At 47.0% G+C, this 142,811-nt stretch overlaps 4 protein-coding genes across 10 annotated transcripts in view; 1 reads left to right on the top strand and 3 right to left on the bottom strand.

Moving 5' to 3' along the window:
- SNX10 (sorting nexin 10) overlaps positions 1-21,943 on the bottom strand; it is a 68,943-nt gene extending 47,000 nt beyond the window's left edge. Inside the window, exon 1 of one of the 3 annotated variants that reach the window (XM_056118482.1) lies at positions 21,768-21,943. Coding sequence is in view for 1 of the 3 variants with exons in the window: in XM_056118481.1 (XP_055974456.1) it covers positions 21,323-21,362 (40 nt within the window). In the remaining 2 variants the exon portion in view is untranslated. Of the gene's footprint in view, positions 1-21,322; positions 21,403-21,521; positions 21,591-21,767 lie in introns of those variants that run through there. The other 2 variants (XM_056118483.1, XM_056118481.1) reach the window with 2 other exon arrangements.
- Positions 21,944-58,120: 36,177 nt separating this feature from the next.
- On the bottom strand, positions 58,121-77,888 carry CBX3 (chromobox 3). 2 transcript variants are annotated; one of them, XM_056118659.1, is made up of 7 exons: positions 77,734-77,888; positions 76,495-76,546; positions 72,374-72,516; positions 69,951-70,113; positions 66,945-67,039; positions 65,929-66,057; positions 58,121-59,298 (listed from the first exon to the last, which is right to left on the bottom strand). In XM_056118659.1, exons 2-6 carry the CDS (start codon positions 76,516-76,518, stop codon positions 65,931-65,933), a joined length of 552 nt encoding a protein of 183 aa, XP_055974634.1. In that variant the 5' UTR covers positions 76,519-76,546; positions 77,734-77,888; the 3' UTR covers positions 58,121-59,298; positions 65,929-65,930. The 2 variants fall into 2 exon arrangements, with proteins under 2 accessions (XP_055974634.1, XP_055974635.1); XM_056118660.1 differs by lacking the exon at positions 58,121-59,298 and having other exon boundaries at positions 64,823-66,057.
- Positions 77,889-78,738: 850 nt separating this feature from the next.
- On the top strand, positions 78,739-89,066 carry HNRNPA2B1 (heterogeneous nuclear ribonucleoprotein A2/B1). 4 transcript variants are annotated; one of them, XM_056118655.1, is made up of 14 exons: positions 78,748-79,060; positions 81,829-81,864; positions 81,962-82,072; positions 82,245-82,391; positions 82,678-82,888; positions 83,014-83,115; positions 83,213-83,293; positions 83,991-84,053; positions 85,497-85,616; positions 85,860-85,982; positions 86,522-86,603; positions 86,765-87,680; positions 87,961-88,098; positions 88,546-89,066. In XM_056118655.1, the coding sequence occupies exons 1-11, from the start codon at positions 79,055-79,057 to the stop codon at positions 86,581-86,583; spliced, it is 1,062 nt and encodes a 353-aa protein (XP_055974630.1). In that variant the 5' UTR covers positions 78,748-79,054; the 3' UTR covers positions 86,584-86,603; positions 86,765-87,680; positions 87,961-88,098; positions 88,546-89,066. The 4 variants fall into 4 exon arrangements, with proteins under 4 accessions (XP_055974633.1, XP_055974631.1, XP_055974632.1 ...); XM_056118658.1 differs by lacking the exon at positions 85,497-85,616 and having other exon boundaries at positions 78,739-79,060; XM_056118656.1 differs by lacking the exon at positions 86,765-87,680 and having other exon boundaries at positions 78,742-79,060.
- Positions 89,067-91,783: 2,717 nt separating this feature from the next.
- NFE2L3 (NFE2 like bZIP transcription factor 3) lies at positions 91,784-129,245 on the bottom strand. Its single transcript, XM_056118432.1, has 4 exons — positions 128,557-129,245; positions 99,065-99,229; positions 93,480-93,563; positions 91,784-93,205 (listed from the first exon to the last, which is right to left on the bottom strand). Exons 1-4 carry the CDS (start codon positions 129,127-129,129, stop codon positions 91,961-91,963), a joined length of 2,067 nt encoding a protein of 688 aa, XP_055974407.1. The 5' UTR covers positions 129,130-129,245; the 3' UTR covers positions 91,784-91,960.
- Positions 129,246-142,811: the final 13,566 nt, after the last annotated feature.

Raw genomic sequence — 142,811 nt, 5'->3', positions numbered from 1 at the left:
AAAAGGAGAGAGCAAAAGGGAATGCGCCAGCCATGGGTGTGTGTGTGGGGCGGGGGGGGGGGAATACTGGGAATATTGGTGGTGGAGAATGGGCACTAGTGGAGAGATGGGTACTCAATCATTGTATGACTGAAACATAAGTGAAAGTTTGTAAGTCTGTAACTGTACCTCATAGTGATTCATTAGAAAATAAATTTTAAAAAATAATATTATTATTATATACAATAATATTATATTATATATAATATATATTATTATATATCTGCACACATGAAGGTACTGGCAGAGGGACAAAGTCACGCGGGTTCTGGGGCCGAGATCTCCAAGCCTACTCGAATTTGGGCCGAGCATCCTCCACCCAGATCCTCCAAATTCCAGTAGGCGGGGGTCACACCCACCAACTGGCCCCCTGGCGCGGCCAAGACTCAGAGACTATAAAAACCACATCTTATTATGACATCTTATTATCTCATTCCTACTTTGGACAAACTGGCAGGTTACTGAACGTAGCCTGCCCACAGGGCAGAGTCTGGCAGAGTCTGGCAAACTCCCCTTGGCGTACCCAATATGCCAAATACCAGTAACAATGATGGGTCTCATTCTCCTAAAGAGCCTTGAATATAATCTTAGGGCTAGGATGAAGGAGACGTTACTGGGGCCTGCTCGAGGCAATCAACGAATAACAGGCTGATTTGAATTTGTGATTTTGTGTGAATAATAATAAACCCAGGCCTCCTGCGTACAGAGCATATGCTCTCTGTCTCACCCAGACTAAGCCCTTTATAAAAATAGCAAAAAGTCAGTAATCCTGAGTCACCTCAAGCTTTTTTAGAATTTGACAGACACCTGGCAGTGCTCTGGCCTGTGCTGTGCAGGGGCTCATCGCAGACCATCAGACCCAGCCTTCCCAATGGCACCAGGAGTGGGGGAAGGGTGCAGAGGAGGATCAAGAGAAAGTGACCATCTCTCTCCTCTCCGCGTCACATAAGCCACCCATGGGGGCCACTGATTTCACCAAATCTTGGTCCTGAAGCCAGCTGGGGATAAGGCCCCCACCCAAAGCTGCATTAGAATGAACCCTGGTGGCAGGGGCGCTAGACTCGTGCTTCTCACTTCAATGGAGCAGCCAGTGATGTTCCTTGAACAGCCCACGTCTGAGAGAGGAGGTTACCAAAGGAAGCAAAACCAAACCAGTTTGTGCCAGAGTTGACCCCTCACTGACTTCCCCATCCTCCTTTCTTCTCCCTTGTTTTTGTGGGTTTTTTAAAATTTTTTGACTTTTGGGGTCACACTCAGCAATGCTCAGGGGTTACTCCTGGCTCTGCACTCAGGAATCACTCCTGGTGGTGCTCAAGGGAACCATATGCTGGGGAATGAGCCCGGGTTGACCATGTCCAAGGTAAACACCCTACCCATTGTACTATGACTCCAGCCCCTCCCGCTCCCTTTCATTTTGTGGGCTACACCCAGCAGTGCTCAACGGCTAGTCCTGGCTCTGTGTTCAGAGGTCACTCCTGCCGACCTTCAGAAGACCACGTGGGCAAGGATCATTAAAGCCATTGGGTTCTCTCCAGACCACTGTTTTCTCCTTGATTTAATACTAAAAATCATGCCTCCACCTAACATGCCAATGAAACGGGACCCACACCGGGGTATGAATCCGATCTGGGTACCCAGAGAAGGTGCCACTTGCCCAGGCGGTGGCAGGACCCTTGCATCTGTGCATGCCAGGGACAGCCCTGCACAAGCACAGTCGGAAGCTTCTGGAGCCGCTCTCAGGGCTTGCTCCCTGGATGCTCAGGCAGAGAACAAAGGAGGCTGATTTGGGCTGGTATTATCCTGGGCCTGCTGTCTTCCCGATTTCCACTAGAGGGGTGAGGACTAGACCCACTCAAGGATCTGTAGCAGCCCCACCCCCCATCCCAGCTGCTGTCCCTGCAGCCTTCCCAAATAGCCCCTGAAAGTTCCCAGAGGTTGAGAAAGAAGAAAAGTGACTGCCACTGAGGGAGGCAGGCGGGGTGGGAGGGAAACTGGGGACTAGGGTGGCGGGAAACGTACACTACTGGTGAAGGGATGGGTGTTGGAACATTATATAACTAAAATCCAATCATGAACAACCTTGTAACTGTCTCACTGTGTCTTTACTGAATCACTGGGATTCAGTTAAAAAAAAAATTCTCAAGGGCCAAGGTTGTGTCGACTCTAATTTACGGTTCCTGCTGCCTGGAAACCGAACGGACTCGCCAGGCTTGGTGGGAAAGGAGAGAAATGGACAAGGCAGGTGGGGAGGGGACAAGAAAAGAAAGGGGAGGGAAGTGACCAGAGCAACCCTGGAGAGCCAGAGCCCAAGCCAGTCAATGTCACTTAACATCGCTCACCGCTGAAGGCAGCAGCAGAGGACAGTGAAGCTACAAGGGGCCCCGGGGCCTGCTGGCCTCTCTTGTGCCCCGCTTTTCTGCCTGAATCCATCAGCACAAAACCCTTGATGACTTGGGCTGATGTTCCTGAGGCCCTAAGACGATGGCTGAGAAAAGCTCCGGTCGGAGTCACAAAATTCACCCAGTGAAGCCAGTGACAGTCTATTGCAAAGAAAGCGAATCCTGGGACCTGTGGGTGATTGGAAATCCAAAGTTTAACCCAAGAAGGTAAACAAAGGGGCAGGCAGTGGGGGAGAGGGGAGGAAAACCTAGTTGTGGCTTCACTGGATGAGTTAAAAGATTTTAGGGGTTGAAGAGATAGTGGAGCAGGTAGAGCACTTGCCTTGCAGTGGCAAACCCAGGTTTGATCCCCAGCACCCCATATGGTCCCCTGAGCACTGCTAGAAGATTCCCTGAGGGAAGAGCCAGGAGTAACCTTCAAGTACTGAAAAAACAAAAAAAGATACGATTTTAAAACAATTACCATGCCCCAGGCGCAGGGCTCTGGGCCACACACTGACCTTCCTGCCTCGTGGAGACAAAAAGCTGGCAGGGATTATGGTTCCAGCCACGTGGGCCAGGGTTCACTCTGTCCCTGACCGCAGCCAGGGTGATCCAGCATCCCAACCTTGCGACCAGCGCTTGGTGCTGAGTCACAACTGGCAGGAGGCTCCTCCCAGGGGGCGCGGTCGAGGCTGGCACCACCATGGAGACAGCGGGAGGAAGGAATAACTGGGTGAGTGGAGTACGTTAGAGGCATCTCTTATATGTGTTCAAAACAGGAGGGAGATATCCCCAACACAGGAGGTGGAAGCCAGGCATGGCCAAATAGGGAGCAAGTATCCACCAAGTATACGAATGTGTGCACGTACATGCATGTTCATAAACAGAAGATTCCAGCCAAAAAGAATAAACCTGGGGCAGCAAGGGAGGGGCTGGCCTGTGTCCCATTTGCTTATTTAGTTTATAAAAGTTAATGTGTTAATGGAGTGCTATGTAGCTATTAGAAAAGATGAAGTCATGAAATTTACATACAAGTGGTACTACATGGAAAGTATCATGCTAAGTGAAAGGAGTCAGAAAGAGAGGGATAGACATGGAAAGACTGCATTCATCTGCAGAACATAAAGTAACAAAATAGGAGACTAACACCCAAGAGTGGCCGAGATTAGTACCAGGAATTTTGCTCCATGGCTTGGAGGCCAGTCACACATGCTAGGGGAAAAGGGAGCTCAGATAGAGAAGGGAGCACCAAATAAAGGGTCTTGGGACGATCTTCCCAGGATGGGAGAAGCATGCTGAAAGTAGATTACAGACCAAACATGATTGCCACTCATTGCCTCTTTTGCAAACCTCAGCACCCAAAAGGAGAGAGAGAACAAAAGGGAATGCCTGCCACAGAGGTAGGGTGGGATGGGGGGATGGGGAGAAGGAGGGATACTGGGATCCATGGTGGTGGGAAATGGGCACTGGTACCTCATGGTGTCTCACTAATAAAAATTTTTTAAAAATTTTATAAAAAGTTGATGTGTTTCGGGGGCTGGAGCCATAGTACGTCAGGTAGGGTGTTTGCCTTGCACGCGGATGACCCAGGTTCAATTCTCGGCATCCAATATGGTCCCCCAAGCACTGCCAGGAGTAATTCCTGAGTGCAGAGCCAGGAATAACCCTTGAGCATCGCTGGATGTGACACAAAAAGGAAAAAAAAAACACTACAGGAAAATAATCACTGGATAAAGGGGTTGGAGCTATAGTACGGTGGCTAGGAAATTTGCCTTGCGTGCAGCCAGCCCAGGTTCGACCCCCAGCATCCCATATGGTCCCCCCAAGCCCTGCCAGAAGTGATCCCTGAGCATAGAGCCAGGAGAAGCCCTGAGCACAGACAGGTGTAGCCCCAAAACAAAACAAGCAAAACAAAAAGAACCACTGAGTAAAGTCTGGCACTGAAAAACATGTTATTAACCTATTATTCGTGATTGACAGCCATGAGATACTTAGGAGATAAGATCAAGTACTAGCTGCATCTTAGATCCTAGTACTATGTCACAACTGCTTCCAAGCAGACCCAGTGTTGGGGGTGGGAGGGCCCCCCTCCCATCATGCTGAGGGGCTGTTCCCAGCACTGTAGATAGGGGTTGCTCCTGGCAGTGCTCAGGGCACCGAACATGGGTCACCACATGCAAAGCCCATGCTCAACCTGTTGCACCGACCCCGACCCAACAGACTGTGACTGTAATTCCCTCCAATAGCTTCCCGTGGGCTTTTCTCAAATCTTCGGACACTCAGGCTCTGGAAAACCAGCATGAAATCCCCTTCTCGATGCCCCTTTTTCCAAGTTATCAATTCCTGAGTATGTGGTGGTTCTTGCTAACCAGGAAAAAAAAAATCCAAATAGTGCCTTCTCAAGGCTTCTAGGATAATGAAGAGAAACACGGAGAGGGATAAACCCAGCTGCCGCTTACCTGTGCCACCCGGGGCCAAGCCCGTGCCTTGTTTCATTTAACCCTCACAAACACCCATTTACAGATGAAAATACAAAGTCTTAGTTTCATCCGCCAGCCCTAGAATTCCTTATTTTTTTCTTCTTTACAGCACCAGGGATGCTGTTCCTTCTTTACAGGAACCCAGGGTAGGCCTCACTCATGCAAGGCAGACACTCAGCCACTGAGCCACTTCCCCGGCCCCTCTGAGACTAGAGAAAATGACTTGCTGCAGGTCCCCCACCGGTCACTAATATACTCAAAGGCAGTGGTGGGGGACTGGAGCGATAGTACAGCAGGTAGGGTGTTTGCCTTGCATGTAGCCAACCCGGGTTCGATCCGCAGAATCCCATACGGTCCCCCAAGCACCACCAGGAGTAATTCCTGAGTGCAGAGCCAAGAGTATCCCCTGTGCATCGCTGGGTGTGACCCAAAAAGCAAAAAAAAAAAAAAAAAAGGCGACACTGGAATTTAAACCCATCTGCTCCCATGCTTCAGATCTTGTTTTCAACCAATGGGTGCCTGAACTCCTTCCACTCCCAGCCCCACAAAATGGTCTCTGCACCAGGATAGGAGTGATCCCTGAATACAAACAGGAGTCAAGCCCGAGCACCACCAGGTGTGACCCCAAAACCAAGTAAAAATTTCTCAACTGGGACTAGACAGTTCAGAGGGTAGGGTTTTTGCCTTGCATGCAACCCATCAGGGTTTGATCCCCAGCATCCCATGTGGTCCCCTGAACCTGCCAGGAGTAATTCCTGAGTGCAGAGCCAGGAGTAATCCCTGAGCACCAGTGGTTGTGATCCACAAACACAATTCTCAGGGCTGGGGAGATGGCTAGGAGTGACCCCTGCACACCTCATCTTGCCAAACTCCCTCCACAAAAATCACCTGCTCACTGGTGAGACAATAGCATTTCCTTTCTGCAGGGGGCCAATAAGAGGTACGGCCCATTTATCCATCCCACAAATACATTACAAATAACCAGTCACTTCTGATTCACTTGGCTTGACTCTTTCCACCATATGTGTCTATTTTCTTTTCTTTCCTTGGCTATTTTCATGGTTTTCAGTCCCATCCCCTGAGTATTCTTTTTCCTTCCTTTAGAACACTTTCAGAAGAATCACGTGATGTGCAATGCTATGCTCCCCTTGATAAGAAGGAGCCTCCCCAATTATGCTCAGGGGCCCTAGAGCCACCCCCCAGAGATGGGCCAAGGCTGCCGGGGAGGGCCTCAAGCACACTTAGCCCATCTCTGGCTGTGTTCTTTGCAGAGGTGAGGGGGGGAGGGTGCACACCTGGGGGGTTTATTTCTGGCTCTGTTTGAGAACTCTATGTCTGTCACACTCAACTAGAAACTGAAAGCAGTTAGAAATAAAGATAACTATAATAAAGGAAATACAATAAGTAGTTATGAAATCTCCGCAATTTTTCAAAGTCAGACACAAGGCAAAACCCAAGAGTTTTGTGGTGGGGGTTTGTTTTTTGTTTGTTTGTTTGTTTGGGGTTTTGGGTTTTTTTTTTTTTCAAGGGAAGGGAGTCGGATTTTAGCTGTGCCACCCCCCTTCCCGGCCCCCGCCCCCAGCAGGGCTGAGAGGACCATGCAGTGCCAGGGTTCCAACCCCAGGCAGCCTGACCTTTTATAAAGCATGAGTTCAGTGCATGGGGCTGGTGCTCTGCTCCTTAGCCCCTCTTCAACACCCAACTTTGCACCTAGAAATTTCCTGTTCATTCCTTTTGAACTGCCCCAGAGAGCAGGTGGGCAGAGCTGAGAAATCCCCACAGTTCAGTCACCTCTAGGCCATGAAAAGTGCTTCAGGCCAGTGAAAACAATAGCCTTGGAAAGGAAAAACCAATTTACTTTCTCTTTCTTTTCTTTTCCTGTGTGTGTGTGTGTGTGTGTGTGTGTGTGTGTGTGTGTCTCGGAAGGGAGGGGCAGTTCCCAGGGGCTCCCCCTCCAGCCTCACCTAGGCCAGGCAAGAGCTCTGCGGTTGGGCTATGCTCAGTCAAAGTCAAAAAATAAAAGTCAACAACCTGGGTTTACTTTCAGGGCTCTAAGAAGATCAAACATCTACCAGAAGAGCATATTCTCGAGTCAAGTACCAACAGCAAACACTCTGGACTGTACACTTACAAAGCTGTCAAGAGGCTGAGTCTTGTGTCTTTTGCCAGGCCTTCACGTAGGACAAGGAGAAACAGCAGGATCCCTTCCCTGTTCTCAAAACAGATGCCAGCCTTTGGCCAGTCAACTCCTACATCATCTCATCTCCAGTGCGTGTTTCCTGTCCCCTGTTCGCTTGTTTTTGGTTTTGTTTTTGTTTTTTTTTTGGGGGGGGGGGGGGTTCCAGTCATAATCTTTATGGTACTAGGGCTCAACCCCAGGGCCTCCTGCATGCAAGGCAAGTGCTTTACCACTGAGCCACCTCTCTGGCCCCTGTGTCTGTTGCTTAAGTTCTTGGTCCTTTCCTGAGAGCTGCAGCCCAAAGTAAAAAAGGAGGGAATCCAGGTTCTGTCCCCAATCTGTCACACCCAAGGCCAGGGCCGCTCGAGACTGACTGACAGAAGCTGGGAAAATGCAAAGGTAAAGAAGGGGCACATACCAGCCCTGCGGGTCTCCAAGTGAGATGCAGTATACTCCTGAGACACCTGCAGGATGATGCCCGGCAGCAAATGGAGCCCCCACACTTACCCTGTCCCCACCCACATCCCCAGTGGACTTGGAAATTCATTCCAAGCAACTCAACCTGCTTCATCACAATGGTCCTACATTACCTCCCGCAGGCTCCCTGCAATGGTCCTACATCACCTCCCTCAGCATCCCCTGCAATGGTCCTATATCACCTTCTGTAGTGCCCCTGCAATGGTTTTACAGCACCCCTCCTATAGCTGTAAGAAAAACAAATGTTGAAGCTGGAGTCATAACAGGGCTGTTTTCAGAGAACAGTCAAGTCTGCGCACTTATAATTTTTTCCTTCAAGGTCAAGGACTACATTCTAGTCATAAATTAATTGCTATTGGACATAACGTATTGCAAAAAATATTAAATTTATGTGTGTGATGCAAGATTGTTTTTATTGAATAAAATTTACTTAAAAAGATGTGGGAGGGACTGGAGAGATAGCACAGCAGGTAGGGCGTTTGCCTTGCACGCGGCCGACCCGGGTTTGATTCCCAGCATCCCATATGGTCCCCTGAGCACCGCCAGGAGTAAGTCCTGAGTGCAGAGCCAGGAGTAACGAGTAACCCCCGTGAATCGCCAGGTGTGACCCAAAAAGCAAAAAAAAAAAAAAATGATGTGGGAGTAGGGGAAGACAAAGAGAAATATGTGTTCAGGAGAGAACATGGATTTCTCCACAGTAAGAGAGACAGAGAGAGAGAGAGAGAGAGAGAGAGAGAGAGAGAGAGAGAGATGTTCAATGTTCAAGGAAGAACATGGGGTTGAAAGAGCAAACCCAAAATTAAATCCTATTTATTTCTGGCTTTAGGGCCACACCCAGTGGTTCTCAGGGTGGTGCTCAGGGGACTATAGGGAGTGCCAGGGATCGATCCAGGGCCAGCCATGTGCCAGGCAAAACCCCCTACCTGCTCTATTACCGCTCCAGCCCCCAAACTAAATTTTGAAAGTAACAGATGCTGAAGCACTACACTTAACTGCTGCTGAGGGTCCTGGCACAGGACTAATTTGTCCCACTTTACAGAAAAGGACACAAGTGCCCCTGTGGAGTTAAGTGATGACCTAAAGCCACACAGAACGCTCCAGACTCAAGCTGGATACTCCTGAGTGCAGGATGCTGCCCTTCTCTCCCCTGCCCTGGCTCTCAGCCGGGCAATATCCACAAGCATTAAAGTTTCTAAGAGCATCAGGGGTACGGTGCTACCAGCAGGTCAATCTGTACCTGTGAGGCGAGTGCATCTGCAGCCTGATGGTGACTTCAGACTTCCAGATACCCTAAAATTGCTGCTGTGCCACTGGCCAGACCCCAACAACTTGGGGCAAAGTTTACCAAGAAAGTAAATGGCCAAAATTTAGGTATGTGGGAGACACACCCACAAACCACCTCCAGCTCAGCTATATAATTGGAGGCAAGGCCTCTTTGGTTCCTGATTGAACTGTTTAACGGCCATGATCCCAGAGACTCAGAGACAAATCTCAGAACCCAGCAGCTTTTGGCAGAAATGTGCCTAGTCCCTGCAATGGGTTACCAGTGCTGGACCACTGCAGGGGGGAAAAGGTGTTGCCTGCCCTCTGCCTGCTCCCCCTTGGTGGCTCAGTGGCCGCCATCTTCCAGAGGCCACTGGACAGTCAGATTTGGGCCCTCAGTGATGAGACACGCAGGGCCTCATGGAATGGGGGTGGAGCCGGCCCTTTCCTCCCCACCCCAACAAGACCCCGAGTCGCTGCCCACAAACGGCCTCTCTGGCTCCTGAGCAAGCTGTTTAATGGCCATGATCCCAGAGACTAAGGAACAAATCTTGGAACCCAGCAGGTTTTGGCAGAAATCCCTCCAGATTTAATTGTTAAAATTTCAGAATTCCAAGATCGCACAGCCACTACTGTGGCCATGTGACATCATATGTTATTCATAACCAGCAATAGAAAACAAATTGTCTGCGACTGCCTTTTCAGCAGATCTGAGTGTTGAGGTAAAATCCCAAATAATAATGGTGGGTCTGGTGTCAAAACATTGAATGTAATCAAGTAGAGAGTAATGTGGAAATCATCTGCCCCACAGGTAGGGGGAGTGTGTGGGATGGGGGTATACTGGGGGGTTTGGTGGTGGAAAATGAGCACTGGTGAAGGGACGGGTGTTTCATTGTATGACCGAGACTTAAACTCGAAAGTTTTGTAACTGCTCTCATGGCGATTCAATAAATAAAATTATAAAAATGGGGGGGGGGGGAAGTAAGGTGGAGTTCATACCCAATTCAATCAGCCGAATCAATGGCTGAATAAATAGCAATACTCCTACATCATACAAAAAAAAAGTCTCTAAGAGCATCTCTGAGGTCACTGGGAATGATTTCAAAGAGTGTGCATAATAACTTTCATTCCAAAAACAGTATTTATTTAATTGAGCCCCCCCTCGGTGATCCAGTGAGACAATGACTCACTCGCAAATGTCCTAGCCAATGATCTCCTCCATGGACTCAAGTCCAAGTTTCTATAGCATGATAAAACAAGATGATGAAATTAAGGGCCAAAGAGATGGTAGAGGGGCTAAGGCGCTCACCTTGCTTGTCGTTGACCCTGGCTCAATCCTCCAAATTATTCAGTCCCCTGAGTATCATCAGGAGTGACCTCTGAAGGCAGATCTGGGAGCAGCCCCTAGCACCACCAGGTGAGAATCCCCAAACCCCAAATATCATCATATAAACTAAAACCACAACATGTCACTGAAAAGGAAGAGATGCAACTCTTTCCTGATCCTAAGTTTCTGCACGGAAGGTGAGAAGCAGGCTTCTCTGCAAAGGGAGAAGGTGAAGTATTTCCAAATCACAAGGGGATTTTTTCAAATCATATTTCGCGGCCACCCCCCTTCCCCACTCCCAACACCCCCACCCTAAGGGTGCCGCATAACTGTACTGGTGATGGGAAATCTTGGGAAACCACAATTACCAGCCCCAGGTCTGCATTTGCACCACCACTGTAAAGCTACACTCACCTCTACAGCTGCCCAACTAATCTCTCATCTTTTTTTTTTTTTGGCTTTTTGGGTCACACCCGGCAATGCACAGGGGTTACTCCTGGCTTTGCACTCAGGAATCACTCCTTGCCGTGCTCAGGGGACCATATGGACGATATGGGATGCTGGGAATCGAACCCGGCTTGGCTGCATGCAAGGCAAATGCCCTACCCGCTGTGCTACCGCTCCAACCCCTGTCTCACCTTTTATTGCATGTTTGTGGTGACCAGACACCCTCACCACGTCAGCTCTACAGCTTCCACACCAGGCCCAGGTACTTGTTGCTCCCCAGATGTTCCTCCACCTCCACCAATCCCCAAACCCACTCTAGTGGCCCTGTCTACCACGCAGGTCTTGGCTCACATGTCACCTCATTTCCCAAGAGTCATCCCTGACCATCACAAACGCCAACACCCAATAATATTCTATCATTTCTTTTTTTCTGTAGAATGAATCGGCCGAGAGCCAGCACAATACCTCAAATGGCTGAGCACAGGCTTTGCAAGCAGGAGGCCCAGGTTCAATCCCTGGTATGGCCTGCTTTCCTGAGCACCACTGGGAGCAATTCCTGAGCACAGAGATGGGAGTAGCCCCCACACAGCACCAACACCACTGCCCCCCCCAAAAAAATCTATCCACTTGCATTATTTTATCTATGAATCCATCTTCTTGATTCTCTGTCTTCTCAACATTCCCATAAAAGCTGGGCTCTTGTCTAAATCATATGTAGCACTTAGCAGAGTACCTGGCATCTACTAAGTGTCCAGTGAATATTAGTGTCATTCAAATGGGCTGTAGTCGTTCCAGCAATGTTTCTCCATTTCTGGATCACCGTCAACTTTCTCAGCAACACAGTCACATGGGATGAGAGGGTGGGTCTTGCTGATCCTGTCAGCCTGACACCACCACCACCCCTGCCCCAGAATTCATTCACCTTGTAGGAACAGCAAGCCTTCAGTGAGCAACAGCCCAGAATGGAATGTCTTTGACTGTGTTTCCTTCCTATTCTCTATCTTTACTTCTTACCTAACTCCAGTAGACTACGGAGTTTAAGAATGAGGAAATAATGTTAGAGCTTCCACCCTTAATAACTGAAAACCATGATTATGGGCCAGAGAAATAGCATAGCAGGTAAAGTGTTTGCCTTGCATGCAGCAGGCTGGGTGTGATTCCTGAACACCTCTTATGATTCCCTGAGCCTCGCCAGGAGTGATCCCTGAACACAGATCCAGAAATAGCCCCTAAGAATCATCAGGTATGGCCCAAATTCTCAATGATTAAAAAAAAAATCACAAACTAAAAACAATTATTTGCTACCTCTAAGACATTGGGCAAGGCTTCTAACATGAATTCTCTCATCCAACCCTCAAGAAAGTCTCACAAAGCAAGAATTTTTCTCACTCCCTTTTAGAATCAGGAAAGAGGGGCCAGAGAGATAGTACAGCGGGTAGGGGGTTTGCCTTGCATGAGGCTGAGCCGGGTTCGATTCCCAGCATCCCATATGGTCCCCTGAGCACTGCCAGGAGTAACTCCTGAGTGCAAGGCCAGTAGTAACCCCTGAGCATCTCTGGGTGTGAGTCAAAAATAAATAAGGAAAAAAAAAAAAGAAGAAGAAGAAGAAGGAAAGAGTCTGCCCATGGTCATGCAGCCAGTAAGTGGAGGATCCAAGACCCAAAAGCTCAGGAGAGCCTCTTACTTCTTGCCACGTGGCACCCCTGCCTCTGGCAGGACACATCTCAGATACACACACAGCAGAAGCAGCGAGAGGCACTGCAGAGGAGTTGAAGCACAGAGGGGTGCTTTGCATGGGGGGATTCCCCAGCCCCATGTGGGGACCTGAGCATCACTGATAACAACCCCCAAGCACCCTGCTGGAAAGAGGTGCCCTAGTATCACCAGGTATGGCCCCCCCAAAAAATATAAAATTTAAATTCCAATAAAGAGAATAATAGAACAATGATGGGACAAGAAAGATAGTAGAGCAGATAGGGCGCTTGCCTGGAATGCAGCAGACCCAGTTTCAATCCCTAGCATCCCATACAGTCCCGCGAGCATTGCCAGGAGTACTCCCTGAGCACTGCCAGGTGTGGCCCAAAAACAAAACCAAAAATATTTATTTAAAAGTCAAGCCTAAGGGATAAAGCGATAGTACAGCAGGTAGAGCATTTCCCTCGCATGTGGCCAACCCAGGTTCAATCTCCAGCATCCCATATGTTCCCCCAGGCATAATTCCTGAGTGCAGAACCAGGAGTGAACCCGGAGCATCGCTGAGTGTGGCCCAAAAACAAACCCCAAAAAAGTGAAAATCAAGCGCAGAGGCTTGCAGATAATTAGGGCACGTGTCTAGTGTGTGTGCTACAGGGGTTAGATTCCCAGCACCACATAGTCTCCCAGGAATTGCTGAGGGGTGGAGGCCCGTGACCCCCAAGTATGGCCCGAGAGGCCCCCAGCACTGTGGAGTGGGTATCTGGCCTGAGCAGCACCGCATCCTGAAGCCCTTGCTCAGTAATCCCCAGTGAGGACTCTGCACTTCTGAGCACTACTTGGAGGGCCCCCACCTAGTCTAAAAAAAGATCAAGCCTGGGGCCAAACAAACAGCTATACCAGCTGAGGATTTGCTTTGCATGCAGGAGCCCAGTTCTGACCCAGCTCTGTATGGTCCCCTGAGCACTACTGGGTGTAGCCCTAAAATAAAAACTAAAATAAAAAATCAAGTCGAGTTGGGTCATCTGGCAATGCTGTCATCTGATGCTCAGGGGACTATATGGGGTGCTGGGGATGGAACCCAATTGGCCATGTGAAAGGCAAGCACCAGCCCAGCTGTACTATCAATCCTGCCCAAGTCTGGTTTATTTTAAATGAGAAGTTGGACACAGAGCATTAGATAAGAAGAAAGGAGTCAAGGATGACTCACAGCCTGGGCCCCTGGACAAGACTTGAAGTCACCAACAGAATGAGGAAGTTTGAAGGAGTCGGGGCTCTTCTGAGAGGAGTGAGAGAAGTGTGGGGAGCAGGGGGCCCACTGGGAAGGGGTTAGGATGCTATCACTCATCCTTCACGCAGATCATCAAGGCTTCAGGCATTTGGAGAACACTTTGGCAGTAATAAGAAGGTAAAAGACTGGAGTGATAGTATGGCAGAAAAGGTGCTTGACTTGTCAACTTAGGTTCAGGAGTGATCCCTGCACACAGAGCCAGAAGTAAACCCTGAGCACTGCTCGGTGAGCCCTCAACCCAAATAAAAAGAAGACAGAGACATGAGAATTGGACACAAAGTCAACGATTGTAATTGTTCCTCTTTTAAACTGGGTGATAAATTCTCTTTCGAGAAGAAAGCATTGCCACACATGGGAAATAACACGTGTTGCACCAATCCAAGAGGAGCTGCGGGGGAGGCTGCTGCATCTGCCTCTACGGAAGCCACGAATCGTGAGTAACGCTCAAGTCCAAATCTGCCCCAGGGACAGCTCAGCAGCTAGGAAGAACTGGCCAGTAACTGAGGGATGAGTAAGAAGGGTGTTTTACTTTTGAGCAAGGAGGGTCTTCCCGAAAGGGAGTCAGGAGGGTGTGAGGAATGGGAAAGGCAGAATTAGGCCAAAACCAAAACACCTGCTCAGAACTTTTTTTTTTAAAGGGGGGTTGAGGGAATGTGGGGGGAAGCACACCTGGAGATGCTCAGATACTCCTGGCTCTGCACTCAGGAATTACTCCTGGTGGTGCTCAAGGGACCATATAGGATGCTGTGAATTGAACTTAGATTGGTCACAGGCAAGGCGAGCACCCTGCATGCTGTATCTCTTTAGCCCCAGAGCTATAACTGGTGGCGCTGGGCATGAAGGTTATGGTTCTGGGCAACAGAGCAAGCAAAGCAGGTGCTCAACCCTTTGAGTTATCTTGCTGGTCCCTGCTATAAAAAAAAATTGCTTGGGGGATGGAGCTGGGGTTACACCCAATGGTATCTGGGGACTATGACCTGCTCTGTGCCTCTGGGTCATTCCTGGCAGTGCAAAAGACCATGCCATGCCGAGGATAAAATCCAAGTGCCCGACATACAAAGCAAGCGTATTCGCCTGTTAACCCACTCTCCGGTCCTGCTATGAACTCTTACAGGAATGACCACCCCCTGAATTGGCTGGACCTGACACAGGTGTCACTGGCATCACTCGTTATACATCTAAGGCTCCTCTGGACACCTGAGGGAGATCAGGCTGGCCTCCCCTCACCATCACACCATACTGTTATTTAAAAATAAGTGTTGCTCTTCGGGGACAAAGCGATAGTACAGCGGATAGGGCATTTGCCTTGCACACAGTCAACTTGGGTTCGATTCCTCATCTCTCTGAGAGCCCAGAAAGCTACCGAGAATATCCCACCCACACAGCAGAGCATAGCAAGCTCCCATGGTGTATTCGATATGCCAAAAACAGCAACAAGTCTCACAATGAAGACATTACTGGTGTCTGCTCAAGCAAATTGATGAACAACGGGAGGACAGTGCTACAGTGCTTAAAAAAAAAAGTTAGCCAAAGTGAAAGTTCAGCAGATAAGGCATTTGCCTTGCATGTGGTCAACCAGTTTCAATCTCCAGCACCCCAAACGGTACCCTGAGACCACCAGGAGTGACCCCTCAGTACAGAGCCAGGAATAAGCCCTGAGCACTGCCAGGTTTGGCTCCAAAACAAAGAAACAAAGAAATCATTTTTGCTCTTCAAGCATCTATGTGTCCTATGCAACATGACTGTTTCTAGGAGAAGATTAAAGTCCTATGCCCAGAATTCCAGTTCATGCTGGGTTTCCAAGGAAGACACTTGGCTGTGGCAAATCACTTGCCATCGATGTCTAATGGCCTTCATCCAAGGGACAGAGAAAGGAGAGTCCCTTAACGCGAAGATAAAATGCCAAAGTCATGCTTCCTCAACTACATGCCAGAAATACCGACTGTAGCCCAACGTCACTGACCATCGAGATTCCTTTTGGCTACGTTCTCAGAATAGAGGTCAGAGTTTTGCAAGATGCCCCAACTTTCAGAGCATAGAGCCAACTGGAGAATCGGGCTGGGGCGATTGAATCAATTAAGCCAATTTACTTGGTGCATGTGGTTCCCATGAGCAATTTAGCAGAAGGAGCTCAGCTCCCAGGCCTGATCACCAACAGAAAAACTGATAAAAAGATTAGTCTCAGGGCCAGAGGTGGCAGGAAAGGGCAGGAGCCTTGGCTTGAGTCCCTGTCACCAGAGTAACACCAGGTAGGAACTTGCCCCACTATCCCCAAAGTCCTCGCTCCCAAGGAGAGAATACATTGGCGAGATAGCACAGCGGGTAGGGCACTTGATCCCCAGCATCCCATATCCTTTCCTGAACCCCACAGTAGCTTTTGAGGACGTACAGGAAGGTTGCCTGAGTCTGTAGGAGAGGTGGAGTGAGAAGATGAACACACACAAAAACAAACAAAAAACAAATGTTTCAGTGTTTGTACAAGTTGTTTGTACAAGTACATATGTATTTAATAATGTCAGGATCAAACCCAGAACTTCACACTTGCAAGGCTGGGTCCTACACTCAGACCACCCCCTGCTTCCAGGGCTGTTCCTAATCCACATTTTTTAACTCTTGATAAGATTAAACAGGTGATTCACTCTCTCCAGAGAAATTTCGGACTTCACAGAATTTTGTTTGAAGTTAGCGTCTCGGAAAAAAATTGCCAACATAACAAACACTTCTACCAGGAGTGATCCCTGAATGCAGAGCCAGGAATAGACCCTGAGCACTGCCAGTGTGACCCAAAAAATAAAAACAAAAGCAAACCGGTCTTAAAAGATCAAGCATATGTGATGTACCTCCAACGAACCCTCCCCTACAACTCCCACAGGGGAGTAGCATGTTCTGATTTCTGTTATTTCAGTTTCTGTTTTGGTTTGGGGCAACACCGGGCGGTGCTCAGGGTTTATTCCTGGCTCTGAGTTCAGGGATCACTCCTGGCAGGGCTTAGAGAACCATATGGATTGCCAAGGACGGAACCTGGCCACATGGAAGGCAAGTGCCCAATCCATTGTGCTATCACTCCAGTCTGGTTTCTGGAGCAGTTTGCTTGTTTTTAAGATTTTTTTTTTCAATTGTTTTTGGGCCATGGCTGGAGATGCTCAGTGCTCAGAGGTTACTCCTGGCTCTGCATTCAGGAATTATTCTTGGCAGTGCTCAGGGAACTACATGAGATGTCGGGGACAGAACATGGGTCGGCCAGTTCCCTACCCACTATCCCAAATCTCCAGTCCCCAGTTTCTTTTAAAGATGAGTCATACTGACTTGAGGGAACTGAACTGAATTGGGAGGGAATTTGGGGGAGAAGTGGAACAATAACTTTTGAGGACATACAGGAAGGTTGCCTGAGTCTGTGGGAGAGGTAGAGTAAGAAGATGAACACACATTAAAAACAAACAACAAACAAATGTTTCAGTGGTTGTTTGTACAAGTACGTATGTATTTAACAATGTCAGGATCAAACCCAGAACTTCACACTTGCAAGGCTGGGTCCTACACTCAGACCATCCCCTGCTTCCAAGGCTGTTCCTAATCCATATTTTTCGCTCTTGATAAGGTTAAATAGGTGATTCACTCTCTCCAGAGAAATTTCAGACTTCACAGAATTTTGTTTGAATTTAGCGTCCCAGGAAAAACTTGCCAACATAACAAACACTTCTACCGTGAGACCCAAATGACCTCAATGAGTGCATGTTCTGGATCTCGAGTCTTCACAATGTCCATCCTCCCCACTCCCATCCTTCTGTCAGGGTGTAGGCACCCATCCTAAATCATGGTAAAGTGGTCCAGCTTATTAGCATCACTGGCCATGTGAATCTGATGAGCACTTCCAGGAGGCTTGGCTGGCCTCTCACGTACATGTGGCAGCCCGGTAGTGAGTTGGGAGTCTGCTGACATGGCAGTTGTCTGCATCTGGCATCACTAAGTCCCAGGGCAGCATGAGGTCTACACTCATATAAGGCTGGAAGTCAGAAAACCTGAGTTTTTATATGCTTTTGTTTGGTATTTACTCTGTCCACCAAGGCTGGGACCCCTGACCTCAAACACACAAGGCAAGTTTTCTACTACTGAGCTCCATCCTCGACCCTACTATTGGTCTCCTTCATGACATTTAATGTTATGCAAGGTTGTTTTTTTTTAAAGAACATTAAATAAGTTCTTTTACTTCAGCTTGCTCTTCAAGTCCCCATTCTCCCTTGAATCTTACTTGCTTGTCTTTATGTATGTTTACTTGCTTATTTCCACTCTGATAAAGCCCATGTTCTCTTGAACACACACTTCTCTTTTCTCCCCTCACATCTTTCTAAGTTTCAATAAAAACCAGAGAGAGAGAGAGAGAGAGAGAGAGAGAGAGAGAGAGAGTTAAGCCCTTATGGCACTTTCAAAAACTGAGATGACTGGAATGGAAAAATATTGTTACTTGCTTGTTTCCATCACGAGGTACTGTAAGAATCTGTGGTAAGCTGTGGATGCCCTCCACCAGAATAAAATACTTTAACACTTGAGTATGAAAGCACACATTTCCCAAGGGGTTCACAGAATCCCTCAAACCTATGAGGGGGAGTAGGGAGCATACTCTGCATGCAGGAAGCTCAGTTTTGATTCCCAATGACCTGAGCACTGAGCCGGTAAGCAATCCTTAAGCACCACCAGAAGTTGTCAAGTGTAGTCAGAAAAACAAACAGAAACCAAAGTACAAATAAACTTTGTACTTTATTCCTTGAGTCAAGCCCACATACCACAAACTTTTTTAAAACATGAACAGAGGGGCTGGAGTAATAGCACAGCGGGTAGGGTGTCTGCCTTGCACACAGCTAACCCGGGTTTGATTCTCAGCATCCCATATGGTCTCCTGAGCACCGCCAGAAGTAACTCCTGAGTGCATGAGCCAGGAGTAACCCCTGTACATAGCTGGGTGTGACCCAAAAAGGAAAAAAAAAAAACCATGAACAGAGAGAAGCCAAAGAGACTGAGCAAGGTTAAGGCAATGGCCTTGCACAGCAGCACTCCGGGCCCCACTGGGTGTGCTCTAAAAACCAAAGAGTAAACTAATTAATAAAAATAACAGAGAGACCTGGATAGTTCAAAAGTCTGAGAACATGTTCTGCATGCAGGAGACCAGGATTCAATCCCCAGCACTGCGGGGTCCCATGTGCCAAAATAATAAATAATAACAACAGAGAATGCACATAACCTGAGTGTTTCACATAATCTGAAGCAAAACCAAATCACGTATAGAACTGAAAATTCTCTCCTGCAGTCTGGGAGAAGAACTGGCTACTGAGGGAATGATAACACAAATATCAGGAAGAGTTCATCTTGATTGGGACTGGACAGATAAAAAAAAAAGTGGGTGGGGTGCTTGCTTGTGTAAGAGGCCAATCAAGCTTCCTGCAAGCTTGATCTCTTGAACCCCACATGATCCCTAGAGCCCCGCCAGGAAAAACACCCTGAGCAGCAAGTGTGGCCCCAAACCCAAAATCAAACAGAAAAATTACTCTTGATGACTGAGGCCTGGTTAAGCCCTTCACATGGAATCAGTGTCTGAAGGTCCAGCTGTCAAGCTCAAATCTTGGCTCATCATAAAAAAAGTGAGGGGTGGGGAATGAAACCAGAACCCATGGGGAGTAGCTCAGAAGTACAGAGTTCATGACTTGTTCATGCATATCAGGCTCAAGTTCACACCCCAATATTGTATGGCTCCCCGAAGGAATACCAGCTATAGCCCTGGAGGCCCCTGAGCACCAACAGGACCCTCTGGGGATCCCCCTTACTTCGGGGCCCAAGCAGCTCCCCATCCTCCGGCCCACACGTTGAACTGCCCTGTCTTGGTGGCAGAGTTATGCCAGGAGCTGGCCCTGGACACCCAGGCACAGGCAGGGACAAGAGGTAGCTCATTCAAAACCTCATGCAAGGACCCCTGAACACTGGCCTGAACCCAACTCTGCTACCAGCACCTTTAGGTATGGCCCCTATTAAAAAAAGGGGAAGGTGCTCTTCATAAGCTAACACAACATGACAAAGTGTTCAGTGTGAACTTTTATTGTCAACAGTTCTAGGTGACAATGAATACCAATATTTTTAGGGTATTTTTTTAATAGGGGTCCGAGTGATAGTACAGCTTGCACATGGTCAACCTGGGTTCAATCCCCAACATCCTATATGGTCCCCCAAGCACCGCCAGGAGTGATTTCTGAATACAGAGCCAGGTCCCAAAACAAAACAAAACAAATAATGGGTGAGACTTGGAAAAATAAAAAGCTCTAGTAATGAACAACATGGAGATTTCAGCACTGCAGATCTGAAACCCGTGACCAGCAGCCTAGCTAATCTCTACTCTGAACAGGGCTTAAGACCCTGAGAAGTGCTTCCAGGAGGACTAAGGTCTGTGACACCAGTTCAACACCTGATAGATTCTCCTTGGAGACTGTCCACCACTCCATCAAAAACCCTTCTTGGCTGTTCATAGAAATGAAAGATTGCAAAGACAGAATTTGGGGGTCAAAGAGACAGTATAGCCAGTAGGGTGTTTGCTTTGCATGTGGCTGACCCAGGTTTGATCCCCGTCGCCACACAGCATCTCCTGAGCACTGCCAGGAGTGATTCCTAAATGCTGAACCAGTACTTCTAACCCCAGAGCACTGCCAGGTGTGGCTAAAAACAAATAACCCCCCCCCAAAAAAAAAAAACACAGCAAAGACAGGACTTTGCTCTCAACACACCAATTCTAACCCAAGCCTAGAACTCCAAAACAGGAAAAAGAAACCAACTTCCCTGACAGGGAAATTAAGCCTAACAAGGTTAAATCCTTTAAGATAGAAATAGCCAGCCCCAGCAGAGGCTGAACACCAGCCTTGAACTAATAGGGAAAAGGGAAACTCGAAAAAGACTGAAGACGCTTGCTCCTATTTCTGAGAGAACAAACCCCGGCCCTCCGATAACTGACAAGTGGAAGTCCCCATCACACAGTCCAGAGCGGCAGGGAAAGATAGGGTTGTGGGTCAGGAGCACCCCTGAGCGTGCAACACCATTCACACCCTCTCGTAAAGCGATGCGATTAGGGACTTCACACCTTTATACATTTAAGACTATTTCACTTTCATATCTTGACTGAAATCAGCTCCCATCCTTGATCTAACACGCACCATTCTTTCTTTGGAACAGGGGGCACGGGCTAGGGGGGTCCTTGGGAACAGACACAGCAGGGCAGGAAGCGCAGGCAGATGGGGGCCTGCAGCTGAGCACAGTCATTAGCTGAACCAGCCCTTCCCACTGGCTCCCCCATCCCTGGCCTGGCCCCCTTGTCAGGGGGAAGAGGAGCACACGTGCATCCCAAAACCTCTAGCTCCCGCTGCCCATACGCGCTCCTCTCCGCCTTGTCTCCTGCAGGAATGACTCCCGCAGCCGGGCCTTAGTTTTCCCGTCTGGAAAACGAAAGGCTTGGAGGAGATCACGTGGCGGTCTCGCTCCTGCTCGAAATTTCTGATTACCATTTCATTATCCGGCACGCAAACGCGCGCTGTCAGCGGGAGGAGCCTAGCCAGCCGGGCCCCGAGCCCCATCCCCTCGCATCAGGACCCGCGCCCAGTCCCCTCTCGCATCAGGACCCGCACCCAGTCCCCTCTCGCATCAGGACCCACGCCCCATCCACTCCATCACCCGCGTGTATGCCCGGGCCGAGCACGCCGCAGCAGCCGCACCCACCGGCAGGCTGTTGCTCTCGGCGGCGGCAACCCGGGTTCATCAGACAACCTGGATCTTGCCTCGGGCCTCCCGGTCATCCCCCACGAACCACTGCCCGCGAGCTGCATGACTAAACTCATGCCTGAAAACCAAAAGCCCGGCCTCGGGGTGAGGTTCCGGGGCACTTTTGCGGGCACGCCGGACTCCAGCCCTGCCCCACCTTCTCTCCGGGGGTATCTTTCAGCCGCGAACCCCAGGATTCTCTTCCACTCTCCCCCGGCAAAAACATTAAAAAGCCGACCCTTTCCTCCTCCCTCCCTGCCCGCCGCGGTTCCAGCCCACCAACCTCCCCACCACCCCCCGCGCCGGGCCCCGCGCGCTCCCCGCACCCCTGGGCAGCGCTGGGCGGCGGCCCCCGACCCGGGCGGCGCGGAGGAGGCCTCCCGCCGGGTCTCCTGTCACTTACAGGCGGCTCCGGGGCTCGGGCAGGCGTGGCGGCGCCGCAAGCAGGCGGGCAGTGGAGTTTGCTGACTCAAAGGCGCGGCGGCGAGCGCCCGGGAGCGCCCCCGAGCGCAGCCCCGCGCTGTCCGCGCACACAGCGCCCCGCGCCCGCGCTCGGCGCCCGCAGCCCGCCCGCTCGCCCGCCCGGCCCCGCGCGGCCCCGCCCCGCCGCCCGGACACGTGAGGCCCAGCGTGAGCCCGAACCGCCGGGAGGCGCTGCCGAGCGCCCGAGTCCAACCTGAGCTCGCCGAGGGATGCTCCCAGGCCCAGGCGGTGCGGGGGCAGCGGCGCCAGCGACGCCCTTGGGGATCGCCGCTTGAAAATCACCTCGGGATGCGGGGATGTAGTTAATCCCTAGGATTTGCAACTGTGAGGCCTTGGGTTCGATCCTTGGCTCTGGAGAGAAAGAGGGCGCGGGGGTCGGGGATTTTCTGGAATTTGCTAACTCCGTGGCTCCTCAGCCTCCAAGTTATGAAAAACGATTGATGGATGGGGAGATAATATGACGGAAAGTAGGATCTGAATGGGGGTGCATGCGTGCTTTCTGTTTCTTTCCTGGGGGGAATTTTTTTTCAGCTTTCTTTTTGTTGGTGTGTGGGATTTGTGTGTGTGTGTGTGTGTGTGTGTGTGTGTGTGTGTGTGTGTGAGCGCGTGCGGTCTTTTAGTTTGGTTCTTTTGGGGTTTTTTGTGGGTTTTTTTTTTTGTACGTTTGAAATCTTTTATAATAAATTTGGAAGAAAAAAAAAGACAGGATCTAGGGGCCACGAAAGCAATAATAGTACAGTGGGCAGGGCACTTGCCTTGTGCATTGGATTCCAGGTTCACCATATGGTCCTCTAATCCCTAAACTCAGAGCTAAGAGTAAACCCTGAGCAAGCTAGTTGTGGCCTGAAAATAAAATGGGGAAAATAAAATGGAATCCAGAGTCAATGAAAGGAATTAAAAGCATTTGGAGGCACAGATCCCTGAGCAAAGAACAGGATATAGACCCTGAGCACTTTCAGGTGTAGCCCCAAAACCAAAAAAGAAATTGTAGTGTGCAACTTGAATCCACATGATGATTTTAAAGTTGTGATATTGTTGTTGAACTAAAAGTCTGGGTGCTTAAAGCCCTGAACTTGGTGGTGGGAAAGATCTCAATGGGCTACAGGTCTGGCCCAATCCTGGGTACAATCTGGCACCACTGGTCTGCCAAGCACCTATCCTGGATTAGCCCCATTAGCACTGAAGAATATGGCACAGGCACCAAAAAATAAAAATAAAGTCAGTAAGAAGACAGAGTCCTTCCTCCATCTCTTGGATAAACTGCAAAACCCCTGCAGTGAAAATGCTAGACTTCTGATCTTCAGAAATTATAATCAACTGATAAGATTATCTTAGGGTTTTTTGCTTTGGGGGGGGGGGGTCACAACCTGGCGATGCACAGGGATTACTCCTGGCTCTGCACTTAGGAATTACCTCTGGCGGTGCTCAGGGGACCATATGTGATGCTGGGAATCGAACTCAGGTCGGCCGCGTGGAAGGCAAATGCCCTACCTGCTGTGCTATTGCTCCAGCCCCTACCTTAGGGTTTTTTATCTTAAATTTACCTGAATAATCCTGCATTCTTGAGAAACACAGGCATGGCAATGTTAAAAACAACTCAGTGTCAGTGAGGCAGTGCAGGGGTTATGACAGCTAACTTGGGTTTAATCCCCAGATCCATCTGTTTGCCTGAGCACCACTGGGCATTTGCCAACTCACTGGTTCACCACAATAATAATCCAAACAAGTGTGAGGATCTAATGATTCATGACTGTGGGGTCCAGGGACATAGCTCAGTGGCTGAATTCAAGCCTTGCATGCAGGAGATGGGTTTTGATCCCTGCACTGCATGGTTCCCTGAGCATTACAGAAGTGGTAGAGAGGTGGAGAAACTGTGTACATCAAAATCATAAATGTTAACATTCTGTAACCATGCTACCTAACATTTTATTTATTTATTTATTGAAAAAAAGGGTTAGGGACACCTTACATAGCTCAACTATGGAGGGTAGTAACTGTGCTCAGGGATCACTCCTGCCAGGACTTGGGGGACCGTATGGGGTGCCAGATATCGAACCCTGTTGACCATAAGCAAAGCAAGTGCCTTATTCATTGTATTCTCACTCTAGCCCCTAGCTCAGTTTTGTTTTGTTTTGTTTTAAGGCCACACCAATGACATTTAAGAAGACGGAACCCATATAAGTGGTTTCACTTTGGTTATTCTTGTTCAATTTCTTTGTACAGAACTTGGACTCAAGGTTTCCTGACTTAGAGGGTGTTCAGCAGACATGGGAAATAGACCCCCAGGGCTGGAAGCCTGATATCATTAAGAAGAGCTGAGGGGTCCTAAGTAATAATACCATGTGTAGGGGCTTTGTCTTGCAAGAAGCAGACCCAGGTTCGATCCCTGGCACACCAAATGTCCCCTGAGCACTGCCAGAAGTAATTCCTGAGCGCAGAGCCTGGAGTAACCCCTGAGCATTGCCAGGTGTGGCCCCCCCGCAGAAGGCCTGGGGTTCGGATAGGAAGGACAGCCTGAAATTTCATTTTTCCTTGGGTACTACAGCAGAGATCTGAGAGCTGACTCCAAGCGGCTGAGGGAAATGAAAGCTTTTATAGCAAGGGAGCAAAACGGGAAAAAATTGAATTCATTGTGGCAAGGTGACCTTCAATTGGGGAACCAGAGGGGCCTTTTAAGCAGATTAACTCTCCTGCCAGCCAGATTGACAGGTTTAAGATTCCAATCCCAGAAAGAGAGGCTGAAAGTAAATTAAGTCAGGTATTAAACGTGTTTGGTGACATGGACCTTAGCATAAGTAACTCCATTTTCCTCCTATTGTCTATTTGTTTTATCAAGTCTAATGTGTGTTTTCCAAGTGCCTTTCTTATTTATATGTTGTGCTCAAAAAACAAAACAAAAAGCAAAACAGGAAACAAAAACTAGAACAAAGTTCTGAGCCTGCTTACCTGTTTGTAAGACAGACTTGTTAAGTAAGATTTCTTACCCATCTACCACCTCTCCATTTCCCTAATTTCTGTTAGTGGACTATTCTCTCTGTGAACACCCCAAATCTTCTAACTGGTTCTGCCTCTGACCTACTCCTTTTCCTTTGTGATCAAATAATCAGAACTCGGTGCCACTCGGCTCTGCCTTTCCCTCTCATCAAAACTAAGAGTGAAAGGCCAGGGGAGAGGCTGGAGCCTGGAGCCCAGGCCAGGTATGCCCAGTCTCTATGCCCAGCAATGCAAGACCTCTCAAGCACCACCTGGTATAGCCTCAGTGGGCCCCAGCGTTGCTAGGGACACTTCCCCCAAATAACAGAAGGCAAACAAAAAATGAAGACTGATTGTCTAAGATTTGAAGAAGCAAAAGAACACGCTGAGGAAAGTCTATTTGGATAATGCCTCTCAGGCATTATTCAGGCTTTAATTAGACCAAGATCAAATCTCTGACTGAGGACCAGAGAGCTAGCTCAACAGGTTTAGACATTTGCCTTGCACACAAAAGAGCCCAGTTCAATCCCGGACAGCAGCACATAGTCCTCTGCCAGTCCCAGGAGTGATCTGTGAGCGCACGATTCGGTGCAGCCCCAAAACGAAACTCAAACTTCTTTGAGCTAAGAACTCTAAACCCTCAGGACTAGACAGAACTGAGCAGTAGAGATCCACGAAGGAGCCCTCTTTGGCTTAGTTCTGTTGTTTGGGCTGTTTGGTTGAGCACCTTACCCACTGTACTATCACTTTGGTCCCTCTGGTTTAGTAGTAGTAGTAGTAGTAGTTCTTCTTCTTCTTCTTCTTCTTCTTCTTCTTCTTCTTCTTCTTCTTCTTCTTCTTCTTCTTCTTCTTCTTCCTCTTCTTCCTCTTCTTCCTCTTCCTCCTCTTCCTCCTCTTCCTCCTTTCCTTCCTTTTCTTCCTTTCCTTCCTCTTCTTCCTCTTCTTCTCCTCCTTCTCTTCCTTCTCCTCCTCCTCCTCCTCCTCCTCCTCCTCCTCCTCCTCCTCCTCCTCCCCCTCCTCCTCCCCCTCCTCCTCCTCCTCCTCTTTTTTTTTTGACTTTTTGGATCACACCCAGCTACACTCAGGGTTACCCCTGGCTCTGCACTCAGAAATTACTCCTGGAGGTACTCAAAGAACCATATAGGATATGGGATGCTGGAGATTGAATCCAAGTCAGTTGTATTACAAGGCAAACACCTTCTCCACTGGACTATCTGGCCCCTGGTTTAGTTCTTCTTGCCATGCTGCACAGCATGTCAGGCTGCTTCTGCACCATTCTGCATGTGCAATTGTGTGATTGTGTTTGCCCATTGTATGTTTTCAGTCATGCATGTTCACAGACCCCTCTCCAAAACAGGCAAGATTTTCCCTGGGAAACTCCTCCCTCTGTAGAGACTCAGCATGAAGCCAGACCCTTCCCTGCTCTGAAGCTGCCTCTGCTCGCTGTGCTGGCAGCACCAGCCTCCCACCTTCCAGGCTGTCTTGCCAATAAAGGTCTTCTTGTGGTATTTCTCACCAAGAGCCAGAGGCAAAACAAGTGGGAGGTTTGCAATGTGCCAGCAAACCAATAAGAGTGCCTGCTCCGAAGACTGGGGTCCTCAAAGAAAGCAGAGAGCTCAGTTTTATATAATGTCTGATGAAATGTGTGTGTGTGTGTGTGTGTGTGTGTCTGTGTGTGAGTGTGTAGGGGAGGCGCATTTTCAGGCAGCTGGCAGGAGAGAATGGAAGCAGAAATTCCCAAGAATATTGTCTCGCAAAGCAGGGTCTGGACCACCTCGAGGAAATGAGCAAAGCTGGTACATCCCCCAGGTCACATTGTGTTCCTGAGGTCACAATGCGAGACTAGGACCATCTGAAGGACATCCCAAATGCATTCCATAGTTATGTCATGTTGCCCAGACTCAGTTGCCCTGTGGCAGATCTTTGGTGTTAGCCTCTTTGGAATGTGGGCAGGGGTCTCTTTTTCTAGTATCTTCTAGACAGCTTATAACAGAGAGACAGGGCTGTTGGCCTCATGATGGTCCTTGAAGGTCTAAAGTTCTTCCTTGTCTTTTTTACAGCAACTCCCAGTTCAGCACCCCACTCTCCCCTATTCAACAGTGGAAGCTGCACAAGCTGCGCAAGCTTTGAGGTTCCACAAGAACCGCAAAAGCAAAAGCTATGGCAAAAATTACTAAGAAACACACACACACACACACACACACACACACACACAGAGCAAGATGAGACCTGGAAACAGTATAGGAGCAAGGTCCTGTGCCTTGCATGTAGTTGACTTCCGTTTGATCCCTGGAACTGCATTTGGTTCCCCAAGTTCTTCCAGGAGTAATCCCAGAGCATAGAATTAGGACTAAGCTCTCAGCACCACTGAGTATAGTCTAAAAATGGTCATGGTCCTCCCATTGTTCATCAATTTGCTCGAGCGGGCCCAGTAACGTCTCCATCATGAGACTTGTTACTGTGTTTGGCATATTGAATACGTCACGGGTAGCTTGCCAGGCTCTGCCGTGTGGGCAAGATACTCTCGGTAGCTTGCCGGGCTCTCCCAGAGGGGTGGAGGAATCGAACTCGGGTCGGCCATGTTGGCCACTTGTAAGGCAAACGCCCTACCGCTGTGCTATCGCTCCAGCCCAGTCTAAAAACAAAATGAACTAACAAAAACTTCCAATGGCACTGGGAGTGACCCCCTAGCACCAAGTTCGGTGCAGACCCCAAACCCAAACCCAATTTAATGGTTTTTCAACATTGTTAGCAATAGAATTTGTTCTTCAAATAAGCCTATTAATAGCACTGTAGCACTGTAGCACTGTCCTCCTGTTGTTGATCGATTTGCTCGAGTAGGCACCAGTAACATCTCCATTGTAAGACTTGTTACTGTTTTTGGTGTATCAAATACGCCACTAGGAGCTTGCCAGGCTCTTCTGTGTGGGTGGTATACTCTCGCTAAGAATCAAACTCAGTTTGGCCACGAGGAGGCATAGTACAGTTTGAAGTTCAGGAAGATGTTGTCACCCATCTTCTTTTTCTCAAGGATTGCTTGAGGTATTTGTGGAGGCTTATTGTTCCATATGAATTTCGGGAGTATTTTGTCTATTTCTTTGAAAAATGCCATGAGTATCCTATAAGGACCACATTGAATCTGTATAGAGCTTTGGGGAGTATTGCCTTTTTGACAATGTTAATTCTCCCAATCTATGAACAGAGGGTGTGTTTCCATTTCCTCATGTTCTCTTATTTCTTGAAGTAGCTTTTTGTATTTTTCTTTGTATACGTCGTTTACCTCCTTAATTAAGCTGATTCTAAGGTCCTTGATTTTCTGCGGCACATTGTGAACAGGATTGTTTTTATTATCACCTTCCTCTCTGCCATTATTTGCATATAGGAAAAACATGAACTTTTGGGTATTGATTTTGTAACCTGCCACTCTACTATACTTAACTATTGTTTCTAGGAGCTTTTTGTAGAGACTTTATGGTTTTCTAAGTACAGTATCTTGTCATCTGCAAATAGTGAGAGCTTGACTTCTTCCTTTTCTACCCGGATGCCCTCAATATCTTTTCTCTTGCCTAAATGCTGTGGCAAGTACTTCCAGTACTATATTTAACAGTAGTGACAAGAGTGGGAAACCTGGTCTTGTGCCTGGTCTTGGAGGAAAAGCCTGTGGTTTCTCCCCCTTAAGAAACACAATAACAAGAAGTCTCATGATGGAGACGTTACTGGGCCCGCTCGAGCAAATTTATGAACAATGGAAGGACTGTGACCGGACAGTGACTGTGTTTGGCATATTGAATACGTCACGGGTAGCTTGCCAGACTTTGCCGTGCGGGTGAGATACTCTCGGTAGCTTGCCAGTCTCTCCGAGAGGGGCGGAGGAATTGAACCAGGCTCGGCCAGGCTGGCAGCGCGCAAGGCAAATGCCTTACCGCTGTGCTATTGCTCCAGCATATAAATAGTATATTTGACTATATTGAAGTTCCTTCAACTACCATTTTGTTGAGAGTTTTTATCATGAATGGGTGCTGGATCTTGTCAAATGTTTTCTCTGCATCTATTGATATGATAATATGGGTTTTTAAAATTGATATGATGGATTATGTTGATTGACTTGCGAATTTTAAAGCATCTTGGCATCCCTGAGTTGATTCCCGACTTGGTCATGGGGTATGATCTTTTTGATGAGTCATGAGTCATTGGATTCTATTTGCTAGCATTTTGTTGAGGATCTTTGCATCTGTGTTCATCAGGGATATCGGTCTGTAATTTTATTTTTTTGTGGTCTCTCTGTCTGCTTTTGTTATCAGGGTGATATCTTCTCACAGAAACTGTTGGAAACTCTATCTGTTTCTCTAATTAAAATCTATTAATAAAATTTAAAAATAGTATTCATTGCTCTATGGTTATTTGTAATACGGGGAGAACCTTCCAACCCTCTGGTTTTCCTTTTCTTTCTTTCTTTTTCTTTGAGGGTGTGGGAGGTGAAGGTTTCCTGGTCATGCAGAGGTGGGGACAGAACCAGGGTCCACACCCTGCAAAGTAAGCACCATTAACCCCTGTACTAGTTCCCTGGCACTCAACCCTCTAAGGCTGGATGAGTAATCAAACACCCCCAGAAAAGTTAGCAAAAGAAAAACCAATTTAATTCATGGACAGCATCCCTGGGAGAGGGCTGGGCCATGTGCCTGACCGCAGCAGCAGCACCCACACCTGACTGAGCCACCACACCAACGCCCAACAGCCTAACTTCGCGGCTTCTCTAAGAATCTCTGCAGACTCATCCAGTTCTGTAGATCTGGAGCTTTCTGGACTGTGTAGCCACGTATCCAAATTTCACAGTACTGAAATTCCAGTAGGAGCACACCAAATTGGATGAGAAAGTAACGCAGGAACCAACTAAGCTCAACAAACAGAAATACTGACACAGAAGCTCAAGTAGCGACAAACTGCTCAGTAAATCCTCAAACTCAACAGCCCCAAGGTGCGATACAATAATGTTCACAAACTTTCTTTTACTGGACTATTTTTGATAATCCCTTGAGTCATTTGGTCGCAACAAATGAAATAAAACAAATTATTGTGTGCTTGCTATAGAGGCAGGCTTGGGGGAAGTAGCTGGGGAAATTGGGACAATGGTGGAGGGAAGGTCACTCAGGTGGGGGGGAGCATTCAAAAGCCCATAACAACTGGATTATGAACAACTTTGTACACCATGGTTAAACTAAAACAAAAATCACTGTGATTTAATTAAAAATGTTTAAATATCAGATAAAATAAGAATTTTAAATAAATTTTAATGACATAAAATAAAATATGCTAAAGTTTTAAGCAGTAAAAATAAAGTAAAAAAAGTTAATGTCACGAAAAATAAGAAAAATCAATTTAATAACACGCACCTATAGAATTTACCTGGTTGTAAATTTGTAAAGACATTTTTGTTTGTTTGTTTGTTTTTTGAGGGCACACTAGCAGTACTCAGGGTTTACTCCTGGCCGTGTGCTCAAGGATCCCTCTTGGCCTGCTCAGGGAACCAAGTGGGGTGCCAGGGATCGAACATGTGCAAGGGAAGCTCTCCATCCGCTGTATTATCTCTCCCACCCCTGATTGTAAATTCTAAAGTAAAATGAGGAAGTCACAAATAAGCATCTTGTTTGGAGTCAGAGGGGCTAAACCAATAGACAGTGGGTAGGGCACTTAACTTACACATGGCTGACCCGGGTTTGTTCCCTGGCACCACATATGGCTCCCTGAGCACTGCTGGGGGTGATCCCTGAGTGTAGAGCCAGAAGTTAGCCCAGAGCACTTCCAGCTGAGGCCCCCAAACCAAACAAGAGTCAGAGGCCAGAGCTATTGTACAGCGGATAGGGTGTTTGCCTTGCACATAGCCAATCTGGGTTCGATCTCTGACATCCCATATTGTTCCCCAGGAGTAATTCCTGAGTGCAAAGCTAGGAGTAACCCCTGAGCATAGCCAAGTGTGATCCCAAAAGACCCCCCCTTCAAAAAAAAAAAAAACAGAAATCAGGAGCTTCCAAAAGGAAAAAAGGGGAGTCACCTCATTGATGTAGGTAGGTAGGTAGGTTAGGGAAGACCCCGCACCCCGCACCCCGCACCCCCCCACTGCCCCCCCCCCCACAAACATAATGGCAGTGAAATTTCTGGGAAGTAATAAAGCCACCAGTCCTAAGTCTGACCCACCTTGTGGATACAAAAAGCAAGACCTGATAAGACCTTCTGCAGCAGCAGACCCTGAGGAGACTGGACCCCTCCATTTAGAAAGGGCCTGAAGGAAATTACTGGAGAACCCTCAATTCCTACCTTTAATCTGATTAGCCCTCAGCTAGCCCAGACCAGAGAAGATTGGACCTACACTCAGAGAGAAGATTCAACAGGAACAAAGGTCAAGAAAAGGAGTTTAAAAGACCACTCCTGTAAAGGTTAGCTTAGTTGTGATTGATAAAGAGGATTAAAATGCAGTGTTTTGGAAATGAGAAGCTGAAAGTAGAAGATATTGTTTCCTATTTAATAGTTTCCCAACCTCTCAGGTACCAAGTTTATGTGTCAGGATGAGTGATGTAGACTAGGAAGCACGGCCACTGGACCGTCCAACAGGCAGTGTGTTACGCCAGGCCTTCACACTGTTTTTAACGTAGCAATGTTTGTATGATATTGGAACCTACACTCAATAAAAATATTTTTAATATTTTATTAAAAAACAAAAAATAAAAGACCACTCCCAACTCTACCTTCTTGAAGACAATCCTAGCAATGGACTCTTATCTAGCTAGAAAGCCCCATGTGGGGGTGGCTTGGAAAAAAATACTATAAAAGCCACAATGAACAAAGGAAGGGCGCGCATATGCTGCCTAAGCCAGTGTGCTGCTTGTGCCCATGTGACTGAGCACATGTGGCACCTGAGAACAAGTGTCACCTGTATCTCCTCTCTCGAGGTGTGTACTTTCATATCTAATGCTGGGATGTGTGTAGGGGCTCTCTCCACAGTTGGAGAAGACCATGTTTTCCCTTGATTGAGTTACTCTCTTTCTCTCTCACTTTCCCTCCCTCCTCATTTTCAAAAACCTCCAAATAAAATCTGTTTTACTCCACTTCTTGTCTACTGAAAGTCTTTTCTGTGAGGCAAGACAAAAACCCAGTAAGCCTGGGTAAGGCCTAGGATGGACTTTTCTTTCCTGTAAAGAGCAAATCCTCACGCCAACCTGAGTCTGTGGCTGTCTAAGAAATCAAGGTGTGGAGGGATCAACTCCTGTGCCCAGAAAACCAAGTGTTTGTCAGGTGTGGCTTGACAGCCACCTGGTGGAGTTGGCGGGGGGGGGGGGGGGCGGGGGGGGGGGGAGGTCCTGGCCCATGATGAGCAGGGGCTCATTGCAGACTTCATCAGTCCAGTCTTCCCAGCTGGGTGGGAAGAAAGAGGTGAATGGGGAGAAAGTGACCATTTTTCTCTCCTCGCCTCACATAAGTCACATCAGCATGACCAGACAGCTCTGAGAATGGAAATAAATGAGTGACTCAGATGCAGATATTCACATTCAGAGATAAGCCTATACCTAAATGATACCCCCAAATGACATTCTTTTAGGTCATGAAGGGGCTGGGGCAGTGAATGCTTCTGAGATTAGGAAAAAACCCAAGGAGTAAGATAAGTGCTAACAGGGTCAGAATGATAGTACAGCTGTAGGGCAATTGCCTTGCATGTGGTTGAGCTGGCTTTGATCCCCGGCATCCCATATGCCCCCCCCCACCACACACACACACCGCCAGCACCGCCAGAGTAATTCCTGAGTGCAGAGCCAGGAGTAAGCCCTGAGCATTGCTAGGTATGACCCAAAAAGAAAAAAAAAAAAAGATAAGGGCTGAGAGTTTCTTCTCATCTCTAGGGCATTCTCTGTTTCTGCTTGCCATGATCTTCATTCTTACAAGTATGGTACAGAACTTTCCTGAGCTCAAGCCTTGATGGACCCCTCTCCCATATCTAGATGACACGTTGGATGAGGATACTCTGGGTCTATGGGAAAAAGCCTCTTTTAGGCCTTCTGTGAGAGGCTGACCCCACCATTTGTGAAATTAGTCAGGGTGTTTTCGTTTCTGCAGCTCTGGGATTCGAACTCAGGGATTCTGCCATGCAAGATCTACGGTTGAGTCTCATTCCCAGATGTTCACTTTGTTCACTTTGTTTATAATAGTGTTCATATGGACACAATGAACGCTATTGTCGAGTAAAAGGAAATCATCCCGCACTTTCTCTGGCTTCTTTAGAGGCTGGACAAATAAGCAAACACGCATGAGACAGATTGATGACAAGAAATTAAGGGGCCAGAGAGAATCCAAAGCGCTGAGCTCACGCTCTGCACACAAGAGGCTGGGATTTGATCCCAGCACTGCAGTCCCCAAGATCTCCTGAAAGTAGCCCCTTGAAAGAAAGAGCCAGGTCAGAGAGCTGGTACAAAGGCCTAGGGGCTTATCTAGAATATGGCAGTGGCCACCGGAACTGGGGATCAAATTCTGGCACCATAGATAGTCCCCCAAGCACCACTAGGAGTGATCCCTGAGCCCTGTGTGACCGTGTGCACTACTGAATATGACCCCAAAAATACCAAAAGGGAAGGAAGGAAGGAAGGAAGGAAGGAAGGAAGGAAGGAAGGAAGGAAGGAAGGAAGGAAGGAAGGAAGGAAGGAAGGGGAAGGGAAGGAGGGAGGGAGGGAAGGAGGGAGGGAGGGAAGGAAGGAGGGAGGGAGGGAAGGAGGGGAAGTGGAGGGAGGGAGGGACACTGCTTTTCCTAAAGAGGGACAGAGGTTTCCATGTAAGTATCTCTTTCCAAGGCTTCCCTCATGTTGCCTTCAAGACTCCACCCATGAAACTAGCCTTTGCCAGACATATTTGGTAGATGATAGATGTTTGCTTCCCCCTATTACACACGTACACCTTGAAGAATTTACAAGAAAAAAAAATCAATAACTGGGGGCCAGAGAGATAGTACAGTAGATAGGGCATTTGCGTTGCACATGGCGGATCCGGGTTCAATCCCCGGCATCCCATATGGTCCCCCAAGCACTGCCAGGAGTAATTCCTGAGTGCAGAACAAGGAGTAATCCCTGAGCATTGCTGGATGTGACCCAAAAAGAAAAAAGAAAAATTAATAACCACTGGAAGCTGCTTTGTCCATGACTTCGTCCTCCAGTTTAGATGTTTTCTCAATTGCCTCAGAGAACTTGGGGTAGCACAGGAGTCACCAGTCACCAGATGGAGAGGGACATGGGGGAGATCTAGACAAGTCATAAGTGAGGAGTTTATGTCCCTGTGGGCTGGAAGTACCCAGGTTCCTGACCTGTAGATATTTCACCAACTCAGAAGTGCCCTGCATGTCTGTCTCTGTCTCTCTGTCTCTGTCTCTGTCTCTGTCTCTCTCTCTCTCTCTCTCTCTTTCTCTCACTCTCTACTTTCTGTGAAATGGCTAAACCAGCTTAAGCTTCAGCACAGAGCCATGATCAATTATTAACTGGCTCTGCCCCTCCCTGTCCTGGAGGTGGGGGAGTGAGGGGAAAGCTGTGAGCTTCAAATCATAGTTAGGTTTTTGGTTTTTCTGAAGTTCTCCAGGAGTCACCAAGAGCTGGGGCACTGGAACAAAAGACCCTTCAAAGGAGCTTAGAAGTTCCAAGGGAATTAGGAGGCCTCATCAGGAATCAGAATTGAAGATCAAATTTTGTGATGGGTGAGAGTGGGGGGACAAAGGGGTTGGGTCATACTTAGTGCCACTCTGCACCTAGTCCAGGCTCTGTTTGAGGTGGGGGTGGGTCACTTCTAGAAGTGCACAAGGGACCGTTGGGTTTTGGGGATCCCTCATGCTAAGCATGCACTGAGCCCTTTGAGCTATCTCTCCTGTTATCAAAGACCAAATATTAGAACAAAATATTTCGTATTCTTTTTTTCATGGGTATACAGTCTTTTTGTTTTATTGGGGGGAGAAGCTGCACCTGATGGGTGCTCAGGACTTGCTCCAGCTTTTGTGCTCAGGGATCACTCCTGGCAATGCTTAGGGGACTGTATGGGGTATGCTGGGGGTCAAACCAGAATCAGCCACATGCAAGGCAAGTGCCCTACCCTCTGTACTACCGCTCTAGCCCCAGATCAGTTAGGAAATTACAGGGATTTGAGAAGCTTTGTTGGGGTGTGTGTGTGTGTGTGTGTGTGTGTGTGTGTGTGTGTGTGGATACATTTCACAGCAACAATAGGAGCACCTGTCAGGAAGAAAGATGGGCACCTTGCCAATACCAATAATCCACAGAAACACTCACCTCACCGCCAGCCCCCATGGGATGCCTGCTGCTGAAATGTCCCTCCACTCTGCTCTGACAAAATAACTTTGTTCAGGGAACAGAGGTACCCCTTTCAGAGTCTATGCCTTGAGTATATAAGGCCCTCAGTTTGGTTTCTGGCATAAGCCACTCCCTCGCCCTTGAAACCCCCCCCAAAAAATGTTTAAAAAGCTGGACCAGGGTGATAGTACAACAGTTAGGGTGCTTGCCTTGCACATGGTCAATCTGGGTTGGATCCCTGTCACCACCACCCTGTCAGCCCCACAAGGATGTGAAGAGATCGGAAATTTCTCTGAGCACAGAGCCAGGAGTAAGCCCTGAGCAGTGTCAGGTGTGGCCCCCAAATAAAAAACATTTGTTTGAATTATGAGTGTTATTATTGCACACTAAAAACAATAAATTGGTTAAAATAGCAATAACAAGCAAAAGGTTAACAGTGCTGAGCATGCCTTAAAAAAAGGATATTCGCCCAATACACATCTGACAAGGGGTTGATATCAAGGATATACAAAGTGCTGGTTGAACTCCACAAGAAGAAAACATCCAACCCCATCAAAAAATGGGGCAAGGAAATGAACAGAAACTTTCTCAAAGAAGAAATCCAAATGGCAAAAAAGCACATGAGAAAATGTTCTACATCATTAATCATCAGGGAGATGCAGATCAAAACCACAATGAGATACCATTTCACACCTCAGAGACTGGCCCACATTCAAAAGAACAAAAGCAACCGATGCTGGCGCGGATGTGGCGAGAAAGGGACACTCCTTCACTGTTGGTGGGAATGCCAACTGGTTCAACCCTTTTGGAAAACAGTATGGACGATTCTCAAAAAATTAGAAATTGAGCTCCCATTTGACCCAGCAATACCACTCCTGGGAATATATCCCAGAGAGGCAAAAATGTATAGTCAAAGTGACATCTGCACTTGTTTGTTCATTGCCGCACTCTTTACAATAGCCAGAAACTGGAAGAAACCTGAGTGCCTAAGAACAGATGACTGGTTAAAGAAACTTTGATACATCTACACAGTGGAGTACTATGTAGCTGTTAGAAAAGATGAAGTCATGAAATTTACATACAAGTGGTACAACATGGAAAGTATCATGCTAAGTGAAATGAGTCAGAAAGAGAGGGGTAGACATAGAAAGATTGCATTCATCTGGGGCATATAAAGTAACAAAATATGATATTAATACCCAAGAATAGCTGAGATCAGCACCAGGAGGATTACTCCATAGCTTAGAGGCCAGCCGGGCATTCTAGGGGAAAGGGCAGCTCAGATAGAGAAGGGAGCACCAAATAAAGTTTGTTTGGAGGATCCTCCCAAGAGGGGAGATGCATGTTGAAAGTAGACTATGGACTGAACAGTTTGCCACTCAATGCCTCTTTTGCAGACCACACCACCCAGGGGGAGAGAGAGAACAGAAAGGAATGCCCTGCCACAGAGGCAGGGTGGAGTGGGGGTGGAGGGGTGGGAGGGATATTATCCATGGTGGTGGAAAATGGGCACTGATGGAGGGATGGGTATTTGATCATTGTATAATCGAAACCCAAGCACAAAAAAATTGTAAATCTACAACTGTACCTCATGGTGTTTCACTAATAAAAAGAAAAAAAAATAAACTCAGGGAGAAGCATGCTGATAGTAGACTATAGACCAAACATGATAGCCACCCATTGCCTCTTTTGCAAACCACAACACCCAATAAGAGAGAGAACAAAAGGGCATACCTCATAATGTCTCACTAATAAAAAATAAATAAATAAAAAAATAAAAATAAACTCAGTCAGGGCTGGAGCAATAGCACAGTGGGTAGGGTGTTTGCCTTGCACACGGCCGGTCAGGGTTCGATTCCCAGCATCCCATATGGTCCTCTGAGCACCGCCAGGGTAATTCCTGAGTGTAGAGCCAGGAATAACCTCTGTGTATCATCAGGTGTGACCCCCCCCCAAAAAAAAACAATAAATAAATCAATAAATAAACTCAGTCCCAAATTATCTAGAGTCTAGATTTGGATATAAATTGCAGGTACAGTCCGCCAAAGCAGAAGAGACCGAAACCGAGAGTAGCTGACCCCAGTTTGATCTCAACTCCTGGGAGCTAGAATTGGCTCTGCTGGCGCTGTAGTCTATGCTATCTCAGGAGAAGAGGTGCATTACAGCCAAGAGCCACTGAGAGGTAGCAGAGTGCAGTGGTTAAGGCTTCAGTTCTGACAACAATATAGATACATAGAAATCAAATAACAGAGTCAGAGAGATATTACAGGCTTTAAGGCACTTGCCTTGCGTGGCCAGCTTCACTTCAATCCCTAATACCACTGACGGTCCTTGAGCACCTCCAGGAGTGATCCCTGAGCACACGGCAAGTGCCCTGCCAGCTGTACTATTTCTTCAGCCCCAATCCATTTCTCTTAAGTAAGACAACCCAAGATGGACAGTCTTTTTTGTTTTTTAAGTTTTTAGGTCATATCTGTTGATGCTCAGGGGTTACTTCTGACTCTGCGCTCAGGGATGACTCCTGGCAAACTCAGGGGGACACTATGTGATGTCGGGGATCAAACCTCAGTTGCCTGCATGCAATATTAACACTCTACCCTCTGTACTATTGCTCTGGCCCCAAGATGGGCAGTCTTAAATGTCCCATCAGATGATCTTCAAATGAGCAGTAAACCAGGGCAGGAGCGATAGTACAGCAGGTAGGGCATTTGCCTTGCACATGGCCAACCTGAGTTTAATCCTTGGGATCCCATATGGTCCCCCAAGCACTGCCAGAAGTAATTCCTGAGTGCAGAGCCAGGAGTAATCCCTGAGCATCGCTGGGTGTGACCCAAAAACTAAAAAAAAAAAAAGCCAGTAAACCTATACACATATAACAAGGCATTCAGCGGTCTTAGTTACCTTAGTTACCAGGGAAATTGTTATTGAAACTCCTGAGTGGATCATGGGGCTGAGAGCAATGCATGTGTGCTGGAGGCCCAGATTCTTTTTCTTTTTCTTTTCTTTTATTTTCTTTTCTTTTTATTAGTGAAACACCACGAGGTACAGTTGAAGACTTACAAATTTTTGTGCTTGGGTTTCGATTATACAATGATCAAATACCCATCTCTCCACCAGTGCCCCTTCTCCACCACCAATGATCCCATATCCCTCCCACCCCCATCTCACCTCATTCCTCCCTGCCTCTGTGGCAGGGCATTCCCTTTCGTTCTCTCTCTCCTTTTGGGTGGTGTGGTCTGCAAAAGAGGCATTGAGTGGCAATCATGTTCGGTCCATAGTCTACTTTCAACATGCATCTCCCATCCTGGGAGGATCCTCCAAACACCCTTTATTTGGTGCTCCCTTCTCTATCTGGGCTGCCCTTTCCCCTAGCATGCCCGGCTGGCCTTTAAGCCATGGAGTAATCCTCCTGGTACTGATCTCGGCTATTCTTGGGCATTAATCTCCTATTTTGTTACTTTATGTCCCCCAGATGAATGCAATCTTTTTATGTCTGTCCCTCTCTTTCTCGACATTTTATTATCTCATTCCTACTTTGGACAAACTGGCAGGCTACCGAATGTAACCTGCCCACACAGCAGAGTCTGGCAAACTCCCCGTGGCGTACCCAATATGCCAAATACCAGTAACAAATGAGGGTCTCATTCTCCTAAAGAGCTTTGAATATGACACTTTCTTAAAAATCTCAGGGCTAGGAAGAAGGAGACGTTACTGGGGCCTGCTCGAAGCAATCAACGAATAACAGGACGGTCGTGACCTCTCTTTCTGACTCATTTCGCTTAGCATGATACATTCTATGTAGTACCACTTGTATGTAAATGAGACCCAGGTTCTTTCTCTAGCACCACATGATTTCCCAGATCCAGCCAGAAGTGCTGCTCCACCTTCCCTCCCTGTCCCCCAGCACAGAGCTAGAGGTCACTTTCTCAACAATGGTGAGTGTGGCCCCCAACCACAAACAAACCAAAAACTGGGCAAAGGATGTAAATCAACTTTTCTCTCAAGAAGATATGAAAATATCCGGACTGGAGAGAGGGAGCAGGTAGGGCTCTTGCCTTGGACGTAGCTGACCCCAGTTTGATCTCCAGCATCCCACAGAGTACCTGGAGCACTGCCAAGTGAGTCCAGAGCCAGGGTAAGCCCTGAGCCTTGCCAGACATGTCCCCCCAAAAAACAACCAACTAACCAAACAACAACAGCAAAAATCCAACAAGCATAAGTAAAGAAACTCAATATTGGGGCTGGAGTGATAGCACAGTGGGTAGGGTGCTTGTCTTGCATGCGGCTGACCCAGGTTTGATTCCCAGCATCCCATATGGTACCCCAAGCACCGCCAGGAGTAATTCCTGAGTGCAGAGCCAGGAGTAACCCCTGTGACCCAAAAAGAAAAAAAGAAAGAAAGAAAAAGAAAAAAAAGTCAATATTATTATCCTTTAGGAGAAGACTCCAGAACTTCCGGATCAAGACAACCCGCGAAAAGCCTATAAAAGCCACCTCGAACAAAGGAAGGGCACACATATGCTGCCTGAGCCCATGTGCTGCTTGCGCCCACATGACTGAGCACATGTGTCGCCCGAGCACATGTGTAGCTTGTATCCCCCCCTCTTGAGATGTGTGCTTTTATGCTTTCCTACCTAACGCTGGGATGTGTGTAGGGGCTCTCTCCCCGCTTGGAGAAGCCCGCGTTCTCTCTTGAGTGCATTACTGTCTCTCTTACTCTCCACACTCTCTCACTTTCTCTCCCTCCTCCCCTTCAAAAATCCTCCAAATAAAATCTGTTTTACTTCACTGCTTGTCTACTCCTGAAATTCTTTTCTGCAAGCGAGACATGAACCCAGTAAACTGGGTCCCGGCTGGCAGAGATGGATAGGGAGAAAGAGACCGTCTTTCTCCTCCCAACTCATGTGAGCCACCTGTAGGGTCCACCGACATCAATGCCACGCTTTGGAAACTTTTTGTTCTAGTGGTCTCTCGAAAGAGATAACTTAGAATTGTGTATCCCCAAACCACAGAAATAACTATATCATGAAGGGCTTCGCTAGCGAAGAGGCGGTTTATGAGCTGGGAAGCTGTTTAAGCAGCACAGGCTGGAAATCAAGTCTCGAGAACAGAAGGTGTGAGTTGGGTTTCATAGCGAGTGAGGTTAGGAAGATGTAACAGTCTGAAATATTTACATTTCCAGGGAAAACCCTGCATGGTGGTGGGGGGGGGGGGGGCGGAGGAGATGGGAACACAGTGAACACACCCCCTCTTACGGAGCAGGGATGTCCCGGATGCCTCAGGTGGTGAGGTCAGAGGTGACTCTTTAGTCTCAGGGTAGGGGCTCCATTGAGCAGCCCCCATGATCAATTCTGTCCAGTCTGGGTTCCTTTTCAGCAAGAAGAAATTTGCATGAACTGTCTCAGCCCAGAGCTGGCTTGTCTCAAGCTCCAAAACACAAGCCTCAGGCCAGTCCATTTGCGTTCTTTTCTCTTTGTTTTATATATCCACGTGACTTATAAAGCTGTTGAGAACAGAGTTTGGACAATCAATGTTTCATCCCAAACTCACCAAAGTGTCAGTGTCCCTCCACCAGTGACCTGGGGTTCCCTTCCTGTCTCTGCATCCTTGCAAACTCTTTTCTACTTTTTTTCTTTTGGAGAGGGTGCACACCTGACTCACTCACGGACCGCTTCTGGTGATGCTTGGGGGACCATACATGGTGCCAGGAATCAAACCAGGGTTGGCCGGACGCAAGACAAGTGCTTTAACTCCTGTAGTATCTCTACAGCCCTTTTTTTATCATTATGTTTTCTATACTATTACTTAGACTTGTATAGTCTGCGGGCTAGAGCGATAGCACAGCGGGTAGGGCGTTTGCCTTGCATGCGGCTGACCCAGGTTCAATTCCTCCGTCCCTCTCAGAGAGCCTGGCAAGCTACCTAGAGTATCCCGCCTGCACACAGAGCCTGGCAAGCCCCCAGTGGCGTATTCATTATGCCAAAAACAGTAACAACAAGTCTCACAATGGAGATGTTACTGGTGCCCGCTAGAGCAAATAGATGAACAATGGGAGGACAGTGTGACAGTGTATATTCTGAAGGCAGGGAGAGCTTGATGTCGGTGGACCCCACGGATGACTTATGTGAAGCGGGGAGGAGAAAGATGGTCACTTTCTCCCCAACCACGTCTGCCACCTGGAACCCAGGGTTACTGGGTTCTTATCTTGCCTCGCAGAAAGGAATTTCAGGAATAGACAAGCAGTGAAATAAATAGATTTTATTTGGACGATTTTTAGGGTGTGGAGGAGGAGAGAGTGAGAGAGTAACATACTCAAGAGAGAACAAGGGCTTCTCCAAGGGTGGAGAGAGCCCCTACACACATCCTAGCATTAGACAGAAAAGCATGAAAGTACACATTACAAGAGGGGAGATGCGGGCAACACATGTGCTCAGCCCACATGTGCTCGGCCACGTGGGCGCAAGCAGCACATGAGCTCAGGCAGCATATGTGCGCCCTTTGTTCAAGGTGGCCTTTATAGGATTTCTCCAACCATCCCTCTGTGGGGCTTCTTCCTAGGTAAAAGTCCCGTTGCTAAGGAGGTTACCAGGGAGGTTGGGAGTGGTGATGGTCTTCTTTGGGCTGAATCACTAAAGTTAATCAGATTAAGGGAGAGGTCCTAGGGTTTGAGGAACTTCATGGGGTGGGGACCTATATCCCCAGGGTCTGCCATGGTCTTATCAGGTCTTTGTTTTCTGTATCCACAAGGTGGATCAGTCCTAGAATTCTTCTTCCATGAAACTTTGTTAATCCAAGTTACATTGCCAAGGGCCTTTCCCTATCTACCTGCCTACATCAGGCTCAGCAGGACGAAATGCCAGACAGGAGGCCCAGGTCCCATCCCCAGCACTGCACTGTCCATGCACTGGGGTTCTTCCCCCTGATTTCCTGCCCTTCATTGTGATTGCAGTTGTTCTGAAAGCGAAGGTCGCACACTTGCATTCTTGTATATATTTTTTCTTTTTGGGTCACACCATGTGATGCTCAGAGGGTACTCCGAAAACTCGCATTGCCTTCTTCCATCTTCCCCCCGCCTTTTTTTTTTTTAATTTAAAACGTTTTTACGAAGTTTTAGATGGAGGTGTTCTTTGTCAGTTACTGTTGGTTTCAGCCCTTTGAACTATTTGTTTCCACTTTAATAGAACTCACTATGGTAATCATCAGGAATACGATCGACTGGTTCAGCACCTCCATGAATGTGCGAGGAACGCCAAGAGAGAGATAGCCACAAAAAATCGCCTATCTTCAAAAACTCTTGAGCTAATTCGCCAGCGTGGTTTGGCGCATGCCTCAGGCAACCGCAAGCTAACGTCTGAGCTCGCAAAGCAGTGCAGAGATGCGATCAAGGAAGACCTCAAAGAGAGAAGAGCAGAAGTACTGGTAGATGCGGCAGAAGCCGGGAAAAGTATTCGTAACGCCCGCCTGTCCTTCGCCAACTACAAGACCAAGATGACTGCCCTCCGACGTCCTGATGGATCCATCACATCCTCCAGAACGGCAATGGAGAAGATTATCCATGACTTCTACTCAAATCTCTTTGATAGCCATGTCCACTTGCCGACATACCAAATTCCACAGGATGGGTATGTTGTTCCCAACGTTCTCCCTTCCGAAATCCGACACGCCATTTCGTCGGTAAAGAAACAAACAGCACCCGGCCCAGACAAGGTCAGACCTGAACACCTGAAGAACCTGCCGTCAGTACTCATCAATACACTGGCTCGGCTCTTCACTCGCTACCTGTCTGAATGCAAGGTTCCATCCCAATGGAAAACCAGCAGGACCGTACTGCTGTTCAAGAAGGGAGACATCCATGACATTGGCAACTATCGCCCGATCTGCCTATTGTCTGTCATCTACAAGTTGTTCACTCAAGTCATCCTGAATAGGATTGGCAGAACACTAGATGAAGGACAACCATGTGAGCAAGCAGGGTTCCGCAAAGGATTCAGCACCATCGACCATATCCACACGATAACCAAGCTCATTGAGGTTTCTCGGGAGTTCAAGATGACGCTCTGCTTAACGTTCATTGATTTAAAGAAGGCCTTTGATTCTGTTGAGACGGAAGCGGTCATTGAAGCCCTAGCCAATCAGGGCATTCAAGCCCAATACATCAGGATCCTCCGTGAGCTGTATTGCGGATTCACTACCAAGATCTCACCATTCTACAAAGAAGTGATCGTTGATGTCAAGAGAGGGGTGCGGCAGGGTGATACCATTTCACCGAAACTCTTCAGTGCCACCCTCGAGAACATCATGCGACGACTGGAATGGGAAGGAATGGGAGTGAAGATAGATGGTCGGCAACTACACCACCTCCGCTTTGCTGATGACATTGTTTTAATAACACCAAACATCAGCCAAGCGGCACAAATGCTGGCCGACTTTGACCGTGAGTGTGGAAAGGTAGGACTACAGCTGAATCTTACGAAGACAATGTTTATGAGAAACAGCCTTGTTCCTGACGCCCCATTCGCTCTCAATGGAACGACCATCTCCGAATGCAACAGCTATGTGTACCTAGGTCGAGAGGTCAACATGACAAATGACCTGGCACCCGAGCTGCGCAGGAGGAAGAGAGCGGCTTGGAACGCCTTCAAGAACGTCGAAGAAATAGCTAAGAGGACGAAGAACCTCCGGCTCCGGGCACATCTCTTTGATTCCACTGTTCTTCCTGCATTAACATATGCCTCAGAGACCTGGGCCCTACGCAAACAAGATGAGAACGCCATTCAGGTCTCCCAAAGAAGAATAGAAAGAGCTATGCTTGGAATATCACGTTTCACTCAAATGAGAGAACGAATCCGGAGTTTCTGACATCCGTCGACGATCAAGGATCAGGGACGCTGTCTCATTTGCCAAGGTGTCGAAAATCAGATGGGCTGGTCACGTAATGAGATTTAAAGACGACCGTTGGACTAGAGCTGTTACTGATTGGATTCCACGGGATGCCAAGAGACCACGTGGCCGCCCACCTACCAGATGGTCAGACTTCTTCGTCAAGATCATGAACGATCGGTTTGAGACCCTTCATGTTCCCGGAGCGAACAGATGCCATTGGGCTACACTAGCACGCGACAGGGACAAATGGAGACGTTACTGGTGCCCGCTCGAGCAAATCGCCGGCTAATGGGAAGTTAAGTGATTAAGTGATGGTAATCATTCTTCAGGATCAGGTGGGAGGTAGGTGATGACACAGTTATGTCCTCAAGATAAAATCTTAGTGACAAACAAATAGATTTCTTTAGTTAAAAAAACAAAGCAAAGGGAACACCAAATAAAGGGTGTTGGGAGGATCCGCCCATGATGGGAGAGCATGCTGAGGGTAGACTGTCGACCAAGAATGATTGCCACTCAATGCCTCTTTTGCCGACCATGGCACTCAAAAGGAGAGAGAGGGAAATGCCCTGCCACAGAGGCAGGGTGGGATAGGGGCTGGGGGGGAGGGGATGCTGGGATCCGAGGTGGTGGGAAATGCGCACTGGTGGAGGGATGGGTGTTTGATCATTGTATAATCGAAACCCAAGCACAAAAATGTGTAAGTCTATAACTGTACCTCATGGTGCCTCACTATTAAAAAATAAAAAAAAATTAAAAATAAAATTAAAAAAAAACAAAGCAAAGCAAAGTGAACACTTCCCACACAAGGATCCTGTGAGTTCAAAGTGTGGGTGCATGATGCGTGGCCGAGAACTGCTTCCCCAGGCTGGCCCACTGTGGTTGGTAATCAATGACCCTTTATTTCCTCTCCACTTCTTTCTTACATCATGGCTACATAGAAATCGTGAAGGGTGGGGGTACACATAGGTGTGGTTGAACAATACAATAAACAGATGTAAATCCTCTCCTTCAGGGGAAATTCTAGGAGATTAACTCAAAGACAAAATCTCATCTGGGTGGGGGTTCAGCACTCTAGATTACTAGGAGATCCACTCAAGGGTGGAATTCCATCTAAAGGCATATTGTTTTCTCCTTTTCTTGGCTAGTAATCCATTTAAACAATAATAATAAATGTATCACTGTATCACTGTCATCCCATTGGTCATCAATTTGCTTGAGCGGGGCACCAGTAATGTCTCCATTCATCCTAGCTCTGAGATTTTAGCAGCCTCTCTTTACTCGTCCTTCCCAATGGTGCCTCATTGGAAGCTCTTTCAGGGTCAGGGGAATGAGACCCATCATTGTTATTGTTTTTGACATATCAAATACACCACGGGGAGCTTGCCAGGCTCTGCTATGTGGGCAGGATACTCTTGGTAGCTTGCCAGGTCCTCCAAGAGGGAGAACTAGACAATAAGAGGGCCCCAGTGATGATAGCCAGGCTTGAGGGCAGGAGGCTCTGCGTTGCTCTCTTCCAGCTTTGTTTTATAGTCTCCGCATCTTGGCTGTTGATGGGATTACATGGCACTGGAGCAGTTTGTGGGTGTGACTGCCTCGCTACTGGAAAAGGGGGGATCTGGGTGGAGGAGACCCAGTCCCGATCGGAGTAGGCTTGGCAATCTCAGGCCTGGGACCCACGCACCTTGGTTCCTTTGCCAGTTCCTTCATGCGTGAGGCTTATCCAAATGTGTGGAGAATGGCCTTAATATATCAGGGGATATATTAAGCTTAAAGGGTAGCTCTTCCTGGGAACACCTTGCCATATATCCCAGACTACAGTCCTCAGGCCAGGTTAGCCTTTTGTAATCCCAGCAGGGTCCTTATTCAGCTACTTCTTTTTGGGTCATGACAAGAGTTTGCTCCGGTGCTTGGGGGAACGTAAGGGATGCTTAAGGGCTGCTTAAGTCCACTCTCCACACTCTCAGATGAGCCTCACGCGTAAAGGAGCCAGCAGAGGAACCCAGGTGTGAGGGACATGGAGCTGAGATTTCCAAGCCTGTTCGGATCAGGACTTGGCATCTTCCACCCAAATCTCCCATTTTCCAGTAGCTAAGCATTACACCCACCAACTACCCCCAGTGCCATGTAATCCCTTCAATGGCCAAGACCAGAGACTATAAAAGCAAGCCTGTCATTGTCTAGCTCTCACTCTCAGAGAACCTGGCAGGCTACGGAGAGTATCCTGCCCACACGGCAGAGTCTGGCAAGCTCCCCGTGGTGTATTCGATATGCCAAAACCCAGTAACAATGATAGGTCTCATTCCCCTGACCCTGAAAGAGCCTCCAATGTGGCACCTGCTAAAATCTCAGGACGAGAATGAATGGAGACATTACTGGTGCCTGCTCGAGGAAATCGATGAACAATGGGATGATAGTGATAGTGTTGGTGATCTCAAAGGTACAGTTGTTGAAGTTTGTGATTGGTGGACAGCTGCACAAGTCCTTTGATTTTGACCTTGGAGATCTCCCCAGAGCCATCAGTTTTCATCTCTTTGGGGCTATGAACCTCCCATTAGCTATATGTGTCAGTCCAGAGTCAATATTTTGGATAGAACCACAATTATAAGGGCCTAAATAGAGAATGATTATAACTACAAACACTGCATAACAGACCTAGTTTTACATGTTTGATGCACATTATTTGATTTTCATAAAACTTTGAGATTTTTCCCATTTATGAAACTCTTGAATCCAAGAGGATTTAAGTAATTTGCTGAGTGTCATAAAGCTAGATCCTTGTATCAACATAATTTGCTGGGTTTTTTTTGGGGGGGGGGTTAGAGTTCGGGATCATCCTCAATGATGCTCAGGGGCTACTCCTGGCTTCAGGCTCAGGGCCAGACCCAGGAAATATACTGTGTAGAGACAGGGATTGAACCTGAGGCTCCTGCATGCAAAGCATGCATTCCAATCCTCTGAGCCATATTTCTTGCTCAAACAAAAATGTTTTGTTTGCTTTGTTTTGGGGTCACAAGTAACAGTGTTCAAGTGGTTCAGTGCTGGGGACATCACTCTTATCAGTGCCTGGGGGACCTGAACCTGGGGAAATTGAACCCAAAACTCCCACATGCATAGATTGTGTCCCAGTTCTTTGAGCCATCTCCCTGGCCCCCATATAGATTTTGTTTTGTTTTGCTTTTTGGGGTTACACCTGGCGATGCACAGGGGTTAGTTCTGGCTCTGCACTCAGGAATTACTCCTGGTGGTGCTGTGGGACCATATGGGATGCTAGGAATTGAACCCGGGTCTGACATATGCAAGGCAAATGCCCTACCCGCTGTGCTATATCTCTCCAGCCCTTCCCATATAGATTTTTAAGACACGCAAAATAATGTGACTTTCTGATATAAATAATTTAGAAATACGCAATACCACCTCTGTAGCATTCTTGCTAAATGAGTATATAAAATATATAAATATAAATATGTATAATATATTTAATATATTCTAATTATGTAGTAAATATTATATGTGTCATATATTATATATGTAAATATATTAAACACATATTAAATATTTTTGCTTTTTGGATCGATATCCAGGGGTTACTCCTGGATTTGCACTCAGGAATTACTCCTGGCAGTGCTTGGGGGACCATATGGGATGCTGGGGATCGAACCTGGATTGGCCACGTGCAAGGCAAATGCCCTACCTGCTGTACTATGGCTTTCACCTCTATATAATATTTTTCTAACTCAATGGTTATTTTATTACTGAACTGAATTGCTATTGAGTCCTCATTCCATCAGACTGATGAGAAATTCCATCTCAGTCATAATTGGTGCTTTCTTACTTTCCACCCCCAAACCAAAAGAACTGCTGGACTTCTGAACAACAATAGATATTGTATTTCTAGGTCCTCTGCACTCCATTAATTACCACTCATTCCTCATTTCCTGTGCCAGGACTGGAGAACCTGTGAGGTGAGCATGGGAAACTATGGATCTCTGCAGGCCTGAGGATCAGTGTGCCCAAACCTCCTGTGCCCGGCCCCTTCTGGGACACATCAGGTCTGGGGCGTGGGCCTCATTTCTCCCAGGAGGCAGCCTGGCATTATAGTTCTTTTGGATTCTGAACATAAGCTCTTCACAGAAATCAGGACCAGTCATATTCAAGTGTATTTTCTCCTTCTTCCTTTTTTTTTTTTTTTTTGATCACACCAGGCTGCTGTTCTCAGGGCTTATTCCTTACTCTGTGCTCAGGGATCACTTTTGGCAATATTTAAGGGACCATATTGGTTGCCAGGGATCGAATTCTGGTCAGCTGTATGCAAGGCAAATAAATGCCCTATCCATTGTACTATCACTGCAGGCCTGTCCTTCTTTTCTTGTCCTATAAAAAAAAAAAAAGACATACAAGGACATTGAACCAACTGGATGGCATGTTGTGTAAGAGGGAGAGCAAGGAGAGCAAAGCATGGTGAGAAATTATCCAGTCATGGACTGGAGCTATAGAACAGTAGATAAGGTGTTTGCCTTGCATGTGGACGAACCAGATTTAACTCCCAACATCCCATGTAGTCCCCTGAGCCTACCACCTGGATCTGCACTCAAGAATCAAGATTCTTAAAAAAAAAAAAAAAACAAGAATCAAGATTGTTGAGTGCAGATCCAGGACTAATCCCTTGGTTACCTCTGAGGGAGGCCTAAAAGCCAAGAAAGAAGTGATCTAGTCCTAAATCTAAGTGAGCACATTGCTAACTCAAGACCAGATTCATGCTGGTCTTAACAGTTGTGAGGTTATCTCAAATATGATTCATAGTCTTGTCCCCTAAGCAGAACAGATTCAGGGGTGCAGAGAAGGTTCAAAGGGCTGAGTGCAGGGGCTGGAGCTATAATACAGTGGGTAGGGCGTTTGCTTTGCCCACAGCCAACCTGGGTTTGATCCCCAGCATCCCATACAGTCCCCCAAGCACTGCCAGGGGTAATTCCTGAGTGCAGAGCCAGGACTAATCCCTGAACATAGCCAGGTGTGACCCAAAAAATTAAACAAAACAAAATGAAGACACAAACCAAAGAGTTGAGTGCAGGCTTTGCATGCAGGAAGTCCAGGTTTTATTTATTTATTTATTTTAGCTCTTTGGGTCACACCTGGAGATGCTCAGGGGTTACTCCTGGCTCTGTATTCAGGAATTACTCCTGGCAGTGCCTGGGGGACCATATAGGATGCTGGGAATCAAACCCAGGTTGGCCGCATGCAAGGCAAACGTCCTACCCGCTGTACTATTGCTTCAGCCAAGAGGTCCAGATTTGATCCCCTGCACTGCATGGTGCCCCAAATACAATCAGGGTGTAACCCCTGACCACCAAGTTTGAAGTAGCTCCAGTGTACTTCCAGATGTAATTCCCCAAACAAAACAAAAACTACACCCAAAATGTAAAGCACCAAATCTTACCCACCCGCCTCCTCCCAACATCTTGGAGCAAGCTCAAATGGTCGGGCATATGCCTAGCATGTTTGAGATCCAGAGTTGGGTTCCTTGAACCATATGACCCCCAAGCACTACATGGCTCTCTGAGCACAGCAGGTTGAGCCCTGGTAGACACTGAACACTGTTGGATTGAGAAACCAAACTATCAGGTCAGTGTTGCAGGCCAAGCATTGTTGAGAGGGGCCCTTATGAAAAAGGGTAACACCTCCGGACACCATCTCAGCACATCAACGGCCTTGATCCAGAGACATGGCAGTGAATCCCGGAGGACAGCAGCTCATGGGAGATCTCTCTGGATCCTGTACGAAGTCAATTCCACTGAGCGAGCGCCTGCTCCAGATGCAGCCCTGGTAGCCATGAGCTTCCAGAAGCAAAGCCCAGGTACACAGGTTCAAGGAGTAAGACTCCAGGCCAACAGAGATGGGCATCCCTTCCTATCTCCCCACCGACTCGAAGTTCTGGCAGTCATGCCCACAATCTGCCTCAGGGCGCCATCTCAGTGCACCAATGGCCTGATCCAGAGACTCCCAAATGAATCTCAAAATGAATTAGATCCCTGCAGAGATGTCTCTGAACCCCAATCAGTTACAATTTTGGAATTCCAGAAGCACGTGGCTGCTTTTGCGCCTGCGTGACCTCTCATAATAAGCAATAGAAAATAAATTACCTAGCATCTGCCACTGGCAGGCAGACTTGAATGGTGGTGGGAAAACTCGAGCAAACCATAATAATGCCCAAAAGTAGAGAGTGAGTATGGGGGAAATTGTCTGCCATAGAGGTAGGGGGAGGGCTGGGATGTGGGGATACTGGGGACAGTGATGGTAGAAAATGTGCACTGGTGGAGGGATGGGTGCTCGATCATTGTATGACTGAAACTCAAACATGAAAGCTTTGTAACTATCTCATGGTGATTCAATAAAAAAAAAAAGAAAAAACCTAAAAAATAATAAATTATAAGGAAGCCAAAAAAAGAAAAGAAAAGAAAAAAAGGTAAAAAGAGGGCAGCTGTGGATAAACCACTCACATCCACATCAGCTTCTCAGGGAACCACACCAGCTCAGGCGTCAAAGCAATGAACCTGATAGGCATCACTTGTTTTGTATTTGTTTTTGTTTTGGGGTAACACCCAGAAATGTTCAGGGCTTATTTCTTGGTCTGCACTCAGGGATTACTCTTTGTGGGTCTTGAGGGAGCATATGGGGTACCAGGGAATCAAAACCTGAATTGGCCATGTGCAAGGCAGGAGACCTACCCGCTGTACTGCTCTCCGGTTCCAGGCACTTCAGTTATAGGAACTAATATAAAGCCCTTTGACAGTCTTGTCTCTTATATTCAGGTATTTCCACCCCATTACAGTGAAACAATTGGGGTGTTGTGATTAGATTTATCAAACATGATAGGAAGCTAGGCTGTCTGGGTTTAAATTTCAGCACCACTGCACATGAATGTGCAACCTTGAGCAGTTTGGTGAGCTTCTCTGAGGTACATTGTTCTTTTCTGACATCTGGGAGTTATAAACAAAATATTCAGAATGGTGTTCAGGCTTGGGTGAGCTAAAAGAGAAGTAATTCAGTTTATGGCACATAGCAACCAATAAAAAAAATCATATATATATACACATATATATATAAATGCTATTGTTTTAAGTGTTATTAGACCCAGAGATGGAAAAGAAACTGTCTAGTCCTTAATTCTGGGAATTTGCGCAGGGGGTGGGGGGCACATCTGGCTGGTCTCAGGATTTACTCCTGGTTCTGCAGTCAGGGATTGGAGGGTTCAGGCTGCCATCGCTGGTGCCAGGAATCAAATTCTAGCTGGCTGCATGCAAGACAAGTGCTCTACCCACTGTAACTCTAAAAATCTTAAGACAAAGATACTGACTTTTCACTGTATAAACATTGCTAATGTTGATTTTGTTTGCTTTTGGGTCACATCTGAGGATGCTCTGGTGTCACTCCTGGCTCTGGGATTGGAGGGATAGTACTGGGATCAATTTCTGGCTTCCTGTGTACAAATTATGTGTTCACCTGTTGAACTGTCTCTCTGACCCCTAAAGCTTGCTTTTGGAAAATCATTAACATGGAGACAGATGGATAACCCAACGTGCTGAGCACAACCTCTCCATTTTGGAATCCCAGGTTTGATCCCTGGAACCCTGAAATAGTTCCCAGAACTATTTCAGGAATGATCCCTGAGCACCAGCCCTGAGCACTGTTTGGTGTGAGTCAAAATCTTGCACTCCCCCCAGTTTTGAACATGATTTTCTTGGAGGGGGGAGTATTCTGTTGAATTAAAACAAATCCAAGTCATAGTCGATTTATGGGCTGTAGTGATAGCACTGTTGTAGGGCGTTTGCCTTGCATGCGACCGACTCGACCATCCTAGGTTCAATTCTTCTGTCCCTCACGGAGAACCCGGCAAGCTACTGAGAGTATCTTGCCCACATGGCAAAGCCTGGCAAGCTACCCGTGATGTATTCGATATGCCAAATACAGTAACAACAAGTCTCAAAAAAATGGAGATGTTACTGGGCCCGTTCGAGTAAATCGATGAACAACGGGAGGACAGTGACAGTGACAGTCAATTTAGATGAACTGTCAGGGGGCTGGAGAGATAGTGCTGTGGGTAAGGTACTTTTCTTGCACAAGTGAACTGGGTTTGATCTCAACACCCCATATTGTCCCCAGAGCCCACCAGGAGTGATCCCTGAACAACAGAGCTGGGAATAATCCCTTTGCATGGCTGGGTGTGGCCCCAAAACAAAACAAAAAACCCACATTTGATCCCCAGCATCCTATATGGTCTTCTGAGCCCTCCCAGGACCAGAATAACCCCTGAGCATCACTGGGTATGACCTAGACCCCTAGGACCTCATATAGGCAAAACATGTACTCTATCACTGAACCATATCTTGAGCCTTGTTAATTCATCTTTAAAGCAGTATAAATGACAAAGGTGGGTTTCTTTTGGGGGGGAGCAGGAGGAGAGGAAGAATTAGGGTCACTCCCAGAGCTGCTACTCCCAGTTCAGGGCTGGGGGTTTCTCCTGGCAATGCTGAGGAACCGTGGAGTGCTGGGGTTCGAATCCAGGACTCCTGTAGGTAAGACATGGTGCTTCGCCCATTGAGCACTCTCTGACTTTGGTTTAAACTTTTTCAGACACATGGAGTTTGCTGCTATGTGGATGGATCTGACGAATATCATGCTGAGGTGCATATGCTGCCCGAGTCCATTGCTGCTTGTGCCCACATGATTGAACACATGTGTCGTCCACAGCTACCCTCTTGAGAGATGTACTTTTTTTTTTTTTAATCTAATGCTGAGAGATGTTTAGGGGCTTCTCACCTTTGGAGAAGCCCGCACTGTCTCTGTAGTACATTATTCTCTCCCACTTTCTCTCCCTCCTACCCTTCAAAATTCTACAAATAAGATGTTTTACTTTAAAAAATTAAAAAAAAAAAGAGTATCATGCTGAGTGGAGTAAATCAGAAGGAGAGGACAAGGGTGTGTGTGTGGGGAGGGGGGGATTAAAAAACAAAAGGAGAAGACAGATTGATCACTCTCATTTGTGGCATATAAAGAAACACAGCAAGGGTCAAAGATAACTGAACCTGAGAACTGGCTCACAGAATTGGCCTTACCGTGGTTCAGGGGTGCGATGGGGGAGTGGTTAAAGGGTGGGGTTGAGGAAAAGGGGACCCTCACATGGAACATTGTATGCATGAAACTCTATCGTTAACAGTGTTGTAGGGGCTGGAGCAATAGCACAGTGGGTAGGACATTTGCCTTGCATGCATCCACCTTGGGTTCGATCCCTAGCATCCCATATGGTCCCCCTAGCACCACCAGGAGTAGTTCCTGAGTGCAGAGCCAGGAATAACTTCTGAGCATTGCTGGATGTGACCCAAAAAAGCAAAAAGCAAAAGCAACCTCCTCCCCCCCAAAAAAACAGTGATGTAAATCATACTGCCTAAAATAAAACAAAATTTGTGTCCCAAGAATAGCTTCTGCCCTGGATGTCACCTGTGTCTCAGTGAGACCCCAGTACTCATCCAGACTGAACCCCACTCTGAGATCAGACAGTTCAGATGAAAATTCTGCAGATATTTGGAAAATTACTTTTGGATGAGATGGGGGAGAACTTTCCAAATGATTTATGAACCACAAATCATTTTTTTTAAATTTTTGGGGGGCCCACACCCAGTGATGCTCAGGGGTTACTCCTTGCTCTGAGCTCAAGAATTACTCCTGGCAATGCTTTGGAGACCATATCCGATGCTGGGGTTCAAGCCCAGGTCAGCCTAGCCAAGAAAAGTGCCCTAACTGCTCTGGTCCCTGAATCAAAAGTTTTAAAATAAAACTATTTTCTGCATTTTTCATCTCTAGAATGCTTAAGAATTACTTTTGAAATTGAAAAATGTGGTTGCTGAAAGGTTTTTCTGCACAATTTTTCCTGTTTTACCTTTAATAACATACTATACACTGTTTCTACTCTATTAAGTTGTTTATACTAATGGCTATCGACTTTGCCAAGAGTATGTTTCTAAATTTTGTATTAGATTCACTTTTCTGGGCATTTGTCTCTCAGTTATGCTCGTGTTTCTCCATGTTCCCATGGTGAAGGCAGAAGAAGGCCTAGGAAGCTGTTGTCATGGATATAGATGACACCAAGTTGGCTTAGAAGTGTGCGATGACAAGATAATATAAAGTAATTATGTAGTCTCTGAGACAAAGCAGTTATTTAAAAAAATTAAAGTTAGTGAAAGAAAATTTGACAATGGTTTCCAAAGAGTCCTTTATGCTCACATTCTTCTTTTAAAAATTTCCTGGTTCTGAGAAGACTAGTTGTGTGGTCAAATCCGGACAAAACCTGCCTCAATTCTCTTCTTAGCTCTGTCACTAAATCATATGTGTTTCGGATCTCTAAAAGGGTTGAAACCCATGACCTGGCTGGGCTCCCAGTGCTTAGAATAGTACCCTCCATCTGGGTAATGCTCTTTAGCTTCCAAAATCTTCCTGCGTTCAGGATTTGTTTGCTTTTGAGCTGCACTCAGCACTGCTGCCCGTTTATTCCTGCCTCTGCATTCAGAGATCACTCCTGGCAGGCATGTGCCAGAGATTGAACCCAGCTAGACTAGGGAAGCGCTCTACCCACTGTACTACCTCTTCAGCCCAACTTTTTCACTTTTTGAGCATCATCTTATGTTACAAAATGGTGGCTCTTCCTGAACAATGGCTTCCTTGTGTAAAAGGATAAGGTCTATGAATTATTGAGATGGAGTCAATAAATAATCAGCTTCCTATGATACAGTAACCCTGTGTGTTACAAATGTACTATTAGAGTTATTATTTGGGATTTTATGAGGTGTACACATACATGAAATGAATATAACTTAAACTAGAAATGTCTAATTTGTGGAGTTGAATTTTTGATTAATTGCAAGAAAAAATTGCCGAAGACCTCCAGAACCAGCCACCACCATGCTGAGACCACTCTCTACATGCATGAAGGTACCAGCAGAGGAACAAAGGCATGTGGGTCCCGGGGCTGAGATCTCCAAACCTGCTTGCATTGGGGCTGAGCATCCTCCATCCAGATCCTCCAAATTCCAGTAGGCAGGGGTCACACCCACCAACTGGCCCCCTGGCACCGTGTAATCCCATCAATGGCCAAGACCCAGAGACTATAAAACCCAGCTCCCGGAAGCGCGACATCTTATTATCTCATTTCTACTTTGGACAAACTGGCAGGCTACTGAATGTAACCTGCCCACACGGCAGAGTCTGGCAAACTCCCCGTGGCGTACCCAATATGCCAAATACCAGAAATAATGATGGGTCTCATTCTCCTAACTTGAAAGAGCCTTGAATATGGCACTTTTTAAAAATCTCAGGGCTAGGACAAAGGAGACGTTACTGGGGCCTGCTCGAGGCAATCGACGAATAACAGGATGGTTGTGATCACAAGAAAAAATAGAGCTTTCAGATAGATTTTGGTCTTGTTCTTGAGACCAAGACAGTTTCCCCTCCAATACTTCCATGTAAGGAAAAGGACTGATTTCAATCTTCATTTCAAAAGAAGAGTTTGTTAGGGGCGCCGGAGAGATAGTACAGTGGGTAGGGTGTTTGCCTGGCCTAGCTTTGCAGGTTCCGATCCCTGGCACCACCACTTAGGAGTGATTCTAGGAACCAGGGGTAAGCCCTGATCAAAGACAGGTGTGACCCCCAACAAACAAACAAACAATGATATAAAGTTTGGTAAGATTTTGTCTTCTGAAATTAGGAAACAGCTGCGGGGGGAGGTTGGGAGGTGGCTTTTGGGACAGCATTTGAGCTGGCAACATGGTGCTCGGAGCTCATCAGGGACATAGGGGAAGGTGCTGGACGAGGACAGGGATCCTGTGGGCCTGGAGATGCAGCTTGAGGCCATGAGCAGGCTGGCCATGTGCTCTGCCACTTGAGCCTTAGCCCTGACCCAGGAAGCACTCTTTGGAGGCTAACTTGGGAGATGTGGAAACTGACAGCACTCTATCTTTGCTTTGTTTTGGGGGGGCCATCCCGGCAGTGCTCAGGGCTCACTCCTGGATCTGCACTCAAGGAACACTTCTTTTTTTTCTTTTTGGGTTACACCTGGCAATGCACAGGGGTTACTCTTGGCTCTGCACTCAGGAATTACTCCTGGTGGTGCTCAGGGAACCATATGGGATGCTGGGAATCGAACCTGGGTTGGCCACGTGCAAAGCAAACGTCCTACCCTCTGTGCTATCGCTCCAGCCCCTCAAGGAACACTTCTAGCGGTGCTCGAAGGACCATAGAGATGACGGGATTGAATAGGGTCAGCAGCATGCAAAGCGAACACCCTACCTGGTATACTCCGGCCCCTCTGTGTGTGTTCTGTAGACACCGGTTCCAGAGATGAGTGCCTGGAAATGGTATGCCTGGAGCCGCACTCGTCTGTCCAGGTTAATCATTGAGACGGATTGTGGAGACCAGTAGTAGAGTTCATCTGGTCTCTCTTAGTTCTAGGTGTTCGTGTTTCTCACTTAACCTGAGAATTTAATCTTCACTCTCATCCTCACAGTTCTAGAGATGCAAATAATTAGGGAGACTAAGAAACTAGAATCCCTGAGTTGAATTTCAAACCCAGGGGGTCAAAGTCCAAAGTCAGTACTCTGAGCTATTAGTGAGGTATTAGGTCAGAGAGCAATTTCCCATCTCAGAGCAAGTTTGCATTCACTATCTGCTGCTTGCAGCCACTCTATGCCACCATGTATTGTAGGCATAACAACAACACAAAAGGAACAAATGGGATATCTCAATAAAGATGCCCAAAGCCTCTGAATTATTTTTCAGCTAAAACTTAACTCTCCTTAGGTTCCCTTTCTCACCAAATGGCATTTCTTTTATATCAACCCAAGTTAAACAAATAATTTTTCTTACATTTCAGTTCTGGGGTGACTCCTGTACTTGGGGGTACCAGCTGTGCGGGGATTCACTTCTGCAAAACCATCATGGAGCCACATTCCCAACCCAAGTTGTTGTATCTCTCTCCCTTATTTCCACATCTCTTTCATATCTGAAACCACTTGATTCTACAAACACATCCTGGGTAGTTACTGTGGACAAAACCCTATGTTCAGGGACGAAGAGAGCGCTCCATGAGCCGAGTACATACTTCGCATACTGGAAACCCGGTTTGAGTCCTGGCATCCCTGGGAGTGACCCAGTCACAGTCACAGCACACAGTTGAGTGGGTCCTGAGGACTACTCGGTGTGTGGCTCTCAAGCCTAATAAAATAAAAGAACCCCTCCCCCCCCTCCCCCCCCCCCCCCCCCCCCGCCTAATATGCCTAATACACACACATCCCGGCTCTATCTTCAAACCAGCCTTTCTCTTTAGTCCCACAGTTAATGTCCTAGTTCATAAGTACCAACTTTAACTTGCTTTTTTAGGGGTTGTGGCGGTATGGGCATTGGGCCACATCCAGCAGTGCTCAGGGGTCACACCTAGCTCTGGTGCCCAGGAGCTATTTCTGGCAGTGCTGGGGAACCATGTGTGGTGCCAGGATTTGAGCCATTATTCTGACACAGCTGCATGTAAGGAAGTGTTGTAACCTCTACTCTCTCAGGCACTGGCCTAACTTTTGTCCCAGGGGTGGTTTCCCAAGTTGTGTTCAGGATGTTCCGCAGCCTTTCTGGCAACTGTTGGTCAGGCTGGCGGTTAATTCGAGGGTCCAAGGATGTGTGCTGCTTGTGTCCCATTGTGCTGGGCTTACTGGCAGGGCTGGGGGAGTGGGAGGGATAGGACTTGCTGAATGCAAGGCGCAAGCCTTAACCCCTTCACTATCTCTCCAGTCCCCTTTAACTTCTGGGCCCAACTTTTCTTACCTTTAGACAGGGTTAATCTGGAATCAATCATATCTACCCTAGAGGGTTATCTTGAGGATTGCATGAGATACAATGTAAATTTAGCACAGTATTCAATTACTTCCTTTAGGTACCAGACAGTTCTATGTATGCTTATGGAGATTTTATATATTTGCTTATAGATATATGTATGAAAATATATTTATATATTTGTTTGTATAGCAAAAGGTCTGTAACAGAAAATAAAGACTCCATATGAAAGCAATTTCAAATTTTTGTATTTCTCCAGATGACCTGATTGCCTGTAGAAATCTTCCAACATAATATAAATTCTTTGACGATACAGACAAACCCCCACAAAAAAGCCCAACCACCCTAGGCCCACCCTCCTTAACCGTTTTCTATTAGCAGAAATGTGGATGATTGTCAGGTAGCTGTAAAGTGCAGCACATTCACAGACACTGTGTTCAGAAAAGGAATCAGGCTATAAAAAAGGTGTCAAAAAGAGATGAGCATCTAGAACTTCTATTATACCAAAGCAACTACTAGAACTTGAAGATGTTGAGACTGATCCCCCTCTTCAGTGAATATTCCAAGAAGCAACATTTATTCAACAAGAGTCTATATACCATAGTTACAATTATGCATACTATTCATATTCCACTTATTAAGAACTTATATTTTGTTTGCTATCCAATTTTGTATTGATTTAACAAAACATAAAGATGATGCAGTTTATAAGGATCAAATATATGACAGCCATTCAACTTTGTTAAAGCACAAAGAAACTTGAAAGTAAAATGAAAACACTGTCTTCACTAGCCTTCTAAGAAAATGTACCAATACTTAAAAGCCCAGCTAAGAGTCTGAAGGATGGGCCTTTCAGAGGGGCAAAACAAACCTGAGATGTTCTTTGTGTGACGGAAACAGAAAAGTAAGATATAACAACAATCAATCACAGTCAAACTTAGAGGATTTTCTCATAGTTTCCTTTTTAATATATAGATTTCCCCCTTCCTTCCTAGTAGATGTCTTCATTGACTGGGTGAGACTCACATACTGAAAAGTTTGGAAAAACAATGTCTGAAAAGATCTTGGTTACCTTGAACACCTTCTGCTTTCTTGCTAATAAATCATTCCCACTCCAGTCCATAGTTCTGACTACACAAACATTCTGTGCAGTGTCAGCTCCCGACAGACTTAAGAGCCAGGGGTCTGGCTTATAAACAGGGGTATTGTTTTCAATGACCAAAAGGAAAGCACAGGGAGTAGGGAAAAGCACACTGAGGATGATACTAATAAAATTTCAGAGATTTGAAAAGTAGCTTATTGATAATAAACTCCAGGTCAAAGTGTCCTCTTCTAACTGGTATTAAATTCAGGGATCTTGCCAAACCAATTTGTCCAGGTGTTTGAACAGATTCCAGGCCCTTTCTGAAAAAGAAAAACCTTAGATTTATCTGTTTAAGAACTTTCTTTGTAGTGGCAAACACAAATCAAGAAACCATCATAACATCTAATAAAATCTAGTATTGAAGACCTGACAATAAAAATGACTCAATGAAAATTAGAGCAAATTTATTTAAGATAATTCCTATCACTTCAACTTTAGGATGAAAGATGTATTTTTATAACAAGACAGGAAATACAGAAGACAAAGACTAACAAGTTGACCACATAAAAATAAAACATTTGAAACAAAAGATATCATAAATCATGTCAAAATACAAACATGGAGAAATATTTGCAAAACAAAAACCTCAGAGTATTAATTGTATCACTATAAAAGGAAGTCTTCCAATTACAAGATTTTGTAAAATTGGCAATTTATAGAGGAATGCAAATTATATTTAGTATAAAATTAATCCTGATGAAAATGACCCATGTAAATTAAAACAAACTGCCACTGGAATGACTAAAAATAAATTTATTATTATTAGTTTGGGGCCGAAGGGTGGAGGGGACCAAATACATTTCTGGGGATGGAACTAGAGTTGGTCACATGCAAGACCAGCACCTACCTCTTTGTTTTTTTTTTTTTTTGGGTCACACTCAGCGATGCGCAGGGGTTACTCCTGGCTCATGCACTCAGGAATCACTCTTGGCGGTGCTCGGGGGACCATATGGGATGCGGGGAATTGAACCCGGGTCGGCCGCGTGCAAGGCAAACACCCTACCCGCTGTGCTATCGCTCCAGCCCCAGCACCTTACCTTTTATACTATCTCCCAAACAGTTCCCAAACCACTGTTAATTTACAGTACAGGTGAGAATATGGGGTAACAAGTGGCTAAGATGGAGAGTAAATCAGTACAAGCCTGATCTCACTAGCTTCTGGAACCCCTCTCTATTTTTCCACTATACGTTAATATAAGATTGTCTATGTTAATCTAATAACCAAATATTCCAATCAACCTAAGTATTCATACCCCATGCCCTGGAATTGGTTGATTTGGGAATTTCCATGCAACAGCTTATTATGTCGCTATTTAAACTAAACGTATGTATCAAGTCAACTACTAAATATAAGGCAAATATGCTACTTAAAAATTTTTAAATATTAAAAAATAAGCCTATATACAGCAAGGTCAACTACTAAATATGTAGTATTGTTAGGTGTCTATAGGTGTTTCATTTTTACAGAAACCTATGACTTATCTCTATTTAACAGATGAGAAAACTGAGGCAGAGAGAGGGGCAAGTAAATCATTGATGGAGAAACTAGATGTAAGGAGCCAGGAGCCAAGGAATATAGACTGTCTCCAAAATTAAAAACAAAATAAAGAAAATGGATTCCACCATCAGTTTTCAGAAAGAACCATTCCTGCACCATTCCTGCTATAGTTTGACTTTGGCCAAGGCTTCTGATTTCTAGAGCTGTTAAAATATTTAAGACATTAAACTTGTCTTTTTTTTTTTTTTTTTGCTTTTTGGGTCACACCCGGCGATGCTCAGGGGTTACTCCTGGCTCATGCACTCAGGAATCACTCCTGGCGGTGCTCAGGGGACCATATGGGATGCTGGGAATTGAACCTGTATCAGCCATCTTGGCTGCGTGCAAGGCAAACGCTCTATCCGCTGTGCTATCGCTCCAGTCCCGTCATTTTTTTTTAAATAGCATCACCAAGAAACTAACACAGTAAGATACAACACAGTCAACACATTTCTAGAAATGCTCTTTCTACACTAAAGTTGATTATTTTTTGTTTTGGAGTAATTTGGAGGTGCTTGGGGGACCATGTGGGTGCTGGGTATTGAACTTGGTCTTCAACGTGCAAAGTAAGCACTCAGCTCTTAGAGTTACCTCTCAGGCCCTGAACTAAAATATAGGTCATCCACTTCTGTTTTCTTTTTTGAGTGGACATCTAAAAGTACTCAGTTAAAGGAGAGAGAGAGAACAAAAGGGAATGCCCTGCCACAGAGGCAGGGTGGGATGGGGAGATGGGGGGTGGGAGGGATGCTGGGACCCGTGGTGGTGGGGGATGGGCGCTGGTGGAGGGATGAGTACTTGATCATTGTATAACTGAAACCCAAGCACAAAAATTTGTAAGTCTATAACTGTACCTCATGGTGTTTCACTAATAAAAAAAAAATTAAAATAATCAGAAAAAAAAATAAAGTACTCAGTTAAGCACTTGGGTGTTACTCAGAGCAGTACTTAGGGGCTCATGTGGTACAAACTCTCGCGCGAAAGCCTCCTGTTTGCAAAATATGCACTCCAGCCCTTTGAGTCATGTCTCTGACCCACGCCATCCACTTCTGATATGAACCAAGCCACAGCGAGCAGAACTTGGCTTACAAGAACTACAGTCATGCATTTTTTTTTTTTTTTTGGCTTTTTAGGTCACACCTGGCAATGCACAGGGGTTACTCCTGGCTCTGCACTCAGGAATTACTCCTGGCGGTACTCAGAGGACCATATGGGATGCTGGGAATCGAACCCAGGTTGGCCGTGTGCAAGGCAAACGCCCTACCCACTGTGCTATTTCTCCAGCCCCTTGTACTGTTAAATACACATTCTGAGAAATCCATCAATAGATCATTTTGTATTGTTAATCATATTGTGAAAGTTAACAGCAGATATTGTATGCATATGGGCCATGATGAACAAAACACAAGATTAGATGAAACATAACAAAAATGTTAAGTTTGAGAAGAGGCTATCAATATAAAATTCCATGAACTTATAATCACTGTTAACAATTTGGAGACCACTGTTGCATATATGTGGTTCTGCGGTTGGCCCAAACATTGTTTTGCCAGGTATAATCAATATAGTCGTATAATGTAGCACTGTTGTCCCGTTGTTCACCGATTTGCTGGAGTGGGCACCAGTAACGTCTCCATTGTGAGACTTGTTACCATTTTTGGCATATCGAATACACCACGGGGAACTTGCCAGGCTCTGCCTTGTGGGATACTCTCGGTAGCTTGCCGGGCTCTGAGAGGGATGGAGGAATCAAACCCGGGTCGGCCACGTGCAAGGCAAATGCCCTACCCGCTGTGCTATTGCTCCGGCCCTTGTATAATGTATGTGTGTATATTCTCTATATGGATTTTTAAAATCAGTAGAATTTGTCTATCAGCAGGATTCTCTTAAAATACTTATTTTGGGATTAGGGAGATAACAAAAAGGACTAGAATGCATGCTCTGCATGCAGGAGACATCCCTAACACTGCGTGATTTCCCAGAGCACTAAACTAGTAATTACCTAAGAACTGCTAAGTATGGCTCAAATCATCCTTCCCCAAATGTATTTAGAACATGCTATTCTCACTTAATAAACTATACTGGATCAGGGAAATACTCAGAGCTAGAGTGCATACTTTTGTTGGTGGTTGTTTTGGGGCCACAGCCTGTAATACTCAGAGCTTGTAACTGGCTCTGTGCTCAGGGATCACTCCTGACATTCTTGGACCATGGTGGTGCTGGGGATAGAATCTGGGGTCCCGGGGATCAAACCCAGGTTAGCCTTGGCAAATGCCCTACCCACTATACTATCGCCTGGGCCCAAAGAGTGCATACTGTAAGCCTGGGTTTAATACCCAGTGCCACAGCAACCCGAGTTCAGTCATAAGTGACATGTCCCCCCCTCCCCCCATCCCGGGTGAAGTAACAGGAGTTGCTCCCGAACACTGTGGAGTGTGGTGCCCAAATAAACTACGGTATTGGGACCGGAAAGAAATTACAGCGGTTGAAGCCAATCCTGGTTTGATCTCTAGCACCGCATATGACACTGAGTTCTATTAGAAGCATAGAGCCAGGAATAAGCCCTGAGTACTAATGGGTGTGGCCCACCTCCCAGCCCCCCGAAAAAGAAATAAAACTACAGAATAAATGTAAGTTTTGTATGTATCAAGAAACCCCCAAATTCAGTTGTATCAGTACCTACATACATGTTATCTTCTGCCTCTTTCTATATTATGCTGTCTTTTCAAAAGGCAAAAAAAAAAAAAAAAAAAAAAGCGTTCAATGTCCCAAATGAGGCATCCCTGGAAACACACTTACCAAGTCAGCAAAGTTTCTTTCCTTTGGTCTTTGGAACACACCTGGTGGTGCTCAGAGCCTGGAACTGAACCAGGCTTTTTGCACGCAAGGTTTGAATTCAACCCTTTGAGCTATCTCTATCACCAAAAGTTTAAATTCTGTGAACATCAATGTCTCATCTCGATTTGTGTATCTGTTAATAAGATGAATTTTAAGGTGCCAGTTATGTGTAGCCTAAAACGAGATGCAAATATCTTGATTTAATGTGAACTGGCTGGGGTCTCTATTTCATTTAGAGTGTTGCCTAAGTCAGGTTTGGTCAATGTTCTGAATATCTGCAAAGATTCTTGTGACAGAAAAATGGGAGGGCAAGTCAAGCATATGCGCGAGCCAGGGAGATGACTCAGGATTCTAGTGATGCCTTGTATGCAGAAGCCCTTGATTCAACTTCTAGCACTATGTGGTCTTCTCAACATCCCCTAGTGACCCCTAACCCCAAACAAACCAACCCAAGAAGTCAAGCATATTAATTCTCCACATAAACTGATGTATCTTGACCTTTGACATGAAAACCAGAGGTGAGGTTTGCGGCCTCCTGGCTCTTCTCAAATTCAAGATGTTAAAAGGGCCAGGGAAAGAGCCGGAAGGGCTGGAGCATCATGTTTTCCACGTGGGTTTAGCTCCTCAGCATTTCCAGGTGTGGGTGGTATCTCTCCAAAAATATAATGATCCCCTTTTTTCTTACACCCCAGTCTCCAAACCATTCCAAACACCTGGCACAACACAGTATCATCACCATCACCCTTCCAATGTGTTGTCATCCTGGTTGCACTTTAAGTATACACTCCTACTTCGTATACGCATTGTATTTACACCTTGTTTTTACTTTGCTGCAGGTTTTATTTTGGGTTTGATGTGTATTTGCCATGATCTGGTCATTATTTTTGGGATTTTGGAACATTCAAAACATTTTACTCATAAACAAATGGTAACTGCTTTTGTACTTTTGGGTATCAGGAAAAATCTATATAAAATTTCATTTTTGGGGAGTTGGGGGGATTTTTGGTCATAACTGGCAGTACTAAGGGCTCACTCCTGGCTCTGCACTCAGGTGGTGCAAGACAAACACCCTATCCACTGTACTATTGCTCCAGTCCCCTAATTTCACCTTTTTTAAAGCAAATTCCTCACTGACATTGCATGAAACTAATTTTTGTTTCCTTGTAAGTAAACTTTTTAAAAAAATAAATAATGTAGGATTAACTGCTATTTGTTCAGCCATTGATCAAGCTGACTGAATTGCGCATGGACTCTACTAGTAAACAATTCTGAGGAAATGTAAGTTTGAAACGTCAAGCTCAAAAGATCTAATTTAGTAATATGTTTTATAAGCATGGAGATTACTTCCATGAATCTGTGTGGGTGTTGACTACAACTACAAAGGTAATCAAATAAATGAAAGTCTAATCACATAAAGGAATATAAAACTATTTATTGACCACTGTTCACCAGTATTTACAATAAAGTAAACAATATACAGTTGGTTAACATTCTGACTACTATAAAGTTATCCTTTTTTCCTGGCTTCTGCTGAACCAAATACTGAAAAGATTGAGCCTATAGGTAAGGAACAAGTCAGGGCAAAGAACAACCACAGGTAAGACTTTGGATGACAAGTTTTTTCACCCATTTATTCCAGAAAGCCCTATATTACCGGTAGCAAAATGGTAGGTTTCCAGGAATAAAGTTTTAGAAGTTCCAAGATTTCAACTTTTTGTAAAGGAATGGTCCATAAAAGAAATTATTAAGTGTCGGTATATGAAGTCTTGCTTGGTTAATTGAAACAGGGATTTAATTAGCTTGTGTGGGTAGAGATAAAATTTTCCTTTTAGAGAATTTTCAAATAAACTCAGATTTACATGACCGCAGAACAAGATGATCAATTTTAGATATAGTGCTTTTATATTATCCAATCACAAAACAAGGTATTTGGAAGGGTAAAGTTTTTAGAGAAAAGTTAGGCTGTTCCAAACAATGGCAGAAACAGGGTTTATTCATTGTTATAAAAGGTTGTAACGTTTGGTGAATGTTTATAAAAGAACAAAAACCATTTACGTATGTATTTTACGCATATATATACACACATACACACACAAAATAAAAAACAAAATGAACAAAAAATCCAGAATGGCCCTTAGGCATATGAGAATTAAACATAAATTCAGAATGAATGATTATGATAATTTCCTTCCAATAATTAGTAAAGCTGTTCTCTAATGCAGAGAAAATATACCATGGCATCAATGTTCTTTTCTGATAAAAAAAAAAAGCAACTATAGAAAGCTTTATTTGTTCAAAGTAACCAGTGCTATTAGATGCAAAAAACCCCAAAAAACCAACCCCACTAACCTCCCCAACACACACAACCCCCCCACCCCCATACTACTTGAAATGAACATATCAAACTTGATTTTCATTAAAACGTAGTTATTTCTTCACACTAGTAAATCAAAACCAAAACCCAGATTTTATATATATATATGTATATATATAAATATATATAAAAGGCAATGCGTACAATTATTGAGCTTCATCTTCTGGACAAGAATGCCAAGTTAGTCTCTCTTCATAAAAAGCAATTACAATTTGAGGACACTTCATATTTGCCTCTTTTGCCAGCACCAAGTCAGCCTCATCTGAATCTTTCCTGTTTTGAGGGGAAAAGTATTTATTTCAGTTAAAAAAAAAAAGTCTTTTATATAATTTTATCCCTTGTTAATCATTTATTTTAAAAATCCTAAAAAGAGGGATGGAGTGATAGTGTAACAGGCAGGGTGTTTGCTTGCACACAGATTACCTGCATTTGATCCCAGGCATCTATCTCATAAGGTCCCCTGAGTATGGTCAGGAATAATTCCTGAGTACAGAGCCAGAGGTAAACCCTAGGCACTGCTACATGTGGCCCCCAAAACAAAAACAATCAAAAAGTCAAAAAAGAATCCTGGTTCAGTACAAGAGATGGCTCATCAGGCTGGGTATGTGCTTTGCATTAAGGTGGCCCAGGTTCAACGCCCAGCACCCTTCCCAACTCCTGCTTGGTGTGGCTCTAAAACCAACAAAGAAATAAAAATTCAGGGGGTGGGAAAGATAATACAAAGGACAGGGTGCCTGCCTTGCATGTAGCAGAGTTGGTTCGATCCCACCGCAGTCCCCCAAGCACCAGTAGGAGTTAATTTTCGAAAGCAGAGCCAGGAGTAACCCCCAAGCACCACTGGGTATGCCCCCTCACCCCAAAACACTTCATAATTTTGTCCTTATCTAATTCTGCAAAACCTTATTTCCTCTCTAACCCCCAAATGAAATAATATATTTAGAAAATCTTAGGCAAGGCTTCAGAAATTAAAATTCAGTCTTACCTATTCTTTCAAACACAAGCACATGGGAGGCCAGGGTTCAAGCCCAGAACAGCATGGTATCCCGAACACTCCCAGGTGTATAGTACTCCCTGAGCTGAGACCCATGGGTAGCCCTCAAACAGGTATGGCCCCATAAATGAAAAGAAGTACAATAGAGTATGAACCCTTGCACACTTACCACTTCATGAGAAACATCAATTCTCCACTGCTGTCTGTGGCACCAATTATTCGTTCAGGATCCAGACCTCTGGCAAAACCTCTTGGTTTGTCAGCCTGTTTAGAAGAGGTTAAATGTTTACGTAAACATATCTGAATTTTCCCCAGGGAATATGGGAGAAAATATTAGATAAGAGTAACTTCTAATTTGTTTCATGACATGTTCTTTGGGTCTTTCAGGACACTCAAGGTGGTGCCAGTGGGTGTGTGTATGACATGTGATACTGAGCACTGAATCCAGGTCCCATGTATGCGAAGTATGCACTCAGTCCACTGAGCAATCTCACCAGCATGATTTTCCTGGTCTGGAAAACAGAACTGCTCACTCTTGCCTCTGACTCTGAGCTCAAGGATCACTCCTGGTGAGGCTCGAGGGACCATATGTGGTGCTAGGGATCAAAACCCAAGTTAGCCACACGCAAGGCAGGTGTCCTGCCTGCTGTACTATATATATCATTCTAGTACTCATGATATATACCTTGTAAGACTTGGCTATAAGGAAACATCTAACTAAAGCCAAGAGTCTTCAGTACGAAAACTTGTCACAAGGTGGGGATGGTGCAACAGTCAAGGCCCTGGCCTTGCATGCAGGGCAACCTGAGCCCGACCCCCAGAGCACACCATGCTTTCCTGAGCACAGGAATGGAGCAGGTCCCAAACCCTGCCAGGTATAGCCTATAAACCTACCAAAATGAAAAAATGGTACTGTGTTGTCATTAATTTGGCTAGCAGAAAACAAAAAAAGGTATCTGGTATGTGGTGCAGATATAAAATAATATTCTGGATCTTAAGACAAAAAGGCACATTTTCGATCCAAAATCAAGGGGAGTAGGGCTGGACAGTCCAGCGGTTAGGGTGCATGTCTAGGTCTGATTCCTGGCACTACAGGGTACCAGAGCACTGTCAGATGCAACCATGGTGGCCTGGGTATCTCTGGCACCACATGGTCTCAGCAGTATCACATTCTCAGGCTCTGGCATCCCTGGGCCTCCTGAGCACTGCTTGGGAGGCAAACAAAACAAAATATAAGAACTGCGCAGAGTACAGAACAACAAATACTTTTATTTTTGATTGCTCTATTGCCTAATTAAAAACAATTTAGGGGCTGGAACGATAGCACAGCAGGTAGGGCATTTGTCTTGCACGCAGCTGACCCAGGTTCGATTCCCAGCATCCCATATGGTCCCCCGAGTACCTCCAGGAGTAACCCCTGTGCATCGCTGGGTGTGACCACCCCCCCACCAAAAAAAAAAAAAAAAAGAATTTAGTTAAAATAACTTTCATATAGTCAAACTTAAAGGTATACAAACAAACAAACAAACAACCCAGAATCCTGATCCTTAAAGAATAGCTAGCTGGTATTATAATCAACCTGAATTATAAGCCAAGGGACCAGTGAAGGACCCCTGAACCTTCTAACCAAGTATTTCTAAACCTATTTAGCCCACTGCCTACTTTTCAGAAATGAAAATTTCAGTGCCCTCCCAACCTCAAATTCTACTGTAAAGCAAACAAACCGTCCCCTCCACAGTCACCCTGGGAGCCTGACCCAGACCTTTCAGTGGCCCCTGTCCTCGGTTATTTGTGGTTTTGGATCACCCTACATATAATTACCAAACATAACACAGGAAATGAAATGCAGTATATAACAACTGGACACTGGGGAAAAAAAAGAATGCAAAATGCCACTATTCTCTCTTGATTTTCATGAAAATTTGCATATAAGTTTTTAATCTTTGGGCCATACCCAGCAGTGCTCAGGGACCTTGTGGTGCCAGGGACCAAACCTGTAAATGCAAAGCATGCGCTCACAGCCCTCTGAACTATCTCTACAACTCAATTCTGTTCTTTGACTTTTGGGCCACACCCAGGGGTCCCACATACAAGTGGGTCTCCAGTCCTTAACCAAATACATTAGTTTTGACATTTCCATTTTTCTTTCTAATAAGGCTAAGTTTGGCAGTCCGTTTTATATAAACATTAAGTTCTTTGGGCTCCTGAAAATTTCTTAGAGTGAAAAGAGGTTTTGAGACCAAAGAAGCTTGTGCTTGGGTCAGTGAATACTTTCTCCCTACCAGATTTTCCTATTTAATTAGCGGTGTGGCTTTGGGCTGGGTCATTCTCTCTGTGAAGTAGTTCATTTAGGAATAATTATACCATCTGTCTCCTAGGTATTTTGTAATCCACAAAATGCAAGTTTAGAACACTGGCATATTGTGAAGAGTCAATCAAGTTAACTACTGCTATTATTAAGAGCTTAAGTATGCTCACTTTCAAATACTGATTAACACTGCTACCATTTGTTTTTTCTGTTAAAGTAACCAAGTCAAATTTGCAGTCAACCCATTTCTCATGTGTAAAATTAGAGGTAATACTTCCAGTATTAATAAGTGTCACAAAGACTTAACTGGCTACCAGCAAAGTGCTTGATATTAGTTCAAATTTCAAATCAACAAATCATATTTTATGTTTAGTTCCCAAGTGGCATGCTAGGCCAATAGGCAAGGCTACTATAATTTGTCTTTCAGTTGAGGGTAGAAACCCATAGAAACATCAGTGAAGCAAAGACTGGATCAAAATAAGGGCCAAGGGCACACGATCTTGATTTGCACCCCCGCCCCCCCCCCCGCCCCAATCATACCACCTCTGGCAACAAATCATCAGTTGTGGCCTTGCCTCCCCCCGCCCCAGTAACAAATACCTAAATTATGTTTCTATGTAAAACTAGTTTTGAAAACTAGGAAATTATCTGATGAGGGATAAAATTCTAAATCTGTCCAAAGAGCTCTAGCCCAGAAATAGAAGTGATAACTACATTTATAAAATGAAGGCTAGGCAAAGCCCAACCTTTTTGTGCTATTAAACTGGGAGGTGGGGGTGGAAGTTTTTCTAGATTAAGATAAAAAAAAAATTTGAGCCATCAACCTTTTACGAAAAGCCAGTCTGGTGGGCAATATTTTATACTTACAGCATCTCTTTTCTTCTTTGATTTGCTATCATCAGATTCACTGTCAGATAAAGATTTTCTTTTTGTACCATCTTTTTCTTTACCAGCTTTTTGAGAATTAAGAAATGCTTCAATCAACTCTGGACAATCTAAATTTTCTTCAGGTTCCCAAGTATTGTCAGCACTGTGTTCAGTTAAAAAAAAGTTTATTCAGTTAAACATGGTTAATCACTGTCATCCAAATCCATTTTAATATGTATATGAAGGGTATGGGGAGGGGAAGGAGGAAAAGGCAAGCCTTCTATACTGCAGCTAGCATTTCTTCTCTATCCTCACTTTTTTTGAACCTTATTATTTCCTTTGTCTGCTTTCATTGTCTCTACAAGAAAAAAGCAATCTGCCATATTACTTTCAAATTTAACTGAATTGAATTCTAACGGGAAAGAGGATAAAAAATAAAACCCCCCAAAACAAAGAAAAACACCAAAACAAACAAAAGCAAAACCACACACACAAAAGTGAAAAACCCCCAACAAACCCGCTTTAGATTTTCGTGGGGGGGAAGGAGGGGAAGGTACATTTCCCACCTCAAACCGCATCATGCCCATGGCCAGGGCATTTCATATGGTATTAAAATACAATTCTGAAGCGGTTTCTCAAATGCAAGAGCATATTTTTACTTTCTTCTGAGTGCTCACAGTGAGATGAAGCAGGGTCTATTAACATAAAAGTCAAATACAGACTTTTATTTGGGTGGGAATCTAAATCTTTATTATTTTAGTTGAGGGAAATTTGAAAATTTCAGTGAATTTGTAAATTTACAAATTTCTCAGTTCTGAATTTCATTCTTATACACAAAATGCTGCTACATTAGAATACATGCTCATTTAACATTATCTATTGCTGCTTTTATACTACATTCAGAATTGAGAACCTGTGAAATTCTATGGCCCACAAAGTCTGGAGGGCAGGTCTATCTTTATGGAAAAAGGCTTTTTAGGGAAAGTCTTCCAATTTTCTTTTCTGGCCATGGAGTAAGGATGGGGTGAGGAAGGGGCCTGGAAGGAGGTAGGGTCACACCTGGTAGTGCTCAAGATTCAGGTATTCATCAGCTCCATGCTTAAAGATCATTCCTAATGGGTTTTGGGGGATTATCATGTGGTGTTGGTGATTAAACCTGGGTTGGTCATGTGAAGGCAAGGCCCTACCACCACTGCATTATTACTCTGGCCCCATTTTCAAATTCTTGATACAAGGAAGGATACAGCGACTATTTCCATGTGTTTTGTACAATGGTTAGAAAGAACAATTTTCTCTCATCCAGACATTTTTTGCCACTGGAGTTATTCCTGGAATAACTAATAAATATAATAAATAATAAGACTCAGGAATCACTCCTTGCGGGGCTCAGGGGGGACCATATAAGATGCAGGGCATTGAACTGGGGTTGGCTGCATGTAAGGCAAGCACTCTACACAACTTATGAATACCTAAGCTCAATTAAGGGTCCTAGAATAATAAAAAGAGGGACACAATTCTCAATTCAACTTAAAATTCTGCCAGTGAATGACAGTGGAAGAAATGATAACTGTCCATTATAATCCACTAGACCCCTGCCCACCCAGGTCCCTCCTTTGGTTTTAGGGCCACATTCAGCGTAGTTTGTGGCTTATTCCTAGCTCTGTGCTCAGGAATCACACCTGGCAGTGTGACTGACTCAGGGACCATATGTGGTGCCAGAGATCAATCCCAGGCTAGCCGCATGCAAGGCAAATGCCCTACCCTTCGCATTATTTCTCCAGTCCCTTCCTCTCCATTTTTAACAGTTGCTGTCAAAAAAGATTTGCTGGTTTTTGGTGTTAAAACAGAAGATTCCAAATAGATCATACAGGAACTCATTTCTACATGTGAGTTACTTACAAGACTTAAAGAGTGATCATGAGAGCAAGGAGGACGAGTCAGGAAACAAATATAAGGGTTAGGGAACTTGACTTGCATGCAACTGACTCTGGTACGCAGCCCTCCCACCCCCGCCCGCCCCACATACCACCAGGTTCAGTCCCAAAACCAAACTGAAAATTAAAACACCCAGCCTCGACTCACAGGAAACTGAACATAGGACCTGAATTTGTAAACACACTTTACTTGTGGCAATCCTCTATTAAGGGAAACAACAGAGCAGGAATTCTAATTAGTACATCTGCATTAAATAGCAAACTGCACTTTGCATTTTTACAAATTTGACTCTCCCCGGTAAAACCAACTAGTCTCAAATCTTTGGGTCACAACTACATAGTTCGAAGACTTGACCCCTTAATGACAAACCTCACACAAGATACCCTGAGAAAGGTGTCTTTGAATTTAAAGAGACCTATGAGGAACTGACAAAAGGTCTCTATCTATAAACAAATTTTATTCATCACTTAAGCACTGAGGTTTCTTACTCTGTAAATCCTTTCCACTTCAGGAAATATTCCACCTTCCCATTTACTACACGTCGGTCCAGTACTTTTTCCACCACAAATTCTTCAGGCTCTGCCTCTTCAATTTTTTTACTCTTTCCATTCTGTTTCTTTCCCATTTTTTGCTAAAACAAAACAAGAGAGAGACTTAAGAAACATTTGTTGATTCCGAGTACATTTTAAAGGCTAGATTACTTGTATCATTGCTGCATTACTCGTGTCATTCAACATCTGAATTTTAACTTCTATATTCCAAGGACAAACATTTCTGAAAAGATAAAAGTCAACAGACAAAAATGGAAGAATACTTAATTCTGTTGATTTAACTCAAACTTGCTGTCCAGTACCCTTAACTGAAAAGACAATTAAAATCACTATCTGGAAAATACTATCTACAACAGCGTTTTACAACCTTCTTCCATCCCTGATCCCTTTCTGACCTTTCCTGTGGTCTCCTAGTGGTTTCCTGTGGTCTCCACCATCCGGCCCCTAGTCTTATTCCATCACCCCTATTTTCCACCTATACTATCCCTGAAATACCCTAGGGGTCCAAATAGCCCCGTTGAGAAGTGCTGGCCTACAAGACCAAGACAAAAAAAAAAAATTCATTAATTGTAACTACAAGCTACTAAAAACTTGGACCCTCGCTAGCCCCCTTCCATGTTAAAAGCTGTAACAGAAAAAAGTGACTAATGAGGTTGGAAAGAGCATAGTGGGTAGGGCACTTGCCTTGCACAAGGCTGAACGGAGTTCAACCCCCAGTACCCTAAAAGTTCGAGTGATCCCCGAGTGCAGTCAGGAATAAGTCCCAAGCGCTGCTGAGTGTGACCCAAAAAATAAGAGATGACTGCAGAAAAAAAAACATGGCTCAGAATTGTAAAATCAATTTCAGGGTCAACCATGGAGACCATGAGTAGGCTGTGTGTGTGTGTGGGGGGGGGGGGGGGGGGGGGAACACGACGACACCCTATGAGATTAGAGTTGGAGATAGCTTGACTGAGCACCTGCTTTGAATATGGGAGGTCAGATCTGATCCCTGGCAACACCAGGTCCCCGAAGCACTAAGCCAGGAATAGCTCACAAGCACCCGAGCAACTCTGTGCTGATATGTGCTTCCCACCTGTCCATCAAAATACAAGGTAGTCTTCTACAGTCTTTACTAACCATTTGAAACAAACCTAAAATACTGTTAATGTCTTAAGGTCAGTACACCGTTCACCTATCTTTCTTGGTTCTCCAAGTGCTAGCTAATAATATTCAAATTAAGCAAGTGTTAAGTTTAGGGGTTTTGAGTTTTAGGGCCACACCCAATAGGAGCTCAAGGGGTTACTCCTGGTTCTGTACCCAGGCCCCAAGGTAACTTTTTTTTTTTTTTTCCAGTTTTGGGCCATACGTGGTAGTACTCTGGACTCCTCGCTGTGCTCAGGGGAATACAGGTGGTGTCAGGGATCAAACTTGGGTCTGTCAGATAGAAGGCAAATGGCCTTTAATACTACCTCTCCGAGCAACCTCAAGGGGGAAATTTTTTTTTTAAAAGGGGGAAAAATTTTTAACAAAATTCACTTTAAGCCAAGTCTTAAGTTAAAAAAAAAAGTTTGAGAGTAATGAAGCCAAACTTAATTCACTATTTTGAACAAACCTAGACTGTGACAAGGATTCAAAATGGGTTTTTAGGGGCCAGAGTGATAGTCCAGTGGATGGGCATTTGACTTGCTGACCCAGGGATCGATCCCTGGCACCCCATATGGTACCCCAAACATTTCCAGGAATAATTCCTGGGTGCAAAGCCAGGAGTAAACCCTAACTAAGCACTGCCAGGTGTGATCCTAAAAATAGTTGTTAAAACAAAAACAAAAATACTGATTTTTTTTGAAGAGTTAAAGAGAAAATATCAAATGTTACAGTTCATTTAAAAATCATTCCACTCAGGGCTGGAAGAGTGGCCAAAAAGGCTGGAATGCATGCTTTGCATGGGTGACACCTGGGTTGATTCTGGATACAACAAGGGCTCTTTATCACTAGTGGAATCCTGAGTGGCCCCCAAGCACCACTACTGGGTGGTGGCTCAAAAGCTGCTGGTCCCCCCTACTCCCCATTTCATCTTAAACCATGCCACCAGACATTTTAACTGCTCATTCACTAAAGCCATCCCTCAATGTAACAGGCAAGCAGGAAAAAAAAAAAAACAATGTTTCAAGATTGCTAAGAATATTTAGAAGTGTACATTAAATAAGACATGAAAATCCTTTGGGATTTAAAAAATGCAGCAACCACGTCCAAGGTGTAACAGTCAATGGGTATAAAAGCTTAATAGTTTCTTGCTTCTGTCCAAGATGAGAAAGGCAGTGGGAGGAACAAGAAAAATTTAAGCACACAAAAACTTATCATAGTTCTTAAGAACAAAAGGGCTACTATAAGTAGTCACAAAAAGGAAACACAGAAAGAGGAAAGGATAAATATCAAGAAGAAAAAATATAGCAACATGCCCTGTTTATTATGACTGACAAGTTAACACATTTCCTATTACTTAAAGGAACCCTCCAGTTTCCCCTTTAACTCACAAGGTACATCTTTTGTCACTTATATTACAACTGAAAATAGATTTTATTTTTTATTTATTTTTTTGCTTTTTGGGTCACACCTGGCGATGCACAGGGGTTACTCCTGGCTCTGCACTGAGGAATTATCCCTGGCGGTGCTCAGGGGACCATATGGGATGCTGGGAATCAAACCAGGGTTGGCCGCATGCAAAGCAGACGCCCTACCCGCTGTGCTATTTCTCCAGCCCCCAACTGAAATTAGATTTTAAAATGTGAATTTGCGATCACTTAAAAAGAACAAACCTTTAATACAAAATGTAGATACTATCCCACTGTGTATGAAAACAATTTAATTTTAATAGAAGGATCTACAGGGTCTCTGGATCTATTTTCATTCTCAAAAGCCTCATTTCTTTCCCATCCCCTGTTTGAATACAGGTGACAATAAATTCAGATCAATTAACACTTTTTATTCATAAATTATTAAAATTTCTGGCTGATGGTTCAGTGGGGAGGAGGAGCAGTTTCGTGCTTCTTCCACAGATGGCTTTAGATGGAAGTCACTGGTGACAATCATTCATGACACAAAGACTGAGCAGACTTTATATTTTAGTGTTATCTAGGAAATGTGATATATGCTAATGATAGTATCAATTAAAAATTAATAGCATGTGTTAAGTGTGAAGCGGCAGAAAATGTAAAGACCAAACACTAAAGTTTTGCTTTACTGATGTTAATATTTTTAGAAGGTTATGATTACTAATGCAATGCATTAAGGGAACCACATCTTAGAATTTCTTGCTTTATGTGAATGTGCTAGTGTTGAAACAAAAAAACTTCTATCTTGGTATGGTTAAATACATGTGTTTACACATTTGTGGATTTTCTAATATAACTAAAACAGTAACTTTGGGTTCAAGAAACCACAACAGCGAAAATTTAATTGCTCAAAAGGTCCAGATTATCTTCTCTACTTCCAGGACACATATATGGGTTGGTATATTAAAAATGCCAAATACTGCTGTGTAGAGGATGGAGCTGTGGCAGAACACTTGCCTTGCATGTTTGAGGCTCTCTGTTGATCCCTGGCACCACAAAAAAACAAGTATTCAAACACCAATAATTTGAAGGCCCTTTGACACTTTAAAACAAATCTAATATAGGACAAAGCAACCAAAGTAATTAAAAAAAACCAAGGATTTTAGCTTCAGTCTAAGTACAGCGCACCTGTTTTTTAAGCTGGATGAAACTTAAAATACTAGATTTCTCCAGGATTCAGTGACGGAGATCTAGGGACTATTATGCCCAAGCAGGGCTTTACTTCTATGTCTACAGTATTTACATTAGTGTCTTTTCATTTCACGATAAAAATATTCAGCAAAATTTGCACTGTGCGTGATTGTTTGGCTTCTGCCTCTAATTCCCCCTTATTAATAATACTACCCGGGTAAAAGGACTGAGAAATATGTAAGCTTCTCAACTACACAGATGCAAAACTATCGTTTGTGGGGGAGAATTTTTTTTAAGTTAGAGCCTTAAAAAGCTTAATTTTCATTAACTTACCAATGTAGTTTTATTGGAGGCCATTTTCTATTGCAGACTTGAAGAGCTATTACTAGAAAAACGCATGACAGTTACAATTAAAAACAAGTTTGCATGACCCCCAAAGACAGCCAAACATTGAACTTAATCTGAACTCCAACCCCCACCTTTGTAACACCTAGTTATCAAACTCGGGATTCAAAAATCCATTGACAAGCATTTCTGAGCTCCAGCGTCAATTAGCGACACACGTGAGCATCGTACGGTGCTCGAAACCGAGTGTGCACAAAACCCTCCTGGGGATCCCTGGTACCTAAAGACCGTCTTACAGGGCGGGAAACGGGCCCCCAAAGGCTCCCCCGGTCCGAACCTCACGCACGCCTTTATTATATAAGCATCTAGAAAGATGGCCAAGTATCTTGGTCCAGAAAACCAGCTAAAACGAGCCAACGGCGAGCACGGTGAGCAACCGTTGCTTTTCCCTTCCAGACCGCTTCCTAACAGTCCCGAGGCCCATCCATCTGATCCTAACGCGGCTTGCTCTTCCCAGACACCCGCCCACCATCCACGCAGCTCGGGGGGGGGGGTGCAAAAAAAATAAAACAAAAAGCCCCCAAAACCAACCACAACACTCAACGCGCAGGAAAAGGAAGCCCGCGGGGCCGGGCCGCGGATGGCGGGCGCTCCGGATCCCGCCCGCCCGTCCGCCCCCCGGGAGCGTGGGCCGCGTGGTCAGCGCGTCCGCGGGGAGAAACAAAGGCCGCGGGGGCTCAAGGGCACTGCGCCACGGGGCCCGCGCGCCCCTGCCCGCGACCGCCACGTAACGGGGCGTCCGCCGCAGCGCCGGGCCGCGCCACGGCGGGAGAACGCGGCGCCCGCCCGGGAAGCCCGAGGGGTCGCGCGGCGCGGGAGGAGGGGCGGCCCTCCGCGCCCTCCGGAATGGGGGAGGGGAGACCCAAACGCGCTTTGTCTAGAAAACCAAAAAGGGGGTAAAAAAAAAATGCGGCTGTCGAGCCCGCGCCGCTCCGCGTTCGACAACGCTCCCGCCTCCAACTCTCGACGCGCGGCCGCCCGGCCCGCCCGGGGGTCGCCCCGCTCGCCTCCAGGCTCCGGCCCGGCTGCCCGGCCGCCGGGCCGCGCGCGCGCCTCGGGGGTCGGCGGGAAAGCCGCCCGGGGGTGGGCAAGCGGGGAAACAGGGGGACGCCGGGGAAGAGCCCGAGCACCGCCGCCCGGGGAGCGCGCGCGAGCCAAGACACCGACTTCACCGCCTGCGAGCTGCTCCGGGTCCCGCGTCCGCGGCGTCTCTGGCCCTGCTAGCCTCCCGCTCCAGCCACAGCCGAGGGGGTGGGGGATGGGGGCGCCGCGCGCGCCGGGGCCGCCGCCGGAGGTGGGGGAGGAGGCGCCGCCCACGCCGGGCGGCCGCGAGGGGCGGGGCGGGCGGGCGCGCGCGCGCGGCGGGGCCCCGGGGCCGCGCGCGGCGCCCGCAGCCAGGAGCCCGCAGCCCCGGGCCGCGGCGGGTGTGCCGCCGAGCGCCTCGGGGTGGGGGTGGGGTCCGCCGAGGGGGTGGCGGGGAGGCGGCCTGGGGACTGGCGTTGGCCCTTTCGGCTTCGCAGCAGCGGCGACTGGCGCCAAAAGTGGGCTCCGCCCACTTCCTCGCTGCGGGGTGGGGTGGGTGCCTCCAAACGCCGGGCGGGGCTGGAGGGGGCGTCCTAGGGACAGGAAGGAAAACCGGCTCGGGAAGCGGGGGGGGGGGGAGAGCTACCAACGAGCGCCCATTTCGGATCACGTCCTCCAAGCCGTCTGGGAATCCCTGGGGTGGGGGGGGACTCCCGCCCCCAAAGACGTGGGTCGCTCTTAGGTCGCCGAAGCGCCAAGCGCCATTTGTTGACTCCGAGTAGCTTCGGGTGTTTCCGGAAGGGGCCGAGTGCGGCCCCTGCACACAAGCAGGGGCGGGGAGAGGGGGAGGAGGAGGAGGCCACAAAGGGTTTTCGGGCGGAGGAAGCAGGTGTGGTGAGGGGCTGACCGAGGGCGGGCTGCAGGGCCCACCTCCCTGGCTGCGGGGGCCGGTCCTCCAGGCTGGGGACCAAGCTCCTCCTGCAGCGTTAATTTCAAACTGCGCGACCGTTTCTCACCTGCCCGGCGCTAAGGCGGGGGCCGGCCCCAATTCGCAGAGAGAGCTCTACGCGGGCCTCGCGCCTTCCGCAATTCACTAGCCCGCTTTACGCCGGTGACGTCAGGGCCCTTCCCTGGCCGCCGGGGAGCGGAGGAGTACGCCCTTGGCGTAAGGAGGGGCGTAGCGCGTTCCCGCCATTGGCGGCGGTTAGGGCGTTTACGCAACGGCCTGACGTAGAGGAAGACGCGTTAGTCGGGGGGAAGGTTCTAGAAAAGCGGCGGCAGCGGCTCTAGCGGCAGTAGCAGCTGCGCCGGGTCCCGGGTGGAAGGTGCTCCTCGCGGCGGTCCTTTCTCGAGCAGCGGCAGTTCTCACCCCAGCGCCAGGACGAGTCCGGTTCGTGTCCGTCCGCGGAGATCTCTCTCATCTCGCTCGGCTGCGGGAAATCGGGCTGAAGCGACTGAGTCCGCGATGGAGGTAACGGGTCCGAAATCAATGAGTTCTTGGCACAGGGCATGGCGCGGCCGTTGGCGCCGCCTCGGTGGACGTCGGCCGGCCCTGGGCCCGGCGAGCGCCGCGGCGCTGCAGCGGGGCCGGCCCCGGAGCGCCCGGCCGCGGGCTCCGGGCGTCGGCGCAGGCCCGGATTGTGCGCCACCTTCTCCACCCTCAGCCTGCCGGCGCCATTTCCCCGGGCCGGGTGGGGGGAGGGGGCGCCCGCACATGGCGGCCGCCGCCCGGGCGCGGTGCGGGCCCCGCCGTGCCCTTGGCGGGCGCGCGCGCGAGTGTGAGGGTGGGAGTGCGCGTGGGAGTGCGGGGGGGCGCGAGGCTGCGGCCCCGGGCGCCCGGCTGCGGCGCTCCCCTCCCCCCTCCCTCCGGGGCGCCGGAGCTGGCGGCCGCCATTTTCACCTCGCTCCTGCCTCGCCGCGCAGCCGCCCCGGCCGGCGGCCGCGGGGCTCCCCGGGCGCGCCCTCCTCCCCGGGGCCCTCTCCCGCCGCTCGGCGGCGGACGCGCGGGGGTCGGGGGTGGGGTGGGTAGCCGGGCCCCGGCGCGGGCCCTGCGCACCCGCCGCGGCGGCGGCGGCGCCCTCCTCCCTTGCCCGCGCTGAAATGGCGCCATTGCGTTCCGAAGGCGCGCGGGCGGGCGGGAGGGGGCGCGAGGGCTCCCGGGGGGCGGGACGGCACGGCGCGCGGGGCGGGGGCGCGGGCGCGGGTGCAGGCGCAGGCGAGCCCCGGGGGGGAGACGACGAAGTCGACGGCGACGAGGCATTGTCTGGTCCCGGCCCTCGCTGCCGGGAGTAACGGTTCCCCCGTGGGTCTGCGCATCCCCAGACACTTGGCCTGTCGCAGGGAGTTTTTACCCTAAGCCCCGGGGGGGAGGCGGGCGGGCGGGCGGGCGGGAGGAGGGCTGTGGACGGGTGGGCGGGAGTCGTGGGGGTTGGGGGGGTAGCAGTTCAGAGTTCTTGTTTACTTTGTGAAAGGATTTTTTTTTTAATCCGTGGGACGCGGCCGGCGGGGCGGGCTGGCGGGGGGAGGGGGGGCGTAGCGTGCGTGTTTAAGCTCACCGGGCTGGGAAATCTGCTCATTGCCGGGTCAATCCCCCCCCTCCACTCCACCCCCAGGTCCTTAACTGGAGATAAGCTAGCAATGACGAGGAACCGTGGACTGAAAATGGCTCGAGCCTTAATTGCTCTGTAAACTACGATTGAAACCCGCCTTAGTCCTTCCTTCTGCCTGTATTGCTAAATACCAGCCCGTTTCATGCTAGGCCGCTGTGTCTTTTTTGAACTTTGTCACTTTTTACTTTTTTTCATTTTGTGTTTGTGATCATGGTTGATCATTTACATCGATAAATATTAGGTCTCCAGAGAGGGGTGGGGGGTCTCCCCGGGTGTTTTCTTTGACCCTAAGTTCTCTTATAAAATAACTTTGTTTGTAATCGATAGTGGACATCGGGTAAGTTCGGAAAAACTGAGGTAAGTAATGAGTTTTTGCCTTTTGGTAGTGATTTTGTAAAAAACTGGTAGTTTTTTTTTTATCTTGTAATTTGAGTTTGCAACACTTTAAAATTGAAGTATCAATATGCTGAATTAGTAGTTTGAACGGATTGGCACTTAAATACTTACCAGGAAGTTTTGTGATTTGTTAGTCTTGAAATTTCCAGAATCTTGATTTTATGCATTTAACTATGGGGAGGGGATCTGAATTGCTTTTTTACCACGGTTTGATGGGAGAAATGCATGCAGGGAAAATTTCCATGGAGCTGTGGGTGTTGAACTGTAATTCAGTTTGCAGGGACAAACTATTTTCCTATTGTATGGAAATTTACAGTTGACATTTTACTCTGTATTAATGGACTTAGTCCTGAACATGTGACTTAATGTTTTGCTGAAACTTTTAACTGAAAAGCCAAATGATCTCTGTAATTGATGCCCCAAATAAAGGGCTTTTGGTGATGCTACGTTTCACTTGTCTGTTTTTATAGACATTAAAAGGTCTAAGCCCAGGGGTGATTTCCCCCTCCTTTTTGACTTGTAAAATAAAGGACATTGTAATTTACCAGAAGGCCTTTTCAGTTGAGTACATTTCAGCTTTCAGCCTATCAGTGAAGTGAATGATTGTAATATATTTAACTGCTGGTATTCTCAGTGGTCATTTAAGCATTTTTATGATTTTAAAAGGTGAGATGACTGCTATGACCGTATTGTTTGGTAGCCCAGTGATCAGATTGTTTCTGTATTGCTGTCTGAATACCAAATAATTGGCATTCCCACTAAAAAAGAAAGCTTTTGAATTTTTAAAAACTTAGGTTTTGGTCAGGTTTTTGTACATACGTTGCAAATGAAAATGTTTTAACAGTTTTTTAAAAATTCAGATACATTATAATCACCACTAGAGGGTGCAGTAAGGGGAAATCCAATCCAGAAATTGTCCTGTTAAATGCGTGATAAACTATGGGTTTTAAGTAAGGAATCATATGCATTTTGTGCTTTAAAAAAATGTGGGTGGGTTTTGTGTTTTAGGGTATGAGATTGAATGCATATTTGGTGGTCATTTTTAATCCTTCAGAGACTGAAATGTGTTCCTTTGTCAGTATTTCATTAAGTGATTGTGTTTGTTTAATGTGAAGTAAATCTAGATCAGATATTAATGACTTTGTAGTTCAGCTGAGGCAATTTTTTGGTGTAACGCAATATGCAGTTTAACATATGGTTTAAATTTGATGTAAGTTTTTTTTTTCCCCCCCAGAAAACTTTAGAAACTGTTCCTTTGGAGAGGAAAAAGGTACTCTGCCAGCAGGTCACCTCATATTTAAGAATTTTATTTCCTGCATATGAAGAGAAAACGTAAATAAAAATTGAAATGGTGTTTTCCTTTGCAGAGAGAAAAGGAACAGTTTCGTAAACTCTTTATTGGTGGCTTGAGCTTTGAAACAACAGAAGAAAGTTTGAGGAATTACTACGAGCAATGGGGCAAACTTACAGATTGTGTGGTACGTTGTATAAAAAAGGCACTTGAGGTCCTCAACTCTTGATTGGCCTTTTGTATTTAAATTGTTGGTGGAACATGGAGAAAATAATTCAGTCTGTGTCTGTTTTTCCATGTTACTAGTCCATAAAACAAATATGATCAAATGAGCTTAAGATTTATTCCTTGGTTTTAAGGTTATGAGAGATCCAGCAAGCAAAAGATCAAGAGGATTTGGTTTTGTAACTTTTTCATCCATGGCTGAGGTTGATGCTGCCATGGCTGCAAGACCTCACTCAATTGATGGAAGAGTGGTTGAGCCAAAACGTGCTGTTGCAAGAGAGGTAAGAAGTGTAACTTCAGGGGCTGGAGACAGAGTACAGCTGGTAGGGTGTACTTGCACGCAGCCAACTCAGGTTTGGTCCCCTGTGTCACATGGTCCCCTTGAGCCCCGTGCACCACTCAGTGTGACCTGACTCAGCCCCAAAGCCCCTTCCCTCAAATCTAACATCAAAAAGGTTAGTCTGTTAGCGATAACCTTGGTTTTGCCTGATATAGAAAGCAGTGATGATACCTAGATGTGCTCTGAATCATCTTTGTTATCCCCCCCCCCCCACATGCTTAATGTAGGAATCTGGAAAACCAGGGGCTCATGTTACTGTGAAGAAGCTGTTCGTTGGTGGGATTAAAGAAGATACCGAGGAACATCATCTTAGAGATTACTTTGAGGAATATGGGAAAATCGATACTATTGAAATAATTACGGATAGGCAGTCTGGAAAGAAAAGAGGCTTTGGATTTGTTACTTTTGATGACCATGATCCTGTGGATAAGATTGTATGTAAGTGTCTAGATAGAGGTGGTGTTGCTCTAATGCATTAAGCACAACTTTAAAAGAAAAAATTACAGAGTAGATTTGAATGTAGTATTGAATGCTTGTGTAATAGTTCGAACTTTCCGTTTCAGTACAGAAATACCATACCATTAACGGTCATAATGCAGAAGTAAGAAAGGCTTTGTCTAGACAAGAAATGCAGGAAGTCCAAAGTTCTAGAAGTGGAAGAGGAGGTAATATTTTTGCATTTGTCTGTCTTCCCCAGCCCCGTTTTTTATTTATATTGAGTATCGTGTAAGCGCATATTACAAACTACAACGATTCTTGCAGGCAACTTTGGCTTTGGGGATTCTCGTGGTGGTGGTGGAAATTTCGGACCAGGACCTGGAAGTAATTTCAGAGGAGGATCTGGTAAGTTTGGGTTATCTGTTTGAAAGCTAGGATGCAGTTTTCATTCCTTAAATTAGTTAAGACTTAGGTTATATCATGGTGGAAATCTGACTTAGAAAAGAGGTCAGCGTAACTTTATATTTGCAGGGATTTCATTCTGATGCTTTGAGGGAGGAAATAATTCCAAGCTGAAAGACCATGTATTATTGTGGATGGGGACAAGAGTTTTCAGATGATCAGCATTTTGAGCAGTTTACCTAGCAAATATTAATTTTAACCATATGGTAGCCATACAACTACCATAATAATTAAAATGATTAGTATGTATACCAACTATTGATTCCATCCAGTATTACTCCTGGCTCTGAACAAGGATCGTTAGGTCTGGGAGTCAAACTGGGCCATCTGTGTGCAGAACAACCCTGTCCTCTTTGTACTATCTGCTTTTTAGAAAAAATTCAGTGACTGGCTTTCTAAAACAGGTAGTTGAAGTCTCACAGACACTAATGTATGTTAGGAGTACTAGTGGAGAATAGAAACGAATAAAAATTAGTGGGGTCCAGTGAGATAGATTAGGGGTTAAGGTGCAAGCCTTGCATATGGCCAGTGCCACCTGGAGATCCCTAAGCACAATTTGGGAAGGACTTGCCCACCAAATCCCAAAGTAGGAATGGGGTGAATAGGATACAATATTTATTTATTTTTGCTCTTTTGACAGATGGATATGGAAGTGGTCGTGGATTCGGGGATGGCTATAATGGGTATGGAGGAGGACCTGGAGGTCAGTTTATTCAAGCATTTGGGATTTCTAAGACTTGTTAAGATGTAGCTTTCTTTGTTGGATAGGTGAATATATTTGTGAAATTTTTCTGTACTCTTCACCTTGACCTTTTCTTTGAAGGACTTAGGTGAAAATGGTTCTATTTGGCTTCCCCCACCCGCCTTTATTTTGTGTCTTTGTTATGGAAAACTTAAGACCTTAATAGAAGTGATAATGGTTTGCACAATTGTTGATACATTTTAAATAAGAATTTAAATATACATCATGTTGTTAAAAAAATAGGACATGATTGTTTCTGGAAAATAAATGAAATAATGCATATTAGAAAAGTTGTGCATTCTTAGGCTATATATAAGCTAGTTGAGTCCCCAAGGATAATATACGAAAATTTTCCGAACTGCACAGATGTACTCCTGGGTCCATCCAGATAAATTTGTGAGCCACTGTAATTTGAGTGTTCTCTATGTTCTCTATTAAGTGTTTCATGTTAGGGATATAGGAAAGTTTGTGAGAAATGTTTTTAGAAAGAAACATTTCAGCTGGGATGTAGCTCAGCAGTAAAGCAACAAAAAACCTTGCATCTGTGAGGCTGTGGGTTCAGTCCCATCTATTGTAAGGGGCGGGGGGAGAGATTTATTTATTATTTTTTGCTTTTTGTGTCACACCCGGCAATGCACAGGGGGTTACTCCTGGCTCTGCGCTCAGGAATTACCCCTGGCGGTGCTCAGGGGACCATATGGGATGCTGGGAATCGAACCCCAGGTTTGCCATGTGCAAGGCAAATGCCCTACCTGCTGTGCTATTGCTCCAGCCCCAGGGGGGAGATTTAAAGCTGAGATAGTAATAGACTCCGTTTCTGGATTTACTAGTACACTTGAGAAAGTTGTATGTCACTGTCATTGAAATTCCAGCAGTAGGTTTTAGAAGGATGAGTTGTGCTCAAATTGCTAATGTATAGCTTAAAAGAATATTTAAATGCTTTTAAGTTATATGGAGTTTGCTAATTTCTGGTCCTCCCCCCCATTTCTACTCAGAGGAAGGTGCTGGGCATTTTTAAGAGATAGTAATTCATAGGGAGCATGACTTGAGAAACTTAATTTTCTGGACCAGTAGGACTATGTGGCTCCTCTACATTTTCCCACTAGCCTACCTCTTGCCCCCACAACCCTAGGACAAAATTACATTTCAAGGTAATTTCATAAGCGACCTTACTATAGAAATAGTTCTAGTGTTGAGAGCTGTAACTTAACTAGGTATTTGGCTCTGTGCAGGTTGGGTGGGTATGTCCTCGCCAAGGAGATGCTATTCTGCACCTTGACGCTATTCTAGATTTCAGTATCAGTATCATTTGAAAAATGTTTGGAAAGCTGGAAATGGGTGTGATAAGAAATCAAATGGAATTGAAAATATTAAGTAATTACTTAAAGGCTTATTTTATAATAGGTGGCAATTTTGGAGGTAGCCCTGGTTATGGAGGAGGAAGAGGAGGATATGGTGGTGGAGGACCTGGATATGGCAACCAGGGTGGGGGCTACGGAGGTGGTTATGACAACTATGGAGGAGGTAATAACTTCACCTGCAACCTTTATATGGGAATTTGAAATTAATGACTTTTATCATGGAATTTTTCGTTGCAATGTTGTCAGTTGCCTATGAAAATTACAGCACTGTAGATAGGTGTTTGCATTTACTTTGAATATTTGTTTTTATGGGTGTTTTGTCCTAAATATATAGCCTGTATTAATGTTTTTGTGTTACTTACTCAGAGGTTCATTATACAAAAACAGTATTCCAATGTTTTTATAGGAAATTATGGAAGTGGAAATTATAATGATTTTGGGAATTATAACCAACAACCTTCTAACTATGGTCCAATGAAGAGTGGAAACTTTGGTGGTAGCAGGAATATGGGGGGACCATATGGTGGAGGTAAGAAAATATTAAGACTTGAACATGATGTGCTTATGGTTGGTTTGAATAGCACATTTATTATGCAGTGAAGTAAAAATTCAGGGAAAATACTTAAAAGTCAAATTGAGGGAATGGAGTGGCGGAGGTTGTGTTAAAAGTAGAATATTTTGAAATTACGTATTAAGTTGTAGAGTGATTTCCTGCCCCGCATTAATAGATTTAAGAGGAAGATCACTGAGGGTGCTGGATGGGTATAATGAAAATTATTAGTCAGATAATTCCAAACTTCTAGTCAAACCATAGATCAAAGTTACTCTTCAGAAGAACTAGATATACCTTTTACTTACTGGTTATTTCTTTTAAAAAGTGTTTGAATTGAAATTAGCATCATTTAAGAGAGGGCATTAGCAAAAAGAATTTTTTAAGGGTAAGACATTTTGTCTGTTTCTGAGTTTATTCATTGTTCTGTTTATCTTGCCTAGTGATGACTATAGGAAACTAAAGTACCAAGCTAATCATATGAGATCTGTTGATGTTTTTTAACTCTGTCATTCCAGGAAACTATGGTCCAGGAGGCAGTGGAGGAAGTGGGGGTTATGGAGGGAGAAGCAGATATTGAGCTTCTTCCCATTGCCATGGGTAAGTAGCTTTTGAGTTTTATAATTATTTATATTGTCTTGGGGAGATCTAGCTGCCAGGAGTAAAAGCTTTTTAGGATCATGTTATCTTTCCTTAAAATCTGGATAGATGGATAATATCATAACCTATTTTTTTTTTACTCTTTACTTCTGTTGAAACAGGCTTCACTGTATAAATAGGAGAGGATGAGAGCCCAGAGGTAACAGAACAGCTTCAGGTTATCGAAATAACAATGTTAAGGAAACTCTTATCTCAGTCATGCATAAATATGCAGTGATATGGCAGAAGACACCAGAGCAGATGCAGAGAGCCATTTTGTGAATGGATTGGATTATTTAATAACATTACCTTACGGTGGAGGAAGGATTGTAAAAAAATGCCTTTGAGACAGTTTCTTAGCTTTTTAATTGTTGTTTCTTTCTAGTGGTCTTTGTAAGAGTGTAGAAGCATTCCTTCTTTGATAATGTTAAATTTGTAAGTTTCAGGTGACATGTGAAACCTTTTTTAAGATTTTTCTCAAAGTTTTGAAAAGCTATTAGCCAGGATCATGGTGTAATAAGACATAACGTTTTTTCCTTTAAAAAATTTAAGTGCGTGTGTAGAGTTAAGAAGCTGTTGTACATTTATGATTTAATAAAATAATTCTAAAGGAAATTGTGTAATTATAGACTTTTTATTTTAAATAAGTTAAGGAGTGGGTAGTATAATTAAGGTCCATTGCAAAGTTGTTGTTGATATTTGTGTAAGATAAATGCTGGTCAGATATAAGTGTGTTGCCTGCAATTCATCAGGATTAAATTATCTAGATAACTAAAGGGATATCTCTGCAAGGAGAAACACCTTTTTAGATCTTTTAGATGCTGCTTCTTCAATGCAAGGAAAGGAAATAACCCCAGCGAGGTACTCTTCAGGGATACAGGTCTAGTACAAGAGAACTCTTGACGGCTACTAAGTACAGCCAGTCTTAAGAAACTGAGCTGTTTCTACAAAGCTTTAACTACAGTAGTTTATAAGGATGCCAACGAAAGCTGAGGGTGTAGAGCAAAATAGTTCTAAGCTTCAGTTAAACTTCTTTAGGTAAGATCTCATTTACTTTTCCTTTCTTAATTTTCCTCCCCAAAAGATGAACTAATACTCTCCATGGTCTTCCAGTTTAGTGGTTCTTAGTAGTTTAACATAGCTGTAAATTGAGTTTAACAATTATAAACTCAAGAGAATAATTTCATAAACCCTGTTTTCCAATCTGTCATTTAAATCATTTTGGTTTTTCCCTTTTTTTCCTTCTTTCCCATTTCCCCTTCCCCTCTGTGAAGATTTAGGTGCTTAACATATCATTTTTTTCCCTGCTGGAATTTAGCATTGCTATGAACCATGGACAAGTATATTCTGCTGCCACAAAGACTGTAACAAGTGCTTCATTTCAACAGCTGAGGCAAGCCAAGTGATCATTAATAAAGCTTTTCTTGGTTCCTTCAGTGGTGTTGGTAGCAAAATGGTAGGTAAAAGTTAGGCTGCAATTCAATAAATCATGAAATTTCCCATCATTACACCCAACCCTGTTGTATTCACTTTTCTTGGATCAGACATTCTGAACAAAAATAGGTATTTTATTAAAAGTACATTTTGTTCTTTTGATAATGGTTGATCAGGCTAAGGAGAAGGTAGGACAAAATGGTAGAATCTTGTTTTCTGACTAAAGATTTGGGTTTAAATGTGACTCCCAGACTCCCCTACCCAGTCAGAGATAGGTTGGCTCCTGAATTTTGTTAAGTGCCATCGATTTGGTTTCCTGGCTTTATTGCCTTTTCATTAATGTGATTGTGCATATTCTACTGTGTATGCACCAGTAAGTCTTTTATCTTAAGACTACAACTGAAGTTTATTTAAGTTCTTCAGACAAACGTGATAAACTTCTTCAGATACTTTTTTTTTCCTTTGGCAGGAAGGTGTCTTGCTGCAGGTAACTAATGAAGAAGTTGTCAACCACAGAATCTTCAAGAAATAAGAAATTCTATACCATCTGAAAGTAGTTCTTGTTGGTGCCTTCCTTTTTAAAAGCACTTTTAAGATTAAAGGGAAATGTTTCTGGTTTTAAAAACTTCATTTAGTACAGGTTTTTAATATAAAACAATTACAAATTAAGTGTAAGACTAACATCAGATCAGCTAGAAGCTCAGTATATGTCATGTTTTTAGGTTTGTGAGTAGATAAATTCTATTTTAAATACAAAGTTTATAAAATAAATAATTTTGTATCCAAATACTTTGTGTAATGTTTACACATAAAATGTGAATCTTGTTATATAAACAGTTGTCTGAAGGATTGCAATCCCCTAGATTTTGAAAGCAGTTTAACAAAACTATGCATATTGCCTTTTTTTTTTTTGGTATTAATAGATAAATGAGTAAAAAGCATTGGACGTTATTGGCTGTCCCTAATAAAATGCCATTCTTTATACATGTATATTCAGCGTGTGAATACTACTATAATTTCTGGCTTTTCCTTGTTAATAGGGCTAGTGGTGTTGGTGTTTTAAGATCATGGGATTTTATCAGTTGCAATTTGGTCCAGATTAATTCAGTTGCAAAGCACCGAGGAAAATCTGTCAATAGACCGTTTTTTTTTAAATGCCAATTGAGCTCCATTACATCATAGTGTTAGAAGTTACTCTTCTACTTTTGACATTTCTATAAAATTAATGATGAGGTTTGACTTGGCTTCTCACAGGTAAGTCAAGCTAATGAAAAGATTAACTTTGGTTTAGGTGCATCTGTTAACTTGTAGGGTTAATACTTGTTTTTTAAATTACTGGGAAAGGTGAACTTGAAGGACTAAAGTATCTAGCTGCAAGGAATTGGGTGGGGCTTTGAAAAAGGTAACTTACAAGAGCACAAATGCACGTTTAACATACACAATTGGGGATAAATTGAGAACAGGCTAAAATAAACTTAGGAACAAGGTAAGTATTATTGGCTACTTAAGAGATGAATCTTGAAAAAAGAGTTGAAGGTGGAACACAATTCTCCATCATAAAGTGCAAGGTGGGTTGATTCTGAAGAGATGGGAGGTATCTAGTATCTAGTTGGTCAAGTTATTCTGACATTTTGGTAAAAGATCGTGGGTATATGTGCCTTGCAAAAGTAACATGTTGCTGATTTTCCTGTACATAATTGTCCAGGCTTGGAACTAAAGTGGCTTAGTGCTGAACTAGAGGAGGGGAAACCTCAGTGTCTTTGTTGGTAGCCATGTACACCAGTCCTGAACACCATCAAATATATATTGTCCGCTGTACGCTAACACTGAAATGACTATACAAGAAGGTGTTCAAGACTGATGTAGATGGCTGCCAATAGAAAATGACTTGATAACTATAGCCTTAAACACTGCAGATATTACTGCAAAACAAAATACAGGGAAACCATTTCTGGCCCAGTTCAAAATACTTCATGCTAAAAACAGCCTTGTAAAAATTCATGCACCATAGTGTATTTTTCAAAGAGTAATGTAAAGAAATTTCAGATTGCTAAACTCTGAGGTCTTGCGGTTGTCAAGCCATGTGTACCAAGTATTTGGGAATACATTTACAATATATGGGGCAGACCAACCCTCCCCCTCAACTCAATGAATTCGTCCTCTGAGCAGAATTGTGTAAGGGATTGGCATATATTATGAAAGCAACAAAACTGATAAATTTGTAAACCAAAGTAGTTTCTTTTATTATAAAATACCATTAAGACCATAAAAAATGCATCTAGATGTCTTAGATGCAGTATGATTAGTGGTTGTCAGGGGAGGAATCCTGAAACTTCAAAGGGATTGCCCTATTTCCACTCCTAACCCTCACCAATTGCTCATTCCTGCTACCACATTTGTGATCTTTTGGTGTAGATGGGTTCCTCCCTGCCTTTCCTAGCACTGTTGGAATTCTCAGCCTCCTACTTGCACTCAAACCATTGTTCATCTGGACTTGCTAATGATGAATACAAACTTGGTGCATTCATGCAGTTTTAAAAACAGGTGAACAGCACAATAGTACAGCAGGATAGGGTATCCTCTTTGCAGGAAGCTGACGCGAGCTTGTTCCTGGGCATCCCGCATGGTCTTCCAAACACTATCAGGAACCCTCGAGCATTGTCAGATATAACCCAAAAAAAGCAAAAACCGAGCTAGAGCAATATTCCAGTGGGTAGGAGGCAATTAGCCTTGCGTGCAGCTAATCCAGGATTAGTCCTTGGCACCCCAAATGGTTCCCCAAGCCTGCTAGGTGTGATCTGACCTTACGAGTTAAGTACTCAGACACAGCTAGGTATGGCCCAAAAAGCTGGACAGATCTTCGGGAGGCAAGGACCCATAGTTGTGATCCTTAAATACCTGCAAAGTATGGGCATTTTTTGGGGTAAAATTTTGGGGGGAAATGCCAGCCAAGTTAAGAACATTTATAAAAACCACATTTCTAAACAATATAGTAGTCCTGTTATTTCTGGAATCAGTAATTACCTCTCAAAACAATCACTGGTAGTCCCAGTTACCTTGCTGTAGTTGCGATTATATGAACCTGTTGGTTTGTGAGATTAAATATTTTCAGTACGAGGTCAGTGTTTTGCCTTGTCCACAGGCTGTCCTATTTTGACTATAGTCAAATGGTCCTAAATATTTTAAAGCTCAACTTTTGCTAGGTAGTACTGCAGTACAGCATTTACTTGCCTAACATGTAGGAAGTGCCAGGTTCAGTCACAAGCACCAGGAAACTTTTGGCACACTGCTTTAGGAATTGGCTGTTTCAAATTTCATATAGTATGTAATGATTCCCTATCAGTTAAGCAGTTATTAGCTTCAAGTTTACTGCAAATTTGGAATATTGAATTTGGAAAATAATAGGTAGTTGGGGGGGATCCAAGGTGACTTAAAGTGAGGGAATAAGAGTCCATAAATTCTAAATAAAAACAAGAAAGCTGTGTTAAAAACATGAAAATTTCCACTTTCGAAAAGCTAAGATTTCAGTGCTTAGAAGTTAATCAACCTTTAAAAGTCTACTTTGCATTTCAAGTCAAACATTTCAGAAGACTATTTGCTTTTGAAGTAACCTTGTTCCTAATAACTGGCTACGTGTTTTTGAAACTTGACTGTAAGACATTTATTAGGCTTCATGAAAAGTAGCTTCTATCAAATTTCACCTCTGGTATCAGCTTTCAAACTTGTCCAGATAAGCTTCGAAATGAGCCTTACGGAGCAATTCAAGTACTACTCCTTAATTAGGTAATACTCTGCAAGTTGATTTTGAAACCCAGTGGTTTCTAATCAGTTTCTGAAAGTCACAATATTATGTATTTTAGTGGGATCCAACTTTAAATTTCTTGTCATTTTTTTCTCTTTCCCTTTTGGTTCTCCTTTTTGTGGCCTGAGGTCATCAGTTCCTTGGGTACAATCAAAACACTTCCATCATGGCTACACTGAAGAGCATACTGGTTTGGATTGACTGGCCGGCCTTCTTCATCTCTTAGCCTACTAAAAACATCGTGATAAAGGTCATGCAGTTTCTGTTTCATTACGTTAATCGCTTTGTTATACTGGGCTCGCTCTCTTTTAAGGGTTTCCTTCTTTGCTTCTAAGCTACATACATCATCTTCTAGATTCAAAATTATGTCCAATTTGCGCTTACGACAGTTCTGAGCAGCAACTTTGTTTTTCCCCCTCCTCCTTATGTCGCGGATGAGTGACACCTGCAAATCTGTCAGATAGTACCTGCTCAGCATGCTGTTGAAAGAATCAACAGGCATACGGACAATTTCCTCCACAGAGAAGGGGATATGCAGAGCTTTAGCACGCCGTTCGTCACGGCTTAAGTTTCTATCTGTGTCATTGAGGTATTTACTCCTTATTCTCTGTGTCTTGCCAGGCCATGAAAAGGATTCAGAAGTGGATTCTAATGCATTTGACTCTAAGTGATAGGTGTGGTTGTGAAATACATGTTGAAATGCAAGGTCCCCATTAGGACAAGAGTTACTCTGGAGCTTACTTGGCTCTGGGTAGTAACCTCCCACAGCCCCTTCTACTTCTAAGTCATGATGATAAACAGATTCAAAGTCACTGCTATAGCCTATAGCTCCTTCATAGGTAGAGTGTGAGGAATTAGATTTGATGACAGAGGTGCTGTTGTGACTTGAATTTAAGGAAAGTCCAGAATCAGAATCTGGTTCTTCAAAAAGCTTAGAAGCTTCCATTAGATCAAAACCTTCTTCTGTAGCCAAGGACATTAAATTTATCTCATCAAATATGTTTGTATCCAGGTCACAATGAAGGTCTTGACTCGGTAGGTTCCGCATTTGATTTTCATCATAGGGAAAAAGCCCTGTCCAGTTAGTTGCAGGAAAAGCCTGTTCAGGATTGGTAGTTTGACAATTTAACTGTAGAAATGGTTCTTGCGGCTGTGAAATTCTTGCTGCCGCGTCACTTCTAAATGTACCGTCTGTTGGACAGCGCAGCATAGCTTCATGGAGACTCACGTCTTGACTTAGAGCCTGGCTAAAATTGATATTATGTGCTGAAAAATTCATGCCATCATTCATACTTCCAAGAGGAGGAATATCTCCTGGTGAGATGCCCTGAAAAGGGAAGGGAGGGAAAAGCACTTGAGATACATTTAACCCTGCTTGAGCAGCAGTCATAGTACCTAATGCGATGCTTAATCTTTCCTAACGTCAGTTATCCCCGAATACTGAGGAATATGTTGTTACGAACTTTTATAACAATGCATCTATTAAGACACATACTAATAGAAGAAAAAAAAGCTATGCCCAAGTGAAAGGGTTTCATATTGAGAAAGATATCAGGGGAGTCATTTTTCCTACAAGAATAAGAATAGAGGTCCCCAATTACCTCCAGTGAATTTTCAGACTGTGATGGAAACAACTGGAAAAAGTCTTCCAGAGAGAGAGGGGTTTCTGTTCCATTTGGATATCTCTGTAGAAAAACCAAAGGTGGCATTCACTTTAAAATTAGTGGTTATGTAAGGGTTTAAGCTTAATCACGATAGGATAACCTGCCAGCTCTGATCTCCATGCTCAAGTTTTATCCCCACTTTGAAATTTCACTTTTTTGTTTCCAATGTTTCTCTATCCTTAAACAAGAACCTTCAGCTCCAAGCTCCTCCCCATTCCTGCCCCAGCCATCTTCCATATAGTATGGGGCTGGTATTTAGTTAGACCTTATGCTGACACCCCAAGTTTATGTGAAATTGTGATAGACTTTTTTTGGATTTTTAGTTAATACTGTTGCTGTGCTGGAGATCAAACCTAGATCTCATGCATGCAAGGAATCCACTTTACTGGTGAGCCACACCCTGGCCCAATATGCATTTAGATTACCAATTTCTTAACCCATTATTTCCTGCCTTCTGGGTTTAGTTTTTCTTGTTGAAATAATTCCTTTGACAATTCTTTTTACAGAGGCTCTACTAGCTCTTAGTTTTGCCTCCTTGCATAAGTGATACCTAGGTAAGTATATCATTTTTAATGTTTTCTCTGGGTACACTGTCTTGACATGTTGGTATGTTTGCTCTCGGTTACATAACTGATATTTTTATTCCCCCAGCGCATACATGCAGCACAGTGTGGTTTTCTCTGTAGGGTGTGTGTATCAGTGAACTATGGTGCAGAGATTGTGCATTCATTCACAGGGCATGCATTTTACAACTTTTTGGCTCCATCAGTAGTAGTAAGAATTCCCCACTTAAAGATTGTGGTTTTTAAAAGGAGGGGTGGAATTTCCTGAACAGAAGAGCAGTGAGCACCTTAGCATGGGCTTAAGAGCTTATTTCCCATCTTCAACCCATTTCTCTTTTTGTCTTTTAACCCCAACACCACACAAAGTGTGTGCCCCGCCCACTTTGAGCCATCTCTCTTGCCTCTGGTTTCTTTTGTAGTATCGGAATCCAGTAGTACCTCTTTGGAGCATTCCAAGTTCTCATTTGAGTTTTCTCTCTATTCATTGAGTTTCTTTTGAGTTCACCATACGCAGAAATGTACCCATTATGTATTACCTGGATTTCTGGTATTTGTATATTATGGGGATTGTACATGTAGCATCACTCCCACCTCTCCTTTTCTACTTCAGGGCTTCCTGGGGTGTTGAACGTGATGTCAGGAATCAACATCAGGGTCTCAAACATGTGAAGCCCGTTACACCCTCAGGTCCCTGGCATTGTTTTGAAGCCTCACACCAGTTGGACTGTATTTGTATTCGTGTGTATGGAAGTACTTGGTTTCCTTTTTGCATGCTTCCAGGCTCATGCTGTATAAGGGCTTTCTGTGTCTATTTTGGCAGGGTTTATTAAATCGGATAACATTTCTTTCACTTCTACTGAAAAAATGTCTTTTGTTGTCTAATGCTGGATGTTTTTACCAGTTGGACTGCTATTTAAAATAGGGCTGGCACGGCATTTGCTTTGATCTCAGGCACCGTATAGAGCACAAACCAAATACATGACTTCGAATTTGGGGGTTTGGGGGGGGTGACACACCCAGCTGCTCAGGGTTACTCCTCGCCGTGCTTGGGGCACCCTATGGGATGACCAGGATCAAACCTGGGTCGCTGCTTGCAGGGCAAGCGCCATACTTGGCTGTACTATCACTGTGTCCCCAGAATGATTTCTACTTTTTAAATAAATGTTGCTAATCAAGATGTATTTCATTCAATTTTTTTTTTGCCTGTTTTCCTTTCTTTAGTACCCCTGGACACACCTGGGTACATAGGAGATAAAAGAGATGGGAAGGTGGTCACTGAGTCTCATCAGTTCTAGATTTCACTGAGCTCCATTTTCCTCCAGAGTGTGGCCCCTACTGAAAGTGAGAACAATTTTACGCTTGATTTCCTACACCTTGACTAATCCATTTCTAAGGTAATTTTTTTCAGCTTGGGTACACAGATCTTGCATATAAAGAGCCGTTCTTTAAGGCATATTCCAGGAGCTGCACATGCTTTCCTGGGGCTAACATGGGAGTTACCCACTGTGAATACTGAGCTAAAACATTTCATATAAAAATCAAGTTCAGTTAGGGGCTGGAGCGATAGCACAGCGGGTAGGGCGTTTGCCTTGCACGCAGCTGACCTGGGTTCAATTCCCAGCATTCCATATGGTCCCCTGAGCACCGCCCGGAATAACTCCTGAGTGCAGAGGCAGGAGTAACCCCTGTGCATCACCTGGTATGACCCAAAAAGCAAAAAATCAAGCTCAATTAAATTTTCCAGGAAGTGGTATCTCGGTGTCTCCTCCTTCCCTCCCCATCTCCCTGTCTCCCTCCCTCTTCACCCCACCCCCACCCCCTCTGTGTCTCTCTCCTGGGGGGCTTCTTTTTGTGTTACTCTTGGTTCTGTGCTTGGGGATTGATCCTGGCGGTGCTCAAGGGCTGGGGATTGAACATGGGGCAGTGGTGTATAAAGCATCCAAAGTAACACTTCGGGCTGTCTTTCTGGCTGGAAAATTATGTCTGTTTCCTTTCTTTTCAAGTCAGACTTTCATATTTCTTCCTAAATTTTCATATAAAAGATGATCATACTTGAGGCTGGAGAGATGTACAAGTGGGTAGGGTACTTGCTTTGCATGGGGCTGACCCGGCTTTAATTGCTAGAACCCCTGAGCCCCACCAAGAGTGATCCCTAACCACAGAGCCCTGAATATTGCTGGGTATGACCCCAAAACAAAATAATCATACTTGGGGCTGAAGTGTTAGTACAGTGGGTAGAGTGTTTGCCTTGCATGCAGCTCACCTGGGGTCAATCCAAAAAACAGTATTAATAATCATACTTGATCCTTTTTCAGCCAAGACTTCTTTGTGGTTTTAACAGTTCAGAGTATTTAAAGTATACTTCAGACACAATGATCCCTGAGACACTTTTTTTAAAAAGATGAAACAGTAATATAAGTTTGTCCACAGTGAGAAAGTATTTTCAGATCAGCTATTCTACATACATTGTATATTATTAACTCATCTAGGCCTGCAGTAACAAAGAAGTGACTGTTACTGAGCAAATGATGTCACCTGTCTCAGGTATCCTTGCATGTTTGTCACTGAAAGACTTTGAAAGAACGCAAATAAACACCAGCGATTTATGATCATGGACAACTCACTTCTTTTTTATTTCAACACAAATGGTAAAAGTAAAATCCCAGAAATTAGTAGAAGGGTATCTTCTCAGAAGCTCCTGTATGAAGTGAGTAGTTTGCAAGTCACAGAGATGTGTCGAGCTGAACTGGCTGTGATTTTTTTGTATCAGGGATGTTTTGTCTAATGTTTGATCTAATGTTTCATTACTATTAAATGAGTGCCTGTTGCAGCAGTCGGTTACTAAAGGTGAGTCAAACTTAAGTGAAAACAGTTCCTGGCTGGGGAAGGTAACTCGGTGGTAAAGTGCTTGCATTGCATGTGTGAAGCTCTGGGTTCCATTCCCAGCAATGGCGCAAACAAAACAGTGTTTCACTGAGAAGCCTAATGAGGAAGGCCAAAGACAAACCCAAAAGAAAAGTGAACTAATAGCATAAGTTTTATACAATAAAGTGGTAGACTGGGGCACTCAGCTCAGTTAGAATGTTTTCTTCAAAATAAATACAGGGTATGGCCAGGTAAAGGGGATGCTGGGCAGTTCCTGGCACTACATTTAAAAGGTTTCTTCAGGGTACTGGAGAGAATACAACAGTTGCATACGGCCAACCCTGTTTCAATCCCCATCATCCCATATTGATCTCTTGAGACTTGAGAGGAATAAGCCTTGAGCACTTACCCAGCTCCAAATAAAGCACTCAATCCCCTCTGTCCCCCTACCCCCCCAAACTGCCTGAGTATAACTGCCTGAGTTTCGAGGAGCTTATCTTTGGGGGAGAATGCCAAGGAGCTCACGGTAAAGCACTGCAGTGGGAACTACTCACCCACACACTAGGAGCAGTCAGGAAGGGAAATGGGGGTGCTCTCAGGACAGCCAGCGCCTTTCAGGGTAGGATGCCCCAAGAAAGCGGAGATGGAAGTGCCAGTCAGATGGGAACCAGTCTGGCAGCTCATTGCCTTCCGTGACCCTCCCCAGCATGCCCCAAAGGACACTCATGTACAGGGAAAAGGGAGAAATTGGGCACACACTTCTAATTCCAGCAAGCTTGGGAGTGGCAGCAAATGGCTGGAGAAAGGGAGAAGTTGCACTTAAGAATTTGGAGAATTGTGCAATATTACCTTTGCTGCTCTGAGAGCAGATCCTTCCTATCTGGAAGTCATGGCTCCTGCTTCACCTAAGACTTCACCTAAGGTGTGCAGGGAAAAACTCGTTTGCCCAGAACAGGTCAGAACAGGCTGGGCGGGGGGGGGGGGGGGGGGGGGGGGGGGAGGGGGGGGGAGGGGTGGGCACAGAGAACAAAGCAGTACTCTGGTTCACCCATCAGTCTTGATGGCCCAGACGGTGCTCTCCCTCCTCAGAGGACAAGCAAGGATCTCCCCAAACACTCCAGGCTGAAGCAGCAAGTCTCACAAACTACCTGGGCAAGACCTGTCAGGAGGATACACCTTTCAAAATGATTAGATTTGTGGAATCTCCAGGCTGATCATGACTGTTTGTGCCAGGCTTGTCAGCAAGGATTGCAACAAGACTGAGCAGAAACTGAGGTATGGGGGAGGTGAGACACTAGCTCAAGTAGCACAGGCCTAATGTGTAGAAGCCTCAGGGTCCAGCGCCATTCTCCACATAGCTACTCGGCACCAGCACCCAAGCACTTCTGGCCTAAAGCACCTCTGCCAGCCTCCCCCCCAACCCCCACTTTGGGGTGCAGTGCCTATAAACTGGCAAATGACTACTATGGCCCAGTGAGAGGGGGCAGGGGAGCGTAGGCTGCAGAGAGATTTCCACCCCCACAGCTTGGCTCCTGGGCTTCATTTCCTGCATCTCCTCTAATCACCAAAGAGATGTGGTCAGACACCAAGGAGCCAAGGAGGCCCCCTGGGGCGGCCTTAGTCTAGGGCTCCTGGAGTCTGTCCCATAAGGGAATGAAGAGTGGGGGGGAGGGCAACCTGCCTGCAGGCTCCCCTGGCTCACTTTCAACCTGGCCACCTGGCTTGCCTCGGGTGGCTGTGAAGATTCCTGGGGTGGGTGTCTCGTTTTCCCCTACCACTATGGCACATGCAACTCCTCAAACTGAGTCTGGGGGCCACACGTGGCAGTGCTCAGACTTAGTCCTGACAGGCCGAGGGGACCATATGGGATGCTGAGGATCAAGCGCAGATCAGCTACATGCAAGGCATGCACCCTACCCACTGTACTACCACTTGAGCCCTAGTGTGTAATATATGTTCATTGTATGGGCTTCTTCACAAAACATTTTCATAGGTGAGATCTGCTTACTGCAGAGCACACATATGCAAAACTTGTCAAAACCCTGAAATCTGCAATAAAGTCAAACTGTATGGCTGAAAAGCTGACCTGCTTACCTCACTTCGAGATTCAGCAGGTTTTTCTGTGTCCCGGTCAGGTTTATCTGTTGTTTTATTTTCACCTTCATTCTTCTGTAATAGTGGTTTCTCCTGGGCTAAGGTCATTTGCTCATCTTCCTCCTGCTGGGAATTGTGATCCACTGTTTCTTGCACCCCATTCTCCTATAAAATAAAGCCAATAGATACTGAACAATCCATATTTTATCCATATTTTAAAAATCCATATTTTATCAAGTAACTCAGACCTTTTAGAACTTGTTTTGTTTTTTGATTACACAGCATTCAAGGAATCAGACAGTGCTGGGAATCGCACCCAGGCTCCAGCTCTGGCATCCTGCAAGCAGTGCATGCTCTGAGCATGTGAGCTGTCTCTCAGGCCTCACAAATTCTTTTTTTTTTCTTTTGGATTTTGGGCTACACCCATTGGTGTTCTGCTCAGAGATCACTCCAAGGTGTGCCTTGGACCAAGCCTAGGTCTGTGCGTAGAAGGCAAACCTCTTGCCCACTGTACAGTCTCTCTAGCCCCAATAATTATTTTAACTTTTTTGCACATAGAAGGTCCTGAGTTCAATCCCCAGCACCATAGAGGGTGGGAAGAACGGAGAAAGAAAAAGGAAAAGAACGGAAAGGGATGCGCTCCAATTTTATATCTGTTTTGTGGCTATGCCTCAGTCTTTAAAGCTCCATGTGTTTTTCAATATCAACCAATCATGAGGGCTGGAGCGACAGTACATCTTGCACATGGCTCAGTCGCTGGCACCACATGTGATTTCCCTGAACACCATCAGGTATGTCCCCCACCCCCGCAAAAAAAAAAAAAAAGAATTATGAAATAAGGGTGAGTTTTCTGTCCCATTTTTCTTAACTCACTATTTTCAGGCTGTTCTAATGTGCATGATTTAAATAATGTGCATGTAGAAAGCCCGAGTTGCAAAATTGATTCAATTTAGAAATCAGTGTTACCAGCAGGCTGTTTTAATTTACTTTTCGGTTGAAAACTGTTAAGTACCTAAGCTGGGAGAAAACACTGATTCAACAGGCATGAGGCTGGAGCACATGGAAAGATGCAGGAAGCCTGGGGCTGATTCCCAGCTCCGCCTGAGTTCCCAGCAGCATAGCCATGAGTAACTTCCCCAAGCACCACCCTGGGGGGTGGGTGGGTAGATGTAGAACACAGCTGGGTATGGTCCCCTCCCACCTGCCTGCCAAAGACACAGTAATCTGGAAAGTTGTATTACATGGTATTAACGGATTCTTTTTGAAAGGAGTGATAGTAGGGACGAGATAGGTATAAAGAGATGATCTCACTTTATACTTCCTCTTTTGTCTGTTGTACAACAGTTACTCTCTGAGGTGCTAGGAATTGAACCTAGGCAAGGCAGATGCTGTGAGCGACATCTTAAGCATAAATACACAAATGTATTCTTAAAAAATTAATGTTACCCCATCTTCATAGATATTCTCCATAGTTTCAATTCTGCTTACCCAGATGTTTTTCTACCATTTAATTTACTATTAACTGAGTGGACTGAAACAGCAAAATGTCTAGAAGTCTTCTGAACACTGAATTCATTAGCATTACTATATACTGTACACGGTGATATTCCAGCTGTGCTAGTAAAAGCTCTAATTTCCCGTCCTCTAAACACCAGGCCTTCTCAAATTCTTTCAGTCTCTTTTTGTTGATGTTTTGGTTTTTTTTTTTAGCACCATCCAGCAGTGCTCCTAGCTCTGTGCTCAGGAATCACTGCTGGAAGGCTTGGGGGATCATATGGGGTGCCAGCGTATTGAACTCAGGTCGGCTGCCAGCAAGGCAAGTGCCTTACCTGCTGTACTGTCTATTTTTTTAATTTTTTTTTAATTTCTATTTTCTTTAACTATGGGGCAAGGCCCACTAGTGCGCAAGGGCTACTCCCTGCCCTGTGCTTGAGGGCTGGGGGACGATGCAGTTCCAGGAACCAAACTTGGGGTGCCTGCACACAAAGCATATACTCAGCCTGTTGTGTTCTCTCTCCAGCCTACAAAGAATCAGTCGTTAAGTTTTCTTTTCCAGCAATATAGCACAGTGGACTAAAACTCAAGGACAGCCCCACCACTTCCTTCCCATCCCCATCACTGACAGGTTGCAAAGACACACATGGGCTGGAGCAATAGTACAGCGGAGAGCTGGGTTTAATCCCCAGCACCACACACCTGTTAGCTGCCAGGAGTGATCCCGGAGCACAGAGCCAAGTGTCAGCCCAAGCACTGCCAGGTGTGGCCCCCAAAGGAGAGCACAAAAAGACAAAAGAAGCTGTGCTTAAGGAAATGAAAATCCACAGATCACAGTAAAAGGAGAGAAGCAGCAAGAGCAGAGAAAGGACAGTGATGGGCTGGTGACCGGCTGGCTTGGCCTACTTGCCTCTGTCCACTGTACTTGACTCAGTCTTGACTCTGCACATTGCTCTCACCCTGCCTCAGTCTCTCCATCTGTGCACTTCACCCCAACAATCCATCTCCTACTTGCCTACCCTCTCATCTCTGGCTACCTACTGGGAAAGTTTCTTTCATAAAAAAAAGGGGGGGGGGGGGCTAGAGTGATAGCACAGCGGGTAGGGCGTTTGCCTTGCACTCAGCCATCCCAGGTTCGATTTCCAGCATCCTGTATCGATCCCCGAGAAACACCAGGAGTAATTCCTGAGTGCATGAGCCAGGAGTAGTCCCTGTGCATCGCTGGGTGTAACCCAAAAAGAAGAAAAAGGGGGGGAAGGGGGGGCCACAGGTAATTTGGGCCACACCTGGCAGTGCTCAGAGGCTACTCCTGGTTCTGTATTCCAGGTTTCTCCCAGTGAGCTTGGGGGACCATATGGTACCTGGGACTGAACCCCCAATAGGCGTGTGCAAGGCAAGCTCCTCCTCCAATTGGGTCATTTTCATCTTCGCATTATGACACTAACACCTCCCATCTTGAAAGCCCTGTCCCTTGGTCCCACATAACTCTTCAGCTCTCAGCCTATATTTCTGCTACCCTTTGGCACAAAACCCTGCAGAATGGGCTGGAGAGAGAATCCAGAGTTGGGGCGGTCGCTGTGCAATTTGATGTGATCCCCAACATGACCAGGTATCCTGAGCAGAGCTGGGAGTGTGACCATCACTGCTTGGTGTGGTCCAAAACTTGTCCCTCTCCCTAAACACAGTCTCCAAAGAGACCTCTGGGCTGTCCCACCAACCAATGACAGGGCTCGCCAGGATTTCCCATGTAAGTGCTCTGCAGTCAGCATTTCCCTTGGCTGGGTTCTTTGGCAGCGGTCTGGCTCTCCCTGTTCTCCCACTTCCTGTTTCTTTGGCTGTTTTCTCGCTTCTACACATAGCAGGGCCCCCAGGCGGCAGCCCCAGGGCCCCTTGGTTCTCCCTTGGTTCATTGGCTGATTCCCACCATAGAACTGAGCACCGGCTGATGGCCCAGCAAGTGAGTTCCTGCACTATCTCCCGCTGCCGCCTCCAGGGCCTGGCACTGGGGAAACTCTCTACACTCCTGAATATGCTGGCCTGAGATGGGAGAGATTCAGCCTCCTGTGGGAGAGACTGCCTCACTCCCGCACACGCACACAGGGACGCCTGCCTGAATGTGGAAAGAGGGAGAGATGACTGGTCATAGTGCAGTTTCATCTGTTAAACCTATTAACAGATGGGTGGAGCGATAGCACAGCGGTAGGGCGTTCGCCTTACAAGCGGCCAACATGGTTGACCTGAGTTCGATTCCTCCGCCCCTCTCGGAGAGCCTGGCAAGCTACCGAGAGTATTCGATATGCCAGACACAGTAACAACAAAGTCTCCAATGGAGACGTTACTGGGCCCGCTCGAGCAAATCGACGATCAACGGGAGGGCCTCGAGCAAACCTATTAAATCTGGGTCCAGAGAATAGTACAGCAGCCAGGGCATTTGCCTTGCATGCAGCCGACCGCCTGATCACCGCCATGAGTGATTTCTGAGTGCAGAGCCAGGAGTAACCTCTGAGTATCACCCCAGGAGTGACCAAAAAAGCCACAAACAAAAGCCTGTTAAATCCAAATTCTGGATGGATTCATGATCTCTTATTTTTTTATTCCTCTGGTTTTGGGGGCACACCTGGTGATACTCAGGGCTTACTCCAGGTTCTGAACTCGGAAATTACTCCTGGCGATGCTCAAGGGACCATATGAGATGCTGGAGATCATACCCAGGTTGGCTGTGTGCAAGGCGAGTGCCCTACCTGATGTACTATGGCTCTAGCCCCTGGATTCATGATGTCTTATGAGTTGCATCAGTAACAATCCCCACACACTGAGCCAGGATGAGCACTGAAGCCCCATGGAGCTGTGATCCCAAAACAAAAAGTAAAGACAAGAACTAAAGACAGATACATTTTCTATGGCCCAGAATTTATGAGATGAGAAGCAGAAACCTAAAGGTTAAAAATTCTATAATAATGGATCCTATCTTATTATAAAAGAATCAAGTCTGTTAAATATATAAATAGTAAAGGAGGGGAAAAGAAATTTCTCCATAACAGGGGAAGTTAATTATAAATACAGAAACAGAATGATGAAGTTAGAAAATCATTCATGAAGTGCAAACTAAGGAGAGTGAGCATTTGATATTTAGAGCCCTAATTCTAACCTGGTCAAGTCAAGACATTCTGAACCTAACAAACACAATTTCATCACTGAACCCTGACCCTCTCCCTAACAATGAGCTAACAATCACTGGATACCAATTCTGACGTTATTCCTAACAACAGTCCTGTTACTGTCACTGTCCTCCCATTGTTCATTGATTTGCTCGAGCGGGCCAAATAACGTCTCCATTTTGAGACTTGTTACTGTGTTTTGGCATATTGAATACGTCACGGATAGCTTGCCAGGCTTTGCCATACGGGCAAGATACTCTCGGTAACTTGCCAGGCTCTCCTAGAGGGGCAGAGGAATCAAACTTGGGTTGGCCATGTTGGCCGCTTGCAACGCAAACGCCCTACCCACTTAATCCGAAATTTATAATTGCTTTTCTTTGGGGGCCACATCCAGGGTGGTCACCGGCTGTTCTGGGCTCAGTGCTCGGGAGCTTATATGGTGCTGGGGATGAACTCCAGGTCTTTGGCATGAAGAGCATGCCTCCTAGCTCCCCATCTACCTAGCCCTGACACCTGACCCTAACTCAAACACTAATCCTAATCTCAAACTTAGCCTAACCTGGGGGGGGAGAGCAGGGGGGAACTCTGATGCTTATCAAGATACTGCTAAGCTCACCACATACTGGGGCTGGAGTGATAGCAGAGAGGGTAGGGTGTTTGCCTTGGACGCGGCTGACCCGGGTTTGATTCTTCTGTTCCTTTCGGAGAGCCCGGCAAGCTACCGAGAGTATCCCACCCGCATGGCAAAGCCTGGCAAGTTCCCTGTGACGTATTCAATATACCAAAAACAGTAACAAGAAGTCTCACAATGGAGACGTTACTGGTGCCCACTCGAGCAAATTGATGAAAAAGGGGAGGACAGTGCTACAGTGCTATCAAGATACTGAAATAGTGTCAACCACTGTAGATATGGCTCCTTGTTGATTCCCAGCACAGCAAACGAAACAACTAACTGGATGACTTGTTACTTATAACAAGAACCTTGTAACACAAGAGACTAGGGGTTCAAATCTACCATCACAATCTGGAGATAAACCAGCCATTGAAAGAAAGAGTATAAAGCACACCTCTCCTTCTGTGGGATTCCTATTCCCAAATTACAATGTTGCTGTCATCGTAGGAACATGGAAGAAGGAGAAGAGAGAACAGTGGGCAAGACTGCTTGATCTGTCCCCATTGGGACCTCAGTTGAAATACTGGCACCGCAAGGCCCCCAGAACACTGGATGCCTCTCGCACTGCCACGCCCAAGCCCGTTGCTAGTGCTGACCAGCGAATCCACCGCTCAGCAGAGGTGGCCACAGACCCCTGAGGCCACTGCCTGGGAACTTCATCCAAACAAAAGGACACACAAAATAAAAAACAAACCGGCCACTGTTTTATAAAATAACCGATACACTTCCGAAACATAAAGGTCACAAAATACCAAGACTGGAGGACACTTGCAGATTCAAGACAGCTGCAAGAGATTTGCCCACTGAGTGTAGGATACCCGGTCAGCAGGTCAGAGGCTGAGCTGAGTGGGCCGTAGTGGGAATAGTTGCAGAGGACGTTACGGGGGCCAGAGAGTTGGTCTCAACACAGACAGATCAGATCTGCGTTTCTCAGACAGCTCACCCCAGGGGCCACAGTGAAAATCCTAAATGGGGAACTGCAGTCAAAGGCAAGGGGGCCAAGAGGACCGTACAAGGGTGAAGGTGCTTGCCTGGCATGTGACTGGCCCTGCTCCCATCCCCAGCATTGCCAAGAGTGACTGTCCCCTGAGCGGAGCCAGGAAAAGCCCTGACCATGTTCAGGTGTGACCCCTACTCCCGACATCAGAAACAGTTAAATGGGGTGAAATGTTCACAATATATAAATCTGGGTAAGGATTACTATTCTTGCATATTTTTGTGGGGTTAGGGTGTTTTGGGGCCACACCTTGCAGTGCTCAAAGCTTAATCCTGGCTCTGACTCAGGGATCACTCCTGGGAGGGCTCAGGGGACATGTGGGATGTTGTGGACCGAACCAGGTCAGCTGCATGCAAGATAAGCATCCTGCCCACTGTACTCAGGTCCATCCTATTCTTGCATATTTTAAAAGTTTGAAACTACATATAACTAAAAAATTACCTTAAAATTAATTAACTTTGGCCAACATAGCAGGGGATTACCCCAGAACTATTTTTTCATTAGATTTTCTTTGAACAGAGATTTCCCCTAAAGTGTATAGTTTTTATTTTATTTTATTTTTTTGCTTTTTGGGTCACATCCAGCAATGCTCAGGGGTTACTCCTGGCTCTGCAATCAGGAATTACTCCTGGCGGTGCTCAGGGGGCCATATGGGATGCCGGGGATTGAACCCAGGTTGGCCGCGTGCAAGGCAAATGCCCTACCCGCTGTACTATCACTCCAACCTGAATAGTATATTTTTAATGATTTTTACCTCTTCTTTCCCAACATTTATATTTCTCCCCCCGCCCATTTTTTAAAAAATTGTTCGGGGGCTATAATGAGTTGTGCTTGGGGGCTACTCCTGGCTCAGTTTCTGGGTGTCACTCCCAGTGGAGCCCAGAGGGACCATGTGATGCTGGGAAACAAACCCAGGCAAAACACGGGCGGGGCCTGCTAGCTCTTTCTTCCGCCCTCACTTCCTTCCGCCTTCACTTCTGGTCTCGTACTCCTTTCATCACATCGGCGGAAATGTGTGCAGTGGCAGTGGCGATGCCTGATGTTGAAACCCCGATGCTCCCTTCATTCTTCTCCCTGCACTCTAACAGCAGCTGCGGGGCCTGACTCCCACTCCGACCTTCCCTCTCAGAGTGAGCACGGGGCACAGCCACCAAGGGCTCCTCGCCTCGGCCTCGGACACAACAGCAGCTGCATCCTGTGCTTCTGACCAACGGGCTATCAACCAGAGGTTCCCAACCTCCTCCAGACATTTCAGTAACTCACTCCAGCACCCCCTAGAATTTGGTGGGGATTAAGGGGAATACAAGATTACTGGCTTGTTTTAACTTCTGGGGGTCATTTGAGGCCATACCCAGCCAGTGGTATGTGGAGGCTGGTGCTCCTGGTTCCAGACTGGGTGTTATGCCCGGAAGGCAGCAGTCGAACCCGAGCCTCCAGCATGCAAAGCCAGCCTCACCCACTGAGCTCTCCCCACCAGCCCTTCTGTGTGTGTGTGTGTGTGTGTGTGTGTGTGTGTGTGTGTGTGTTGGGGGTATCACATCCTGCAGGGCTTACTCCTGACTCTGCTCAGGGAGCATGCCTGGGGGTGTCCTGGGGACCAGATGAGGTGCCAGGCAGTGCCCGACCCACAATCCACTGTGCTATCTCTCCAGAGCCTCCTGCCAGTTCACTTTAAAAGGTTGCAGTGAAGGATCAGCTCGCTTTGGGCCGTGGGAAGGTGGGAGCTCCCCATCCATGCGAGGCAGGCTCTCAGCGCCTCGGCAAGCCCCCCATGCTGTCAGTGCTCCCAACCCCATGCTTTTCGGTTTGAGGAGGCAGACCCAACAGGACTTCCAGGGTTTTTATGGAAGCTCCCATAAAAGGCATGGCTGGTGCTTCAAAATCTTCATTCATTTTCTCACCAACCCAGAAGTCTTGGCAGTGGGGTTGAAACCGCCCTCGCTCGCTCTCCCTGTCTTCATTCTTTGGAGCTTTCCAAGTTACCTCGTTAACACAGACCAGGTGTGGTTGCGGGTTTTTTGGTTTTGGGGCCATACCCTGTGGTACTCAGGACTTCCTCCTGGTTCTGCATACAGCAAGCAATCAGTCCAGGAGGGCCTAGGGGACTACAGGGGTGACCAGGATTGAATCCCGGTTGGCCGAGTGCAAGGCAAGCACCCTACCCACTGTACTATCTTTCCAACCTTGCATTCTTTTGTTCTTTCCTTTAAATAAATAACAAGACATTTGGGACTGGGAGCAGCCTCAGAGGGCTAAAGCACTTGGGGTTTTTTTTTGTTTGTTTTTTTCTTTGTTTTTGGGTCACACCCACTGACCTGGTGATGCTCAGGGGATCATAAGGATGCTCAGGGTGATGCTCAGGGGATCATAAGGATAGCTGAAAATCAAACTCAGCTCTTCCTTCCGTCCTTCCACATGCAAAGCGGATGGTCTGCTGGCTATACTATGGGCTCAGGCTCCATGCAGCACATGTTTTACAAGTGGGACCTCCCCAGGTTCCATACTCAGCACCACATCATCCCCCATGCCCTGCTGGGAGTGCTCCCCTCCTCCCAATACAAGGAAAGCAACCTTTGCTTCCTGGTTCTGGAGCTATTTGAATAACCAGGAAAAAGATGGAGTATTATCACAGATGTTCCCATGGCTCCGGCCTGCAGGAAATGCCCAAGTCTTTAGGAAAAGGGGGTGGAGGCTTAATGGAGAGCAAGATCACAGTGCTCCTGACAGCCTTCTTTTGCTTTTGAGTTTCATGGGAACACCTGATGGGGGGAGGGTGGGGAGAGGTAAGCAGTATTTTGGGACCATGTGGTGCTAGGATTGAACCCGCGATGCCTGATTACAAAATGCCCCAACTCTATGAGCACCCCTGTCCCCCACCCGAATGGGGATATTTGTCATCTGTCACCAGTCAAGGGGATGGGTGGACTTCTGCTGGGATTTAACTCCAAATCATTTGCCAGTGACTCACCCAATCAGGACTGTTGTAAAAAAATGAAGGGGGCAGGGAGATCATTTTAAGGGCTAGTGGATCTGCTTTGCAAACTGGGGGCCTGGATTCAGTCCTTGGCATTTTTTTTTTTTTTTTTTTGCTTTTTGGGTCACACCCGGCGATGCACAGGGGTTACGCCTGGCTCTGCACTCAGGAGTCACTCCTGGCGGTGCTCAGGGGACCATATGGGATACTGGGAATCAAACCCGGGTTGGCTGCATGTAAGGCAAATGCCCTACCCACTGTGCTATCTCTCCAGCCCCGACATTGTTAATAATTCTCTGTGCACTGCTGGGTGCAACCCTTGAGCAAATGAGCCACAGTAGCCCTTGAGCATGCCCCCCCCCCAAAAAAAAAAAAACACATTTGCAACTAGCTCAGTCAAGTAGAAATACCCATTACACTGGTGAGAGGAGAATGTGGATGAGAGCAAAGGCAGCCAGAAAGAAGGAGGGCAGAAGTGAGGCACAGCAGGGAGTCGGGGCCTGCAATGGCTCAGATTCCAGAAGTATGGAGGAACGGTTGGTTGTGCTGAATGCTCACAAGTTACACAAGATACGGGCAGCAGAGCATCAACAGGATTTGGCAATCCGAAAGCCTCAGGCAGAGAGGAAACCCACCCTTAGACTGTGACTGTAGAACTGAGATTATCAAAGGGGACGGGGGAAGTGACCGACAAGGGGAGAGGTGGACCAGAGGGGTGTGGGGCTGAGACATCCTCACAGTGATGGATGTGCCGGCTGTGGCATGGGGTGGTAACACTACCCCCTGTCTCAGCATTATTGCAATCAAATTGATAGATTAAAAACAATTATGGTATATGGGTAGAAAGAAAAATGGAAGGAAGGAGAGGAAAGGTAGGAGGAAGGAAGGAGAGGGGAGAGAAGGAAGGAAGGAGCAAAGAAGGGAGGAAGAAAGGAGGGAAGGAAGAAGGGAAGGAAGGAAGGATAAAGGGAGGGAAGGAGGAAGAGAGGGAGGGAGGGAGGGAGGGAGATAGGAAGGAAGAAGGAAAGGAGGGAGAGAGGAAGAAAAAAAGGAAGGAGGAAGGAGAAGAGGCAGGGAGGGAAGGAGGGGGAGGAGGGAGGAAGGAAGGAAGGAGGGAAGGAATAAGGAAAGAAGAATGTAAGGAGGGGGGTGGGAGGGAGGGAGGGGGAGGAGGGAAGAGCGAGCTGCTGGAGGCCTTTGAAAACAATTCAGGTAGACGCCAAACAGTAGTAGTCTAGCAGGAGATGATACAGGGAGAACAGCTGAGGATGCTTTCATTGGGCCCGGCTCTTTCTCTTCTCATCTGCGTCCTGCTAAGAAGGCCAATGAGAGAAAGGTGGTTCTGCCATCAAGAGATGGCAAATTCCCTGGGGCCAGAGTGATAGTACAGTGGGTAGAGCATTTGCCATGCATGTGGCTGACCTGGGTTTAATCCCTGACATCTCAATCATATGGTGTCCCGAGCACCACCAGGAGTAACCCCTGCAGGGTGTGACCCAACCCCACTCCCAAACCTGCAAAAAAGAGAGAGAGAGAGAGAGAGAGAGAGAGAGAGAGAGAGAGAGAGAGTGAGTTAATACATACATCCTTATGTTGAGCGGGCTTCAAGCTTGCCCTCGGGGACCTGCCCTGAAGGCACCAGGCCCTGGGCACTCGAGGGTGCTTACCCAGGCACCGGGCCCCACCATGCTGTTTGTACCCCAGGAGGAAGAATCGACCCTTACAGGCTCCTCTTGTGTTTGTCCAGAAAAACGTCATGAGGATGAAGATTCATCAAACAAGCTTTGCGCACTGGCTGCCTGTGCAGCTGCCACTGCTGTAAAAGCAGCTGAGAAATGAAAGAAAAATCACACGGAGAAAGGAGGGGCTGGAGCCGTGCTGCCGGAGAGGTTTTAGAGGCTACCTGGGGCTAGAGAGACGGCACAGAGGTGCCTAATGCTTGGCATACACAAGCTCCAGCTTTGGTCCCCAGCGCTGCTTGGACTGGGGCGGAGATGTAACCAGGTGTGTCCCGAAACCAAAAAAGGAACAGAACAAACATTTCAGAGCCTGTCATTTTTTGTTTTGTTTGGGGGCCACACCCAGCCGTGATCAGGGCATACTCCTGGCTTTGTCCTCTGGGATCCCTCCTGGTGGTACTGGGGGGACCATATGTGATGCAGGGGAACAAACCCAGGGCAGCCACATGCAGGGCGAGCACTCGACTGGCTGTACTCTCTCTGGCCCCAGGGCACTTTTTAAAAAATTTGCTTTTGTTTTGGAGCCACACTGGGCAGTGCTCAGTGCTTACTCCTGGCGGGGCTTGGGGGACTCTATGGGATGACGGGGATTGAACATGGGTTGGCTGCGTGCAAGGCAAGTGCTCCCGAGTCTGTTTAGGAGAGGACAACAGCAAAGGGGGGTGGGGAAGGGAAGCGACAGTACAGTGGGAGGGAGTTTGCCTTGCGTGAGGCCGAACGGGGTTTGATTCCCGGCATCCCAATCCCTGGCAACCCATAAGGTCCCCGAGCACCGTCAGGAATAAACTAAGTGCAGAGCCAGGAGTAAATCCTGAGCATCTCTGGATGTGACAAAAAAAGAACAAAGAAAAAGAAAAAGGTAAGAAGGGATGGATTCCAGATTACAAGTGGCAGGACTGACTTTGGTTCTGTTTTTGAGTCACACCTGGCTTTGCTCAGGGCTTGCTCCTGGCAATGCACTCAGGAATCACTCCTGGTGAGACTTTGATGCCAAGGACCCAGGTCAGACTCATGCAAGATCAGCACCCTACCCACTGAGCTATCTCCCCAGCCCCGAGGCTGACTTTTTGGAAGAAAATAATGAAAATATCGTTTTTTTTGTTTGCTTGCTTTTTGGGTCACACCCGGCGATGCACAGGGGTTACTTCTGTCTCTGCTCTCAGGAATTATCCCTGGCAGTGCTCAGGGGACCATATGGGATGCTGGGAATTGAACCCGGTCGGCTGGGTGCAAGGGAAATGCCCTACCTGCTGTATTTTCCAGCCCCCAAGAAAATAACTTTTATTTCAAGACAAGAGTGTTTGCAAGAGTATATCTGAGGAATTTGGCAGCTGAAATAAATACTGACCTTGTCTTACTGACAGGGGTCTAGGGTCCTCGCCAGCAGGTCACCCAGAGGTGCGTAGGATCCAAACCAGAGCCCTGTGCCCACCTGGCATACACTACACCCCTCTAGGCCCTCCAGTCCCATTTTTTATGGGTATTTATTTATTAATTTTAAATAAGAATGAATAGACCAGACGGTACAGAGGCTCAGGTGTGCGTGCAGCTGATCTCAGTTAGATCCTGGACAACCCCTATGGTCCCCTGAGCACAGAGGCAGGGGCAGGTCTTGAGCACTGTGAGGTGTGCCCCCGCTCCGAACAAACAAATATTGAACATTAAAGTGGCTGTAAAATTTGTCCACGAGTTAGTTGGCATTCTAGTCTTTGAGTGTGTGGGGGGGGGGGATCCGAAGCCCCTGTCCTGGAAATGGGGCTGAACTTAAGGATTGTGGCTCCGAGGGACCCTGGAGCAATAGTTCAGCGGGTATGGCACTTGCCTTGCATGAGGCTGACCCCAGCATCCCGTATGGTCCGCCGAGCACTGCCAGGAATAATTCCTGAGTGCAGAGCCAGGAGTAACACCTGAACACTGCCATGTGTGATCCCACAACCAAAAAACAAAAAAATAGAACTGTGGCTCACAGAAAGAGGATCCTGTGGAAGGCAGGGCTTCTGTGGCAGGAACTCTTGGAAGGGGGCCAGCCATGGTGAAACTGTTAGATGACAGAAAATCAACCATAGGGCTTGTACCGCTTAAGTCCCGAACTAGAAATACAGCAATCTAGAGAAGATACTTAAGGATTGGGGCTAGAAAGATAGTACAGTGGATAAGGCACTTGCCTTGAATGCATTTGACCTGGGTTTGATCCCCGGCACCCTACACGGTCCCCTGAGCACCTGCAGGAGTGATCCTATGTGCAGAGTCAAGAGTAACCCCTGAGGATCACCATGTGTGGCCCCCCTCCCCCCAAACAAAACAAAACAAAACAAAAAACACTGCAGGATTTCTGGTCCACGAATACTACAGGATATTAAGCTTATAAACCGTGTAAAGCTTCTATTGAATTTCGGGACATTTTGTTATGCCCGTTGGATAATGAACACACACATTTAAAAGGAGCTTCTCTTTTTCATCTCTTTATTGTATCATCTATCCAGCATTTTGCAGGAATACACATGAATGATTCCTGAGGTTCCTTAAAAAAACACACACACACATCTGGATGGGGTTGAGCAGATGGCTCACTGGGCTGAGGGTAGGCTTTGCATGAGGGAGGCCTGGGTTTGACTTTGTCTGTTGAGGGGGATCTTTCTATTTTTTGGTTTGGGCCGTACCTGACAATGCTCAGGGGTCACTCCTGGCTCTGAGCTCAGGAATTACTCCTGGCAATGCTCAGGGGACCATATGGGATGCTAGGGACCAAATCCAGGCACAGGTGCCTGATCTGCTGTACTATCACTCCAGTTGGTCGCTTGTTGGGAAGTCTTTTGGGAAACCAGCATTATGACATGAGTCACTCCTGGCAGTACTGGGGATGGAGCAGAGGAAGTGAGGGAGGCAGGGAGGCAGGGAGGCAGGAAGGTTGGGAGGGAGGCAGGGAAGGAAGGAGGAAGGAAGGCAGGCTGGGCTATGTCTCTGGCCCCACAGTCTCTTTAGAAAGCAGCGAGGGCCTACAGCACTGGGAATGTCACCTATATGGCAAGGGGCCACAACAGTCCTGACCTGGACAGCTCAGGTCCCAAACTGGCTGAATGAAAATTCCATTTCTCCCAGCTGTGTGACCGTGACCCTCAGTCTCCCAGACGGGGAAATGAGGATACTATTTTCTAACTCACATTTTTAAGGAAGTTTGTTGTGGAAAAAAGCACCTCATACATATTAAAATGCTATGGAGCTATTAATTACTACTTTTCCTACTGCTCTTGGGGTCGGAGGAGTTGTAATTAATGACTAACCGCTGACAGCCTGATCAGAATGTCCAGGAAGAGCCATACCAGCGTGGTAAGCCGTAATTACCATCTCTTCAGGCTCTTCCTGCTCTCCACAAGGGCACATGGAGCTGAGACAGGATGTATTTTACAAGCACAGCTGTACAGAGCACAGAGTCACAAACTGTCCGTGGTCTTTGTTTTGTTAGGAGGGGTCATGCTCCAGGTGCTCTGAGTACTCCTGGCTCTGTGCTCAGGGCTTACTCCCGGCTCTGTGCTCAGGACTTACTCTTGGCTCTGTGCTCAGGGATCCCTCCTGATGGGTACTCAGGGAAGCAGACATGGTGCAGGGAATTGAACCTAGGCCTGCTGTGTGCAAGCGAAGTGCCTTAGCCCCTGTGCCACCTGTCTGGCTTGAGGACCATGTTCTTAAAGAATGGGTAAGTTGAATCCATCATTATGTTACTTTTTATTTGCTTGTGAGTTGTCTTGTAGGCTGCGACTCAGTGGAAGTAAGGAGGGAGGGAGGGAGGAAGGAAGGGAGGGAGGGAGGAAGGGAGGGAGGGAGGGAGGAAGGGAGGGAGAGAGGGAGGGAGGAAGGCAGGCAGGCAGGCAGGCAGGCTCATCTTGTCTTAAGAAGCTGCTATAAACTTGTGAGCCGAGCACTTAACCACAACGAAAATCCTGGCGACAGAACTGACATATGCTAGACAGACCCTCGCCACCACAGCCATCCTCCACACAGACCCAGCACCTACTTGGGGGGGCCGGGATGGGGGGGGGGTCCCTTCTCGCCCACTGGCGTCTCCTATTTCTGAGCCCCCGTAGCCTTGTTGGCCTTTTCCGTGTCACACGTCCTATTCTAACCCAAGGTTCCGGGACCTTCTCTTCCTTCCCCAGCTGGGATCTGCTCAGCCGCAGGGGTGAAGGGAGACGCAGGGGTGAGGGGAGGCACGGTCAGGGAACTGGCGTGTGCTTCTCACACCGTGGGGGACCGTGGGGGTTAACCCTGGAAAGGGCCTGGGAACAGCCCGACGTGCTGCAAGGGGCCTTTCACTGATTCCTGGGTGGAAGGAAGTTGGGCCAGCTTTGACCTTCAGGTTCGGACACACCTTTGAAGACAAAGAACAGTGGGGTGCCGACCAGGAGGCTGACATCAGAGAGAGCCAGGGAAAGGCCCAAGAATCCTGGGGCCCGACCTAAGAGAAAGGAGGAGGCAGATAAAGGGAGACTGTGTCTGGTTTGGCCCGGGTGGATTTTAATAGCAGCTCAAGGTAATTATAGCTCACATTTATTGAGCACTTGCCGTGGGCCAGGTGCCACTTACATGATCTCACCAAGGCTGCACGGCCTCCCTATAAAGGTAGGCAGTGCTATTACCTACTTTGACAGAAGAGGCACAGAGAGGTTAAGCAACTTGCCTTAGGTCACACCGCCAGTAAGAGACAGACCAGGAAATGCCCACAGGCATGTCCACTTCAGAAGACTTGGTGGCTCAACCCCAGTCCTGGTGGGTGTCTCCAGACACAAGCGCATACCCCAGGCGCTGCTCTGCTGGCTGGTTCCACACCGGTTGGGCAGTGCGGGGGCAGAAGGGAGGCCAGGACACAGGTGCCTGGTGACCTAGGAGGGCAGAGTTCCTGGGAGCTGGGCGCTGGCACCGTCAGCCCAATCTCTCTACCCAAGCTGCTGCTCAGGTGGATTCTGCTCAGGGGAAGCAGGGGGGTCCCTCACTTCACCCCGACTCACTCGGCACGAGGGTAACCAGGGTGGAGAGAGCGGTCACTGCAGGGACAAAACAATGCTTTCTCGGCCCAGCTACTGGCCACACCAAAGTGAGGGAGGGTCTTGCCCGGGAGAACATGAGACCTGGAACGAGGGAAGAGAGGAGGAGCAGGGGCCACTCCCAGGCACTGCATGCACTCAGCCTGCTGGGTATTGCCCGGAGGGTTCCCAAAACCACAGGGTGTAGCCCAGATAGGAAAAGATCCATGCCGACTTTGACTTAAACAGAGGAGTTGTTCTCTCTCGGGGCCCACCTGCAAGGCTGGGTACCTGGGGAACCGTGAGTGTGAGAGCAAAAGCATAGTCACATCAGGCTTTCCTCCTCTGTAAGTCCATGCCAAGAGCTGGCAAAGTCAGAAGAAAGGATGCCTGGGATTTGTTGCCCAGTACACACAGATACACAGTCAGGAGCTGGGCACCGGAGACAGCAGGGCGGGAGCGAGGACAGAGTGGGGAGGCGCTTACTTGCCTCGAGCAAGCCCCACAGGGGTTCAATCCCTGGCACCACACAGGATCCTGTGAGCACCGCCAGGAGTGATCCCCGAGCACTGCAGGTTATGGCCCTCAAACAAGCCAACAAAAAAATGCTGAAGACAGGCGGGGCTTCTGTTGTCTCCTCTCCATTTCTCCACTTAGAATCTTGCTTGTGTGTGGAGCTAAGGGTCCTTCTACCATCTCTCTAGCCCCGTAAAACAATCTTAGAAGATTTTTTTTTGTGACACCCACATTCACTTTCTAGACTTAAGCGGCTAGACTAGAGGCTACACTCACTTCTGCAGGCCCCGCGGAGTGGAGGCAGAGCCCGAGAGGCAGGCACCAGGCATGACACCCACCACGAGGTCAGGGACAGGAGCGCCCTTGCCTCGGACACATGAGAAGACCCCTCCAATCTGCTTGTTTGCTTTTGTTTTCATTTGGGGGCTAAACCCAGCAGGGCTCAGGGATGACTCCTGTGCTCTGGCACTCAGGAATTATTCCTGGCGGGGTTATGGGACAATATGGGATGCCGGGGATTGAACATGGGTCAGCCACGTGCAAGGCAAGCGCCCTCCCTGCTGTACCATCACTCTGGCCCCTAGACCCATCCCTTCAAAGGTGCCTCCTGCTTCTCCAGTCCTTAGTATAGGCCATGAGGAAGACTGTGGGCTGGGGGTGCCCCTAAACATGCTCACTTTTCTTCACCAGTTGGGTGGGAGGTCACCCCGCAGGCAAACAGGCTCAGGGGTTCTCAAAACATATGGTTCCCTTTTATATTTTCGTTATGATGGGGCATTTCAAATAAAAACAGAAACGAGAATATGGTAAACTCTCCGTGGACCTGTCACCTGTTTCAACAATGGCACTGTTCTGTGTTTTGTTGTATTTGGGAGCCGCACCTACTTCTAGCTCAGGGTTTGGAGGGGACCGACTGCACTGGGGGTGCGCTGGGGCGGAAGCAGGGTCTCCGGCAGGCAAGCCTGTGCCCAGCCCTGAGTCACCTCCTGACTTTCTAGCATGGGAACAAGGGGTGGAGCATATCCAGAGGTACTCAGGAGTGCCAGGGACAAAACTGGGGTTGGCTACATTGCAAGACAGCTGTCTTAATGCAAGACAGGTGCCTTAATGCCAGTACAGTCTCTCTGGCAAGAAATATATATATATTTATATTTATATATACATTATATATTTATGTAACGATAGCACAGTAGGTAGGGCATTTGCCTTGCATGCAGCCAACACAGCCATCCCAAGTTCGATTCCTCCGCCCCTCTCGGAGAGCCTGGCAAGCTACCAAGAGTATCTCGCCTGCACGGCAAAGCCTGGCAAGCTACCCGTGGCATATTCGATATGCCAAACACAGTAACAAGTCTCACAGTGTTACTGGGCCCGCTCGAGCAAATTGACAAACAATGGGAGGACAGTGACAGTGACAGTGATTTATATATATAAATATGTATGTGTATATATACATATATACACATATATATTTGGTGTGTGGGAGGGAACACATTGAACCACACCCAAGAACGTTCAGGTTTACTCCTGGCTGTGCTCAGTGATCACTCCCGGTAGGTCTCTATGTGAAGCTGCGGTCAGCCCTGTGCCAGACAAATGCTGTAACTCTGTCTTCTCAGGTCTTGCTAGCCTTTTGTTTGGGGCTACACATGGTGTTGCTCAAGGGTTACTCCTGGCTCAGTGCTCAGAGACCACTCCTGGTTGTGTTTGGGGGACCCTCTCTGGTGATGGGGATCAAACCCTCATTGCTGCATGCTAGGCAAGTGCCCCGCCCACTGTACTATCACTCCAGTCCTATCATTTTTATGTCATTTTTATATCATCCAATTATGCTGGAGGATTATTAAGGCAGGATTTTTACATGTAGAGACATATAAACCTTAGTTGTAGGAGTGTGACAAATGGAGGTGCTATTTGACAAATCACCATCATAAAACATTTCTACCACATCAGCTAAGTTCTCTTCACTGATATATATATATATATATATATATATTTTTTGCTTTTTTGGGGTCACACCCAGCGATGCACAGGGGTTACTCCTGGTTCACGCACTCACGTATTACTCCCGGTGGTGCTCGGGGGACCATATGGGATGCTGGGAATCGAACCCGGGTTGGCCGCGTGCAAGGCAAACACACTACCCGCTGTGCTATCACTCCAGCCCCTCCACTGATATTTTTACCTTAGCTCTGCCTGGGACTTCTGAACAAGTTTTACTGTCATGGTGGGTGTTTCTCAGCAGTTCCCTGAGCCCCTTTCAGGGACACTGTGCTGCAGTCGGGCACGAGGTAGGGTTGCACATACAACCTACGCTCAGGCATGCCCCTTTTGGGAAGGTTTGGGGGGCACACCTGTCAGTGCTCAGAAATCACTGCTGGAGGTGCTCAGGGGACCCAGTGAGGTGCCAGGGATCAAACCCCATGGTCTATGAACAAGGCAAATACCCTACCTGCTGTACCATCACTCCGCCCCCTGGCACACATTTCTGCAGGCTGGTTCTGTGTTCACTATTCGCGTTTTCACGAGCTGGTGAAACAGCCAAGAGCTTCTCTCAGCCAACAGCCTGAGATGTGTTTTCAACTTCCCAGAGTCGCTGGAGCCCAAGCCTAAGCGATAGCCCTGACGCTGCTCAGTCCTTTTCTTATTCTGGGGCTTCCACGCACAGAGAGGAGGCCTTCTGGCCAGGCATCACTGGGGAGAGGGTCCCGGGGCTCAGCTCCTGCTGGGACAGGAACAAGACTGTCCAAAGGTCAGGAAACCGTGGAGCTCCAGGGTCCAGGATGGGATTCAACCCATCCAGGCCACACGATGCACTGACTGGTAATCCCAGTGACCGGTGACGGCGCTGGGTTCAAGTCGACTGGGCAAGGCTTCTTCCTTCGAATGGGTCTTCAGGGTCAGCCTCCTTCCCCAAATCACTCTTCAGAGTGGAGCGCAGGACCACAGCCATAGTCCTCCTAAGTCTTCCTGGTCATCTAAAGCAGAAACTCGCATCGCCCTCTCCCTGTCTGTTCAACCATTTGCAGTACATTGTCCAGGCACCCGCCCCCAGCCTCTCACACCGGGGAAAGAACATTCCTTCCTGCTGCACCAAAGCCAGTCCTAGCCTTCAGATGGTGTAAATCCCAGGGGACGCCCTCTACACCAGCATTTCTCTGCTTCCCGCGGCCCCCAGGGTGGTCCACGGGAGCCAGAGGTGGAAACCACGTGAAGGGGAGAGCCACTGGTGGGAAACAACTTTAGAATGGTTGGAAAAGGATTGAGAGGCTCAGCCAGAACACAGGCTGCTGGAGAGCAAGGCCAGCTCAGGGGCAGGGAGCAAGAGCAAAGCACCTGGGGGACACTCAGGCCAGGCCGGAAGCACGAAGGCCCTCTGTGTTTGCTTATTTGTTTTCAGACCATGCCCAGGAGCTCAGCGGGTGGGAGGTGCCATTCCTAGACAGTACCTGGGACCAAGTTTTGCATACACCTGGGCTCCTTCCTGTATGCAAAGTATGAGAAATACTAACATTTTAGGGACGTGGGGGAGAAGTGTCCACAACTAGTGATGCTTGAAGCTGCTCCCAGCAATGCTTGTGGGGACCAAGCCCACACTCAGCCCAGGAAGCCATCTCTCCGGCCCTGAAGTACTAACGTTTTAACATTCAGCTTAGGGGCTGGAGCAATAGCATAGCAGGTAGGGCATTTGCCTTGCACCCGGCTGACCCTGGGTTCAATTCCCAGGATCCCATATGGACCACTGAGCACTGCCAGGGGTAATTCCTGAGTGCAGAGCCAGGAGTAACACCTATGCATCGCTGGACTATTCAACTTAATGCCATTCTCATGATAATGAGGCTCTTCCAGGAAAGAGGTGAAAGTTCTCCTTTTCTGATTCAGAATTCAAGACTCAGAGACCTGCCCAGGAAGAGATGGAGGTGGAATGATGGGACGCTTCCTCAGTTCCAAGGGGCTTCAGCCATTACACAACTAAACACGAACTTAGGGGCTGCTATGAAATTATTTTTGCAGATGTGGTCTGCAGCTACAATCAACCAGACCACGGAGAGAGATTCTCTCCCACAATCCGAGTGGGCCTGGTCCAATCAGTTGAATGGTTTTACAAACTAAAGTGCAGTTTTCCTGAAGAAGAGGAATTCTGCCTCCAGCAGCTGCTCTTCCACCCACAGTCTTGTCAGACAATTCCTAGAAATGAATCTTTCAGGGGCCATGGAGAAGGCTCAAAGAGTTGGAGCACATGGTTTGCATGTGGCAAACCAGGCCTCTCTTTCCCTTCACGATCCTGAATCATTCACCAGGTGAGGAGCAGTTCCTGAGCACCAGGTGTGGGCCCAAACCACATGCCCTCTCAAAATCTTTCTTTTCAAAGCCCCAAACAGGGCCAGAGTAATAATACAGTGGGTAGGGCATTTGCCTTGCATGCAGTCGACTCAGGTTCAATCCCGTATGTTCCCCTGAGAACCACGTGAGTGATTCCTGAGTGCAGAGCCAGGAGCAGCCCCTGAGCATCACCGGGTATGACCCAAAAAGCTCAAACATGGGCGCTGGAGAAACAGTACAATGGCGAAGGCACTTGCCTTGTCTGCGGCTGACCTGAGTTGGATTCCCCTGAACTGCATATAGTCCCCTGAGTCCCACCATAAATGATTCCTGAGCACTGAGCCAGGAGTAACCCCCTACTAGCACTAGCCCAGAACCTCCCCTCCCAATAAAACACCAAACTACCAAATATATATTCATATATAATAGGTGCAAACTTTTGCTCTATCCTCTGAAGGACCCTGAAAACAACAGGAACCCAGTTCTTTATTTGGGAGCCACATTGGGTGAAACGGGTTACTCCTGGCTCTGGAATCACTCAGGAATCACTCCTACTGGTTCTTGGGAGACGATCTGGGGTGCTGGGTATCAAACCCAGGTCTGCTGCATGCAAGGCCAACACCCTCCCCACTGAACTATCTTGCCCCCAAGGGCCCATTTCTACCCAGCCTCAGAAAGATGCCAGGCCTCTACATCCAATAACTACCAACCCACCGACCTACAGCTCAACCCCAAACCACCCTGAGTAGTCAAGGGTCGGGGCCAGCCTGGAGCATCCTGAGGCATGACTCACACATGGGTTTCATGAAAGGATTAGGAGCTTCTATCCCAGCAGGAAGGAGGCTAGCTCCATCCGCAGCTCGGCTGTGGGCAGAAGGTCTGGTCCGCTTGGCTGTCAAACGGCTGCCTGGCCTGGTCTGGGCAAGGTCACTCCCCAGCTCTATAACTCGAGGCAATTCTCTAAACTCCACCATCCGCCTAATTACAAAGCCAACCCGAGAGGCTGCCTCCTGCAGCCCCCATCCACTCACGCTAGCATTAAGGGTGGCCCATCAGCATCCCCATCTGACCTACTTTCAGGCTGGAACTCTGGCCCTGCAGAATCCAGAGCCAGCCCAGCGCCTGGGTCACACAAGCTGCCGTGGAAAGGACAAGGAGGAGGCCTGGCCTAGAGGACTGGTCTCTTCAACTCGGCCTCCTCCCGTGCCTGGCTCCCGAGGACTGCCTGTGGGGAAAGCAAAGAGGCGCGTTCACAGCTGAATGGAGAAGCTGCCGCAGCCCGGATCTGCATGCCGCATCTACTGCGGAAGGGGCAGGGGGCAGTGGGGCTCGGGAGAGAGAACAGGAAACGTGCGTGGCTGAGATGAGTCTGAGAAATTAATGTCAGGAGACAGGAGGCGTGAAAGGAGAGAGAGTCGCTCTGTGCTGAGGGAAGAGAGAGGGAAGGAAGCGCTGGGGAGAAAGCACGGGATCATCCTCACGAAGACAGCTCAGGTTTGCAGGCAGAGGCCCAGGTTTGATCCCTGTCCTACATGGTCCCCTGAACAACCTCCGGGTACGGTACAAAAACCAAACCAGAACAGGCCAGAAGAGCTATCTAGCTAGAGGATCGGCAAGTGGTCACTTAAGGCGGCCGTGTCACACTGGTCCCAGGGAGGCTTAAATGAACCAATTATCAAATTGGAGGAACCGGAGACCTAGTACCCGGGTTAAGACAATGGTCTTGATGTTCAATCCCTGGCACCACATATGACCCAGGAATATGATTGCTCATACACCACCAGGAGTTACCCCAGAGCACAGAGCCATGAGGAGACCCTGAGCACTGCTTGAATATGGCCCCTCAGTCCCCCTTAACAACCACCCCCCCATAAAAAAAATTAAATTGGTAAAGAAGAGTTTAGCAGAGTATCTCCAAGCAAGGACAAATCCAAACTAGGGCATAATGTGGAAACCTGCACCAGCCACTGTGTGTGAGAGTGTGTGTGTGTGTGTGTGTGTGTGTGTGTGTGTGTGTGTGTGTGTGTGTTGGGGGCATTACAAAGCCCCAGTTGAATGAACCACAGTAGCTCACACTGCTGAGGCCCTAGGCACCGGCCCTGCTGAACTTGCATAATCCCCTTTCATCCTCAACACCCCTCTCAGACGCCCCTTACCCCATTTCACAAAGAGACCCAAACCCAGATCACACGTGCTCTATGTATGCTCCATCCAGCAGACTCCCCGCCTGCACTGGAGGCCACAGCCTGACTCCTGCTGTGTGTGGGGCCCTGGGTCCGCACTCAGGCCGCGAAACACAAGCCTGCTCCTGTCCTGCACCCTGACAGCTAAAGGGGAAGAGCTCCAACAGAGGCGCCATCATATCGGCGGCAAGACCTGTCTCCCACTGCCTCTGCCACTTCCCTGCTCTTATGAGCCCTGCATGCTAATCCTGCAGCCACAGACCCTGCTGAGAACACATCCGATCCTGCCGGAAACACCAACTTAGATTTCGAGGGCTGGGCCTGCTTGCTAAGCAAGTCGGACATGCCAGCATTTGCAAAAGGTGGAGGATGATGTGAAAGGGGCAGACTTAAGCCCCGCCCAAGGTTCATGTGTTGAAGTCCTAACCCTGGCCCCTCCAGCCTTATTTGGAGATCTGCTCTCGCACGTATAGTCAGTCAGGTGTGATTACACTGGAGTAGGGGGTGGTGGGAGGGGGGGCAGTTCGGTACGGCTGGTGCCCTCTAAAGAGAGGGATCTGGATGTGGACATGTGAGTGACACACACAGAGCACAGGGGAGGGGATGAAGTGGGACTCAATCAAGGGTCGTCTGCCAGCAACGACCAGTTGGGCCAGACTTGGACCGGATTCTCACTCACAGCATTGTCCACAGCAGGGGTCTCCACCGCTTTGCCTCCAGAACAGACACGATGCATGCCAGCCGTTTGTGGCCCTCTGCTCTGGTGGCCCTACGGACACTAGGATGGTAACATGCACCATCCATGCCCAGGCAAAGACCAGGGTAACATCTGGGAAATGCAGAGCGAACGCAAGGCTTAGTTGCACTGCAGCGCATTGAACATCCGACCCCCCACCCCCACCCCCACCCCAGGTGCTGCCAGAAGGGTCCTGAGGAGAGATCCCTAACCCTAACCCTAGCAAAGAGCCCTGAGTTTCCCCAGAAGCGGCCCCAAAGTACAAACAGCAAAAGACTATTCCTGTACCATAATTGTGAGTTTAAAATAGGCAAGGTCTGAGAGATGTCATCTCCCTGGAACTGCCTAGGTATCAGGACTTCCTTTAATTTTAAAACAAATCCATTTTTTTCTTCTAGGCCACACCTGGCAATGCTCAGGGCTTACTCCTGACTCTGCATTCAGGGAGCACTCCTGGAGGGGCTCACAGGACTGTGTGGGATTCCAGGGATTGAATCTGGGTCTGCCGCCTACAAGGCAAGCACCCTACCCACTATATTATCACTCTGGCGCCAAAACAAAACACAGTTTTTATTGATCAAGGGCTTTCTCTGACTTCCCTGTCTGACTTTTCAAAGTCAACTTATAGTTTGGATCAGGTGCTGCCTTGCAAGCTGAAGAAACCCAGTCAGCAGGTCCAGCTGGGGGAGGCCAGAGAGACAGTTCAAAGGGTCAAGCATGTGCTTTGCTTGCAGGAGGTCCAGGGCACTTTCAACACTCCCCGGTCCCCTGAGTGACTCTGAGCACAGAGTAGGAAGTAGTTTCTGAGCACCATCAGGTGTGGCCCCCAAACAAAAGAGAAGCAGTCCCACTAGACATTTCATTCAGCCACAGGTCCCCATCCTAGGGCTGCAACATCAAAATGATTGTAAAAATATGTAACTGTAAAGTTCTGTAAAATAATACTTTTTGTTTCTGAATCACACCAAGCAGTGTTCAGTGGCTACCCCCAGCTTAGTGCTCAGGGTTGTTCCCAGCAGTGCCAGGGGACCATAAGGTGCCAAGAGCTCAAACCTGGGGCTCCTGCACACGAAGTCCACGGAGCCATCTCCCCAGACCAGATCCTCTCAATTTCAAATTTCAAACAGCTCTCTGAGACGGCTGTCAGCAGCCACTGCACCCTCAGATGTGCACACACATCCCACCCTGCGCTTCCTGATTTTTAGCCCTTGCCATACTTTGACTGTGACTGATCATGGGTCTGAAGAGAAGCGTGTCTGGCCCGGGGAATTCCAGGCTTTGTTTTCAGAGAATGATGAGTCCCACTCAGAAGTGAAACTGAAGCCGTGCTTCTTTTTGATACTTGGAAAAATATCCAACTCCTAATATATATTCTATACGAACAAAAATTATGGAAAACTATGCTCTGAAATCAGAATCTCTTTTTTGTTGTTGTTAGTTTGTTTGCTTTGGCGGTCACACCCGGCAGTGCTCAGGGGTTACTCCTGGATCTGTAACCAGGAATTACTCCTGGCAGTGCTCAGGGGACCATCTGCGATGCTGGGGACTGAATCCAGGTTGGGCGCTGGTACAGCAAATCCCTCCTGGTTGGACTACTGCTCCAGCCACTTAAATCAGAATCTCTGACGAGTTGAATGTAAACCACCAGAATTCTCTATTTTAAAACAAACAGGGACCAGAACGATAGTACAACAGGTTGGGTGTTTGCCTTGCAAGTGGCAGACTGAGGTCTGATCTCCAGCATCCCATATGGTCCCCCAGCACCACCAGGAATGATTCCTGAGTGTAGAGCCAAGAGAGTAGCCCCTCAACTTTACTGGGTGTGCCCCCCCAAAAAAAAACAAACAAAAACAAAGTAACAAAAAACAAAAAGGGGCTACAGAGATAGTACAGTGGGTAAGGAGCTTGCACTCAGCTGACCAAGCTGGCCTGGGCTTGAACCACAGCTTCCCATATGGGTCCCCTGAGCACTGACAGCAGTGATATCTGAGCCCAGAGCCAGGAGTAAGCCCTGGGTCCTGCGGGGTGTGGCCCAAGAACCAAAAATAAAGTAAAATTAAAAACAAACGAGAGCCAAGCTGTTGGTGCAAGAGCCCAGAGTTTAATCCCCGTTCCCCCCTCCCACCCACCTCCTCTGCACTGCAGGTCCCTGGACCACCACTGGAAGTGACTTTCTGCACCCCTCACTCTTTTCAACCAAGCCACGAGTAGGCCTCAGCAGAGCCAGCGACAGCGAAAAAGGACAAAAAAACCCTCAGTGTTCCTTTGGGACAAGTCATTCCTGGTCTTTGAAGTAACCGTAACCAACATTTATTAAACACTTCAGTAAACTCCTTTCCTGCCATGAATTGTTTCATTGTAGCATCAAAACAGCTTCAGGAACCTCATTATTCCCTCTGTGCAGGTGGGAAGGCTGAAGCAGGGAAAAGCAAGAAACCTCATTCAAAGTCACAGCACTATAGACTGGGCAGAGCTAGGCAGCCCCAGGGCTGCTACACAAACAAGCCCAAGGGGCTGCCCAGGTAGGTGTTTGCCTTGCAAGTGGCAGACTGAAGTCTGATCTCCATATGGATGGAAGTAGAAAGGTGGACCTACATTGCTGGCACTGAGCTGGCAAGTCACACACCCTTCTCCGGGTGGTAGACACAGTGCCCCAGAAGGAAGCAAGACAGTTCCACCAGATAGAGGAGACCTTACATGCCTGGGGGCAGCTCTGTGATCCTGCCACATGGGCTGACTGCAAAGAACTATAAGATGTCCCCAGCCCAGGGCTAGAGCCATAACACAGCCGGTAGGGTGTTTACCTTGCACGCAGCTGGATTCCTGGGTTCAATTCCCAGCATCCCATATGGTCCCTTGAGCACTGCCTGAGTGCATGAGCCAGGTGTGACCCAAAAAGCAACAAATTAAAAAAAATTTTAAAAAAAGATGTCCTAAGCCCATTTTCCTCTGAACTCATGGTTCCAAATGGTCAGCGTGGCATTATGGGTAGTACCAGGTGCTTTTCAAAGTCCTCCAAGTCTGAGGAGATGGTCAATAGGCTAGTGCTGATGTTTTGTGTGCTGGGGGCCCAGGTTCTATTCCTGGCCTAGCATATGTGACCCACACCCTTCACAGCATGAGCAGGGAGTAGGCCCTGAGCAGTGCCAGCTCCGGCCCAAACTCCCCCATCGGAAGGACCTGGGTCAAAGGGATGGCTTGCACTTTGCTAGCATGCTGGCCAGGAGAACTGAGCATAGAGAAGGTGCTTAAAGAATGCATCAGTCTGGGGTCAGCAATTCTAGTCTTACTTCTTCACTAATTGAACTGTGTGACGTTAGCCAAGTCCTCTAACATCACAGGCCTTGAGTTTCCTTAAGTTCTGTTGAAAAAATAAAACACCAGGTGCTGGAGCGATAGTACAGTGGGTAGGGCACTTGCCTTGTGTGTGACCTACCCAGGTACGATACCCAGCAGCCTGTATGATCCCCCAATCCACATCAGGAGTGCTCGCTGAGCACAGAGCCAGGAGTAAGGACTGAGCACTGAGGATGTGACCCCAAAAACAAAACAAAAAAAACCTACCAAAGCAGTGGGTCAGAACGGATTCACTCCTGCTAAGCCCTTGTCTTCAAAGCCAAGATTTGCTTTGATAGATAACTTCAGCGCAGTGTCCACTTCTCCTGGAACTTTAATCCTGACCAGTGTGGGTCAGCAGTACCAGATGAACAGCATGGTGTACTCCACTCCCTAGGGCTCTCCTAACAGAGTGGCACCTGCCTTGAAACTTGCTACGACTTTACACAGGAACCAGGATGGGACCCCACAAAAAGAGAAAGAAAAAGACAAAAGTGAGATAGACTACCTTGATCACTATGTATATTTAGATAAAGATTTTTAGGTTTGGTGAGGGATGGAGCTGGAGGGTTAGGCCATACCCGGTGCTGCTCAGGGGCTACTTCTGGCTCAGCCCTCAGGAGGGAAGCCTGGAGGTACTCCAGGATCATGTGTGGGGCCAGGATCAAAAGGGGTCATCTGCATGCATGACAAAGGCCTTGGCCCCTGTGCCCCTGTACTATCTCTGGCCCGAAATTTTAGTTCTTAACAGTACAAATTGCATATCAAGATGCCTAGCCTCTATGTTACTCACAGGCTGAGGTCCAAGGCACCAATAGAAGTCTGCTGACGGTGGACATTCTGAAGCTCATTATTGCCAGAAAGAATACAATCGGGCATTTCTGCAGCCAGCCCCTGCTGTCCAGCAGGTCCACACACGCCAGCTAGGGAAGGCAACGCCCGGAGAATGGCCCCAACTGAACTTTATTTTCTCCACCGGGAAACCTAGGCTGGGCCTCTGTTGGAGCTCCCGAGGGGCCAGAGCTCAGGAGCTTCCTCCAAGGCAGATCTGTCTAAATCGGTTATCCACCTGGCCGGGAGGCCCATCCTGGCCGGGGACCAGTCACACCTCCTTGCAGACCCCGAAGCTCCCTCGACTCGGCCTTTCCCTCCATACCCTGCCCCACCCAACCCCGCACATTTTGCAGGTGGCTGGCGGTCATCTGGGATGGGAGGGGCCGCACGCCATCAGGTTGGGTATCCAGCGATCGATCCCGTTTCCTCTCCCGTCAGCCGACAACACCCACCCACGGGTAAGGCTGGAGCAAAACAGCCTCGCAGAATCCAGGCTGCCCAGGAGCGGGAAGCGATGGCGCCCACCTTAACTCCTCACCAACTCCCGCCCCTTTCAGTGAGGCCCCAGGAACGGATCCCGTGGGCCCGAACAGTGAATCACCTGCACTTCGGCACAATGACCCTCTCCAAGAGAGGGTGGGGAAGCTCGTCTGGCAACTGCCTACACAAACGGCAATTCTCAGTGCAGCAAACAAACCAGTCTAGCCCCGAGTTGCACTTTGCGTAAGACCATGCTCGCAAAACCGCCACCGAGGAACACTTGTTGATCGATACCGATTGTTCACGCTCGGGTGCGGGCCAGCAGCGAACGGAAGCTGGCTTAAGAAAGGAGAGGATGCGGTGGGTTTGTGAAAATTGGTGTGAAGGGTCCCAAGGCTTGGAGTGCCAGGGCGCGCCTGGCTTATTCGCAGCAACAGATCCCAGTGAACTCAGCTCCCACGGGAACTTAAGGGTTCCCATCTTCTTGATTTTAACGTGGGGGTGAGGGGGTGCGCAACTTGGGGAGCGCAGGGTTGCTGGGCGTGAGCAGCACTGCTGAGTGCGCCGGCTGTCCGCTGGTCTCCGAGTGGACACGGGCCACGGCGCCCGAGTCCAAAGCAACAAGCAGCAACATGCACCTGCAACCGGGCTCAAATCAAATCGGGGCGAGGGGCGCGAGCGTGGTTCTCACGAGACAGGCGCGTCCTCCCCAGCGGTCCTAGTTGCCCGCCCAAGGAAACACACGTCCCGGGCGCGGCGAGAGCCGGCCCCTTTCCTCCCTATGCCCCGGCTTCCTCTTGAATACCCTCAACACGGGGCCTGAGAGTCTCTGCAAGCAGGAGAACGCATGCACCTTTTAGCTCTCGAAGACCCCAAAGCCACTCGGCGCGCCCGAGAATACACACTTGCCCAGGGGCCGCGCGTGGGATCAGAGGGCAGGTTGTTTCCTCCGGGGGTCCCCTCCACCCTCTAGCCCCCACCCCCACCGCCCCCGGGCTCCGCGCTCGCCACCCCAGCAGTACTCTGGTTACCTCATTGGCTCGTGCTGCGGCGTCCCGAACTTGAGCCGTCGGTTCCGCCGGCGCAGTCTCCTCCTCTCCGGCGGTCAAGGGACTGTTCTGAGCCGCTCGAGGGTCGCCGCCACTGCCCGGCGCCGCCTGGCTGCCGCCGTCCACGCTGGCGCCCACTCCTCCGGCCGACGAGGTGGCAGCAGCAGCACCGAGGAGCCCGTGCGCGCCGTCGGGGTCCCCCGCCGCCACGCTGTGCACCAGCCACGCATCCACGCGGGTGCGCGGGATGAAGGGGACTCCCAGCGCGCGCACCTCCCGGAGTAGTCGTCCCTCGGACGGCACCGCGGGGTCAGGCTCCCAGCCCTTGGGGTGCAGCTGGTCGGCGCGCCCCCAGCCTCCCCAGGCGGGGAAGGGGCTGAGCGCGTAGGCGGGGCTCTCCGGGCCACCTCGCAGCAGCAGCTCATCGCCGGGCAGGGGCGGCGGCGGCAGCAGCAGGTAGAGATCCAGGTCCACGCGGAGCCCCGCCAGGCTCAGCAGGATGGTGAGGTGCAGGAGACCGCCGCCGTCCGACCACCATGGCTTCAGGTACTTCATCTCCCGGCGCCCGCCGCTCCCCGCGCTCCCGCCGCCGCAGCGGCACGTGCGGACCCCGCGCGCCCCCGCCGCCGCCGCCGCCGCCACCTGCCCAGAAGACACGGAGAAGCGAAACAATAGAGCGGGGCGCGCGGCGGCCGTCGCGGGCTCCCAGAGCCGGGCACAAAGGCGCACCCTGCGCGGCGGGCACTGTGCCTGGGACTCGGCAGAAGCGGAGGAGGAGCCACCTGTGCGCCGAGACCGTCAGGCCCCGCCCTCCTCAAGACCACGCCCCTAAAGACCACGCCCTCCGCCGGGCACCGCTCCGTGAGGCTCCGCCCCTCCCCGGACCACGCCTCTCCTTCAGACCAGCGCCATCAGGCCCAGCTCCCGCCAGGTCCCGCCCCTCCGAAAGACCACGCCCCTCCGCCAGTCCCCCCCCCCACCTCCGCTAGACCACGCCCCAGGAAAGGTCACGCCCCCTCAGGGCCCCTCTGGGGCCAGGTCACGCCCCTCTGTCAGGTCCCGCCCCTGCCAGGCCCCGCCTCCAGACCCTGGCCTCTGCGCGCGTGGGAGGCTACGCAGGGCGCCCCTGCTCAAAAGGCTTCTCCCTGGGGCGGGACGGGGCGCACGCAAGGCTTAATGGGAGACTTTGTTCTGGGTTTTGAGTGGTCCGTGACTTCTGTGTGAATTGGGGCACCAGAGTTGTCAATAACCTCCCACTGGGAGTCAGCAGATCTGGGTGGGAAGGGACAGGCTGTGTGCAGAGGAATCTGTGCCCTGGCGTCGGTTCTCAGTCCCTCTCTGCCAGTCCTAAGATTTTCAATAAATTACTTATCCAAGTCTAAGCTCTTATTGATCAATTAGGCCTGCGTGGTAGCACGGGGACTAAGGTGCTTGCCCAGCACACCACCAGTCACTGAATGTGGTTCCCCGAGCACTGCCGAGTATGGCCCCAAAGCCAAAATAATAGTAATGATAATAGTAGTAGTAGTCGCTCCTGTCCAACGATTGTAGTGAGGCTAGATGCCTGTCTGTAGAGCTGAACATAGAGTATTTGTAGCTGCCATGGGAATCAGCACTTTCTAGCAGGTGCCCCTCCTGTGCACCAGGGCCACCGACCCCTCATTGTTTCCTCAAGGTCACCTTTGCTGTTTAAGTGAAGGCCAAGAAGGTCTAGTTATCCATAGGCCGTCAAGTTTCCACTCCACCCTCCACCCTCACCATTTTCTAGCCTGGACATGAGTGCGCTGTCTGTGCCTCAGTTTTTTTTTGCTTTCTTTTTTTTTTTTTTTGCTGCAAAATGGGACTAATCACAGCCCCTCCTCTACATACCTGCTCTCGCCTCAGAGCAGTTGCCTGTAAACAACCACACAGAGCGAGGTATGTTCTGTTACCCATTATTTGTATTACTCGGCCTCCAGGGGTTAACCTTCACATACCGCTGCTCCATTCTCGCTATTTGGAATGAATTCCATCCCTGTCTGCTCTCCTTTTGCATTTACTCAGTATGTCAGCGTTGCAACACTTGGCAAGGTCTGCTTTGCATTGAGGATTGGTATGGGTTTGCCCATTGTATGTTCTTGAGGGCAAAAAACCTGTTTAACTCACCTTTGTGCCCACACAATCCCCAGCGCTGGGTTTTACTAGTTCTCAATCCCTTCCTTGGAATGGGGGGGGGGGGTGTGTGGAATCTCCAACTGAGAAAGTAGTTGGGTAAGAAGTTGAGCAGGACCTGTTTGTCAAGGCCCCTTCCTCCCCCCTGGTTTTCTCTCTGCCTCTGTGATGAGAACTGCACACGGGATTTCAGTTTGCCCAGTGAGGCAAGGGGCACAGAAGCCTTTTCCTTAAGTGGTTTCTGTTTTCAGCCATGGAGGCGGGGTCAGAAGTGATGAAGGGGCTGGAAGACAGACACTTGTCACACCAGTCGATCACAGCAGCCCATTTGGGTCTGGACTTGAAACCCAGAGGACCTTCTACCCAGTCTGACACTGCAGGGGCCTTTTCCAGTGAAGGAGCATGAAGAACTCTGAGTCTCTGGTCTCATTAGGGAAGTGAAAATATACCCCAATGCCAAAAGAATATGTAGCTATAAGTGATTGTAAAAATGTTACTCTATACCAACAGGTAAGAACAGAAATAGTGCCTTCTTTAAGGCAGAATCGTCTAGAGCCTTCGGGTTAGACAGACAGTATTGCCCGACCTGGGTTCAACCTCTGTCACCCCATTTGGTCCCCTTAGCCTGCCAGAAGTGATCCCTGAGCACCACTGGGTATGGTCCAAATATAAAACAAAATAAGAATCTTCTAGAATATTCTAGAAGCTGCCCCCCCCCCCGTTCTTGTTCTTGTTTTTTTAGGTGATTCCGTGAGACTTTAAGAGATCAGCATAGACTAAATCCTATAAAATTATATACATAACTTTCAGAACCTAGTACCTGTATTGCAACCCAGAGAGAGAGAGAGAGAGAGAGAGAGAGAGAGAGAGAGAGAGAGAGAGAGAGAGAGAAGTATGTGTCTTAGAGGCATGCTAGATTCTAGGTGTGGGGGCAGGAGGGAAACTGGAGACATTGGTGGAGGGAAAATGTACACTGATGAAGGATGGGTGTTGGAAGTCTGTAAGACTGAACCCAATCTTGAAAAATTTTGTAACTGTGTATCTCATGGTGATTCAATGAGAAAAAAAAAGAAACTTATTTTTAAAAAGTCCTTCCTAACAGTTGGGGCGGGTGCTGATCCCTCACCTTTTAAATGTGGACTATTAATAACATCTGCTCAGTTCAGAAATGTGGTTGAGTACCAGAGAGCTGGTGATTCAGATGCTGCTGGAGTGGTGGCCGGTCTCTGTTCATTCGCTATTCCCAGATTCTTCAATATTTTCAAGAATGAAAATATTGAGTAATAAAGATGCTCAGACTCAGAGTAGGAAAGTAGAAAAATTTATTGAAAAGTAGAAGAGAAAGAAAAAGGAACTCCCCCTGTAGTGAGGAACTTCGTATAAGACTAAGTTAACGATGGCTCTTTTTGTGGGGATTTTATAGGAAAACTGGGTCTTTGTGTTATAGGGAATGCAAGGAAGTTAAAGATAAGGGTTTTCCTGTAAACCCTTTCAAATGAAAGTTGGATTCTTGGCTAGAGGATGCAAAGGTCTAACAGATCCTTGTCTGACCTTTTGCCTTTGATGTTTCTCATTATGTTAACCTCCCTGTGAGCCTAAACTCTGGGGCAGAATTTTATGATGGACAATTGTTTATCAGAAAAAGCTCAGGAATTTGCAGGAAGTCAAAATTGTAGGATGAGCCAGCCCCCCCCCCCAAAAAAAAAAAAAAAAACCCAACCAAGACTGCTCATAGCAGCTGGCAAGGGTTCTTCTTTCACTAGAATGGGCGTTAAAGTCCTTGCATGTGGCTGAGCTGGGTTCAATTCCCAGCATCATATATGGGCTCCTGAGCACTGCAGGGAATGATCTCTGAAGCAAAGAGCTAGAAGAAGCCCCTGAGCACTGCCGGTTGTGATGCCAAAAACAAAACAAGTGTGGAGATGGCTCAAAGGGCTGAAGCACATGCTTCACCCCTTACCCACCTCAGGGTTCACTTGGAACCACACAGTACCCTGAGCACCTCCCAAGCAGCACCAAGCTGGGAGTAGCCCCCAAGCACTGCCACATGTGAGTCTGAAACAAAACAAACAAAAGAAAGTGTGTCTCAATGTCAGTTCTCCGTTCCAGACTGGTGAAAAGCAGGTCACATGGGCACATGTATGACCTGGCAGTAAAATATTAAACAGAAGAGTCTTAATCAACCCCACACAACCTTGACCTTAATCACAACGAAAGGTCTAACTGATAGAAATGCAGAGAGAGTAGAATGAAATTAGGCGAAAAGACTTGATAGGGTGTTTTTTGTTTTGTTTTGTTTTGTTTTGTTTCATTTTTGAACCACGCTCATTGGTGCTCAAGACTTCCTCCTGACTCTCTGGGCTTACTCCTGGAGTTGCTCTCAGGGCTCACTCTGGCAGGGATGGGGAAAACAATATATTGTGCCAAGGATTGAAGATGGCTCAGTTGTGTGCAAAGCAAGTACCTTACCTCCTCTATGGTCATTCCAGCCCTGACTTTTCAGTTGTAAAAACAGAGCAGGGTAGTTGGGGTTGGAAGGATTAATTGTGCATATCCTCCCTGTGGTTCCTAAGTGCTACTGGGAGTGACCCCCAGCACTGCATCAGGAGTAACCCCCCACCCCCAACCTCTGGCTAGGACCCGAACAGCTCAAAAGAGGATAGTTAAGTGCCAAACTTACATAGGCAGGAAGGAGGCCCCCTGGGCAATGAGCTGTATGTACCAAGCAGAGCCAGCTGGAGTCCATCAAAAACCAATTAAGGGGCCATTCAGCAGTGGCTGAATGACATTGCCCTGGCAATGGACCCTAGGCCAGGTGACCTGAAAGACCTGCTGTGATGAGGCACAGACTGACTCTCTGCCTTCTTTTTTTTTTTTTTCTTTTTAGGTCACACCCAGCAATGATAGTACAGTGGGTAGGGCATTTGCCTTGCATGCGGAGACCCTGGGTAGATTCCCAGCATCCATATAGTCCCCTGAGCACCACCAGGAGTAATTCCTGAGTGCAAAGCCAGGAGTAACATATGTGCATCGCCAGGTGTGACTCAAAAAGAAAAAAAATACCCAAAACCAAAATTGGTGCCCATGGCCCCAGAATGTGACTCAGTGGCAGAAGATCGCAGGTTTGATGCCCATGGCACTATCGTTTTCAATCCCCCCACCACAGAGTGTGATTTCCAGCACTATGCAACCAAGTGTTGCTTCATTGTCACAATGCCAACAAAGGGAAGAGGTGGAAAACTTGGTGCCAGTTTGCCAACAATTTGCTTTAGGTTCAGATGAGCTGAGTGATAGAAGTGAGAGTACTTTACAGCATGCCCCTGGCCTGACTCCACCGTCTCAGGGCAGATCTCACTGAGACATAATCTGCTGAAAATTCAGGTATGGGGGTTTTGTGACTGAAATCGGGCTTAAGATCTTGGAGTTGGGATGGGTTACCTCCCCCCACCTCCCTGTACTTCTGGAAGCCTCAGCAGTCATATCCACACCCCAAAGCGGCCACCCAATTGAAAAGCTACTCCAGTCCTGAAAATTGTGGCACATGTACTACAAACTGTAATGCACAAAAGGAAAAGGGGAGAGAGAGCAAGAAGGAAAGTGCCTCCCATGGAGGAAGGCTGGGGCTGGAAGGGGGGGTTTGGGGGATGTTGGTAGGGAAATAGGGGACATTGGTGGTGGGAAATATACACTGGTGGAGGGTAGTGAGAGCTGGATGCTGGATCATTATGTGACTGAAACCCAATTATAAGCAGCTGTATAATGGTCTATGTCACTGTATCACTGTATCATTGTCATCCTGCTGTTCATCAATTTCCTCGAGCAGGCATCAGTAACATCTCCTTCGTCCTAGCCCTGAGATTTTAGAAAGTGCCACATTCAAGACTCTTTCAGGATCAGGAAAATGAGACCCATCATTGGTACTGGTTTTTGGCATATTGAACATGCCATGGGGAATTTGCCAGACTCTGCCGCATGGGCAAGACACTTTTGGTAGCCTGCCAGGTTCTCCAGAGTAAGAACTAGATAATAAGATGTCACATGGCCGCAAATGCAGCTGCGCGCTTCCTGGAGCTGGGTTTTATAGTCTCTGGGTCTTGGCTGTTGATGGGATTACATGGTGCAGGGGAGGGGCAGTTGGTGGGTGTAACGCCTTCATACTGGAAAATGGGGATCTGGGTGGAGGAGGCCCAGTCCCAATCCGAGCAGACTTGGAGATCTACGCCCTGGATTCCGCACACCTGGGTTCCTCTGCTGGTTCCTTCATGCATGAGGCTCGTCCGAACGTGTGGAGAGTGGTCTTAAGCATTGCTGTGGCTGGAACCGGAGGTCTTCAGCTGCCGGGGCTCTGCTCGGGGTGGGGAGGGAAACTCAACCCACCTTCCTCCAAGGGGCCCTGGTGAGGAAAGCCAGGCACGGAGGCAGGAGACTCTGCGCTGTTCTCACAGATATTCAATTAAAAAAAATTTTTTTTTAACTTTTTATTAGTGAAACACCATGAGGTATAGTTGTAAAAATATTTTTAAAAAAGTAATGTGGAGTTCATGTCCAATTCAATCAGCTTAATCAATGACTAAATAAATAGCAGTACTCCTACATTAAAATTGTTATGGGACTGGAAAGATACAGCGGGTAAGATGTTTACCTTGCATGTGGCTGACCCGAATTTGATCCCCGACAACTTATCTGCATCTGCGTTCACTCTGGAACGCTTTCCCTCTTTTCTCTCTCCTCCCTCCTACTTTCTTATTTTTTGGAGGGGGTTCCCACCTGGCAATTCACAGGGGTTACTCCTGTCTCTGCACCAGGAATTACTTCTAGTGGTGTTCTGGGAATTGAACCTGGGTTGGTGGCGTGCAAGGCAGATGCCTACCCACTGTGCTATCACTCCAGCCCCTCCCTCTTATTTTCTAAGTTAAACTATTTGCTTCACTCTCTGTCTTCTCAGGAAATTCTTTTTCTGTGAGAGTAGACATTGAGGGTAGACATATTCCCCTGAGCCCCGCCAGGAGTGAACCCAGAGCACTGAGCCAGGACTAAGCCTGGATCACCACTGGGTGTGGCCTAAAGACCAAAACCATCTTTAAAAATAAATATATAAATAAAATTGTTATAACAACCTGACATTGTTGCAAAATCCAACCATATCATTAGCCTTGCTTGTGTTGTTATTAATGTTGTTTATATTTGTGGGGGTCTACACCCAGCCATGCTCATTCTGGGCTTATTCTGGCTCTGCTCAAGGACCACTCCTGGAACACCGGATGTGGTGCTGGGGATTGAACCCGGGTCAAGCTTCCTACATGCTCTACAATCCCTCCGACTCCTGCCTTATTTTTGCATGTGGTGCCAGGTTTTTGCATTCAAGGTATGTGCTTTACCACTTCAGCAACATTCCCCCACCTGAATTTGCTTTCTTATTCCTATTGTTTTATTTTTGTGAATTTATTATTATTATTATTATTATTATTACTACTACTATTGAATCACCATGAACTACAGTTACAAAGCTTTTGTGTTTGAGTTTCAGTCATACAATGACCAGACACCCATCCCTCCACCAGTGTACAATTTCCACCACCAATGACCCCATTATCCCCTGCTCCTGTCCCATTTCTCCCCCCCCATAGCTGACAATTTCCCTCTTACTTTATTACTATTATTATTATTACAAAATTACCGACATAATAGATTTCAAAAAGGAAAAGAAAACGCTGGTCCCTCACCAGGATTAGTTTGCCTTAAGTAGTATTCCTAGCGGTAACTGCATTTGAAGGTGATTTCCAGAGTTTTCCTTCCCATGTGTGGCTTAAACACAGTAACTCACTTCTAACAAAAAGACTTCAACAAAAGAATCAGAAGCCACTTCTGGAGTTTGGCAACTGAATCTGCCGATCGGCTCTGTCTTGCTTAGTGTCTAAGACCATTACAAATCGCTTGGGATTGCCTGACTGTCTACAAAACAGCAGAAACATCTTGATCTCTTGCTCATGGTCCTGGAGGCCAGGAGCTCACCCTCGGGCGGCAGATCCTGGAGCAAGCTCTCTTTGAGGCTGGCTGGCTTCTCACTGCTGGCGTCCTCAGTGGAGGAAGGGGCAAGGGTGTGTCTCAGAGATTTTGCTCAGGGCACTAGTTTCATTCATGATGGGGCCACCCTCAGAATCTAGTCATGGAAGAGCCTCTTTCCTGGTATTGATCTGTAAGGCTTAAGTTTCGGCATATTGATCTGTTTTGTTTTGATTTTCATTTTTGAGCCACACCCTGTGGTGCTGGGAACAGTGTTTGGGAGTACATTCAGTGCCAGGAACCCTGGCCTCCTACATGCAAAAAATGTACTCTAGCACCTTTAAATTTTTTAAAATTTTTTTTAAAAAATTTTATTAGTGAAACACCATGAGGTACAGTTGTAGACTTACAAATTTTTTGTGCTTGGGTTTCAATTATATAATGATCAAATACCCATCCCTCCACCAGTGCCCATTTTCCTCCACCACGGATCCCAGTATCCCTCCCACTCCCCATCACCCCCATCCCACCGTGCCTCTGTGGCAGGGCATTCCCTTTTGCTCTCTCTCTCCTTTTGGGTGTTGTGGTTTGCAAAAGAGGCATTGAGTGGCAATCATGTTTGGTCTATAGTCTACTTCCAGCTTGCTTCTCCCATCCTGGGAGGATCCTCCCAATACCCTTTATTTGGTGCTCTAGGACCTTTGAGCCATCTCTCCATCTCCAACATATTGACGACGTAAATGAAGCAGACAGGTAATAAAGAGTGGGGGGAAGTGGGCCTGGCAAAGACTTGCAAGTGAATTTCAGGAAGTCAGCACTGAAATGTGATCTGAAGAGAAGCTCCTGCCATAGCTTCCCTCCCCATCCCCACGCCACTTCAGACTGAGCTTGCCAAGTCAAAACCTAAGGCAAGGGCCCATCAGGGGACCATTCAGCAGTCCTTCCTTAACAACGCCCTAGCAACATCCTAGCAACGGCTCTTTTCTGCACTGATTGCTCCAAGCAAGGGGCAATTTGGCAAAAGGCCTGTGAAAGCAGTTTAGCAAAAGCAGGTGGGGCTCCCTCCATCTTGTCTTGGCACATCTACTACTCTGGGTGTGCACCTTCTTCCCTTTACTCTATGGGATAAAACACTCCAACGAGGCATATGTAATTCCTTGACCTTATGGAGCTTTCTCCTCTCTGGAGAAGCCCACACACTGTCTGCGATGTGTTTCTCATATTCCCTACATAAAACTCTTTCACTTCACTGTCTGCTCCAGAAAATTTTTTTGGGGGGTGTGAAGCAAGAGATTTGGGCCATATACAGTAGGGCTGGGGAGGACTTCCAGCTCTGGGCTGGGGGTAGGGGGTTGCTCCCAGCAGTGCTCAGTGGACGGACGAAGCAGAGTGAAGGAGCAGTGGCCTCATGCAAGGCAAGCACTTCAACACCAGTTCAAGTGTGTTGTCTCTCTGGTGTTCTTCCTGTCTCTGTTCTGTCCTGACCCTCTGGTGTTCTTCCCTTTGAGCAATAGACAGCCTAAGGGGATCTAGGTGGAGGGTAGGACTTAAATGTTCCACACTCCATGGGATCTCTCCTGGGCTTTTATAGCCCTGGTCTCTGCTGCCTCACCAGCAAGGTCTTGGGGGACCTGGTGGCAGGGAGTGGCTTACACTTTCTTGTGACCGCCTCCCTTCATCTGTGAATTCCAGGTGCCCATCACAACACTGCCCACAACGCTGTGCCCACAGCTATTTGGACCACGATAGACAGAGTGTTTTGACCCCTGCTCGCACCCCCCCACCCCAGTCTTCCTGGAAAGTGCTGGGCTGTGATGGGGGTGGAGTGTGGTGGGTGGGATGGGGGCAGGGTTAGGGCGGCTAGTATGCTTCAGCTTGTGCACAGTGTGGACACTGCAGGGTCCTGCCACGCCGTTAAGTCCCATCTGAGACCCACCTGATTAACATGGCATGGTACTGTGGAATTTCTGGCAAGGAATTCTACAAAGACATGCACTCAGAGGAATAAGAAAAAACAACAGGAACAGCAAAAATGTGTGTATTTAACATCAGTGCTGGCTCCAGAGACGTCAGCAGGGTCGTCTCTAAAGGTTGTGTTATAGAGGCTCAGCCCCAGGCCAGAGAATGGTCCGCACTTGTGACTGGAGAGGAGCAGCCAGAGTTCCACATGACATGGTAACATCATTCACAGACATGTCAGGTGCTTTAGTATACAGATATGAAAAGGCAGGACCAGGAGTCAGGCACCTCCTAGACTGGTGATGAGCAAAGAACAGGAACAGGAAGCAGCCCGCTCTTCATTCAAGTCAGAGAGGGGAATCATCAGGCTTCCTGGCCGTGAGGACTTGTCTGTACACCTGAGCACCTGAGCCTGGGAACATTGGTTCTTTGGCAGTACGGAGTGTTGCTCTCGGAAGGAAAAGGGAAGCCTGTCTTTTTTTTTTTTTTTTTTTTTTTTGCTTTTTAGGTCACACCCGACGATGCACAGGGGTTACTTCTGGCTCATGCACTCAGGAATTACTCCTGGCCGTGCTCGGAGGACCATATGGGATGCTGAGAATCAAACCTGGGTCAGCCGCGTGCAAGGCAAACGCCCTACCTGCTATGCTATCACTCCAGCCCCAAGGGGAAGTCTGTCTAACCTCCATCAAGGCTTCCTGAGTTCATTGCTCTTGCAGGAAAAAATTCCTGCAGAAGGCAAGTAGTGAAGCAAAAGTGCTTTTCTGGGGCACCCACTTCTGACAGTGCTGGAGGCTACTCCTGGTAGAGTGTTCAGGGTGCACACCCAGCAGCACTCAATGACCAGGCATTGAATCGGGGGATCCCACATGGAAAGTGTGTGCTCTAGCCCTTTGAGCTCTCTCCCCAGTCCCGCAGAGCACTTTTATTTAGAGAGACTATACAGACTATTTATGTCTCTCTCATTAAATATGAGAGAGAAAAGTGCAAGGAGAGGAAGCACATGAAATAAAAGAAAAGAATCGCCCCGCCCAAGTGGTGATGTGGGTGATTCCAGAATGGAACCCGCACTTCTTGTTTGGCACAGTTGGTTTTTATGGCGTTTTTGTCTCTGCAGTTAGGAGTCCCCTGGTAGGGTTGCCTCAAGGGAACAGGACTTTGAACATTTAAAAAAATTTTTTTAATTGAATCCCCAAGAGATAGCCCATTACAAAGCTGTTCATGATGGGTTTCCATCATACAGTGTTCTAATACCCATCCTTTCACTGGTATAATTTCCCAGTACCCAGTTTCCCTCCCACCATCCCCAACTCCTTCCCCCTTCAGCCTGCCTCTACGGCAGACACTTTTCTTCTCTCTGTCTGTCTCTGTGTCTCTGTCTCTGTCTCTCTGTCTCTCTCTGTCTCTGTCTCTCTCTGTCTCTGTCTCTCTTCTCTCTCTCTCTCTCTCTCTCTCTCTCTCTCTCTCTCTCTCTCTCCTCCTTCCTTTTGGGCATTGTGGTTTGCAATACAGCTACTGAGAGGTTATCATGAATATCCCTTTACCTACTTTCAACACTCAGTTCTTATTCAGCGTGATCGTTTCCAACTACTATTGTCTTACAGGTCCCTTTAGCCTTTGAACTTTTGACGGTCTTCTTTCTGATTCTTTCCAAGCCCAGCCTTTGGACGTTTGGGCTGGCTGGGCTGGCGACAGAGCAACTGTATTTTTTAGAAGGTACTTGGTTTTATTACTTCCTGAAGCTCATTGCCAAGGGCCCCTCCCTAATTGCCTTTTCACCTCAGCACACACCCTCACCTTCCCTCTCTGCCTCTCTCTGCTGCTCTTGCAGAGCGTTGAGGAGCTATGCCCAGCCCCAGGGAGAAGGTCGAGGGCAGAGGACTCCAGGCAAAACACCAACAACTAGTAGCAGGCCTAGGAGTAAGCAGAGAAATAGATTCTCCCGGGGTTGAGGGGTTGAGGTCTGGTATGATTATCGTCCTGGCCAAATCCTTAGTCACAACATGTGAAAGCTTCCCCCTCATGCCCCCAAACAGAGGCTATATCCAGGCTACATATGGATCCAACCCCCAAATGACTTGAAGGTAAATGTTTGAAGCTACTAAGTTTGGGGAAATTTGCCCCACAGCCCACATAATTAATCTACCCAGTGTCAACAGTAGATTTTCAGAAACTGAAGAGGCAAAACTAAAAATGCAACTGTAGTTGTGCTCTAAGGTTTGTGATACAGTCAATGAATATATTCATTGTTAAGTAATGACTTCTCAGTGTAGCAGCCATATAGCATATGTTCTGGTTTACCTACTCAAATGTAAGATTGTAACAGAAGTCAGTCTTAACCTCCATCCACGCTTCCTGGGTTCATTGCCCTCGCAGGAAAGAATTCCTGCAGAAGGCAAATAGTGAAAAAAAAAAAGTGCTTTTCTGGGTAATTTGGTGTGAAAACACCAACTATGGGACTAGCACCAGTGCAGTTCCTCCAAAGTAATTTCTTTCCTTTTTTCAAAAAAAAGAGTCTGTAGGGGCTGGAGAGATAGTACACTGGGTTGGGTTGCCTTGTGCCTGGCTGACCTGGGGTTCAATCCCCGGCAATCCCAAGCTCCTCCAGGAGTGATCTCTGAGCTCAGAGCCAAGAGTTACTCCTGAGTGCAACCGGGTGTCGCCCTCAAAACAAAACCAAAAAATTAATTAAAAAAAATCTTTGTAGGTCTTGCATTTGTGCTTCTGATTGTGGTGCTGGGATTGCAGTCAATGATGTCGCATGGTTGTAGGGATCAGAATGCATCGCTTTCTTTGTGCGGGGCACATGCTTCAGCACTGAGTCACATCCCTGGCCCCCATGGAGATTTCTTTTAGGTATCCAACATCAGCAGGGGAGAGAATAGTTCAGGACCTTGGCATCCTTCCTTTAGAGTTTCTTCTGGGCTGGAAAGATAATACAGGAGATTACTATAAAAAAAAATGCTTGCCTTCTATGTGGTTAATCCCAGATTGATCCCTAATACTTTGTAATAGTCCCATGAGTACCAACAATGGTTATTCCTGAGCACAGAGTCAAAACTAGCCCCTGACGCTGCTGGGTATGGCCCAGGTCACCCCACTTCCACCCCAACCCCCCAAAAGAATGTTTCTTTTAATATTAATTTAAATTTAATTAATGTTTCTGATAATATTAGCAATCATGATCACAATCACGACCATCCTGTTATTCGTGGATTGCCTCGAGCAGGCCCCAGTAACTTCTTATTCATCCTAGCCCTGAGGATATTCAAGGCTCTTTCAGAGTTAGGAGAATGAGACCCATCATTGTTACTGGTATTTGGCATATTGGGTACGCCATGGGGAGTTTGCCAGACTCTGCCGTGTGGACAGATTACTTTCGGTAGCCTGCCAGTTTGTCCAAAGTAGGAATGAGATGATAAGATGTTGCGCGGCCGCAAATGCGGCCACGTGCTTCCGGGAGCTGGGTTTTATAGTCTCTGAGTCTTGGCCGTTGATGGGAGTACACAGCGCTAGGAGGCCAGTTGGTGGGTGTGACCCCCACCTACTGGAATTTGGAGGATCTGGGTGGAGGATGCTCAGCCCCGGTCCGAGTAGGCTTGGATATTAGCAATAGAAAATTTTAATTTGTGATTGAATTTTTGAGATTAAAATATCTTATTCGGAGTCCAATACATAAACTATGATAGTCATGTAGTTTAGAAGTAAGAATTAAGCCTAGCTCATTTTTTTAAAGCCCACGTGGAAAGTTATAATTTATACGCGACTGTACAAAACCTCAGTGAAAGGCGCTAAAGAAGTCCATGGCCGTCGCCGCTGCGGCGTGGAGAGCAGCAGCTTCTTGGTGGTCAGGGGGCTGCTGGCCAGGGAGCTCCCCGGGCTCTTCAGCACCCCATGAAGGGGCCGCTGCTTGGGGTCGAAGGCCACTCGGGAGAGGCCCATGGGTCTCACCAAGATGCTCTTATCTGTCTTCTTGAACTCTGCCATCATATAAGTCTAGCTCATTTTTTTTGCTTTTTTTTTTTTTTGTCTGTTTGGTTTTTGGCCCGCACCTGGTGTGCTTAGGGATTACTCTTGACACTGATCAGGGCCATATGTGGTATATGAGGGATTGAACCCTGCCA

This window comes from Sorex fumeus, unplaced genomic scaffold (genome assembly GCF_029834395.1).
Source record: "Sorex fumeus unplaced genomic scaffold, SorFum_2.1 ptg000037l, whole genome shotgun sequence".
Lineage (NCBI taxonomy): Eukaryota > Metazoa > Chordata > Mammalia > Eulipotyphla > Soricidae > Sorex > Sorex fumeus.
The sequence above is the reverse complement of the archived record's forward strand: the minus strand, read 5'-3'. Positions and strand labels throughout refer to the sequence as shown.

Coding starts and splice junctions, on each gene's coding strand:
- CBX3 (XM_056118659.1), bottom strand. CDS start 76,518: ATGGCCTCCAATAAAACTACATTG. Junction 72,517..76,494: donor CCTCCAATAAAACTACATTG/GTAAGTTAATGA, acceptor GTTTTGTTTTAG/CAAAAAATGGGAAAGAAACA. Junction 67,040..69,950: donor CAAAGAAGAAAAGAGATGCT/GTAAGTATAAAA, acceptor TCTTCTAAACAG/GCTGACAAACCAAGAGGTTT.
- HNRNPA2B1 (XM_056118656.1), top strand. Junction 83,294..83,990: donor TAATTTCAGAGGAGGATCTG/GTAAGTTTGGGT, acceptor CTCTTTTGACAG/ATGGATATGGAAGTGGTCGT. Junction 85,983..86,521: donor GGGGGGACCATATGGTGGAG/GTAAGAAAATAT, acceptor CTGTCATTCCAG/GAAACTATGGTCCAGGAGGC.
- NFE2L3 (XM_056118432.1), bottom strand. CDS start 129,129: ATGAAGTACCTGAAGCCATGGTGGTCGGACGGCGGCGGTCTCCTGCAC. Junction 99,230..128,556: donor CCGCAGCACGAGCCAATGAG/GTAACCAGAGTA, acceptor TTTATTTTATAG/GAGAATGGGGTGCAAGAAAC. Junction 93,564..99,064: donor CTGCTGAATCTCGAAGTGAG/GTAAGCAGGTCA, acceptor GTTTTTCTACAG/AGATATCCAAATGGAACAGA.